This window comes from Cucumis sativus, chromosome 6, assembly GCF_000004075.3.
Source record: "Cucumis sativus cultivar 9930 chromosome 6, Cucumber_9930_V3, whole genome shotgun sequence".
Lineage (NCBI taxonomy): Eukaryota > Viridiplantae > Streptophyta > Magnoliopsida > Cucurbitales > Cucurbitaceae > Cucumis > Cucumis sativus.
This window is the reverse complement of record NC_026660.2, coordinates 27,493,167-27,620,017: the sequence shown is the minus strand read 5'-3', so window position 1 is coordinate 27,620,017 and position 126,851 is coordinate 27,493,167. Positions and strand designations below refer to the sequence as shown.

General features: G+C 33.8%; 22 protein-coding genes, 1 long non-coding RNA gene and 1 other non-coding gene across 35 annotated transcripts; 7 read left to right on the top strand and 17 right to left on the bottom strand.

Moving 5' to 3' along the window:
• Window positions 1–3,912: 3,912 nt before the first annotated feature.
• On the bottom strand, window positions 3,913–9,809 carry LOC101223217. Of its 2 annotated transcripts, none has more exons than XM_031887630.1 (13): window positions 9,518–9,809; window positions 9,138–9,296; window positions 8,657–8,908; window positions 8,444–8,563; window positions 8,133–8,213; window positions 7,729–7,827; window positions 7,460–7,555; window positions 7,181–7,234; window positions 6,896–7,099; window positions 6,324–6,449; window positions 5,986–6,051; window positions 5,162–5,458; window positions 3,913–4,601 (listed from the first exon to the last, which is right to left on the bottom strand). In XM_031887630.1, exons 1-13 carry the CDS (start codon window positions 9,578–9,580, stop codon window positions 4,128–4,130), a joined length of 2,091 nt encoding a protein of 696 aa, XP_031743490.1. In that variant the 5' UTR covers window positions 9,581–9,809; the 3' UTR covers window positions 3,913–4,127. The 2 variants fall into 2 exon arrangements, with proteins under 2 accessions (XP_031743490.1, XP_004149977.2); XM_004149929.3 differs by having other exon boundaries at window positions 7,732–7,827.
• Window positions 9,810–11,752: 1,943 nt separating this feature from the next.
• On the bottom strand, window positions 11,753–14,278 carry LOC101202948 (purple acid phosphatase 5). The gene is made up of 8 exons (XM_004149930.3): window positions 13,927–14,278; window positions 13,605–13,811; window positions 13,408–13,519; window positions 13,089–13,315; window positions 12,874–13,012; window positions 12,554–12,774; window positions 12,345–12,466; window positions 11,753–12,203 (listed from the first exon to the last, which is right to left on the bottom strand). Exons 1-8 carry the CDS (start codon window positions 14,086–14,088, stop codon window positions 12,014–12,016), a joined length of 1,380 nt encoding a protein of 459 aa, XP_004149978.1. The 5' UTR covers window positions 14,089–14,278; the 3' UTR covers window positions 11,753–12,013.
• Window positions 14,279–19,724: 5,446 nt separating this feature from the next.
• Window positions 19,725–21,356, top strand: LOC101203181 (thioredoxin H-type). Its single transcript, XM_004149931.3, has 3 exons — window positions 19,725–19,931; window positions 20,708–20,830; window positions 20,920–21,356. The coding sequence occupies exons 1-3, from the start codon at window positions 19,830–19,832 to the stop codon at window positions 21,061–21,063; spliced, it is 369 nt and encodes a 122-aa protein (XP_004149979.1). The 5' UTR covers window positions 19,725–19,829; the 3' UTR covers window positions 21,064–21,356.
• Window positions 21,357–21,549: 193 nt separating this feature from the next.
• LOC101203424 (beta-galactosidase 3) lies at window positions 21,550–27,507 on the bottom strand. 2 transcript variants are annotated; one of them, XM_004149932.3, is made up of 19 exons: window positions 27,110–27,505; window positions 26,927–27,022; window positions 26,687–26,799; window positions 26,456–26,522; window positions 26,217–26,309; window positions 25,948–26,091; window positions 25,757–25,845; window positions 25,556–25,661; window positions 25,392–25,479; window positions 25,017–25,135; window positions 24,766–24,930; window positions 24,483–24,661; window positions 23,836–23,945; window positions 23,642–23,751; window positions 23,185–23,295; window positions 22,987–23,100; window positions 22,698–22,900; window positions 22,280–22,616; window positions 21,550–22,178 (listed from the first exon to the last, which is right to left on the bottom strand). In XM_004149932.3, the coding sequence occupies exons 1-19, from the start codon at window positions 27,281–27,283 to the stop codon at window positions 22,032–22,034; spliced, it is 2,565 nt and encodes an 854-aa protein (XP_004149980.1). In that variant the 5' UTR covers window positions 27,284–27,505; the 3' UTR covers window positions 21,550–22,031. The 2 variants fall into 2 exon arrangements, with proteins under 2 accessions (XP_004149980.1, XP_031743617.1); XM_031887757.1 differs by having other exon boundaries at window positions 23,642–23,945; window positions 27,110–27,507.
• A 5,437-nt stretch (window positions 27,508–32,944) lies between these two features.
• Window positions 32,945–34,709, top strand: LOC101203673 (ribosomal RNA small subunit methyltransferase, mitochondrial). The gene is made up of 2 exons (XM_004149933.3): window positions 32,945–33,703; window positions 33,780–34,709. The coding sequence occupies exons 1-2, from the start codon at window positions 33,302–33,304 to the stop codon at window positions 34,434–34,436; spliced, it is 1,059 nt and encodes a 352-aa protein (XP_004149981.1). The 5' UTR covers window positions 32,945–33,301; the 3' UTR covers window positions 34,437–34,709.
• Window positions 34,710–35,679: 970 nt separating this feature from the next.
• Window positions 35,680–40,976, bottom strand: LOC101203911 (3-epi-6-deoxocathasterone 23-monooxygenase CYP90C1). 2 transcript variants are annotated; one of them, XR_004217605.1, is made up of 9 exons: window positions 40,403–40,976; window positions 39,142–39,463; window positions 38,874–39,023; window positions 38,526–38,780; window positions 36,755–36,844; window positions 36,578–36,656; window positions 36,355–36,483; window positions 36,130–36,257; window positions 35,680–35,991 (listed from the first exon to the last, which is right to left on the bottom strand). XR_004217605.1 is itself a non-coding variant. In XM_004149934.3 (9 exons), exons 1-9 carry the CDS (start codon window positions 40,591–40,593, stop codon window positions 35,901–35,903), a joined length of 1,413 nt encoding a protein of 470 aa, XP_004149982.1. In that variant the 5' UTR covers window positions 40,594–40,965; the 3' UTR covers window positions 35,680–35,900. The 2 variants fall into 2 exon arrangements, 1 of the variants encoding a protein (XP_004149982.1); XM_004149934.3 differs by having other exon boundaries at window positions 36,377–36,483; window positions 40,403–40,965.
• A 2,702-nt stretch (window positions 40,977–43,678) lies between these two features.
• LOC101204160 (folate transporter 1, chloroplastic) lies at window positions 43,679–48,703 on the bottom strand. Of its 4 annotated transcripts, none has more exons than XM_031886546.1 (12): window positions 48,441–48,703; window positions 48,250–48,326; window positions 47,597–47,697; window positions 47,089–47,182; window positions 46,771–46,864; window positions 45,909–45,982; window positions 45,345–45,458; window positions 45,181–45,252; window positions 45,071–45,091; window positions 44,918–44,985; window positions 44,538–44,715; window positions 43,679–44,415 (listed from the first exon to the last, which is right to left on the bottom strand). In XM_031886546.1, exons 1-11 carry the CDS (start codon window positions 48,535–48,537, stop codon window positions 44,583–44,585), a joined length of 945 nt encoding a protein of 314 aa, XP_031742406.1. In that variant the 5' UTR covers window positions 48,538–48,703; the 3' UTR covers window positions 43,679–44,415; window positions 44,538–44,582. The 4 variants fall into 4 exon arrangements, with proteins under 4 accessions (XP_031742406.1, XP_031742407.1, XP_011658032.1 ...); XM_031886547.1 differs by having other exon boundaries at window positions 45,345–45,455; XM_011659730.2 differs by having other exon boundaries at window positions 47,597–47,673; window positions 48,441–48,702.
• A 496-nt stretch (window positions 48,704–49,199) lies between these two features.
• Window positions 49,200–51,914, bottom strand: LOC101204400 (50S ribosomal protein L7/L12). The gene is made up of 2 exons (XM_004149936.3): window positions 51,168–51,914; window positions 49,200–49,643 (listed from the first exon to the last, which is right to left on the bottom strand). Exon 1 carries the CDS (start codon window positions 51,775–51,777, stop codon window positions 51,169–51,171), a length of 609 nt encoding a protein of 202 aa, XP_004149984.1. The 5' UTR covers window positions 51,778–51,914; the 3' UTR covers window positions 49,200–49,643; window position 51,168.
• An 805-nt stretch (window positions 51,915–52,719) lies between these two features.
• Window positions 52,720–54,293, bottom strand: LOC101204648 (peroxidase 49). Its single transcript, XM_004149937.3, has 4 exons — window positions 54,004–54,293; window positions 53,711–53,902; window positions 53,457–53,622; window positions 52,720–53,377 (listed from the first exon to the last, which is right to left on the bottom strand). The coding sequence occupies exons 1-4, from the start codon at window positions 54,232–54,234 to the stop codon at window positions 52,968–52,970; spliced, it is 999 nt and encodes a 332-aa protein (XP_004149985.1). The 5' UTR covers window positions 54,235–54,293; the 3' UTR covers window positions 52,720–52,967.
• Window positions 54,294–55,843: 1,550 nt separating this feature from the next.
• On the bottom strand, window positions 55,844–62,988 carry LOC101207936. Of its 6 annotated transcripts, none has more exons than XM_011659726.2 (18): window positions 62,837–62,988; window positions 62,353–62,457; window positions 62,173–62,264; window positions 61,678–61,716; window positions 61,507–61,560; window positions 60,781–60,855; window positions 59,868–59,933; window positions 59,734–59,776; window positions 59,170–59,215; window positions 58,075–58,168; window positions 57,941–57,993; window positions 57,753–57,837; window positions 57,566–57,668; window positions 57,401–57,493; window positions 57,182–57,248; window positions 56,794–56,860; window positions 56,642–56,695; window positions 55,844–56,239 (listed from the first exon to the last, which is right to left on the bottom strand). In XM_011659726.2, the coding sequence occupies exons 2-18, from the start codon at window positions 62,414–62,416 to the stop codon at window positions 56,096–56,098; spliced, it is 1,239 nt and encodes a 412-aa protein (XP_011658028.1). In that variant the 5' UTR covers window positions 62,417–62,457; window positions 62,837–62,988; the 3' UTR covers window positions 55,844–56,095. The 6 variants fall into 6 exon arrangements, with proteins under 6 accessions (XP_011658028.1, XP_011658029.1, XP_031742636.1 ...); XM_011659727.2 differs by having other exon boundaries at window positions 62,353–62,450; window positions 62,837–62,938; XM_031886776.1 differs by lacking the exon at window positions 62,837–62,988 and adding an exon at window positions 62,517–62,770.
• On the top strand, window positions 62,835–63,436 carry LOC116404404. Its single transcript, XR_004217246.1, has 2 exons — window positions 62,835–62,971; window positions 63,121–63,436. It is a non-coding gene; the product is annotated as an uncharacterized LOC116404404 (long non-coding RNA).
• A 382-nt stretch (window positions 63,437–63,818) lies between these two features.
• LOC101204887 lies at window positions 63,819–67,004 on the bottom strand. Its single transcript, XM_004149938.3, has 5 exons — window positions 66,497–67,004; window positions 66,072–66,153; window positions 65,188–65,949; window positions 64,835–65,095; window positions 63,819–64,576 (listed from the first exon to the last, which is right to left on the bottom strand). The coding sequence occupies exons 1-5, from the start codon at window positions 66,900–66,902 to the stop codon at window positions 64,417–64,419; spliced, it is 1,671 nt and encodes a 556-aa protein (XP_004149986.1). The 5' UTR covers window positions 66,903–67,004; the 3' UTR covers window positions 63,819–64,416.
• A 2,295-nt stretch (window positions 67,005–69,299) lies between these two features.
• LOC101205136 (bZIP transcription factor 44) lies at window positions 69,300–71,133 on the bottom strand. Its single transcript, XM_004149939.3, has 2 exons — window positions 70,534–71,133; window positions 69,300–69,793 (listed from the first exon to the last, which is right to left on the bottom strand). Exons 1-2 carry the CDS (start codon window positions 70,705–70,707, stop codon window positions 69,524–69,526), a joined length of 444 nt encoding a protein of 147 aa, XP_004149987.1. The 5' UTR covers window positions 70,708–71,133; the 3' UTR covers window positions 69,300–69,523.
• Window positions 71,134–74,218: 3,085 nt separating this feature from the next.
• On the bottom strand, window positions 74,219–74,290 carry TRNAH-GUG. The gene has a single exon. It is a non-coding gene; the product is annotated as a tRNA-His (tRNA).
• Window positions 74,291–78,112: 3,822 nt separating this feature from the next.
• Window positions 78,113–81,597, top strand: LOC101208178 (transcription factor bHLH110). The gene is made up of 7 exons (XM_004149952.3): window positions 78,113–78,538; window positions 78,849–79,374; window positions 79,527–79,652; window positions 79,781–79,846; window positions 80,032–80,097; window positions 80,616–80,675; window positions 81,186–81,597. The coding sequence occupies exons 1-7, from the start codon at window positions 78,417–78,419 to the stop codon at window positions 81,288–81,290; spliced, it is 1,071 nt and encodes a 356-aa protein (XP_004150000.1). The 5' UTR covers window positions 78,113–78,416; the 3' UTR covers window positions 81,291–81,597.
• On the bottom strand, window positions 81,558–87,123 carry LOC101208423 (phosphatidylinositol/phosphatidylcholine transfer protein SFH12). The gene is made up of 15 exons (XM_004149953.3): window positions 86,823–87,123; window positions 86,426–86,562; window positions 85,938–86,199; window positions 85,137–85,236; window positions 84,747–85,013; window positions 84,457–84,534; window positions 84,250–84,351; window positions 84,124–84,173; window positions 83,872–83,971; window positions 83,739–83,789; window positions 83,489–83,584; window positions 82,988–83,108; window positions 82,145–82,536; window positions 81,976–82,050; window positions 81,558–81,870 (listed from the first exon to the last, which is right to left on the bottom strand). The coding sequence occupies exons 2-15, from the start codon at window positions 86,451–86,453 to the stop codon at window positions 81,853–81,855; spliced, it is 1,740 nt and encodes a 579-aa protein (XP_004150001.1). The 5' UTR covers window positions 86,454–86,562; window positions 86,823–87,123; the 3' UTR covers window positions 81,558–81,852.
• Window positions 87,124–88,586: 1,463 nt separating this feature from the next.
• Window positions 88,587–90,391, top strand: LOC101208666 (AAA-ATPase At2g18193). Its single transcript, XM_011659724.2, has 2 exons — window positions 88,587–89,654; window positions 89,730–90,391. Exons 1-2 carry the CDS (start codon window positions 88,668–88,670, stop codon window positions 90,144–90,146), a joined length of 1,404 nt encoding a protein of 467 aa, XP_011658026.1. The 5' UTR covers window positions 88,587–88,667; the 3' UTR covers window positions 90,147–90,391.
• Window positions 90,392–91,717: 1,326 nt separating this feature from the next.
• On the bottom strand, window positions 91,718–93,542 carry LOC101208909 (AAA-ATPase At2g18193). Its single transcript, XM_004149955.3, has 2 exons — window positions 92,476–93,542; window positions 91,718–92,378 (listed from the first exon to the last, which is right to left on the bottom strand). Exons 1-2 carry the CDS (start codon window positions 93,448–93,450, stop codon window positions 91,938–91,940), a joined length of 1,416 nt encoding a protein of 471 aa, XP_004150003.3. The 5' UTR covers window positions 93,451–93,542; the 3' UTR covers window positions 91,718–91,937.
• Window positions 93,543–93,911: 369 nt separating this feature from the next.
• Window positions 93,912–95,748, top strand: LOC101209151 (AAA-ATPase At2g18193). The gene is made up of 2 exons (XM_004149956.3): window positions 93,912–94,933; window positions 95,041–95,748. The coding sequence occupies exons 1-2, from the start codon at window positions 93,962–93,964 to the stop codon at window positions 95,488–95,490; spliced, it is 1,422 nt and encodes a 473-aa protein (XP_004150004.3). The 5' UTR covers window positions 93,912–93,961; the 3' UTR covers window positions 95,491–95,748.
• A 2,143-nt stretch (window positions 95,749–97,891) lies between these two features.
• On the bottom strand, window positions 97,892–100,063 carry LOC101205377 (AAA-ATPase At2g18193). The gene is made up of 2 exons (XM_004149940.3): window positions 98,853–100,063; window positions 97,892–98,753 (listed from the first exon to the last, which is right to left on the bottom strand). The coding sequence occupies exons 1-2, from the start codon at window positions 99,819–99,821 to the stop codon at window positions 98,187–98,189; spliced, it is 1,536 nt and encodes a 511-aa protein (XP_004149988.3). The 5' UTR covers window positions 99,822–100,063; the 3' UTR covers window positions 97,892–98,186.
• Window positions 100,064–102,128: 2,065 nt separating this feature from the next.
• LOC101209401 (AAA-ATPase At3g50940) lies at window positions 102,129–103,910 on the bottom strand. Its single transcript, XM_004149957.3, has one exon. The coding sequence runs from the start codon at window positions 103,829–103,831 to the stop codon at window positions 102,362–102,364; it is 1,470 nt and encodes a 489-aa protein (XP_004150005.3). The 5' UTR covers window positions 103,832–103,910; the 3' UTR covers window positions 102,129–102,361.
• A 1,010-nt stretch (window positions 103,911–104,920) lies between these two features.
• On the bottom strand, window positions 104,921–106,858 carry LOC101205613 (AAA-ATPase At3g50940). The gene has a single exon (XM_004149941.3). It carries the CDS (start codon window positions 106,752–106,754, stop codon window positions 105,249–105,251), a length of 1,506 nt encoding a protein of 501 aa, XP_004149989.1. The 5' UTR covers window positions 106,755–106,858; the 3' UTR covers window positions 104,921–105,248.
• Window positions 106,859–109,790: 2,932 nt separating this feature from the next.
• Window positions 109,791–113,301, top strand: LOC101209645 (abscisic acid 8'-hydroxylase 3). Its single transcript, XM_004149958.3, has 9 exons — window positions 109,791–110,171; window positions 110,575–110,899; window positions 110,994–111,143; window positions 111,266–111,517; window positions 111,654–111,740; window positions 111,862–111,940; window positions 112,305–112,411; window positions 112,509–112,627; window positions 112,746–113,301. The coding sequence occupies exons 1-9, from the start codon at window positions 109,930–109,932 to the stop codon at window positions 112,837–112,839; spliced, it is 1,455 nt and encodes a 484-aa protein (XP_004150006.2). The 5' UTR covers window positions 109,791–109,929; the 3' UTR covers window positions 112,840–113,301.
• A 1,921-nt stretch (window positions 113,302–115,222) lies between these two features.
• LOC101205995 lies at window positions 115,223–125,993 on the bottom strand. Its single transcript, XM_004149943.3, has 11 exons — window positions 125,843–125,993; window positions 125,426–125,741; window positions 120,643–120,763; window positions 119,739–120,386; window positions 119,076–119,282; window positions 118,615–118,830; window positions 118,192–118,411; window positions 117,842–118,089; window positions 117,161–117,339; window positions 116,824–117,077; window positions 115,223–115,642 (listed from the first exon to the last, which is right to left on the bottom strand). The coding sequence occupies exons 1-11, from the start codon at window positions 125,928–125,930 to the stop codon at window positions 115,491–115,493; spliced, it is 2,649 nt and encodes an 882-aa protein (XP_004149991.2). The 5' UTR covers window positions 125,931–125,993; the 3' UTR covers window positions 115,223–115,490.
• Between the last annotated feature and the right edge of the window lie 858 nt (window positions 125,994–126,851).

The following is a 126,851-nucleotide window of genomic DNA, read 5'->3' as shown; positions in this document are numbered from 1 at the left end:
TAGATGATAAGAAAGTGAAAAAAGTATGGTATAAAAGTTTTAAAAGCAATCCATATATGGTATCATATGTATAGAAGAAATTGAAGAAGAAACAAAAAAGGGGGGAGGGTAAGGGAATGAGAAGAAATGATTAAGAAGTATAGGGTTATTTCAAGAGTTGACCAAGGGGAGACAAATTGGTACACTTTTGGTTTCTCGGATTCTGATGTTTTTCTTTCTTTCTTTCTTTCTCCTTGAGCAGTACAACAAGGAGATATTTTTGAGTTAAATTAACAAAGATTTTTTTTTTAAAAAAAAAATAATAAAGAGGAAGAAGAAATGAAGAATTAGGGTAATGGGAAGCTGTGAGAGAGAGAGAGAAAGAGAGAGAGAGAGAGAGAGTGGGTGGGGACTGGGGAATGGAGAATGGGGAGTGCGATAGAGAAAGAAAGAAAGAAAGAAAGAAAGAGGAAGGGGGCAGCCCGCAAATATAGAGGGGTACGTAGGTAAAGGGTCTTGTGGGTTAAAGACAAAAACAGAAACTACTGTCTACTGGGGGTGAGGGAGGGTGGAAGGGGGAAGGGAAGTATTATGAATTGATTTATGATATAAAAGAAATAGTGATGGGAAAAGGGAGGGGGGTGGGGGTGGGGGGGTGGTCCTTAAAATTAGGGGAGGGTGTGGCCTTATAGCTTAGGGCACACCCTAAAATCTGGTTGTTGTTCATCGGCGTGACATTTGACAAACGGCAGAACCCAAAATAAAGAAGCAGAAGGCAGAAGAGAAGAGAAGAGAAGGGAAGAGAAGGTTTATTTGATTTTATTGATTTGGGTGAGAAAGAGAAAGAGAAAGAAAAGGGTTATTTCAGTAAAAGAAGATAGTAATTAGGGTCAGGGAGTCAGGGGGTCAGGAGGAGGGAGGAGGGGTTGCTTCTTCTGATGATGAATTGTCTCTTCAATCTATTTATGCTTTCATTCCTATTCTCATTTTTCTTTTATATATATACATATATATATATTATCTACTACACAATAGAAACAAACACTGTTTCCATTTCAATCATATTTCATTTTCATCTCAAATCTCCCCTTCCCCTTTTTTCTTCTTCCCTATCCTTTTCCACTTTCCTTCTTTCTCTCTCTCTCTCTCTTTTTATTATAATCATATTTTTCAACTCTTTCATTTCTTCCAAATTTTGTATTATTCTTATTGACTTTTTTCTTCTTTTTTTTTTTTTTACATTTCAAAACTAACGTATCCAGTTGAGTTTCAAAAACATAAAACGTTTTGAAGATTTCTTACCATTTTCTCTAAACATATTCATATATCCATACATTTGAAAACCCAAATATTTATATATATTAAAGATTCTTTGGTAACTCTTTATAAAAACATATCAAACATACACAAAAAGTATTATCTATTATTAACCTTAATACTTGTAAAATACATATAACAATTGCTTTTCAAAATTTGTAATATTATCATTGATCTTCTATAAACATTTCAAGAGCATAATTTTTTTTAAGTTTAAAATAATGTGACGTTCTATTTTTTTTTTTTTTTTTTGCATAACCAATGATTGAAATATATATTGATACTTGATCCAAAGATTAATCCATATTATCTCTAATATATTTTGTAAGAACAAATAACACATAACAAATTTGTCAGTGATTTGAGTGTAAGTCAAATTATTAATTTAGATAACTTTACAAAATTATTTATTTATATTGACATTGTCGTGAAATTGCAATTTCAAATTCGTTCTTTACTTATTTGAACTTACATAATTTAGAAAGAAAAAAAAACAGATTAAGAAGATTTATTGTCAACAAGTTACAATATAATGTTGAAACAATTAAAAACATTATTAGAAAAGTAAAATAAGCAATGAGAGAGAGTTTGTAAAATTTATGGAAAAATAAACTGTATGAGCATATGATGTGAAAGACAGTAATAATAATGAAACCTAAAAGAAGGTTAAGTACAAAATGTAGTCAAATTAGATGTGAAGTTGATATATAAATTTAGGTGATCCTATTAGATGATATTAATAATATGCCTTCACAATTCAGATGATGGGGATCATGAAAATGAAATTTCTTATTTTGTTTAGTATATGATATTTGTGAATATATATTGAAGTGAAAATGAAAGTGTTAATTACTTATGGGGCCACTCTATAGTATGGAATATTGTGTAGGGCGGTGGAAGGATAAAATGCTAAAATTGTCAACCTTTGATCTTCATTTTAACATTTTCTTCTTTCTTAGGATTAACATTTTCCATTTATGTATCTACTCATTAACACATCACTATTCTTCCTCACCTCCAAAACTATTGCTTTCTTTTGGATTTTTTCTTCTTTCTTTCAACTTCAATTTTAATACGTCTGATCAACAATTAGGTCTTATGTGTGAGTTGGTTACATGGATTGGATTATGGATATCAACTTTGCATGAAACTCCATCTGTGGGGAGTTTTAATTTCAGTGTTTAAAGACCACATGTCTAACTAATTTTGGGATTCTGATATGAAACTATTTATTTTTTATTTTGCTGAGGGAGTTAAGTATGAAAATTTAGAGAATTTTGAATCTGAGTAAGTTTTATTTTTATCCTTTTTGTTCCCTTTGTATGTTAGGGCTCTAAAGTGAAGCCCTACTTACATTGCATCCTTTAATATAAAAAGTTGAAAGAGAAAGTTCAAAAAATCAAGGGTTTTCTTTTTTAAAAGAAATTTTATTTTCTTTCTCCTTTAGTATGGCCGTAACAACAAGAGAATGAATACCAATTATGAAAGATGGTTCATGAATACACACACACATGACACATCCATGCATGCATGCAACATATCCAAAATAACAAATGTGTATACGAACTATCTGAACACTTCAAAAGTACACACCACTAAAACTAATAACAAATCTTTATATACGGATTAAGATATCCTTCATTATGTTAAAAGAAGCCAAACAAACAAAAAAAAAAAAAAAAAAAAAAAAAAAAAAAGAAAAAGAACATTTACACTGAATTTTTGTCCAAGAAGCAGAAATTGTTCCGTAAACAGTTTAAATTTTCATTTCCGAGAAAAGAAGGGGAGAAAAAAAGAACTCAAGTTCTCTGATGACTCTGCTTAAGTCATCATACATTCTGTTTCCCTAACTTGAAAAAGAAAAAGTTTATGCATTTTTATTTGCTTTCGTTTATTGTTCTAATATATAAATAAAATTACTTGTTCCCTTGTCGTTTTACAATAGAGTGGGCATGGATGTAATTTTGTCAAACAAAGGGCTAAAAGCAGCAGCCCCATAGTTAAAGTAATTACAAAATTTGATCTGTTGAATAAATTTGTCTATTCTGTTTACTGTTACTTGTTGGGTAGGGAATGGTATACATCCACCTATCTATTACAATACAATATCTATAAAGAAACATAAAGAAAAGAAAAAGAAAAAAAAAAAAAGATATATTTCTGACTTTTTTGTAGATTCACTTTTTGAGATGAGATGGGAGTGGGGATTACACTTCCACTTCATCTTCCTTATTAGTTCCAAATACTTTTCTTGACTTTAAGGGGAAGACATAACGTACAAATAAGTTATAAAGAGTGTGAAATATTAAAATTTTAGAAGATTTGGGTGGGCAGCAACTGCCATCCGTCTCAATAAGAGAGCTCCACCTATAATTATGCATTCATTTGATGCACCATCTTTTATGTTAATGTTATATTATAATATAAGCATAAACGGCTTTAAAACATTGGAGGGAACTTTATTATATTCAAACATAGGCTGAGATTAGCTTACTGAATTTTAGACAGAGGGATGAAAGTTAATTTCCAGCTGTTTTCAACTATTTCTCAAACAATATTGGCATGTGATTCATGGCACTAATATGTAAGACTATTTTGATTGGACTGACAATCAAATTGCAATACTAAAATGTTTTGATTAATTTAATTGATGGAGTAGAAAGTGGGGAGAGAAGGAATCTACAATCAAACTAAGGTAGAAAAGCTTTTGATAGGTTTACAATCTACGACTATCCTGTTAAATTACATCTCAAAATATACGAAAAATGATTCATATTGATCCTCCCTTAGTGTCTTAAACCAAAACATATCATTTGATTGTTTCTTACTACTTACCGAGTGGCTGATGGCCTTGGCTTTCCCTTTATAGAATTCAAGTGTTGTGTAACAAATATGACTCCCATTACAAGTATGAGGCAACCAACAAGCGTGCTGAAAAAGAGAGCCCCTGGTTGCCTTGTCTGGACAAAGCCATACACACCGGTAGAGGTCACAAGGATAATGTCTGTAAGACCATCGTTTGAGAAATCCTCGGTGATGAGGGCATGTGTTGGTGAGGCAGGAAGTTCAATTGATGCTTGAACACTTCCTCCTGGAGATATTACTACAGCTTCTTGTTCTCCTGCAGCAAGGACCATTTCTTGGGTGGCACCCACTCGCAAGTCGATAGCCTTGAGTGTTGGAATCACGGTACCAGCATCCATCATTCCTGATGGTGATGGAAGATTTGACCAAGTAGCACCTGTTGTGATCTGCCACTGCCAATCGGCACCATGACCATGCAATCCGGGTGAATATGATGTTACCTGCAGAAAATAATATATCAAAAGTTATTAAAAAAAAAGTCAAAAAGAGAAATGAAGCCGCATGGTTGGGAGTAAAATGGGGACGATGAAAAACTCAAAGATTCATATAAACATGAAAAGGAATGATGTCTGTTCGATTTATTAATTGCAAAAAAGTTGAAGCTAAGAGGCTTCAAGCAAATTGTAAAATTTGTAGGACTTGAAAGTGAAAGTTTGATATCCGTGTTAAGAAAATAAGTTACTTAACACAGTATCATATGAAAGCAATGAATTCCAGGCAGTTTTTCGTTTTCATTTCTCTGGCATGTTGGAAACTTGTCATGACGGTTTAAATCTGTGCGCTCAATTCCCAATCAAACAAAATAGAAACCTCTTGATGAAGCATGGGATGAAGAGGTGATGAAGACGCATGGCACACAATTTAAGCGATAAGTCAAACAACATTTATAAAGGTAATGGAAAAAAATGAGAATGACAATCAGGAAGTACTGAAATAAAATTAAACATACAATGAAATAATCACAACAAATAGGTGCAAATAGATGCCAATTTGCCAATACCTCTCCCCGATTAGTCAAGAAAACAACATCCCCATGGCTTCCCTTGCGATGCCTGTGACCATCTTTTCTTGAGATAAGAATAGGAGTCGCAACCTCTAAAGATGCCATGTCTGGAGTACGGCCAAATCTTGAAAGTTCTCCATGTTGAAAGTAGTTGAAAGGGGAAAAATGGCATATGGAAGCATTAAAGAGTTGTTCTCGTACAGGTACCCCAGAGGTTGCAACAGCCCAACAAGGTTGAATAACTTCCATTGATCCACTAACCACAGTGCGCTCAGCACCATTTCCTCCAACAGCCTGAATATTCAATAAGTTGAAATTTTTTCCCCAATTGAAATAAATTTACAAAATGTAGAAAACATGAACTCCACAAAGTAGATGCCATACAACTTCATCATTAGTATCCAATGCTGTAAAAAATGTGGACCTAGTTTCTTTGTTGCACGTGCAAGATTTGAAAAATTAAATGTCCACTAAATGGCTATATTAACAGGATCTGAACCTTATGCAATTGGGAGAAGCAAAAATCAGAAAGCAGATTAGACTTGCACTCAACATCGGACTTGGAGTTTAGTTAACAAAGAATATGACTGAATCTGAAGCAGGCACACATATGTGTTTGTTCACTCATCCAGGAAAGCCATGTGAAATATATAAGAGTATCCATTTCCCACATGAAATCAGGAATTCTAGAAGCACCTTAACATGAATAACAAAAATCCAGGATAATCTGGAACTGAATAGTAAATATTGCAGTAATTGAGGAATCAAGAATGTCAACCCATAGCCATGTAAACATTAATAAGTAAATAAACCATGTGCACCTGAACATGATCAAGGACTCCATCTCCGTTAATATCAGCATGAAGACCACCTTCTTGAAGATGTAGCTGGAAAAATCAACAATAATTTTCAACAAGTCACAACAAAAAGTGGTTTCCATATAGTAACTAAAAGTAAAACTTTCAAATTTCATGTACACGTAAACAAACAAAAAGATGAAAAATTTGCTTAAGCCCAAAAAATTGTTTTTGAAAAAATCTTCAGAAAGCGAATAACATATAGAATTCCCTCGACGCAACCAATAAATATCCTTTTTGAGGAATTAAATACAAAAATCTATTACATATTAAAAAAAATCTAGCAATTATTGGATTCATACCTTGCAAATAGTACGGCCAGATGCTAAATGCAGAGCTTCTATCCCTTCTTTTTGATGAGCCACAACAACATTAGGAAGCCACCAAAGCTTGGTATAGTTTGTTATGGTTGGAACATATGGAAGAGGCTGCATCAAATAAATTAACAGGTTAAGGAGCAGTTCTATCTTGCCAATAAGAGTCTAAATTAGTGGTTTAAGGAATATAGGTTCAGGTTCAAATCTCCATTCCTCACATTTGTGGTACTAAGAAAAGGAACAGTTTTTGAAAGTGTCATTCAAAGGCTTAGCTTGTTGCCTAGAGAAAGTAGGATTTTGAGCTGCATTAGAAGTTAAAGCTGTTTAAAGGCAATTTCTGGCAAGTAGAGATTTCCAAATTTTAGAAATAAAGCAACTGGGTATAAAATGAGAAAATTGTAAATAAAGGCAACATGTCAGATTACAGAGAATTAAATGTCAGCAACTAAAGTTGAAATATTACTGGAAAAACATGATTTCCGGAACTCCCTCTTTGTTAGATATTCAAGAATTTGTGCATCATAATGCAATGAAGAGATAAATGGAGTTTTTGTTACCTTCTTAGTTTTTGCCGAACCGGCAATGTTTGCAGCAGTACCAATAATTTTGGGGATCCTTTTACTTGAGTCCTTCCCTGGAGGATGGTTTTCCTCAGGCTTATGAAAAGGATAATTAACTGATTTTCCAGATGTTTTCTTCAGTGCTTTCCTTTTATGGCGCCTGAAGTGCGCCAACTCTAGAACAGTGTCTTCTCTCCTATCCTGTTTGAATGATCAACACATTGTAAAATCAATAAAAAAAATTATCAAAAATGAGACTGGAAAAGTTCAAGTAAACCTTACCCAGTGATGTGGCATAACACCGAGGATTGACTCTCTAAATTCTCTGCACTCAAACTGCAATGTGCAAGGTTTCAGGATGAATCATACTATTATGTATTTTTTAATTGAAGGAGAAACACCTAAGAACTTGCATAACCAGAGAAAGTTCCAACTACAGCCGCTTGTGCTTCTTGGCAGGGTAAAAACTTGTGACTGGAGCTCAATAATTTTTAGCTTAGACGTCAAAATTTTAATGGAGTTAATCAAAGCCAGTACAAGAATTGTAAAAGGCTGTCATACCTCCCCAGGATGTCGGGCATTCAGAGAATGAACATCAAGCTTGTAATTATGTTGTGGAATTAACTGAGATGCATCTGAAGAATGTGCCTCAATGTTCTGAAACATGGAGATAAAATAATTAGTAAGAAGTGAATGGCATCTACAGAAAATAATCAATTGCAGTTCCTCAGCAAAAAGGAAAGATTATTTTTCTGACGAGGTAACTGTGTCCAGTGAAGAAGTTCAGAAAAAATAATATGAAAGAGCAGGAAACGGAGTATAAGTTGAACCACCTCATTCTTCCTGCTCCATCGCGGCAGACCAGATCGACCAGCAAATGCATAAAATGCAAAATGGCGTAAATCTATTGATCCCGAGTTTTCAGAAGCCTACATAAAATGCATTTACTCATCATTAACCATCTACTGCTACATTTATCATTTTATTCTAAAAGAAAATATACAATCTATCGGTTCCAGCAAAGGTTGTCACATTGAGAAGTCAGACCAGAAAGTTAAGTAACCAAGTTCCTGAAGTTCGAAAGATATGTCTAATCTCTAAAACAACATAAGAACACAAAACTGTTGATTCTTTGTTCAGGGTCCTGTTCGTGTGATCATTTGCTGTACAGAAGGCAGATGAAAGAGACACTCAAAAGTTCATGATAGTTTTTAACACACGCACACTGCCATACCTCCTTTTCAGTAGCACTTCTTCTATGCTGCTCAGCATTCTTTTCCGCAATTCCAATTTCTTCAAACGGATCCATAAAAATCTATATGGAAGTATTTAGTTAAATCATGTTGTGGCATAATGGTAAATAGTCAATAAAAAGGCATCATAATCATGAATGGTTTACTTTAGCTAATCATTAACTATATAATTGAATCAATGTCAAATTTCTGATATTGGCGATGGAGGGAACAATCTGGCAATCACTTCAACTATTATGAGAAGTAAATAAATATCATGCATCTCAAGTAACAAAAATGCAACAACACATACATGTGATTGCATTTCCATTCTCCCACCAACGATTATCAATCCTGAATCACCATGCTTTAGTGTATAATTGGTTATAGAGATAGCTATCTCTCTGTGGTGAGCATTATGTGGAAAATCCTCCTGTCAAATGGCACCAAGAGGTAGGCTATTAGTAAACGAGATGATCCAAGGGCACTGAAGATTGCAGACAGCAGACAGCAGACAAAAACAAACCTGCAGATTTGCTTCCCATAACTTATTGAGATTGTGATCAAAACACAGCACAGACCAACCGGATGTAACAACAACAAGAACTTGAGTCACTGGTTGCCCCTGTCTGGGATGGCGATCAATAACTCCAGTAGCCATGGCTACAGGACGTCTACCGGATGAAATGCGTACTTTAGCAGGCAACAAAGAAGCCTCTGTCAGCACTCGTGCATGACTAAATCCCTCATCCACTCGCCTACTGTGGGGTTCCAAAACCTGAGACGACCACTTAAAGTTCATCAAACCAATCTAAATAGCTGATTGACTAGCAAATCGCCATAGAAGCCAACAAAAATCATCTCGAATCCAACAATTATACGTTACAGAAAGAAAGGAACACATTTGACATTGCAGCAGGCCAAAATAATTGACCCAGTCATTCCATATGAAAAAAATTGCAGGATTGGATAAAACAAATCGAATGTGGCACGGGATTCCAGATTACCAAAATTTTAGCATCGTGGGTTGCAACAAGAACCTCCTTCTTTCCATCACCATTAAGATCAGCGACGACAGGTGGCGGGAGACGATCTCCCTCATACTTGATTGGGTACTCGTCAGTTAAATGCATCCACGCCTCCCTAAACGAGAAATCGCCCTCGTGCTGTAATTCAGGAGAAACTCAACAATCAGAAACTCTTGTACGAAATTCAGAAGGGAAATGCAAAGTTACAACAAAGTACTGTCCAAACGGCAATAGAATTCTAAAATCAAGGAACGCCAATAGATGAAAGTTAGAATAAGTCGTGAACAACAACTATGTTCATAGGGAAATAAGAGCACTGAGTATAAATTAGAAAACAAAGAAGACGAAAAATGGGAAACCTGAAGGGAGAAAAAAATAGCGAAGGCTGAGAGCATAAGAATCGCTAAATCTCGCTTCCTCATGTTGTTGGATTCTCCTTGACCTTCAGCTCCAGTAGGTTCAATCAGCAGATTCACAGTTGTGGACGGAAAATACAGCAAGGTTGTGAAGGCTAAGGATTTAGGTTCATTTCTTGAACTCAGACAATCAGAGCAATAATTGCCTTCGACGTATCACCAAATTGCAGTGGGGAGGACAACGCCCACGACGAAGAAGACGATGGCTTGCAGCAGTTTGATACCGCCGCTACGGACAGCGGTTTAATAGTCTATGGTTTGATACTTTCTCGATATTTAATGATTGGGCTCGTTTTAGGCCTGGCCCAATTGGTCCGATTGGACTTTATCAACAATCTAGCTGGCCCGATTCTTCACCTACATGAATCACTTTTATCATATCAACGAAACGAGCAACTGTTAGGAATCGCAAAAATTTCAACCATTTTACTTCATGTATCCGTAGATTTGAATGTTATAATTGAGTTTAGTGTTATAACTGAGTACCCTCCAAATTTCAATTTTATACCCTTAACTATGTTTTTTCAATTTAAAGAAAAATAATAATTTCAATGGATGGAAAATCAAACTTTTGACTTGAAAGTGAGAGAACACCGATCAATTATTATTATCATTTTCAAAAAATAAAAAGAAAACCTTAATCGAAATGGTGTGTTTAGGTTCAACTTAAGCTCATATTACATATAATAAGTTTTTTCTTCTTCTTTGGAAGTGTTAGATAGGAACTATCAAATTTTTTGTTTTAATTAATATATTTATATATAAGAGAGACAATAAAGTAGGTTTTAATTTTGAAAGTCTAATAATTCTTCAATTAAAGTATAAGGACAACTATAATTATGTTTACTATCCGATATCAAGTTAAGTTGTGATCGTTACACATGTTCAAACTAATTATACTGTTTTGTTCAAGGCGTTTATTCTAAACAGAAAAATACAACTTTTAAAAAGGTAATTGTTAATTTTATTTTTGTGTGTGAGGGCATCATAAAATTGATGAATTCCTTAGTCTATGTTTACGTGACTCTACCTCCTACTATGATTTCTTAACAATAGGGCTAAAGGAATTTATTTGGTGGTTTATAACGGTCAATATATCCAGTAGTCTTACAATTGAAATCAATTTTAATTAACTATTTACTATTTGAAAGTTTGGAAGAGTATTCATCAATTTGGCATTAGTTTCAATTTTTTTGAACAGGATTTAATCAATTGTTTAGTTGAGTTTGATTATTTTTCTTATATCTTTTAACAAATAACTTTTATTTCAATGTTTTTATGCACATTCTCACGAATAACTCAGATTTTATTTCAATCTGTTTTTATGCGAATATGTGCTGTGGCATGACTCATATTTTACTTTTGAAAATTGTTATTCTTTTATTGTGTAAAAAATTTAAAATTTAGGATTTAAAATGCACAATATTTTTAAATAGATATAAAAACGTTTAGAAATAGAATTTGTGGTTATAAACTAGATACATTTTTTTAAAATATAATATGTATTATAAAAGGTTTATAAATTTATATAATATATCACAAAATATTTATGGACATTTTCAAAAATGGCAAAACATAGTTCTATCTCCTACTTCGTGTAAATTAAATAACTAAATTTGCAATATAGCTAAAATTTTAAAAATAAATCATATTTATAAATATACTCGTGATAACTTATTGTTAGATGGATAAGACCTAGTTTTATGATTTATAAATACATTGTATTTAAACTTTTTTAAAATCATAATTCAATTTATGAATACACAATATTTTCTACCAATTAACTTAAAGGAAGGAATAAAGCCATGATTAGATATAAATTAATAATAAATAAATAATTGTATCTTAACTTAGTTGTAAACATCACACTTTTACAAAGACAAAAGAATAGTCATAAAGATCATTTGTTCATAGGGAGCTTAATTTCCTTAATAGCAACCAACGAACCAGCTAACAAAACAATGACTAATTACATTATGCATTGCTACACTACAACAGAAATAGTTAATAATAGAATTTTAGTCGGTTAAATTACGACTGAGAAATTTCCTGTTTATTCATTATAATACTGTATGGTTAAAGATTAGAGATTCTATATCAATATGCATAACAGAAACCCAACTTGCAGTTATATTCTGCTATTTTTCTCCCATTCATTTTGTTCCTTTGGCCAAAGAGTGGAATTTTGACTACACTAACCACCTTTAATGATTGGTTCCTTTCATGAAAAAGGAATATGAATATAAAATAAATACAAACCATTGTCAATCACGTTTGTGGGCAACAGGAACTAAGATATTATTAATTAGCAGACCATAAAGAAAACATTTTAATTCATAAAAAAAATTGAAATTGAAAGGCACTACCAACGGCCTACAGGACACGAAAAGGGAAATATTTTGTTTTGAATGGTTAGATTACCTAAAACTCAAAAGCAACCTATTGAGAACTCTCGTCTTCAGGGTACCAAAACCTGTTGTAAATCCAAAGCGAATCAGCAGCAACAGGCTCATTGTCATGGTTGCGGTGCCATGTATAATATGCATGAGTTCTATTCTTTATTTCAAGCAATGCATGTCCGAAGCTTGCTTCCCTAAATGCCGAGTAATTTGGTTGTGGTTCTGTGAACCTGCACAAACCGAACCCATTACATTACCACCCCTAGCCCCACAAAATCTCTGAAAAGCAGAGACTAAAAAAAATTGTTTTTTTATTTCAACCTTTTGTAAGGATTTCAAATTTAATATTACAAAATTCAAAGGATACTCACTGGTTAGCCAGGCCTTCAATATTGCCGCCATCGCCAATTGTTATGTACATTGGTGCATTAATGTCTCTAATTGGAGAGCTTAATCGATTAGTTATATTGTATCTCACATTCGATACTCGTTCCTATCACAAAGGAAACAAACAATTGATTTTATCAAATCTCCATCTCAAAAGGAGGGTAAAAAATAATGAAGGAAGAAGCTCATATACCGAACGCTCATAAGCATGGACATGGCCTGAAAGAACAAGATCGACTTTGTTTTCAACAAACCAGGATTCAAACATGACCCTCATGCTCTCCCCTTCCATATAATGATAGTTGTAACTATTATACCAAGGTGAATGAACCATAACAATCAACCATGGAGTCTCCTCTCTGTTCACCTTCGTAAACTCATTCTGTAGCCACTGATATTGTGGAGTATAGGTTCCTGAAAGATCAGAAAAGGCTCGATTCTGAGCTCTTTTTTTTTATTTAATTGTTTGACAGTAATTATATAAACAGATCACAATAATTAAACAACACATACCATAAGCAGAATAAGAAGAAAGAACTATGATATAGGCAGAAGCACGCTTGATGGAATACCAGAGCGGCGATGAGCTTTGAGCTGTTTTGTAAGGGACATGATACCGATGTGTAAAAGGCTTAAACGGGGTGTTTTCTCCCTGAAACAATGACTCAAATTAGCTTCAAATTTCAGAAATAGAAGATATAAAGTTCTCGTTCTTGTTCTGTTCTTACAATTTCTGGAGCAAAATCCATCTCGTGGTTACCGGCAGTCCAAATCCATGGCTGATACGCAGTGCTCTTCTCAACAAATCGACCCCATGTATCCCATTTCCTGTTATCGTGAAACGGATGATTATCCGCGTACGAAAGATCTCCGACGAACAGCACCGCTTGTCCCTTCGAATTTGAATAATAATGCTCAAACGTTTGATTCGAATCATAAGTCTGTCCAAGATCGCCTGCGGAGATAATGGAATTACTGAATGCTGATTTCTGAAAACAGAGAATGCGATCGAACCGTATGCGAGAAAGAAAGCGATGAAACAGTTACCAATGATGCCGAATATGTAAGGAACATCAGGGCCGACCATGGGAGGCGTTGTGAAGAAAAACCGACGCGTCGCATCGCCACTCCCAATCTCGTAGAAGTATTTTGTGTCGTACTGCAATACAAATTTTCAGAAACAAACTGGAAAAAGAGCGAAAAAAATAGGGCTTAATACAGAACAGAGACAGAAGAAAACGAACCTGGAGATCATTAATGGTAGCGTGGTGAATATATCCGGAAGTATAGTTATAATATTTGTAAGTGGTGATTCTAGAGCGTACTTTGTGGTCGTGCTCCTCATCACTATCCGCAGCCCAATATCTGACAACATTAGGTTTAGGCGACAATGGCGTAAGCCAAGAAATTATAACGCCTTTGCCATTACGATCTCCCTGTGTTATATGGACCTGCAAAATCACCGAAACAATAATAATAATAAAAAAAAAGAAAAAAAAAAAGAAGCCAAATCGAAAAATAATTGTAGCAGAAAATCTAGAAGCTCAGGATTTGAATGGGAGAGACCTGTTCGGGAGCGTTGTGACCGGAGGGTGGGGGGAAAGCTTCGGCGGGCATATCAAGGGAAGCTTCAAGTTTCCTCATGAACCTACTGGTAATACCTCCATGAGTGAGATTGGCGAGAGAGAGGAGTAGAAGCAGAGCTATGGACTGCCAAATCGCAGACATGGCAGGGGATTTGGAAGAGTGAAGAGTGAAGAGTGAAGAATGAAGGGGTTTGAATTTTGAGAGGCGGATTAAATAATTACTTGAAGATGGCTTGGTGGTTGTATAATAACATTAATGATGATGATAATAATATTAATAAATAAATAAGTAAGTAAGTAAGTAAGTAAATTGTTAACTTTGATTTTGGTTGCAATCCCTAATGGCGGTGGATGGGCGATCTTATATCCGTGTAATAAGGTATATTCGTGTTCTGTTTGGATATCAATCAATCCATGAATAATTTCTCTATTTCATTGAAATTCAAATAAAGAACCCAATCAGCCGTTTAAATTTTGCTCCCTAACCCTTATTTTCTGTCTTTTTTGGCGTTTTCACAGAAAACCATCTTCTACAGACTTGTGAACTTTAACGACAATAAACATTTGTATTTTACTGTAAACGCGTAGATATATATATTTTGAATGATCCTTCCATATCGTTCAGTAAATATTTATTGATTTTCTTGGATTTAAATGTATTACCTTTCTTTTACCTAATACCTGTTCTTTTTTATTATTTCCAATCATTTTGAATATCTATTCATTTTTTCCCCTTCCTTTCTTCAACTATTTTATGAAACATATTCAAAATATTGAACATTCAAAACTTAAATTAAATGCGTAGTAAACCTCTATTGGTTTAGAATAAATATATTTTCAACCTCTAAACAATATTTAAATTAGCAATTAACTTTTTATAAATTCTCTTTTTTCTTTTTAATTTAATATTAAAATATATGAGTTTAGAAAGGTGAAAAAGATATTATAAATATTAATAAATATGTGAGTATAACTTTGACTAATCAAATAAATTTAATACTCCAACTACCACTCTACATATGTATTTTTTAATTAACTATAGACAAGAATTTTGATAGACGAATTCAAGCATCAAATCGGTCACTTTTTCCATTTCAACAAACAAATTATTCTATATTCCAAGTATTGTTCATTGCTAATTACAATTCCTTTCAGTGTTGCTATTGTTCAATCTAATTGACTTACATTGAATGGTGGAAGTTAGATTGACCAGCATAATAATTAGATTTTTATAGAGAGAATAATTACATCGTGGTGAGAGTAATATTAATTTTGTTTTTTTTTGTACTAATTTTAATATTTCTTGAAAGCTTAAAGTTCATAAGTTGTATAAGCTATTTTGAACAAAAGTTCTATATCTACGGTCATTAGATCATAAATATTTTATGGTAAGACAATGTAGTCCAATAACTTCAACCAACCGGTTTGTTAAAACAAAAGAATAAAATAATCAACGTGATGCATCTTAAATAAGCACGTGAAAAAGCATAAGAGCATTTCAATTTGGATTACAATACCATTTCACATTTAAAGAATATATAGTTTGGATTACAATACCATTTGAAAAGTGTTCACTCCATTATTCCAATTCAATAATACAAATTATAATAACATTTGTTAATAAAAAAAACAATCCAATCGATATTATTATTGTTTTAAAAGTTGATTATCAAATGTAAACAACTTAATCAATCGATTTTTTACGAAATTAAAATATATATATATAAACCGAGCTTTGGTGATTTTTTTTAACTGAAATATTTTATTAAATTTTAAAATTTGTTTTGAATGAAGATTATATCTATGTATTTTAAAAATCACCTACATACTTAATAATTTTTTTGGTACATACTTAACAGTTGGGAAAAAAACTAAATCATTTGAAAAGTTAAACGTTAACTTCACTGCATAAAATAAATCAGTATATACGATAATAATAAATATTTAGAAAAAGTTAGGAATTTTTTGTATTAATATATATATTAGTCCACAAAGTCATTGGTTAAAATTGGAGACATGGGCGAAATAGAAACCAATCAAAGAACAGCATATTATTGCATATTCAATTAATTAATCGAAAACACACGTGAAAATAGAAAAGTAAAAATTGATTATAAGATGGCATTTAAAGAAAATCTAGCCGACAAGCTCAATTAATAAAAACCACATAATATAATATTAAGATATTTAAAACCATTAGCATTAGTTTTTTAATATATGAAAGAGAATGTCTCCTTTTGGTTGAAAGACTTTGGTTAAAAGGCATATGTGCCAATTAAGTATGTAGTGTGAATTAAAGTAGCTTTTTTGACAAAAATTGGTCAAATTGAAGAATGAAAAAGAGTGATCCCACAGTGGCATGGTCCATCAGAAGAAGTCCCATTTGTGAGGCTAATAATTGTCACTCTTGATAAGCCATCCAAAGTGGCCCACTATATCATTAAAGTATTTTGTTTATTTACTATATGGTTGAATAATATATATATATATATATATATATATATATATATATATATATTCAATTTTTTTGTTTTTAAGATGTTGGACTCGACGGCGAATATTAGATTCTTCTTTTATTTTTTAGTGTAATTATATTTAAGATGAAAGTATTGAGTTAACTTTTCTTATATTTGTCGTCTTCTTGTTTGATTAGAACATAAATGTTGTTACTTTTTATTTTAAAATACGATATTTTATACCAGATTCATATTATATAAAATAAAAGAGAAGATGTGTATTCATTAGTTGATAGAAAAATAATGAATTTTCAATAGAATATCAACAAAAAGTTAAAGAAAAATGACAATAAGATTCACTATTATGCAAATACCATAAGCCTTCCAAGAGTGAGTAGTCATAACCATCAAAAGAAAAGTTGAAAAAGATTGTCATTTTTTTGTAGTAGTTGTAAATGATAAAATTGTTGAAAATATTTATAAAATATAACAAAATTTCATATTGTATCAACGTCGTGTCTATCAACATTTAACATATAAAATTTTATTATATTTTGTATTATATATATATATATCAAATTTTGTAATGTTCAAAAATGTTTTTTTTTTTAAATATTTTATTTTGTTATCACATTTATGATTCCATTTTGAAATTAAAAATGAAAGTGTGGCACATGTTTTTAGTTTTCCTTTTTTAAAATAAGTTTGAGTGGTTTTTCTAGCTTTATAACTTTTATAAGAATGAAATCAAACTATTTTTAGTATAACTTTACAAGATAATTTTCTTACAAAAATCATATATATATATATTTTGTAGGTATGGTATTTGATCCTTGATCTCCTGATTCTTGATGTATTCTATAGGTATTGGTTTGAACTAAATTATTATTAAAAGTAAAAAAGTTCATATTAACAAAAAAGAAAAAAACTATAATATATTTTTTTATCCCGTATGAAAGTTTGAAAGTGGCTTAAAGTAAAGAAATAATATCATAAGACATATTCTACACTATGAACTATGATATACTTTTTATTCTATCTATGGAAGTCGTTTGGAACAAATTTTATCACAATCCTTACTATAAGATAGTGGCCAACGAATTTTCTTTTTCTTTGAACAACTAAAATTCAAATGACAAGTAGACTTCCTTTGATTCATCTTTTTTTTTTTGTTTTATGTGAACTCTAGGTTTTCTTAGTTCTTATCTACTTTTAAAAAAATATTTAGTTTCCTTCCAAACTTCTATAATTCAAAACTTAATGTATAGAAAAATAGGTTAACGATAAACCTAATTTTTTAAAACAACAAGACCAAACTTTATGGAATGGAGGTTTGATTTCAGAGCATATGTCAAATTGCATAAGCTAAGATGGTTTTACTTACTATTATTTATTTCTTTATTTAAATTATATATAGTTTGAGTAGACAAGAACTTTGAAAAGAAAAAAAAAAGTTAAATATATTAACTAACTTCAAAGACATATAATTAACTAGACTTCAAAATTTCAAACTTAAATCATCACCTCCTCAGGCAATATTTATGAGTAAGATTACTGTCTTTATTATATGGGTAAATGATCTTTCAATTGACTTTTCTTCACTTTACCCACTTAACCAAATTGTACTTTGATTGTAAATTTATGCATAGATTATAAAGCAACTCAACTAATAGTACATCTCAAAAACTAGTAAAATTTGACTTTCAACACATTCATATTATGTTTAACTATATAAAATATTAAATTTGAACTTTTGATTTGCCAATCCACGTATATTTTAATAGATTTAGAGCACATATGACCATCGAAAATACATTTTTTACCGCGTTGATTAAAAAAATTGCACATTTGTTTCTTTCATTAATATCCCACCTAATACAACAAAATTGAGATTTTAAAAATTGTCACCATTATAATTTGTGACATTTATTGTGCTATAGTCAATAGTTTTTTATTTAAAAATTTAAATGTCATGAACTTTTTCAATGACAATAAATATATTGTCGACAATGAACAGTGACAAATTTCACAATTCAACTTTTAATAGCAATAAATTGTCAACTAATAATTATTTGGTTTTGAAAAATATAATAATTGGAATTTTTATTAACAAGAAATAATTTTCAACTATGAACCATTAGTTACCACTGGAAAAGAATCACATAATTGAACTTTTAAAAAAGGTTTAATAACTATTTAGAATTGAAAAACATTTCGCTTTTAAGTTTTTATTTTTCTCATAATTGGACGCACTGTACGATATGGTTTGACTAAAATTCGAGTAATAAAATTTGTGTTTCAACATTAAAAGTACAACTTTTTAGATATATGTTAATTAAAGATTACAAATCTAAAGTTGGAATCTGCACTTCTTTACTTGTTTAATTTGTTCGGCTAAAAATCAGAAAGGAAATAGAGGTAGATACCACAAAATTATTTTGGAAGATATTGTTCAACCGACCACATCTTGAAGCTTTGGCTATACAAGAAAGGAATCGCAGCTTGAATCAAGTCCTCAGCTTATGGAACCAAACTTTATTAAAGTTTTCAATTTCATAAATACACATAAAAACCACTTTGAGTTATAATTTGGAGGTTTATTTTATGGTTTCTAGTCAGTAGGTCATAAGCTTACTATGTTATATCTAAAATGTGTGAAATGTTATAGCAAGCAAGGCTCAAAAGCTCAAGAAAACAAGGAGTTGGTAAAGGATCAAGCATCCCAAAAAGAGACGTTTGTTAGACTTTTGAGTTTTGAGTAAGTAAAGGAACTAAAGAAATTTTACCAAAAGGAAAACGCTCGAACTAACAGCAACCTCAAGGGCCACACTGATCATATAACTGCGTCCAAGAGGAAGAGCCATATATATAGCCTCAATTTGAGACACCAATTGGAGGGAAGTGAGTAACTCCAATTGAGAGACTCTATACCCATTTTATGCCTAGTTGAGCTTAAGAGACTCCCTTGTACTAATATGCATTAGTGGTAGTACTTTGACAGAGGTTAATGAAGAGCAACATGTTCGGGAGTAGAGGATTGGGTATAAACGTAGAAGGGTTAAATAAAAGCAAATGGTAGGGGTTTGTGAATTGTAATTGACAAACTGTGGAAGAACGGAAAATGAAAGATTCACGCGTACCGGGAACGAAAAGAAAAGTGAAAACACAAGTCTCGTCGGGAAGAGAAACCGTTGCATCGAAATTGATTTGGAGATGAGCGGTCCATTAATTGGGGTGGCAAATTCGTGATTAATGAAAAAACAAGATCCAAATGTGTAAATTACATACATACATATATATATATAGAAGCATTTGTCTCAGCTTATTTAAAGCAGAAAATAATCAGTTGTGGTTGTCGTTCTTTTCTTTTATTGTTTTTTTTTGGTCAAGAAATCGTAAAGAAGTTCGTGGAGACAGAAACGAGCAAATGGCAGCAGCTGCAGAAGCTACAGAGGGAGTAGTAATCCGTTGTATCACTATTGATTCATGGGAGCACCAAATTCAGCAGGGCAATGGCTCTAAAAAATTGGTATGTTATAACCTTTTCAATTTCCATTATCTTTCACAATTCTTTATCTTTCCCCCCTTCAATCGCTTTGTGTTTTCGCCTTTACTTGATTTCATCCTCTGTAATATGTTTGTTCATTTCAATGTAATCGCCATTACTTGATTTGATCAATGATCATCATCCTCACCACCCTTTTGTTGTTTTTCAAAATGATATTGATATGCTCAAGAAACTTTTCCTTTTTTTGTTTTTTTGTTTGTTTTTTTTTTTTTTTTTTTGCTTTTTTTGTGGTATGGTAGAAAAAGTAGTGATCAAAGTATGATATGTTTCGAATCTTTTGTGTTTCCCCTTTTTTTATTCAACAATCAATACCGTTTTTGTCTCCCACTTAATTGGCTTTCCAGTGAAAACAAATTGGATACCATATATGTATATATATTTATTATTGTATTAGTACATTGATATGATTATATGAAGCTTTATCCCGATCATGTCCTTGACTAAATGTCACCACCAATCATTTTCTCACTTAGAATACAACCGATTTTCTTCATGTACCAACGACTACCAATTATTGAGTTCTTGACATTTTAACATACAGTATATCTTGTTCATGAGTCCTACTACTGATGCAATAATCTTTATCCCGATCATGTCCTTGACTAAATGTCACCATCGATCATTTTCTCACTTAGAATACAACCGATTTTCTTCATGTAGCAAGGACTACCAATTATTGAGTTCTTGACATTTTAACATACAGTATACCTTGTTCATGAGTCCTAATACTGATGCAGATAGTTGTGGATTTTACTGCATCATGGTGTGGTCCATGTCGGTTCATTGCACCTTTCCTAGACGAGCTTGCTAGAAAACATCCCAATGTCACATTTTTGAAGGTTGATGTGGATGAACTGGAGGTACTGTAAATTATTATTTATAAACGTCTTGCTTTTGATAATCTAAATATAGCTCAACTAATTCGTATGTCATCTGGGAAATGATGCAGTCGGTGGCTAAAGATTGGGGGGTGGAGGCAATGCCTACTTTTATGTTTCTGAAAGAGGGAAGAATTCTGGACAAGGTAGTTGGAGCTAAGAAGGAAGAACTGCAACAGACCGTAGCGAAGCACTTGGCTACTGCTTCTGCCTGATTTTCCAACAACAAAAAATTGGGCTCTGAAGTAGAGATATATATATATATATATAAACTTTATTAGTCTGGAAAAGCTATAATTTTCTTCTATACTGGATTATCAACTTCTATCCGCTCGTTTTGTTGCTAGAACATGGTATATTCTCCCTTCTGAAGTGGTTTATATTGTGTCTTTTCTTCTTTCTTTTGAGTTTGAAAAACAATGTTATTGTCGCATTAGTATAATTGGGATTTGGGAATCTGATATTCAATTTGCTCCATAAGGAAAAGAAATTGATTCTTTAGGAGGAAGATTTGTTTAATGTATGTAATACATAATTCTGAACTTGCACCCTTAATTAGACTAGAGTCTGCATTTTGTAATGAAATTATACCCAATTCCATAACTGAAGGAATCTGAAGTATTGGATCTTATCATTTAAGTGAAATGGCAACTGCTTTACCACAAGAAAGGAATTTCATAAAAGTTCTGTTCAACACAATCAAAAAGGAAATAGAGATCTAGATAAAGGGGCATTTAGAAAGCAGAATGTCAACAATTTTTTTCCTTCAAACTGGCCTTTGTATTGCAGAAGGCACTTGTCACACCAGGTCTCACAACAACATCCTAAATGAGGTTTGACTTTTCCCCCAATGTAACAAACTGAAATAAATTACAAGATAAATTAACTATTTCTCCCAAAACCCATTTCCAGTTAAAATGCCAGGAATGGGAATTGAAATTCACCTCAGGGCCTAGATTGCAGAACCCCGGGATTTACAAACTCTACCATCTATACCTCTAGGAATCTATTGCCTTTGGCACCACACACACCCTTAACTTAAAAACTCACTCAATATGAAAATCAAATCATCAGATACAACTTGAAAAAGCACTTCTTATGTACCTATGATTGCTGATAGTAGTAGTTCAAGTCCTTGAGTCATGCAACTCTTCATAAAATCTTCTCTTTTCAACCAACACAATCAACCCCTCCAGTTGGGTTCTGCGGCTGTAGTTGCCGGAGCACATACAACTTCAACCGATAGTCGCTTCAACACATTTGGACATGGATCTTGCCCGAAGTTAGTATTAGATATGGTAACAGCACATCTTTGCTTCCCTATGCACCTCTGTAGAAAGAGATAACATGAGTGGGGAGTTATATACATATAGTGAAAGAAGAAAAACAAATATGTATCTTTTTTTCCTATTTTTTGTGTATTTTTTGCACCTTCTCTAGAATGTCGTATGACATCGGGGCATGGCAAGTTCCTTGTTGGTAGCTTCCGCAGGTTCCTAGTGGAGTTCCGAAGCTTGCAAATTTGATGGATGTTATGGAATAACCTGCAGAACACTTGAGATGAACTTTGGGTCTATGTAAATCTTCCGACTTTCCATAGCTTTCAATGTGCCAGTTCTTAAGGGTTGGATGGTATTCCGAGACATCAGCACAAACACCAGTTACTGATCTTTTCACCAAGCTGATGCTTGTGGGATTCCCTCCAAGTTCCTCAAAAACTACTAACAGATTGTCTTTTGGCTTCAACCAAGCACGAGGGACATGGTACCTGAAAATGAAATATAGTAAGGTTATGTAAAAGAAACTTATTCATTAATATTGATGAGCTTCCCTAGTGTGAAGAAGTTACCATCTTTGTGTTGGCTGGCCACAGCCTTGCTGACACTTGGGAGGTCTAAAGGTTCCAGCATAATTGCATTTATCACAATTACCAGTAGCATATGCAGTCCAGTATCTTCCAATACTCACTCCATTAATCCATATTTGGCCCTTCCCCATTCCTCGCATGTCTATAGCCAATGGCTCATCTCCTTCAGGTGCATCAAAGTTGCTCTGCGAGTAAAAGATACGGTTCATACTTTCAAGGGTCATCTCATTTTTCGTTGCAAAATCAAGTTTAATTTGGGGACAATAGGTACCTTGTGCCAAGTCAGTGGTTGTGGTGCTTGTGCAGCCAATGATCCTTCCATCCATTCAACTGAAGATATACCATTTGGAGATACGAGATTCATGGCTTCTCCTTTCAGCCCAACCTATTTTAAAGGAGTTACATGTGAGGAAAAGTTTGTCTGATATGAAATCATAACATTTGAGAAACTGGAGTCAAATGGTCAAACCTTGTAGGTCCATTTCGCCCAGGATAAATCCAATTTTCCTTGATCAAGTCCATGAAGAGCAACTGGACCCAATATTCCGGTGTTCCATGTCTCAAAGTGTCCCCCAACATTCTTCAATAACAACAATTCAAAGTGTGACATTAGCAAACAGTAAGGGGGAAAACCAAAAAAACATACTAGATGCTAATGGGCCATCTGGAAAATTTTCTTTGATGGCCGTTTTCAACTTCTGTTTTCAAAATCATGCAATTTGTGATGGTAAAAATTGCTCGAGTTCCACAAGTTTCCCAAGCTTGATTTAACCACCCCTTCATCTTGTAGGAGTGGATGAAGAGGAGTCATGCTTTTTACAAATTAGAAAAAAGATAAAAACACTACAGGTGAAACTCTGTTCAAGACTTGATTCAGGATCAATTGAAATGAAGAATTATATGTAAAAGGAGGGAACAAAACTCACTGGCAGTCCCACAGCAACACTCAAGAGTGCAATTGTGTTTCGTCCAGCACGAAAATTGACTTTACCGGTATAAGTGAATCTTCTATTTTCTCTTGACCCAAAGGCAGAACCTGATAACCAATCAAAATATATTAAACTTCTTGTTTTATGTTGATGAGAAGAGACATCAAAGAAGAATGAAGATAGTATTGCACCTGAAAGTCTCCCATTAATAAAGATATGCACAGCATGGCCAGTTGACTGAACAATCAGTGTGGGGAGTTCTCCACCATGCAGGAAGGATTCAGTTGAGCCAATATCTACACTGAAGGGATGAACAGACAATATATGGCCTGTTTAGTATGCAAAGCTGAATTCCATTTTACATTTTCAAAATTTGAGTCAAATGGATTTGGTAGATACCCATTTGAAAATTTTTGTTTTTTAAAATTCTTGTTTAGATTACGTGATTCAAATAATGGAATTTTTTTAAACAACAATTTTATGCTCAGTGTATATATTTTTAGTTAGGAATTTTAAGATGCATAATTTTACATTAAAAAGATGAAAAAAATATAGTATTTCATGTTATAAAAACATTTCATTTATTGTTAATGTATAATATAATCTAAACTATATGATAGTACATAATTTATAACATAGAACATGTTCATAGACTACTTACTAATAGTTGAGATTCAACTTAATATTTAGCTGTAATTACAACTATGTTCAACACATTTTGAACAATTGTGTAGGCGTCTAGGTTCAGTTTCTAAATCTATACTCAAGACACATCCAAAATCGTTGAAAACAAGCAAGAGCCAACCAGTACCGTTGGTCAAGGAAGAATTTGTCTCACCTAGTAATATACCACAGGTAGTCACTAGTGTCTTTGGTAACATTTATCTGCTCTAGTAAACCAGAAGCAGTCATTGTTGTGCTATCATCCTCCGCAGAAACGTCTTCATTGTAGCTTTCCCATAAGAGCATTGGAGAGTTTGTTGGTAGCATTTCCAATTGTGATGTTTGAACTCCAACCTGAAAAAGAAGTCGAAAACAAAATCAAGGTGAGCCGAAACCAGAATCTATTGAAGTCTTTAACACTTGTTAATAAAATACAATGCAAGGAAAAATTTTCAAACCTTGGCAGTATTGAAAACTACGTTTCTGCAATCAGGAAGGATACTGATGGACCATGGAGGCAAATTATAGTGCATGTTATTGAACATCACTCTTGCAGCTGAATCTGTGTCATAATTTGAAAGAAAGGCTGCACAATTTCCTGATTCTGATGTGTAAACGTAAGCCTGGCAACGTTGGAGGTCAAGCCTCAGTAACTCTGATTAAGTTCAAATAATGAGAGATGGAAATTATGGACTATGAATAGATGAACCTGTTGAGAGCTCCCTAACGAAGTCACAATTGGATCTGCTGAAACTAACGCCTTCTCGCACATCTTCACCGCCCTATGAAGCTCCTTCAGATGACCATACTTTGGTTGCCTGATCAATCCTATCATAATTTTTTTATGTCAATGTAAATGGATTCAATTATCAAAAACATGGGACCATAATTTGTCATTTTTGTACATTTTCTACTTCCTTTAAACAGCCACGTGCATCCACAAGGTCTAATGTGAGAAAAAAATAAGGTGGCTTTTTACAGCCATGAGTATGTTCCTTTTAGTCCTTGCATCTGTACAGACTCCGAATTTTTCATTGGAAATCGTTTGGAAAACTATTTAGAACAAGTGAGATTCAATTCTCACCATATTCATCTATTGGAGCATCATAGTCATAGCTGGTAGTAATGAAAGGTCCTCCTGCTGTGCGTCCAAAGTTCGTCCCTCCATGGTACTGTCACACAAAGAGATGAAAATCTTATAGGATAGTAGTTTACAACAAAGTAATACTTGCTTCACAGAAAACCAACCATGTAATAGTTAATAAACGATCCTCCTTTCTGAATGAACAGAGCAACTGCAAATGCCAAATCTTGAACGGGTCTTTGGTGAATTGGACCCCCAAACTCATTAAACCTTCAGGTTTGCCAAAGGAAAGTAAGAGAAATAAGAACATATCAGACAAGCAAAAAGTTGAATGACTATAATGAGACAATAAGGCTATTACAAACCAGCCACTCCAAGCCTCTGTCCACATTGTAGGTTTGTAGGGTCTATTGGGAGAAAATGCATCACAATAAAAGCCATTGCATGTATTAATCTGTGACAAACAAAATCAGAGTTTCTCAGGTAAGTTTTTGTGTTGTTTGAGACTTGAGTACCATTTCAAAATTAAAGTAACATGGAGAAGAGAAGTGCTGACCACTGGATCGGGGGCATCCTCTTCCTTGCACATCACCCATGGGACACCTGTTCCTAGTCCTACAGCCATCTTTGCCGCCCATGTCATATAATTTTGCCCAGCAGCCCCAAATAACTTGCTCTGTACTCCATATTCATTCTCAATCTACAATAACATATAACTTCAATTATTCGCTTGAATTAGAGCTATACTTCAGAAGAAGAAACTACAACTTTTTATGTCCATTAGATAAGATTACCAAGTAAGAAATGAAAACTAGATGTTAGTACCTGAGAGAGAATGATGGGGCCACCTTGGGACTCAAACAAGTTTTCACTTTTCATCAACCCCACAATTTTTTCTGTAAATCCCTGCATTGCTCTCTGAAACAGCAAGAATATGACTTAACGGGTTTTTACATAAAATTTGGGCAAACTAAACAAAACAGTCCCATGGCTATTAGAAATACTGCTTTTCCCTTCAATTTCTCTTTTGCATATAGATTAAAGAGGCATGCATATGAAAATACCTTGAAAGGTTCATTATCTGTTCTGAAGCTAATGCCTGGGACATACTTCAGCCAAACAGGAAACCCTCTGCAGGAAACGTTAGAATTTAGAACAAAGGAAAACGTTGCAGCAAAATTAAGCTTCTCGTTGTGAAAAAACAAAAAATGCAAGATGATAAGCTAAAGAAACCATTCATTTTTATTGTGGAAAGAGAGAGAGAGATATGGAGATCATAAGTAAGGAGGGGGTACCCAAAGTTCCACTCCGCACAAACATAAGGTCCAATGCGTAGATTTGCATATAGTCCAGCTTTCTGAATGGTCTTTATGAACCTCACCAGATCATATCTCCCTTCAAAATTGTACTGAAAGCATAGAATACGAGCAAAATGAGAATGAAAAACAAAGAAATCCTTAAGAGAAGTTTGTGCAAAAGCAGCATGAGAAGCAAAACAAACAAAGAAATGCAAAGAGATGGAGCAGTTACAGTACATTGCCAGGGGAAGGTTCATGAACATTCCAAAACACATAAGTTTCAACGACATCGAGACCACCTTCTTTTGCTTTCTGTATCAGACCTTCCCACATCTACACACATTTAATTTCTCCATAAATCAGCAACAAAACTTCAAACATTCCCACCGAAGAACCAAAAAATGAAGGAGAAATGTGTACCTCAGGAGTGCTTCTTGGATAATGTATGGAACCAGAGAAGAGAACTCTCCTCTGACCATTAATCAAAATAGCCTTTCTATCATATGTCACACTACATTGAACAAACTGAACACCCAAAAGCCAAAATAGCCCCAAAACCAACATCGAAAGCTTGGAAACCGAGTTGGTTGCCATTCTGAGTTAAAAAAGACCCAAAACTTTCTTGGGGTTGGAGGGAAAGTTAAAATGCAGAGACCTAAAACCCACCAAGAGGAAGGAATGCTTTTAGTTCTAGTTTATTCAGAGCATCTGCCACCACGAACAAAGCAACAGAGCTCAGCTCATTCCCAGTATGAACACGGCACTCTTAGATCCGAGCCTCCGATGACTGCAAATTAATGGAAGCCATAAACTTGTCTTTTATATACAGCCTCCACTCACCGACAGTCACAAGTGTCGAAATCCACCACAGTTCACTAAGGACCGTAAATGTGAACTACAATACACAAAAAGTGAAAGATGCGGGACCTGTAATGACCTACCAAAGCTGGAATTAAGTTAATAAACAGCAATAAATAAACGGCTTTCATTAAGTGCTTAAATTAATATGTCCTTAAAGCATGTTTTTTAACAGAATTTGGTAAACTGCAACTTTTTCTTTTTGATGGAGTGTCTAATTTGTACTCTCCTGATTAACAATACAAATGCCTCAATATTCTATTAAAGTTCTTACATTTAACTTCATTATAATTTAGAATTAGAAGAATAGAGCAGGAATTTTGACTGAATAATGGAATTGTAGCCAAAGCAAACCAACAAGGGCAAATTGTGGTCCGTTTTCGTAAGGAGACGGAAAGATAAACGACAGGTCGTTATGTCCCCATACGCCACTTTTGTCTGGGTCTTTGTGTAAGGTATGCCCCACTCTACCAAACACCATGTGAACCCCAAACTTTTCCTGGGTTTTAATGGTTCATGTGAAACCCTAAGGAAAACCAACATCCTCATTAAGTTCTCCCCAATTTTACTCATCAAATTCATCTTAGTTTCAAGTTTTAATCTTCCATGCATGGATTTTGTTACATTATTTAAATGAGTTTGGCACACTTGAACATAGTTGAAGCCAAGAACATGATTTAAGTATCACTCTGTAAATAAAATCCAAGACATGATTTTTCTGGTACATCTTCCATGGTACAAAATCATAGGAAAATACATTATTACATGATTTTCCTATATGCCCAAATCAATTGTTTCTGTTTTCTTGTTGACCCATTTCTTGTTCTCAAGTGACACAGTCTCCAAGCTTGTTTTGTCCCTCTTCATCTTCTTAGTTAGATCTGAAATTTGTGTCAGAAACCAGCTGGCTATTGAAACCTACAAACAGTATATTAAATATGCGATCTTGGTACTGTTTATTACATACTTGTCACTCCCACAGATATCTTCTAATTTTAATGTCTTTCCGATGGAATTTCTTTCAAATTTTAATTCCTATTATGCGATCTTGCTGTTTGTCCAGTCCCCAATGTCTTCCATTCTCGAATCTTTCTGTTTGTTACTCAACTCTTGATGACGGTTCCTTGGACCCATTAAGAAATAAAAAGAAAATGGGTCGAAGGGATTTTTTAATAGGAGATTAACTAAATAATGGGTGTGACGAATCTAAGTGACCCATGTGTCGTGTGTGGTGGAGTTGGCAAAAAGAACTAAAAAGCAGAGTTATTCAATTTCCATTATATTTGTTCCTTCGTCAATATTTTTTTTCTTCTTGAGATGGCCTTCAATGGTGGAAAAAGGCTGGAATAAGAAGATGGGGAACCCTAATACAGGGCCGCTTTATGGCCCCACGACGGCTGCCACTTTTCCCCGCAGATATAGGCCGTTTGTTATTTACGACTTGAATTTCTTTTTTAAAAAAGTCTTTCATATACTAATTCTAAATAACCAATATTAATCTGGGACTTTAAATTATTGCATTCCTTATTTTTAGTTCTGTTCTTCAATTTTGTTTTCAGTATAAGTTGGTGGAAAGAAAGCCCCCCGATGCATCACTCGATTGTTAAAATAGGAGAAAATGTCGAGTAAAATTACAAAAATAAAAAATCACATTCACTCTCACGTAAAATTTATTGACACTCTCGATCAATCTAGGTCCCTCGTTTGGTGTTGATGTTGCTAGAGTTGCTCAGTCGTTTGATAGTAGGAATGATGTCAAGAAAAAGTTGTGCTATAAGCTAGAGAAGACCATGGTCTAAAGAATAGTAATGTAGTTTCACACGCAATCATATGTAAGGACAAAGATATTGACATTTTTTAAAATTAAACTAGACCATTTCACATTACAGATCTTTTATACAATTGTTTCACTCGAAAGATTTGAATTTGAAAACTCTGGATCTAAAAGTCTATTACAAGGTTTTTTAGTTAGTTTGTTAGAAAGATGGTTATTTTATATATATCAGGCTGGAACATGTAAATAGATATTACAAAAAAATAAAAATAAAAACTCTGAGAGGTTTTCTCTCGATTTCTACTCTATCTATTACTATTTAAACTAGTTTTGTAAAATTTAACACAGTGTGTGAAAAATAAAAAGTAAAGAAGGACGTGGCGTAGACAAAATACACAAACGATTTTAGATTTGAAGGGAAAATTTGAAGTAGTGACATGGTTGTTTGGCATAACTAGTCATCGGATGCTAGCGTTAACGTTGGTGAAAGTTGAAACCCCACGCAAGGCCACGCCATCGGTAATAAATGTGCAAATCTCAAATTAATTGCACTTTATTAATTACCAACACGACTATATGGCAGAATTTAATAATTAACAACAGAATACCATATCTTTAATTAGTCACTCCAGAGATAGAATAGAGTGAAACAAAAATGATTAAGAAGCACATGATGACGAGGACATTTGAGGATAGGATAATATAAAATCACAACTTTTGGGCATACAACTTAATACCCTTTTCTATTGGATTCCCTTTCCTTTCCCTTTTCTCTTTCCTAAACAATATATTCACCCACCCCCTCCTCCTCCATTTCATCTTTTACCATTCTTCTTTTGCATTTATTACATCAATTCCTCTTACCAAATCCCAAACAATATGTGTTTATTGTTTTTATTTCTTTCAGCTGGAGAATGTATTTGGATGGGAATCCTATGAGTTTGAATATGTATGGCTGATGCCACTGAATCACTGATCCTATCAAAACTAACTTGTTTTCCTTTCTTTCCTTTGACGGTGGGAAATTTCCGTCCTCTGCCCAAACCCTTCATCGGTGGATCTCACCCTTTTCAATTATTGCTAATAATTCATATATATATATAAACAAATAAGGTCACAAAAAATAATCAAATTTGAGATCTTTTTTAATAATTGATTTTCAAAGGTATACAAAACTAAATAGTTTTTTTTTAATGATTAAGGTTTTATTTAATTTGAAAATTATTTTAACAAGTAAAAAGAGAAAAAAACTACTTACATTTTCGGAGCTTTAATTAATGTTAGCGTAGCTTAATTTCAAAATTTAGATTATAATACATAATGACCTATCGAGGAACTGCTTTTCAAAAGCTAAGAAAAAAAATTCAAAAAGATTATAGAATAAAGATAAAGCATACCATTATTAAAGACACAACTTTCTCAAGACTGTCTTTCTACAGAAGATGGGTTTCTTTATAGTTTATATATATTTAATGCACTTTCCAATAAATTGTTCCAAACAAATATTATTTTGATTCAATTTTAGTTTATAAATAGTTCAACTTTACATTATCACAGTGATATTTTAAGTCAGTTTTTTTTTTTTATTATTATTATTGTTTTTGTTGTATTTGTGCATTTTATTACAAATATGATGAACATGTTGTTTTAATTGTTGATTGAGGTGCCTCAAAACATTATTATTGGACCAATATTTAAAGGAATAGTTAAGCGCTCCAAAAGATTTGCGTAATTGGGTATCTAAGTTAACTTTTGAAAAAATGTAAAGGAACTAATTAAACTTAAAAGTGAATGAGATTGTGATTTAGAGACAAGATTGGATACTGATTTAATATTTTGTAGGTTAATTAAGGAGACAACATATATAAATTGATTAATGGTTTGGGAAAAGTGGCAGCACCATTATGAAGTGTGTGTAGGTCTCAAATGAATAGAACGCTTTTCAACATGATTCATTGTTATTACAACGGTCCTATAAAGAACCAATTAATGATTAAAGATAATTAGTAAGTTATTTTAAAACAATTTTTATTTAGAATAATTAAACAAAAATAAGTTTTTTTAGACTTAACTCTCCCCTAATCTCACATATTAAACTCAAACATTAAATATTTTTTTTTTTGTTTTTACATCTTAGTTTTCAAAATTATATTTGTTTCTCTTTAAAAAAATATTTAAATTATTTTTAAAATAATTAAAAAATAGTTTTCAAATCGAGTGAATATTTAGAATATTTGATTTGGTTGTTAAAATAGATAATGGAAAATTGGATATCTTTATGATTATAGATATTGAAATAAGTTGATATATAGTTCCATGTAACATAAATGCTGTCTTAATATAATCATAAAGTAATGAAATAAATAGTCATAAGCTGTGATTGTTAGGAACAAATGAGAAGTTTAAAATTATATATAAGATAAAAAGATAAACATTGATTCTCAAAATTTCTACATTTAACACTTAAAGTACACAAAAATGAAAATAAACCAAACATAAAAGTAAAAGTAAAAGTAGTTAGTACGTAATGTTAGAAAGAAGCAAAGATATAGTAAGAATGTAGTGTTTGAACCACAGACACCATAATGTTAGCATCTACATGTGAATGTGTACAACATTTGCTTACAAAAAAGACTATGCATACACTCAATCATTCGTACTTATGCCACTGCTTATCAATATTACTCCACACAAATTATCTTAATACTCAAGTTTACCAGATTGACCTCTTCAAAATAATTACTTCTTTCTTCATTTGAATTCACTATAAATATGTAAGCTGGAGTAAGAATCAAATTTGAAAGAGTGATAATGATAAATTGAAACAAGTAACGTAATTGAAGATCGTAATATATATGCACAAGAAAAAGTGGAACTATCAAACGAAGCTCATCAGCAGGAATTGGCATTGGCATCATCATAAGTGAATCAGAAGTAGGGGTTAGAAATGGGCCATGATTTGAGCCCAATTAATATGTGAAAACGGGGAACCCAGAAGCCACTTTTGGGATTGGGTGTGTTTAAGATTACACACAATCTCAGCCCACCCATTCTGAGAGCTTGCAAATGTTTCTCGGTACAAAAGGGAGAGAGCCGAATTATTTGAAGAACAAAAGTGGACACTTTGGAGAGTGTACTCTTTTACTCTCTCAACACACTCAACAGTTATTTTCTAACTCTCTTGCTTTTCTTATTCCTCTCTTTCATTACTTTGTTTGCTTAACTTACCACTTACCTGTTTAGTTTGATTCATGAATGAAGATACGTTATCTATTTATAGATAAAAGATCATCGGAGTCTAAGCAAAAAGATCTCTTTAAAATTACGAACCTAAATAAAATACAAGACATTTCTAGGTTCTTTCTTTTAGATATTTATTTATACACTTCGACACGATTAAGATATCATATTTTTGCTCTCTAATTTTAAAAGAAAGAATTATATTCATATCAATACTATTTTTTATTTTTTTTGATATTCAAGAATGTACACTTCCACTAATTTCACGAAACAGTCCACTTGATCATACAACGTTTGAGTGTTAAAATAACATGTAGAATATACATTAGGATATATTTATTTTTAAAAAATGGTCCTTGTAAGCATTTGTATGATTCTTCCACGATCTCTTGTTTACATCTGTAATTTTATCAAAACAATAAATTCAAAATCAAGTATAAAATTAAACATTCAAATATGGCCACAGCTATTTCAGAATCACTTCTATGTGTTGGGTTTAAGTGATTATAAATTAAAAAAATTAAAACATTCAAATATGACCGTAACTATTTCAAAATATTGTTTGAATTAAAACAGAAAAAAAGAAGAAGAAATCCAAAAAAGGAAAGGAAGGAAAAATCTGAAAACTAAAAAGGAAATAAGGAAAAAGATTATGGAGTAGATTTGTCAATTTGGGGCTACAATTACAAAGCGCCGACTGCATAGCCATCTGCCGATTCAATCGACGAGTGAAGATTCAAATGCTTCGTCCCCACAAGAATCTATGCAGCTTCATCTATGGCCTGAACCACCATCAATTCCTTCACCTTATGCGTTCAGCATCCACTTATCAACACAATCACATAAACCATGGCGCGAATGGAAATCTTCGGAAGAAAGATGAGAACGAAGAAGCCCACTTGTATTTCTACAAGAGTAGAGGCCAGCACATTCTTACAAACCAACGAATTCTGGACTCTATTGTTCGAAAATCTGCAATACTTCCGACCGATACGGTCTTGGAGATCGGACCCGGCACCGGAAATCTGACATTGAAGCTATTGGAAGCTTCTCAAAAGGTCATAGCCGTTGAAATCGATAAAAGAATGGTCGAGGTTCTTCACAAACGCGTGGTGGAGCACCAACTTGAAGACCGCATTTGTGTAAGTTAAAATTGCTATCAACTTGTTCGATGAAATGTCTGACAGAGGATAAACTGCTGGCGGTGGGGTTTTGTAGGTCATATGTCAAGATGCTTTGAAATGTGAATTCCCTCATTTCGACCTCGTTGTGGCCAACATCCCTTATGGTATATCTTCCCCGCTTGTGGCCAAGTTGGTATACGGGACAATTCCATTCCGGAGTGCCACGCTTCTACTTCAGAAAGAGTTTGCACGGCGGTTGTTGGCGGATCCTGGTGATTCTGAGTATAATCGTTTGGCTGTTAATGTGAAACTGGTGGCTGATGTGGAGCATGTCATGGATGTAAGCAAGAGGGACTTTGTTCCTTGTCCTAAAGTCGACTCATCTGTGGTGTTAATCCGGCCCAAGAAGGAAGTTCCAGAAGTGAACCTGGAAGAATGGCGAGCGTTCACTAGAACTTGCTTTGGCAAGAAGAATAAGACACTTGGGGCAACATTCAAGCAGAAGAGGAAGCTGATGGACCTTATGCACTCAAATTCAATGGAGGGCTTTAATTCCTTCAGGGAGACGGTCATACAGGTTCTAAAATCCGGGGACTTTGAAGATAAAAGACCGGTGAAGTTGTGTAACGAAGAATTGCTACATTTGCTAGCGTTGTTTAATCAGTCTGGAATTTATTTTCACAATAGATCAGACCTTCAAGATGCAGAAAGAAGTGTCTTGGCTGACGCCTATAGTTCAGAACAAGAGTAATTTTCCTGCTTCATTCTCAATGGTGAGGGAAGTAGCTTTTGAGAAGTAGAAACTAGTCTTCCTTTTGGCGTTTCACTGTACTTTCTTATTTATCACTTGAATTATAGTTCGTACTCTTCTCAGGAAAGAAATATCATTTTATTAAAGTTTAACTCGCGGCATTTGCCTCATGAATTGGTAGTTTGTAAAATAACTTAAAGTTAAAAGATGGAGCCTATTTTGATTTGATTGCAAAGTGTGTTAATCCCACGACTCAGATTGGCTATTTCTCAACTAGCTGTACTCACGAGTTTTATATAATTAGTTTCAACATAATCTATAGAATAAAATGTGAGGTAATGGCTTGTTTTTCCATGTATACTATGAATAGTCTTATTTTAAGAGTAGCTTCTTTCGCTAGTATAGACACAAATCAAGATTGCAGGAAAGAGTTGAGCCAATTTGCAAGTGTGATAGAAATGGGCTTCAGCATTTAAGGAAAGCCATATTTTCATCAAATGGCACAGAAACCGGATTCCTAATGTCATATCTGATGCGCCTTGTTCAGCAAACGGTACTTGAAGCTGAAGGATGATCAGATTAGGATGTATAAATTAATGGGCACCGACACAGGAACTGAATTTTTGGGTATTTACCAACACCCAGAAAAGGGGAGACAGTAATATGGTGGATGGTTTGAATCATGTGAACTGTGATTGTCATGGGAAGAGGACGGCCACTGGTGGGCTCTACCAAACTTCATATCATTGACCCACCTAGTCTTGTGATTGGCATGGCCTCTAATAAACGCATCATCCACAACTCTCTCTCTCTCTCTCAAATTTGTACTATTTGATTGACAGAATTGAAATTGAAATGATATAAGAATCTATATCCACATTATTATCTTCTTTTGATTACTTCTACAGCATGTGATGTTGAACGTTGGATGTGCTCTATCATAAGCTGATGTGACAGAAATTGAAGGCAAATTCAAACACGCATGCTTGGTTTTAGGAGGAAAATGGATGCCTAAAGATGAACTTCTTGTTCTCTCTGTTCAACCAAAAGACACAATCTCCAGCAAGCTCCTCACCATATAATGTCAAGAGGGTGGAAAGGAAAGGAAAGGAAAGGAAACAAATAAACTTTAAACATGGAGTTGGGTACAATGAATGCTATTCAATGGTGGGAATGGAGGAAATGGACAAAAGAAGGACCCCTTTGAACTGTCAAAAAGATGGCGACGCACGAACAAGAATCATAATTCAGAATGGTAAGAGTAGAGCTCCATGTAAAGTAAAACTGGAATTCCTGTATTAGTACAGTTATGGTTTAAAAGAGAGGACCCCTCGTGGGTCTGTCTAGCTGTATAATAAAAAAAACTTGGGTCATTTAATACATTTACATATGTGTGTGGCAAATTTTTTTCGCCTTATTTCCTCGACTGCTCGGTATCAAAGTTGTTGAGATGATTGAATCCAATCAAGAACTTAAGGTTGTGACTGTGATTGGCAGCTTCCTTCTCATCTTGACTGTCGGAAAATTGATGATATAATCCTTTTCAGCTTCCCATCTGTTTTCATTTGCAGTTATGTAATGTTACTATTATCTCATAATGACATTTTCCCCCACAACTTCTGATTAGTTTCAATTAAAACAAGTTTCTCTTGATAGATTTTCTTTTTTCTTAAATGCAAGACAGAGAGAGTACCTGTAGGTCGTGACAAGATGATGAAGGAAAATTGAGATTTCGAGCCTGGTTAGTTCGACGCCAGGACATAGCCTCTGTCCCCCTCCAAAAGGTGTAAAGTTATGGTTGTTTGTAGCAGACAAATTTTCCTGTTTATATTTTTTACAATTGCAGCCATATTTTAATAATTCATAAAGATTAAAATGAATCAAAATATGATTAATAAAGTCACAAACTTTCAAATACATTTTCCACTCTCTTATTGTACCTCCCATCTCCACGGATCAAACTCATGTGGGTTTGCATAGTTCTTTTCATCCATATGAACTGAAATAAAGGATGCCAGGACGCACCATCCTTGCGGTATTAAATATCCTGCAATCAAATATAGCGATGAAACCCAATAAAAAAAAAAAAAGAAGAGAAATTCACTTGTTAGAGCATAATTAAATAAATCTCCTTACCATACCTTTGATTTTCACGTCTTTTTGAGCTTTTCTCCAAACTCCATTGACGATATTAGCCATTCTTAATGTTTCACTAATTACCTAGATGTGAAAATGGACGAGTACTCAAAATGAATCGGCATAAGGAAGAGATTTTCAGTACTTCTTGGTGTGAGAATTGAAGTGTTAATTATGCTTACATTTTGAGTAAATTGCAAAGACATGTAATCTGTCCACGTATACTCCTCCCCAGATCCATCCTTCTCCTTCTTCAGTTTCATATTCTCTTCCTAATTTCATCAACCAAAAAAAAAAAAAAAAAAAGGAAGAATTTGAGAAACCCCACCAAATTCAAATAATTAGAATTTAGAAAGAAATATTGGTAGTTCATAATTTTACACCATTGCAGGTAGATTTAAAAGCTCCTTGCCTCAACAACAACTAGATTCAAAATGGAAATATTTTAGTTGTTTCTGTAACATACAATCCAATCCAAAGATGTGGGTCCTAATTAAAGGATTATTATGTTATTAAGTTGTGGATTAAAGAAAAGGGGGGAAATCAGAAGAGGAAGAGGAAGAAGAAGAAGAAGAAGAAGAAAGAAGTGAGAGTGAAAAAAAGAAGAGATAATTGAAGAATAGAAAAGGAAAGTGAAAAAAGAAAAAGGGGAAAAGGAGACAATGAGACAGGTAATGGTCTCTACACGCGCAGCCAAGGAGTTAATTGCTGGTCCTTTTATCTGACATACACGCCTCATTCTTAATATCGTACGGCCACGAAACCTCCACATCATCCCCTCATTTTCTCTGTCTCTCTCTCTCTCTCTCACTCACTCACACGTGCTCTCCCCCGCTCGTGCGTCTCCCTCCACTTATACTCTTTTCTTTCTTTCTTTCTCTCTTCCTTTCTTCTTTTCTTCATACGGATAATAATTATAATATCCTTCTCTATACTCTGATAACGACTTTTTACAAAAGTCAATACTGCTTCTAATTCTAACCCCACCCCTTCTCTTCAAATTAAATCAATCAACTTTTATGATTCTCTCTAATTAATCTTTACCTTATCAAAATAATATCTAAATACACCTTTTCACTTTTCATTTTGAGTCTAATTAACCAACCTATTATTCAACTTTAATAGTGGTATATCCTGCGTGATCTCACATATGCTTATTGGACAACTGTTAGATCCATTATACGCCAATTTCAAAAACTAGTAATAGACTGTTTCAGCTGTTTACTTTGTTATAGTTATTAAGTTATCTTAATCTATGACTCTATACCACATGCTGTAATACAATGCAAACTATTATTTTAGTCTAAATAAAAATGGTAACAAAATGGAGATTTAAAATAATGGATATAAATATCAAACATGTAAAGTACCACCTATTCTACTTGAAACCCCAAACATGGAGAAGAACTAGACACACCCCATTTGAAGTAACCTCTCTAAGGTAGGTAGGTAAACCTTAGATATATACGAGATTGCCTAATAATTCTACTGTTTAGCAAGAAAATGTCTAAGTCAGCTGGTAGTAATGTTAGTACATATGTTAGGCCAAAGAGTTCTTGGATCCCATCACTAATAAAAGATTAATAATTCCATCCCGAGCCATAATAATTTCCTAGGCTCACCAATTCACTAAACCAAACAACTCTACTCCTTCCCCCCCTCCCTAATTGACCTTAATATTTTAGACATTTTAACGAGACAACTTAGATATGCCTATTATTATTATCATTATTTAGGTTCGAGATGTGAGAGTGCCAATATTTAAATCTATAATCTTTCGAAGGAGAATATATAATTTAAGTGAGTAACATGATAATTATTTAATTGGAACGTGGTGGTTATCGGAAAGCAGACTCTTGAAACCGACGGTTTTTGCCCAGGGGCTCCACCCACCATCCCAACCTCATGATTCAGTCCTAACCATTGGATCAGGAAACGAACAAAAAAACGTACCTTTAATTGGGCAAGAGCGCGGGGACAATCACTGAGAAATTTAACGGCGAGAGTCATGGCCGTCGGTACCGTTTCCTCCCCGGGGATCATCAGCTCTATGATGTGACTGCTGATGAAATCCAGGGGTAGCCCTTGGTTCTCGTTGTGATCCTGTAAGAGCACGTCCACCGCATCTCTCGGTGCACCCTTCTCCCCCACCATCGATTTCCTTTCTTCCACAATCTTCCCCACAATTTTCAACAACTTCTCTCTGGCCTGTACACAACCCAACACATAAGATCAACTTAATTAATTAAATATAAACTATTGATTTATTGATTTAATAGTAATAACAATAATAAAGTAAACCTTCAAAGATTTATATAGCCTAGTTCCAGGTAATTTAATAGGTATACAAATCAAAGCTTTAATAAACTCCTCAAATTCCCTTTTTAAAGTCTCCAATTCTTTACCAGGTCCCACGCTCATCAACACCTTCACCAATACTTCAAATGTGATCTGAAAAAAAATATAAAATTAAATAATTTTTTATGCATGACCCATATTATTATTATATTAAAAGCAAAATACAATATTTTAAAGTAAGAAGAAAAAAAGAGGGGGAGATTATTGAGACCTGTTTGGCTTCAGTTTGAAGATGCAATTGAGAGTTATTCCAGTTAGCAAGTCTAAGTTGAACAGTATTTTGAATATCTTTAGTGATTTGGGCTTTGAGTTGAGGAGACCTAAGGAAGGCTCCAATGATTGTATGAAGTCTTCTTTGAACATTTCCTTTCATTCTTAGAATTGAATATGTACCAAGTAGTTCTGTTATTGATTTTGGGTAAGCTGGGGTAAATATATTCCCATGGTTTTGTAAGATAACCTTATTCACCTCTGAATCAGTTGATACTATTATGGGTGTCCCCAAAATGTTGGTTTTAAACACATTCCCATACCTGCAAAAAATAAATAATAAACAAAAATCAAATCTTTTAATTATATATTATTTTTGTTTCATCAATCTAAGTAAGTAGACTATGGTTACTGCAGCTAAAGTCAGAAGTCTGCACTTTTAGTACTTTTTTGGATCAAAATTGCAACCAAAGATTTTCACCCACATGGAAATTTCTTCAAAAGTACATGCTTGGTTCTTTTAGGCTTTCAATTCTGATCCTTTGTTGAGGATTGCCTCATTTCATTACAACAAACAGGAGAAGAAAAAACAAACAAAACAATAATATTTCCTATGGTTAAAAATTCAAACTTTTATTTTCCTTTTCTGATCTCTTGCATGTGTGACCTTAGTTCTTTCTTTTTCTTTTTTTGAAATTATTAAATAATTATCAATTATCAATCCTCCCCATCATCATTTCTTTATTCTCTTCTGGCCTTTCCAAAACAATTAAATAGAAAATCAATCCAACTAATTGCTAACTTGGATTAATCATAACAACGACCATAAATTTTTTTGAAAAAAAGCATAATTACCACCACAACTTTAATTATGGTGAAAATAGTTAGGTAACACGTCCAGCTAATGAATGATGGTGGCACTCATCATTTTTGTGCTGGGTTTTGTGTACTTTCTTGTAATGCAGTGATATAGAAAGAAAATAAATAAATATATGATCCTCTATTTGTGGTAACAAGAAAAGGGAGGGAAAAAAAGAAGAATATTTTCTTAGAGATTGAGTAAGAAAGAAAAAAGCTGGGTATGCTTTGTAATGTTATGAATATGTTTGATAGGCAACTGGGTGTTTCCTACCAAAGGAAAAATATTAGAAATAATTGAAAAATTAATTTTAAAAACTTTTTTTTAATATTATTTTTTATTTTTAAGAAGACAGAACAAAAAAAGAAAAAAAGAAAGAAAAGGAAAAGGGAGATTGACTTACAGAGATTTGCGTTTGTCCATGAAGGTGACAGGACGAGAAGAATAGCCAGAAGAAATGAATTGAAGAGTTTCACCAAAGAAAGGCCAACCCAAATTCCCTTTAGGAATTCCATCTTTGTTCTCAACAATCTTCTTCTTCTTCTTCAACAAAAACCAACCTAAAATAACACACACAAACACCCAAACTCCCATTTTTTTTCAATTCTCTCTAAACCCTACAAACGCCCTAGTAAACAAAAAAAGGTTGCAACCTTTTCTTTTTCTTGAGTCAACCAAGGCAAAAAAGAAAAAAGGAAGACTTTTACTTGGCTATCAAATCAATTCATGCAGCCAAAGACCCAGTTTTTATGTGTCTCTCAAAGAGAAAAAAAAGAGAGAGAAATGAGAAAGAGGAATATAAATAGGAGTATAGGAGAGTGTCTATTTAGGAAATTAGGTATATAGCTTTGTCCTTTGTGGGAATTAGAGAAGGGGATGGGATTTGGGAAGTGAAGGGAGAGAAGAGGAATGAAAATCTTTTTTGGGTGTTGAGATTTGGAAGATCTATACCATGCCCTTATAACAATCAAAATGAATGAAGTGTGTGACACCATGTTTGATGGCCTAATATTGACACCCTTTCTCTCCTTTCTCTCCTTTTCTTTTTTCTTTTTTGTCTTTATTTCATTAGGTATAGATGTTATTGTTACTTGGATTTCTCTATTCTAATTCATTTTACCCCACCAAAGTTGTTCCACCAAAAATGTTCTAAAATTGTACCTTACCCATTTCACCTCATCAATGCTCTCTCTCTCCCCCTCCCTCACCAACCCTTCAATAAAAAATTTGATATTTCTGTCACCAAATATCACTTCCCCAACTTCTTTTTTATAAATTCATTGTTGAAATTCCAATCTTCAATCTTTTTAAGTTATGTTGAAAGGTCAATCTACTCATACCTTATTCTTTATTGTTATTTTATTAAATAACATTTAGTTTGTGCTTAAATTAATGATTACTATAGTTCAAGTCATCCATCAAATAAAAAAAAAAGTCAACTTACACGATTATTGTATAAAAAGTTCTGAAATTTGACTTAAACAGTTATATTATATGACTAATAACGATAGCTTTCTCGTTTTGTCTACATTAATAATGTGGAGATTACGTAAAACTCAGACATATAAATGAAAAGAAAAGCAAATTGGTTCCGAGAGATCCGGGTTTTCCGAAAGAAAAATGTGATTGGTATGATGATAAGAATATAAAAATCCGAACTTTGGAAGAAAATGGAAATGGGGTTTCTTGGAAACACTTCCCCATAGCCGACTCCTAAAGTTTGATGGATTTCATGGCTAACTTTAGGGTTATGTGAGAAAAATGCAAGTGTTTGAGGGAGAAAAAGTTAAGGTGTTGAAGAAGAAGAAGAAGGAGGGGGGAATGAGATCACATGGGTCGGGCCAGAATGAGAGTGTTTAATTTGTAGAGTGAAAGAAGATGACCCACCTTGGAAATGGCATGTGCAGAAACTGAGCACGTGAACAAAGCCCACTGGGCCGATTGGGGGGCGCCGTAAGATATCTCATCCCTTTCCCCTCTCTCACCCTAATCTAAACCCCTATTCCTCTTTCTTTTCATTTTCTTTTTCACTACTTCCCATAATTCATTCGTCTTGTCTTCATCATGCTTCAGTACTTTAAACACTGTTTCACAGTCTTCAATATCTCTCTCTTTCTCTCTGCAACTACAAGTGAGTGATGGATCTACACTGTGAATGTGGACCCATTTCTCTTAACTTTGCTGTTTTCACTTTCTTCTCTCATCCTTCTTCATCTTTGTGTTTGCTGCTCTGATTCACAAAAACCATCAATCCCTTGAAAACGGATTTCTAAAACTACATACTTTTTAGAGCAGTGTATTCATGCTGTTCTTAAAATACTTGTGTTGTGATATACTATGAATGCATGCAGGTAATATGAAAACTTTTCTACACTAATCTACTACTAGTCATTTTCTCGCAACACTATCTTAATGCCTATGTTCACGAGGGATATATGAATGAATTGAAATTACCTTCAAAACTATATCAGCAATGATTTCTTGGTAGCTCGATGTCAAACTTTAAAACTAAACAGGTTTTGTTTGGTTCAACTTGTTAATGATTTATTGAAATTTTTTTAAGACCACTTATTGATGAGATAGTTTTCACGTTTAGGAAGCTATTTAACTTGCCCAATCAGTTTGTAACTTTGTATTAAGTGATATAGGTTCAATTGTAAAACTCATTCCCAATTTCACAATTTTCAGTTCAAGTTTTTGTTATTGTGTTCATGCTTCATAATATTATTTCGGCTTATTCACATTTTTCCATATTACTTTGATTCTCAATAATTTAAATTACCTTTCAACTTTCTAAGCACCCGTAAGAGATATGAACGATGTTGTCATCAATACCGAAGCTAGATTCTAAATCTTGGATTTGGAACATTGGATGCTTGGTAGGTTAAGCACTATCTTTGAAGGTCAGTGTATCATGTTCTCGTCACAAATTAATATGCTAATTAGTGGATGGGATTGATTGCAATATGATACTTAGAAAGGAATTTAAGCTATAAAAGCCATAATCATGAAACCTAACCGAAGCTTCTACAAGAATGCTCCCTTCCAAAACTTTTATTTTTATTTTTATTCTCTCTGTCACACGCAGAATCCAGAGGTCTGTCTACCTTTGAAGAGAGAAAGGTAAACGATTTGGAGTGGAACATTTTATATCATAAAGTCAACATAATTATAGTACTAACATGGACAACTGCAGCTGTAAGAAATTCTAAATGTCACTCAAAAAAAGATATTGGACCACCCACTCCCTTTCGATCCACTTTTTAATTACCAAAATCACATTATCATAAACATATCAAACGTAGAATCCAATGTTCACATGCATTTGAAACTCTAAAGGACCCATTATCTTTGTTGAATAGACATTTCATTGGATTCCTTTTTATGGAAAGAATTTCTCTATAATCTTTGGAACCCAAGTGATTGAAAGCAGGGACCAACATAAAGATAGAGGAGATGGGGAAAAGTTTAAGCTAATTTTAATAATGCTCTTTTTCTCTCAACTTGGATTTGGCAAAATGGAAAAGAAAAATGAACAGTTTGAAACTTCCTCCACTTGGTTAGACATTTGAACTTCCTCCACCTCTGAGTAGTTAATTATATTCAACAATTGTTTAAGTTTATCATCTTTGACATGTTTTCCCAACTAATATAGCTATTATATATATATGGACTAATGTAGCCAACAATTTAGTGAAGCTTTAGTAACTCCTAAAGACAAAGCTGTACACCAGAAAATCCAAAACAATAGGATGTAGTCAAGACAAAGAACCTCTATTCTGTTGATCCTTGGCTTCCCTGAGATTCGGTAGTGTGATGGCCCGAGATACCCTTTCCAATTAACCATTGGTATCGCATCATTACCCCGGAAAGAGGCTATGGTGATTCCCAATTAATCCACCAAGCCAAGCCACAATTCCAACACCATTGTTCATTTAACTACTGTACTATTGACGTGTAAACAATAACGAGCGAAGATTCCCATTTCCTTTTCTTCCTTTCTTTGGTCATTTTCTAACAGAGTACAAAAGGGATCACAACGTGGACCCATATTTGTTCAAAATTGCTTCGAAAATGAAGCTCTTTCATTTTATTATGGTGACAGGAACCGGGATCTGTTGGCACCAGGGCAGGTATAACAGAGTTAAGAGTTCCTAACAAAAATTTTAGTATGTTAAAGTACTGGATTCAAATCAGCGGGAACCAAAAAATATGTGCAAGGAGATGTATTCAAGAGCTTCGTGTCCGACTTTGAAGTTTTTATATTGGATGGCGACCATTTTGTCCAGCAGGAGAGAGCTCAGCATGTTTTCAAGAAAACTCTTTCATCCGTAAATTTTCTCCACAATAAATAACTTTTTTTTGGTCTAATCCGCAATAAGTGACTTGGTTAACAAATGCTCTGCGTTGTACCTCCTGTAATTTCAAAAGCAGATAGTTTTTCATTACCATGAACAAAGAGGGAAGTGATTGATTGAATAATAGACTGCAAGAATATAAAAATTCCAATAGAAAGGAGAAATTTTGGATACAAATACCAGCTTCCACAATGATGAAAAACAATGTAGATCAGTCCACGGGTTTTATTCCTTTTGTCTTGTTAGTTTGAGCAACTTTAAGACGTTTTCATACACAATAAACGTGATTGAGGCCGCTGGGACATTCTTTAGAAGGTTTGGTGTAATTCCCCTGTAAAACCCACGAATGCCCTCAAACCTGCAGGATATATAAACAAACGGCAAAGGAAATTTTATTGCTATGGTGTAGGTTATGGAGTGAGGGCTGACAAAAGCTCCAACTCCACTTTGCAGGGTCCCCCTGGTTAATTCTTAAGGCATCGAGCAATAGCAAAACTCAAAGAGTAGAAGCACATTTGTTCTCCTGGTAGTGTAACGTTATTGGACAGGTTAGTTCTTACCGTACAGTTTCCTTAAGGACGTGGAAGCTATCCATGTATCTTGGGATTCCATCATGGCCTGGTCTTTGCTGCAAGCAGGCAGAACGCTCATTTAATTCCAAGAATAAAAAAAAGAGGAAAAACGATCTGGAAAGATAGTATTTATTGGGATACCTGCAACCGAGCTCGAACAACCTGAAACCAAGTCACTCAAATATCAGCTAAGATAAATGACTATAAAAACCACACCACAGTTCACAGCATCAAAGCAATTTTCAATTTACTTGAAATGGGTATGTCAGAAGCATGGCAGCAATTTTAGAAGTTCCTCCAAGAACAGCATAATCACCCGAATTCTGTGTGAGAGATAATTCACAGTAAGGGACTAAGAGTTTCCATTTCACATTCCAAGGATCTAATGGAGTAAACTCAAGCCAAAGATTTGTACCAGTAATTCCCTGGAATTTTGAGCATCGACTCTGGTCCCTTTAGACCTTGAGTTGGCAATAACTTTACGGAGTTCTTCATAAACTGTAAATTGAATGGCACCATGAGAAACCTGCTGTAGCAACAAAACACATCTATGAATTGTTCCCATGAAATAGTGTAAACAGAATGTTTATTTATGACAAACGTACAAACTCTTTCCCACTCCATAATGAATTCTCAAAGAGAGAAAAGGACAAATGAACAGTGTAAATTTCTCCTTTAAACTTTAGAGTAATGCCCAAGTTTGATTAAACAAAATTGCAGTATAATGAATGGAAGACGTGAAATTTTAAAACTAACTAATATGTGTTTGTCACACTGACACACAAATACAGATAAATTTTTACAGGTAACAAAAGAGAATATTAACAGGGCCAATGTACAAAAAACGGGAGATGAGATGTCTAACAAGACCTATGGGTAACAAAAATCAAATACTAACTAATGCAATAAGATCTATACAGCGCAGAAGAAAAATAAGTAAACTGTTGAAAGAAAATTAAACTAAAATCTAACAGCTTACAAGCATAAGGCTAGGAACAATCCCTTTATAAAGAGCAGCAAAACCTTCCTCTCTCAAAATGGTTCTGAAGGCATCTGCAATTAAACATGATAGATGTGTATATAGTATCACATGAATAGGAAATAATAGAACAAGAGCTAGCATTAGGTTCCAAGTCTAGACTATACTAGATTAAAAATGAACCCACAGTGCACCCCCACAAAAGAGATACATTCACACTCTACAACCTTTCTCTTAGTCCATTACCCGAAATCATAGTGCTGAATATCAGATAATTTCAACGGTACTTTTTTCACAACAGTTGGAAAGTCTTATCTACATTACTTTTAACTTCCAATGCTATGGTTCTTCAAAATCAATGGACATTGCTCCAATTAGTCATAGAATAAAGCTTTGAGAGAAAAAACTAGAATTTTGAATCTTACTTGTCTGTTAACATCATCAAAAAATTTAGGCGTCGAAAAAATGATGGGACTTTCATTGATGTTTGAAAGACATAGGAAATAAACAAATCTATTCTTCAGGGTCGGTCTCTAGATGAAGTAAAATTCTTTCAATGAGAGGGTTTGGCCTTCTTATTGTTTCCCTATTTTTATTCTTTTCTCTTGTTGATGAATTGCTTTTTTCTTTTTCATGTTTACATAAAAGCTTTCATTCCTTGACAAGTTTAAACATCAAGGTAAGAAAGGCATCACAAAACAACTGTGTTTGTGTATGTGTGTGTGAGTGAGAGAGAGGGGATGGGGGGATAAAATATTGAAATTTAACTTTAGTACAAATCATAAAATTTTATAACTTAGTAGGATAAGGTATATCCCAAAGAACACATTATTATTAATTGAATGAAAGACAGAAGGCAGACCATATAACCCAGAATAAGGTTGAGCTTGATGAAGAGGACTCTGAAGCTGCATTCTTGTTTTCACAAGCCAAACTGGATTTGTGCAAAAACAAACCTGACAAAGTAGTAAAATCACAGTTGTGAATATAATAAAGATCAAAAGTTGAAAATAATTAGGGCATAGAAATAATCTTCTAGTTAGTGCAATAAGGAAATTGTTTGACGTTCACAAGCATAAAAAATCGAAGGACTTGCAGCATGACTTCTTAGAAATGAATCAATGATAAAGAAACAAAAAAGAGGCAGCAAAAAAAAGGGGGAAAAGGGTCTTAAACTTACCAAAGCTCCTGCTTCTGCTGCAGAAGCAAGATGAAGACCAGGACTCAAGTCCTTCTTTCCACTGTCAGAATATCTTTGTTTGGCTCTGCCATAGCTACAATACATTGAGGGAAAACATTTAATAGAGTTCCAAAGACTTGATGAAAAGTATAAAAAAACAAGATTTCAAGAACCACTTTCTTTTTGTTTTTAGTTTTCAAATTTTGGCATAGATCTTGTTTTCGGCAAGAGAATTCGACACAAATTTTTTTAAAAAAAATTAAAATGTTTGTATAGTAGGCACTATGACTCTCTTACAAATTTCAATAATGTTTCCTAACGTAGCAATGTTTTTGTGGCCCTTACATGATTAAGACACTTCACACTGCTGAAACATAAAAGAGAATAACAAAATAACTCATACCATAGAGGACTGAGTGAATATTCAAGTGATTAGATGCATTGTCTGATTGTATGACATGTCTTTATGCCATAGAGAAAGGGAAAAAGAATCAATACACATACTTACAAAAAGAAATATAAACCCCAGGAAACAGTTGACCCGAGAACTGCAGGATAGAAGCCTGCATATAGTCCTCTCAAGCCCTGGAATAAGGGAAGCATCAGAATCTATATGAGAACAAAAGTCAAATAACCAAACGTACAACGTGATAGAAATTTCAGGCAAAACAAGTCCATAACAAGGATTATAAGTAATAAGAAAGTTTGGAAGGTCGAATATAATAAGTGTTGAGAATCATACAGTCCGTGCAAGTACCGGACACGGATATATTAAGTATAAGCACTGCTTAATTTTCTAGTGGCAAGAAACACAACATAAGAATATTTCGTTAGGGGGCTAAAGAAATCAACTACGGCTAGTAAATTACCTCGTGGCTTTGTTTCAATTAATTAGCAAACTCATTGGGATAAGAGACAAGTGATCTCCGGCGCAGGGGAGACCAACTATGGTAATCATAAAAGCAACAATCTTTCCTTAGGATAACTAATTTTCGACTAAAAGGTAAAACAAACAAATTTCATGGTTCTTGAGACTAACCTGACCATTGATATAACTGAGAAACCAAAATGAATATGTCCCATACAGAAATTCGAGGGGGAAATGCATTAAAAGCCAGCAAATTGTCTCAATTAAGTGTTGCAAACATAGAATCTACAAACCTCCATCCGAGTAATAGTGTAGATTGCATTGACCGTATTCTTGTAAGTCGGGAGATTCGATCCTCTGCCATCATAAACTGCCATGTCGAAGACAAATGGAAAAAAAATGAATGCTAAAGAAATAAGCCTTGAAACGCTAGATCGTTAGTTGACACACACAGGCTAACTTTGAGAGGCCATAAGTAAGCAACCTTGAAACCGGGTGCGGACGACATCAAGAGGATGCATAGCGGCGACTGTGGCAAATCCGGCGAGGGCACCGGCAGTGGCATTCTCCCACTGCCACATATCCAGCTGCGACTTCGAATACTTACCCAACACTAACTTCGTTTCTTTTTAGTTCATCGGCATGAGTTGCTGAGGCATAAATTTTCGGCGGCGTCTCGGCGGGAATGCTAACTCGGCACTTGCCGATTCGTAATTTCCTTCAGATATCTTACCCAAAATATTAAAAATGAAAATTTGGAAATATAAAAGAAAAATGTGGATTAAAAAAACTTGTGTATATTAAAACTAAATTGATTCACAATTATCTTAATTCTTAAATCCTTAAATGAAATAGTAATTCTTACCATCTTTTTTAATCTCATGACATCGAAATTTCCACTGCTTTATCTTATTTAAACTGGTTTTCATTTCAAGTCTATCATTCAAGTAATTTAAGTTGCATTTCTAAATTATAATAATCGGCTAATACAATAATTCTTGTACTAAAGATTTTATCTTTTTGTAAAAAAAAAAAGAGACTTCCATGAGAAAATTTCAAGTGTCTGTATTACTAATCACATTCTATATTACTAATCTCACATTCCATTGCAACAATTTCAGTTACTATTTTATCGGGCAGTCTGTAGCTCAATAAACGAATAAGCTACAATCTAAAAAATAGCTACTATTTTGTCAAATGAAATCTCCAAATTTTAAAAACATATAAATGATTTCTCGTGAACTTCTTAAATGGTCGATGGAATTAGAAGTTTAGCCATGATGTTACATAGGCTTCAATCACCACTATTCGAGTTTACATAGTTTGCATTAAGAGGAGTGAATTGAAGCTGGTGATTTGTTCTTCCACTGTCTTTGAATACAAGAGAAAAAAAAAAAAAACTCATTGTCGTGAACTTTCTTCTTCAATGGGTGGTGTGTTTTAAGTTATTCGATACCTATGAATACAAATGGCAAGTACCAAGAAATATCTATCCACCAATACAATTCCATGTCGAGGCAAAAAATATGGAAAGTTTTGATAAAAGAATGCTCCATATATTTTGAAGGAAACCAAACAATCCCATGTCCTCAACCATCCCAAATGAATTTCAAGACACAACGATATATCTTCAACTGCTGCCATGACTTGAAAATTGCCATAAAAGATTGGTATTTTCTGCAGCATCCTGTTGGTAGATGAAACGAACGGAATTACTAAAAAGTAATGACAGGTACTGATAAATGATTTTGCCTAATGTAATTCAACAATTGTATTACACATATTTGCAGTTGGTATTAATAAGAATGGTCTCTAGCTAACGCTGTAGTAGAAATGATCATGAATAATTACAGATGTTGTAGACAAAACTCACCGAAGGAAGTAACCAATGCTATGATCATAAAAAACAGCGAGTGCAGAATAATAAATAAAATAGACCAGCTTAAAAGTGTGTTTATGCCACATGCTTCAGAGATAATGATATATATTTGGTGTTAACTGTTAAGTACTCTATGATGGTCTCAAATTTCTTTCTGTAAGTCAACTTTCAGCCAACACACTTTCCTGGTCTAAAACCTCTCGTGACATTTATGAAACTATGAAGGGGAAAAAATCTGATCATAACATTGCCTCGTGTTAAATAAGGTTTTAAATTTTTAACTTTATTCACCTTTGGGAAAATATGTTATGACCTCCCAGTCAATTATGAATTTTTTAGTAAAAGAAGTATTACGTTGCTGAGTGAAATAAGGGGAGGATCCCAAAAATCAGAGCAAGATTAAAGAGCGCCAATGACTTCTCAGTCAATTATGATAGTCCAGATATGAGGTAACTAGAGAAGATGAATACATGACAATCTGAATGACCTTATTTATCTCAACTAACATTTATTCTGTTCCAGAAAATTTAGAAAACCTATTGCACCATAATGAGTCATAAAGCTTCATAAGAAGATGGAATAAAGTGAACAACCAAACTAACAGCAAATTAAGATTTCAACGAAGAATAGCATTTTAAAGTTCGTCATCTTCTATTTATTACCAAAATCTAGGTTCATTGTTTTCGATTCCTAAAAGCGCACACACTCAAGTCGGGTCATGTTATACTAACATAACTGTAAAAATCTTGTCCCTTCCAGACTGCACACTTTCTTACCTCCAACTTCAATTATGTCAGAAAACCCAAAGGACCCATTTTCCAAATTATCTCAGGCTTGTCATTTCCCACCTAAAACATATGCGCATGTATGACTCCTTTCTTTTCCAGAAAGCGAAGAACAGAGCAGATACTCAGGCCACTTAGTTAGCTCCAAGCTAGTCAACCGGACAATCTCCTTTCCTAATGCCTCAACTACACACTTCTGCGTCTTAAAATCAGATTCATTTAAGGGCCCATCCTCGAGTTAGAAAAGCCGGCGGCAGTGGATAATACATTCCATATAACTCATTATCATATTTATAACACTGGAGACAAGTTTCGTTCCCAGAAGTAGGGACCAAACTCTTCTGCTAAGCGACACAGATGGGAACACACTTGGATTAAAGATAATCAAGATTTATATCTATGAGTTCTACCCTAACAATAGCCCAAAAACATAACCAATTGCTAGGAGAAATATGCAAGAACTAAGATAGTCTATACATATTAGATATTACATACAGAACATGTAACTCGTTCCAAAATACACTAAAAAAGAGTAGGATGACATTACCTCACTCCATTGAAACTTTGGCGCCAACCTCCTTCATCTTGGCAATAATGGTTTCAGCTTCCTCTTTAGTCACCCCCTTCTTCAAAAGGGTAGGCGCTTTCTCCACCAAATCCTTAGCCTCCTTCAAACCCAAATTCGTAAACGTCCGCACTTCCTTAATGATCTTGATCTTGGACGCAGCATCAAAAGCATCAAGCTTCACATCGAACGCCGTCTTCTCCTCCTTTTTCTCCTCAACGCCTTTCGCTCCAGGACCACCTTTACCGGCACCTCGAAAGCCACCGAACCCCATCCCAGGCATCATCATTGTCATTACCGGCATCTCCTTCACATCCAATTTTTCCCGAAGAACCTCCGTGAGGTCCGCAACCTCGAGTAGCGTGAGACCAGAGATCTCATCCACAATGGCCGAAACTCTCTCAGAAGGAGCTGGTCTTGATTCGGGTGAAGCAGTGGTGTAATTCCGATGGTTCACCGATGATGGCGATGCAAAAGTTTCCAACCCAGGAAAATTTATGTGACGAGTGGACGGAGAATCGGAGGAAGGGTTTTGAGCGAAGGTTTTACGAATCCTTGAGAAATGAGGAGACAGAATTCGCAGATTTCTCATCTTTGAGTTATATGGTAAATGGCGAATGTTCAGTGAGCAAGTAGAGAGAGAGAATGAGAGCTGTGTGCGTTCATGGTTAAAGAGTTTGGTCGTCGTTCAGATTCCGGGAAGAAGAGGAGGCATAAACCCTACCGTTCAGAGGGAAGCAGTAGTAAAGTGGCTGGTGGGCTTTTTAGTTGGCTTCGGAAATAAGGCCCATAAATAATTGGAAGGAACGGCCCATCTCATTTCGCAAAGTATACTAGAATTGTGGATATGGTTTTAGGTATATTTGGACATCTAATAAATTCCAAATAATCAACTAAATAAATAGTAACAATTTAACAAAATTGCAAATATAACCGAATCAAGTATTTGTTATAAATCACAAATTATATTATTAAAGATAGATGTCTATCGATGGTGGCTATATTTACAAATTTTTTATATAAATATTGTTATATATTGGGTCATTACTTTTAAAGTTGTTATCGATAATTAAAATATTTTATAAAATTTGCTAATTTTGAAAGTTACCCTTTTAGTTATCCTTAAATTTTAAAATATTTCAAAATGTTATCCATACGTTCAATGGTTAAGCTTTTAATCTTGATTTTTTACTACATATACGCTCTCCAATATTTGACGTTAATGTTGTGTTCATTAATTTCAAAGATTATTCAGAAAAATAGAAAAATGTAACTAATTATAATTCTATTAAATGAAGTAGTAGGCAAATGAGCAAAAGGTATGTGATGTATCCAAGAATATCAACATGAGCTAATAATATAAGTAATGTGAATCATTTGGAGGGGCACATTAAACTTACACGAAAATGGCATAATAGTTTTAAATTCATGTTCACATAGATGGGTTCGTGACTATAAATATAAATTAAAAAACTCAAGGTCATATAGTTAGGAATAAGAATTATCACTGCTTTGATGTTTTTGAAGACATGGATTAAATAGAATTCCTACATGCATTGAAGTTTTGAACATAAGCATTGTCAAATACATATTATAATCAATAACTACAGTCTATAAAAATAAGCAAATACATAGTGATAGTGATCGAGCAATGGACAGTGGACAACTAAACACACAAAGCTTCAAAATCAAAACATATATTAGGAATATAAAATCATACACGAATTTTCAATCACTTATTTAGTTGTGGAAAATTACGAAACCCAACAAAATTTATTTATACTAATTGTTGATCTTCCTGCAAGTCTTTCTGATCTCTCCACTTGAACCCGTCAATGGGGAAATATTACTCATTTTGATCATAGATTTGGCGAATTGCTGGAAGAACTCCTCGCTGTCGTCTGCATATTTCTTAACCAAAGCGGCCGACGCGTCGTTTCCGGTGAGGAGAACTTGGTCGGAGTTGAGAAGCCCTTTGAAAGCAACCAGGTTCTTAAAATAGCTGTTGTCGAATTTGGTCGGGCTGTAGTCCAGGGAAAAGAGGTTATTGTCGCCGCCGGATCTCGGGCAACGGCTACGGAGGTCCGTCGCGAACGACTGAGGAAGGGTTTTGTCGGGTTGTCCGTTGCCGTTTTGGTTGTATAACCTCTGCCTGAAGCTGGTGCACCTTGAATTTCCGATGGTGTGGCCTCCTGTATACAAAACAGGACGATCATGTGTGTGAATATTGACTTGTTCGTTAAAGGATGTGAAAGAAGCTAAAAATGTTACCTGATAAGGCAACAAGATCAACAATGTCAAGCCCTTGGTTTTGGAATCTATTGAGAATGGTTTGGAAAGTATTGTTTGGAGCGGGAATGTTATTGTTGGATCCACTCAAACTTGCTGTTCTTGAGTCCTTCCTTCCTAATGGAACCTCCCAATATGGTCCGCCCGTCTGTCATTATATAAATAAACTTCAAGCTCATAATGATTTAACCATTCAAAACACAATAAAAATATATATTACGATGACAAACACGTACAATGAACGTCGAATCTCTTGCAGCCAAAGACAAGATATCAGCACAAGAAACAGTTTGTGGGCACTCTTTCTCCAATGCAGATTTGATCTCATCAATCACCTCAAATCCTCTGGCCGAGTTCTTATTCGGGTTTGAATTCTTCTCGCTCCTAATGTTTCCACTACTATCCAAAAGTAGAGATGCATCACATCCCTAAATCACCAATTAACTCAAAACGTGTGAATAACTTGAACAATAAATTTATTTAAGAAACACAAAGTCAAAAAGGACAAAGGAAGACTAGTAAAGTTGACCTGAACAAAACAGTCATGGAAGTGAAGTCTAAGGATAGAAGCAGCAATACGAGCTTCTCTGGCAAAAGCCTTAGCCACAATGGATTTTACTATTTCTTTAGCTTTGGGGCAGGAACGGTCATAATATTGTGGGTATAGAGAGCCAAAGCCACCATTATTTCTGCTACACAAACAGAGTGGAGCAAAGGCAAGAAGGGAAAGAACAAGAACAAAGCTTAAAAGCTTGGCCATTTTGAATTTTTTTCAAGGCTAAAATTCTTAGTTGGAATGTTGCTGTGAAAGGAGTTGAAATGGGCAGTGACTATTTATAGAGGGGACTTTGTAGAATGGTCATTTCTGTTGAAAGGAGAGAACACTAAATAAATTATGGATTTGGTAGCTAACTTGAAGTGTAGGTAAGAGTTGGTGTAGCTTTTAATGTGCTTTGTATTAGTCTTATGCTTTATCACCATGCTTGAACCTTTCTTTGTTAAATTTTTTTAATAAAATATTAAATTTTACAGTAACATATCAACTTAGATTTTTAGGCTTAATAGTGATTTAACATGGTGTCATAGTAGGAATCTTTGTATTCAAACTTTGGTAATTCATTTTTCTTTCTAAGTAATATTTATTTGTATTTGTTAAGGTCTTGTCAACCTCAAGGTTTTGAAAGACAAATAAGGTTTTCAAAGAAAAATAGTGTTAGATGGTTAAGAAATAGTTAAATTTACTCTAACTTATCAACTAAAAATTTAAATTTAAAGAGGATTTAATCCATATAAATCATTGCAAACCTCATGGCAATGATTTTAATTGAATTTATTGTCAAACTTAGCTGCATGGTCCAATCAAAATGCTGGGAATCTTTGAGTTAAAAAATTAGTGAGTCATGGATGAGATTTTCAACAGAGCAGGTGAGGTTAAAGATAGTTCTTCTTTTGACCCTTTTGTTTTCCTTTTGCACTATTTTCTTTTTCTCACAATTAATATTTGGGAGACCTTTTTTGAGGGACTTTGAGTCATCTCTTTGTTTGCTTCTTAGTTTCTAGAAAATAAAAGTAGAGGTGGAAAGTTCAAAAAGGGAGAAACCAAAAAAGGGCATGGATTCCTTCAAAACCCCAACACTAAACGTTTCATTTTCTTAGTTTAGAAATTTAGTATTTGGTCAGTGTTGAGGTCATTGTTTTAAGGATTATACTTTTTTACAGTACATGGACTACGAAATATAAATCTTATGGTAACTATTATGCTTGTGTTGCCATTTAAACGATTAATTCTCTAATAAAGAAAAGGAAAGTCGTTATTTGTTCTCTTTAATCTTGTCCTCATGCTAGATAGGTCAACATAACCAATACAACACATTTTTTTAAAAAATTTAAGTAAAGAAAGAAAAAAAGAAAAAAAGAAAAAAGGAAGAAAAAAAAGAGACGTGGGTAGCGTTAGGACAACCACTTCTTTTGACCATAATTTTTGATTTAAAAGGGATCCTAAACTGAAGTGAAAAAACACGTCAATTGATTTTTTTTTTTTTATTGCTCTTCTTCCAATTTTTATCTAGACTTAAGAGCAGGAATCATATTTGTCAAATGGTACAATCTGATTAATCAGTTGTGTTCAGACACATTTGTTAGCAATTTCAAAGAAAGTGATAGACAACTTCACAAAAAATTGCAATTTATATCATAGTAGGTTGGGATATTGCTTCTCCTCTATAGAATATTTGACAATGAATGGTACAAAAAGTAGGAACTTATTTTATTTACTATATCAAATAAAAAAATTAAAACATTACTTTATCTTCTGAAAAATGCATTGAAGCTGGATGCTCTAAATCCTAAACTTTACAAACTCTCTAAGATAGATGGGTAAAAAGGTCAAATTTCATCTCATCATTAGTAGTGCTTTCAATGTTAATACTTATTAGACAATTTCAACATTTTGTTAACATGTCTATAACATTTCTATAAAAAAACAATGCTTCCTCTGAATAATTCAACCTGTTAGTTTACGAAAAATCAAATAGAAACATCCCTAAGCTGCTTTACCTAAAACCCTATTGCCTATGTTACTTTACTTGATCCAATGGCAAACAGCTGAAACAAGGAGGTATTCATATTGAACCATAATTTTTGTCAGTTGGTGTCCAAGTCCGTTGAGAATTGGAAGAGGATGGTGGGTGATCCCACGAGGCTTCGCTAACCAACCCGCTATTGATGCCTTCAGCTCTCGGGTAGCTCGGTCCTGCACCAGTCACCTAATTTCATGGATACAAATTCAAACATATCAAAATCAAGGTATTTCCAAATCTGACACGAAGATAAAGCTTTGAAAAACATACTGCAAGTATACGCCAGCATCACTTTGAAAATTATTGGAGATTACGTGAATTATGCTAAATCGAATATAGTCAAGAATGTGAAGAAAATAAACTTCAGCCATTTCATTTTTAACATTGGGGAAAAAACTCAAGAGATGAGATGAGATGACATGCATGCACGGCCTGGTACTGAATAAGGATTACAATGAACAGTAAAAGATGCTCCAAAGGAAATTTTTTAACTCCCACAAACTTTTTGGTTTCTTGAAAGAGTGGTTGCATTGAAAAGAAAGAAACTCGGTGACTTGACTTTACGTAAAAGGGGGGCTGAAAACTTACAGTTTCCAAGCAGGCGGATAATAGTGCCATGCCCGGCAATGCATCAATTCCACGCTACATCAGATGAAGTTGACTCAAATAAATATCGAAGAATAGCAGTACATTTCATAGGGGAAAAAATCTGACCACGACAGCACCAAAAAATAGCATACCTGGCCTTGCACTCGGGCCTTGTAAACAAATCCTCCACAGCAAAATAGTGATGCAACGACTATGAATCTGCTCATTCCAATTTTTCAGGCAACAAAAACATAAGGATTTTTTTAGTCGGCTATTAAAAAGTTAATGCATTGTTTTTTTCCCTAGTCGATCAAATAAAGCAAGACACTGCAGCTGAACGGGCCACTTCAAGGAAGCCACTAGACATCTAGGTGATAGTAATATTTTCTAAGCCAACCAAAACATGCAGAAGAAGACCCGGGGCCCAGACTATACAGCATCCAAATTGTTTTACCACCTGAAGATCCAGATACTTCACAGGCAATATTGAATAGTCGTGCTGTTCCTACCAAGAAGATTAAGAAAAAAAACTTGACATACATGCAAGAGAGTATTCCAAATGTGGCCCATCCTTTCGTAGAATCTCCTTGTACGTCCTGCCTTTTTTCTGCAAAATAAAGCGAGACTTAGAGATTCAGCCTTCAACCCTTTAAAAAAACAATGTTTTATTTCATGGATCACAATAAATGCAGTTTTTACTACAACTTCAATTGAAAGATTGGTTGGGTGATATGTTTCTTGAGAAAGATAGATTCTCACCACACATCTTGGTAAGAAAAAAACTAATTGGTTCATAATCAGCCACGGGGATTGTAACATTAACTTCATATGGAATGTCTCTAACAACATAACCTGTTTGCGACAATATGAGAGTTATAAATATTGATAAGTTATTGAGAAAACAAAAGTAAAAGAGCATCCTACATCTCCAGTCAATCATCAACATTGAGGGTGACAAAGTTGTAGGGTAGCTCCCAGTTGCCCCTGAGCCTGATACTTTCACCTCTAGTCCATTTTCTGGATAAACCTGCAAAAGTTATAATCAAACTGTATCAGCTACAAAGCATATCAATTTTTCAAATTTTTATTTGACTAACTGGAAAAATTATACCTGAATGATTGGTTTCTGTATCGAAGAGGAAAGTGATGCAATGGCAGTCATATAAAGAGCCACACTAGTCTGCTCTGTGCTGAAACTGAAGATGTAAACGTGAGATTTAATAACTGAGATGAATTGATCTTCAATCGTTATCAAAGTGACAGAATATAATGGAGGGGTATCAGGTGTTGGACTTTTACCTGAATGCACGATGTGGTTTCTCAAAGCCTAATTGAGTCAAACCATTGTAAACCTGAGTGTTAAAGAATTTCTTGGTGAACGAATTCAATATAATTTATTTTAATGTCAACTTGAAATGACATAAGTTTCTTACAATTTCCCAGGATCGGGGGTGAAAACCAACAGTAAATCCTTTAAAGACACGTGGGCCTTGGTTCGCACAAGGAATGGCAAGATCAACAATAACCCTGAGGCAGATGATAATTATAAGTTACTTTCTCTGCACCAGGAAAACTTCTCTTTCTTGAAATTATGACTCAGATCCAGAGCATTAAGAAGCGTCCATGACCCTAACCAGCATTCTAAACTTTGGATTATACTTGTCAATTTGGTTGTTTGCTTCTTTTTTTACTTCCATAAAAAATCTTCAATCATTCAATTTATTAAGAATATAAATGAAATAAGACTGGCTTCCATGCTTCACTCGGTGAAACCAGATGGATTATGCAGGATAGAGATGTTGTATGCCTGGTTTAGATATGATGGACACTACAACACTAGCACATAACGTATTATTATAGAGAAATTTCTCTATGAGGCTGATTAGCCCCCCAGTCCATGTTTCTCGAATGCAAAGAATGGGGTGCAGGGGAGGTGGTGCAACTGCAGAACAGTAAACAAAATGGACATTAAATGAACCGGTGCAGTTCTGTATTTTTATGTCTGGGGTGTAGTAAGAATCGCTGGATGAGAATGGGCCATTAAGTTGTTAGGAATACAGAGAATATTAGAAGAATGCAGGGTAAAACTGGCACAAACTTGAATAGCTCTTGGGAGAAACACACTCTCCAAATTCTTGCAACGGCAGGCTGAAATTTCAACCTCAATCCAATGCAATTGATTCGTTAGATTTCCACGTGATATAATAGTAACAATAAGGCTAAATGTTATCACAGGAAAATGAGGTACGAGTGAATGCTAATTGCTCCCATCAACTAGGCTCCAATTGATTAAGAACTTCAGATGACAGATGCTTTATTTTAATATTCTATACTATTCTCTTAGCTTTGGTAAAATTGGTTAACTCAGCCATAAAAAATATGCACTTGAAATAAACAACTATGCATGATTTCCATGCAGCTACTCATGAAAACATGCAAAATCAACATTCAAGGATTGCAAACATGCTAAGATTCAGTGAAGTGAAAATTTTAACTCTTTTAAAGAAATCTAGGTTTCTGCACAAGACCTGCAATTGGACTCATAAGTGATATTGCAGATGCATCCCAGACCACCTATAATCAGACGAATTGCATTAGTTGAAAGATTATCCAAGAGCATTAAGATCAAACATGTTTATAAAATACTCAGGAAAGGAAGATAGAGCAGTGCTCAAAGAACTAAGAATAAGGATAATGGATGAACAAAAAAATTTGCTACTAAAATAAGGTAAATACGAGAGACAGAGTTTTCATTGTAGGTGATGATTAAGTTCTTAGTCAAGGTTTTGGCCATAGTTAGACGGTCTTTCATTTTACTTTACCTTGCTTCTGAAAGAAATAGTAAATTTTCAAGGATTTCTAGAGCGAAAGATGGTAGATGGATCCTAATTTTATGATGAAATTTGAGGGTTGGTTGAAACAATGACCAACTCTCACGAATGAGAAGATGCAATATGTGTTCTTTGGAGGCATAAGTTTCTTTTATATATATATATATATAGAGAGAGAGAGAGAGTGTGTGTGTGTGTGTGTGTAGGGGGGGGGGGGGGGGGGGGGAGAGAGAGAGAGAGAGAGAGAGAGAGAAGCCATACCTTTACATTGTCCATTTAAACAACTTCCACATATAACATTTACCTGAAATGAGGATACGAAACTTCATGAGAATCCGTAAATTTAAATACAAAAGTTTGAAGGAATGAGAGAGAGTTCCGAGATAAAAACCCACCAGTGCAGTCCTCCCCAATTTGTCATGACTCTGCTCACAAGAAGTCAGGTCACCGTAGTAATAATCCTGAACAGATGGAAATTGGAATGATTATGATATCAAGGTCCATAATATCCAACAAGTAAAATTACTTAAAAAAAAGAAAGAAAGAAAAAGGACTATAAATAAGGGAAGATAAGGAGTCTCCCAGACAGAGGTGGTTAAGCAATAATTTAAAACTCTTTTAAGTCTTCTTTATTATCTCCGTCATTAAGAAGAAAATGGTTAATTGTAAGCTTGTACCATAACTTTTAAGTTGTCTAACAGATACTTAATATTAGCCCCACCAACTTAATAGTTATGTGGTACATGGATTACATTGCTTAAGGATTGCATGGTAAACTAGTTTTAAGCAATTTCAAGTGTTTGATGACATAAACATTATACTAATGGAGTTACTAATGCACACATATGCAAGATACAAAACTTTAAGGGCAGTTCAGAATCTTCTTGATGTAAAAGAACTAAATAAACAAAATTTTAAGAGTACAATTATAATTATACTTATACACGACCCTACAGTTCCAAGGCCAAACTTATTGTTTCAATATCATCCTGCTCCTTCCAAGAAAAGCATTTGGTCAAAAAGTATTCCAACCAACTTGGAAACTTAAGAGGAATTTGTACCCATCTTTCATTACACATCATGTCTCCAAGAAGCAGGTTTGGATTATCTGTCAACAATTTAATTAGGCAATCTGTCCCTTCTTTACCATTTCCCCCTGCAGGCCTTTCGTTAGAGAACATGGTTGTCTATTTTCACTAAACTCAGCTTGTGTTAAATAGATAGCATTTTCATAAGATAGATTACGCTCTTATCCATGGGAGGAAGAAAATAAAATGAACATCAATTTACATTAGAAACAAAGCTTACTTGAACAAAGTTGGCATGCCCTGAACCAGAGACAAAGGAATTGAATTTGTCAAATCGACCAAAATCTACATATCCCTGAATAATCAGGAACAAATGCACCAGATGTGAATGAGACTGCCCAATCTTTTGAAAACAATGAAGAGGGAAAGGAGGAAAATATGAACTTTCAACATGAAATAGCCTTCAGACCTTGATTTACCATAGTCATGGACTGATAACTACATATCAAGAATTAACTTCTTACAATCTAAAATTGTCCTTTAAAAATAATATTATGAAATGATATGAAGAAATGAAAGCCAACTCATATCCTTTTGTTACTTGTCATAATAAACCTATATTGGTCCTCTCAGAATGAGAATCCAAGCACGAAATGAAATGCACAAAGTATTGTACAACGTTTTTAACTACAGAAAGTATAATAGAATGCACAAAATCAATGCAATTCTTCTCGGCCAATTTTGATAGTTCCTTGAGAATAGTTAATCCAAAATGAAAAAGAAACCAAACTCCATTGTGCTTAAGAAAATGTATCCATTTTCAAAACTCCTACACTATAACCCTTAACCATTAATAGTGGCAGATCTAAAGTAAAGAATGATGTGAATATATAAACCTTTATTTATCAAATAAGGCACTAAGAGACCGCATGTAATATTAATTTGCTAACATGTATTTCAATGTAATTGAAGCTCGTGGTAAAGTAATCTAAAAGAGAAATATTACCATTTGTGATCTATTCTCCACGTCTTTGCAAAACCGAACCACCAAGTCAGAATCCTATATCAAGATATGCTTGACTCAATACTGCCTGAATTCATATATTTATAGATAGGATTTTAAAAACATAACAAAATGCCTCAAGTTTCATTGTTTAACTAAGAAAAAGAATATCACCTTCCCCTCATATTCAAATGGTTGTCCAACCCAGCTACTCTAGTTGTCGAGTTAAGTAAAGCTAAAAACATAATAAGACGAAAAGCATAATTGAGGACAATCAATGTAAAGGACAAGTTAATTTCAGTTTTGGTTTAGCAAACAGATATGGAAAGTTCAACGTGACAGACGAAGATGCTAAAATATTGACCGGTCCACAAAAATTAACAACTGTCTATTAAAAAAAATTCACTTAAAAGACAGAAGAAACTTTATGGAAAAGATTTTCTAAAATGAATCCATGGCTAATCACAATTCACAAGCCTCCAGAAGGATCCATTCGGGAAAAGTTAAATTCAAGAAAGATCAATCAAGAAAGCGCTCAACCTAGATTTGGTCGCTTTACAAATACAAATTCCTTCCCCATCTCCCAATTAACTGAGTATTTGATAATTCGTCTTAACAAACCTATGTCCTCATAAGCTGTAACATATACCATACTATGATGTAGGATACGAAGTCAATAATGTGACTAGAATTGTCAAAAACATAGCAGTTGGAACTTGGGACTGCAATAGCATTCATTTCAATAGCCTGTAAAAGGACATCTAAAACAAAGAAAAATCATATAAAGAGAAAAAGGTATAAATAACATTTTGCAAAAGGGACAAAATAGGCTGAATGAAGCAAGCTTACTAATGAGTGCAGTGAAGAGTGGTAAATGTAAGGAACAAACACCAATATAATATCTTGCACTCATATTTTTATCTTGCTTTCAACGCTTAGAACATGTCCTGCAGGCTAAAAATAAAATTTATAAGCTCGATTTAAAGACAAATAGCATGAAAATTGATTAATACCCAATACTAAAAGGCAGAAGCAAGTGAGAGTAGAATCAAACAACGGTAGCGTGTTCAAGATATCCAGGAGAAAAGCATAGGTGCAAGATTCGAAAAGGAAAGTAGAAGCGACTGAAATAGAAATTCAATTGGAGGAACGAAAGCTGAGGACATCAACAAAAACTTAAATCCAATAATTAGATTTGCGAATTCGGATGGGTTTCAGCTTGTAGGAGAGAAAGTGGAAAGTGGAAAGTGGAAAGTGGAAAGATGAATGAATGTTGAAGTGAGAGCTGAATTTGAAACAAAAGAAGATGGAGAAGAGAAGGAAGAGAAATAACCTGAAACGTTGAAGTGAATATATAGCTCCGTTTTGTGGATCTCCACTGAATCAGAGAAGTGGATTTAGATGAACGAGGGATGAATACGCGAAAACATGGATTCTGCCATTACACCACAAACGCCGGCATTTCCCGGTAATAATTTATGTTCATAATTTTGTCTTTTTTTTATATAATTTTTTTTTTAAATTGGTTTTAGCATTTATTTATGGGGGTTTAACAAATACTTCAACATATACATACACTAATTAAAGATGGGTTCTCTCGATTTCTCTGAACTGCAGTCGTATCATCCTGGGATCTGATTGCATCAAAGTGACCAATCTTCTTTTGGAAAAATCAATTGTTAATGATGAAATCTGCTGCTGGGTCTATAATTTTTCTTCGCTGCAAACTAGTTTTGATTCTTGTGTATTTACTTTTGTTCATCGTTCTTGTAATTTGCTTGTTGATGCCATCACTAAATATGCAAAGGTTGAGAGAGAAATTGTGTTTGGTTTTACTTCATACTGCTGTGAAGGAATTTATCCCTATTTTACTCGCTGAGGCTTTTGAATAATTTGAGGTAAAGGTTCCAAAATTTTCAATTTCATCTGCAAATAGATTATTGTTCTATAAAGTTTAATATATCAGCATTGAATTTTTTGTTTATGTGATTCTAAACTTGTAAAATTACAGATATAATTCATATCTCTCACTTAAGATTAGAATTCCGTTAGACAAACCATTTAAATTTATTGTTAATATCAATAGAGAAATTACTTTTTTTTAAACTTCGAATTTGTTATGAACATATTAAAACATAAGTTTTTGACACAAAGTTAAACATTTAAAGACCTATTCAACACTTAAAAAAGACTAGAGACCAAATATACATCTTTGGTTTGGTCCATTCTGTTGTGCACCCCCGATTCTACTGAGTGGTTTTTCATATAACAATTACAAAACTAACGAAAAGGGCATATTCTCATTCTTCAAGAGGTTGGTTGAAAAGGCTAAGAAATGTAATAATGAAACTGAATCTTGCGAAACTTGCTGGCAACTCATGATCAGCAAAGAGAAACAAAAGTAAGAACACTAGAATATCCTAAAAGCTCGAAGATTAGAAATGGGTGCCTAGTACAGAAGGGTTGAGCAGAGAGCATTGAAAAATTCTCTGTACAGGTTCCCTTAAGGCCTACATCAACTTATAAACAAAAGGGTTCAACGTTCATACATAATTAGTTGGCATCCCCTAATAGCTGTGGGGATGCTTCTGTAACAAGGTCACTTTAATCAGACTAAAATGCTAACATGAACTATCAAGTATTATCTTACAGTTGAGCACCTTGATGAAATGCTGTAACCAATCAGGTTCCAAGACGTGTGGTTAACTCCAAATGTAAAATAAAGTACTCCACTAAGCCAGTACGTTTAAGAAGTTTCTCGTGATAGAATATGGCTTGATGATAAACAGATCTACCGATCTCAGGCTTTACAAATTTAGTTGGTGGAGTTCTATGTGCTATAGTCTTTATCGAGTTGTATCTTAGAAAAACTTGACTTGTCCATGCAGGAATCCAGAGAAGATGGAATAAACCTTACCGCAGGATAGATGTCAAAGTTAAACCATCAAGGGAAGAACATGAAGATGGAAGTGTATCATTTCTTGAAACTAGAATTTCAACTAATTCCTCTATTTGATGGGCTAACATAAAAACTTCATCTGCTATATCTTTTGTCACCCACTCTTCAAGTTTCCTGCATTTCAATTCAATCATCAGTTGGATCAATTTATATCTAAAAACAGAGTACACAATGCAGTTATGAGAAATATCTAGAAATAAAAAAAACCATGTACTCGTAAGAAAGGAAAGGGAGTGGTGGAAACAGATTAATTACAGAATATGAGAACACCTGTGATCTATGGTAGCAAATAGGCAAATAGCTGTATATATAAGGATACTAAATCACGTCCTCACATAAGAAGGAAAAAGTAGAGACCGATTTTCATACAACCTCAAGTGAGATTCTGCACTTTTGTTGCAATCTGAAAATAGCACCTTGATGATTGGATTCAAGTCCACCTTTGGAACAAATTCGGCAGTATCCTCCATGCCCAAACAATAACCACTGCAAGACCAAGAATTTGAGTTGATGAGAACAATGTGCAGCATGGGAGACTTGGTTTTCAACTCCTTAACCAAAGTACGAAATGATGATTCTTCATGCGCACTTTCCAGTAACTGATTTGCAAACATTCTTTCCAACGTGTACTCCCTGTGTGAATAAGTCAGCTAATCTTGAGCACCCAGTGAAATAAAATATATATATATACATATCTCAAAGTGACATTACAACAATAGGCTAACCTCAATAGATTTCCAGATTCAGCTGCTAAACATGTTGAGACATAACACTTAAAAAACCGAACTCCGCCATCTGTAGGTCCACAGCCATTTCTCCAAGGGTAAGCTCCAATCAGAGTTGAGCACTGGGGGCAAAAGAACTCAGCCCACTCAAAATCTGCTGAAAGATTTGACAGTCTAGCCATAAAGATATTTCCAAGAAAACCATTAAGAAAGGATCTCTGATCGTCTGAAATATCTACAGCATTAACAGGCTTTGGGTCTGACTTAATTGTGCCACATGTATGATGCATGCAATCCTTATCAAGATGATGAAGTACGTTACTCTCTTCATGATGACAGCAGTCCGGAATTGGAGTCACTATAGGCGAATCAACTTCATCACTAGCCTTCTCGGCAACACTACCCTCCATGTTTGCATAAAGGCTTTTATTGTTGATCTGCTTAGATTTTACCTTTTCTGTAGACGTATGATTACATGGCGATTCCTCCTTAGCTTCAGTTAAACAATCACCATCAGCAAAATCTGATTCGTCCTTGAGTTGTTGGGTTCCTTCATTGTCCGGGAACACATGGCCAATAAGGTCATCCTTGGAAAGAGTAATAGTCGTTAAAGTGAGTAGGCAGACACCCTTTTCACATCTATAGGAATTTGTGTACCTATTAACCAGCTTCTCGCTTATCCCCCCGAAAGAGCAGCAGCAAGACCCAAACCAGTTATCAGCCACCTCTCGCCAGTTGACTGATGGCATTTCAACGAAATCTCTACACGCATAGATATTAAAAAATGTGAGACGAGATCCAAAATTTATGAACTAATGTCAAATGCAAATCAACCAGTCTAGTAAATTAAATCCTGTAAATAGGACTACCAAATAATGAGCTACCTGAGAGGGGATTTACTCAGCCTGAAAGAACAATTTCTGCAATAAAAGTGGACGCCACCACTGCGGGATAAACTGATTTGATCTAAGAAACACAAGCATTTCAGAAGGGCAAAATATATACAACTTAATGTACAAATAGTAGATGGTAAAGCTTTAAGATAAAGAACTCCAACGTTTCTGGCATTTTAGCACCGTAATTAATTCTCCTAAAAACTTGATAATGATCATATACTTGAGAAATAGACAGAAAACAGAAACCTATAACTTCGAAAATTTAGCACCTTTCGCAAATGCTAATGATAATGCATAACTGTTAAGAGTCTTCTATAACATCATACTTCACCAAAATTTATTAGAAAACATAAGAGAAAAACGCAGTGAATATTAAAAGAGATGGAGTAGATTTCTAAAAAAGTTGAGCGCACCAGAATCCATGGAAAGTGGCTTCGAAGCCTTGGAGTGACTAGTTCCTTGCTCTTGGGAGAAATCCAGCACATTGTCGAAGTTGAGAATAATTGGGTGATCAACTGGGAGAAGCAAGACGAGCTTGACCTCAATATGGTCTTCGAAAGCTCTAAAACTCAAAGGCGAGTCAGCATCAACCAAAACCGGAGGCATGGGAACTCGAATCGACATATCGAGGTCTTGTAACCAAGCCACACAAACGACGGACTGCTGGAGATTGAGCTGAACCTTGAGATTCCGACATTGAAGAGAAGGATTGGTAATTGAATCGAAGAGCAGTAAACGTAGAATTGGTATATGGGATTGGGCTTCCCATGTGAAGCGCCATTTTCTAGGGTTTTCGACTGTATAGAGTTCGGATGACATTCTTCATTCGTTATCGCATCACAGCGGAGGTTCCACCGTCTAGAACTGAATACCGAGAAATTGCGCGCTGATTAGAGCCCATGCGAACTGAAAACGTCTCCTTTTCTTTCCTTCTTTTATTCTCTCTTTTTTCACATCCCTAAACCCTATTTACAAATAATTAACAAATAATTATTTTACTAAATCATAACAAAATATACTAAATTAACAGACGGAACATTTTAAGAAATAAAAATATATAACAAAAGTCATTCCCCTAAGGTTTTTTCCAACGTAATTACTCATAGTTGGAAACCAAATAAATTATGTTGTTTCTTATAGCATGAAAGCCAATGGTTTTTAGATCCAAAATTATTTTAATCATGTTTTTGTTTTTTTAAAAAAATTATACTAAATTAATTAAACTTTTGTAAAATTTTATAAAATTTAAATTAATTTATATAATTGATCCGACCCTCCTCTAATCTTCAATTAACATATACATAGATAATTATTTTTTAATTGTGATAAGTAAAATTTTAAAATATTCATTTCAAATAAAACAATTAATTTAGGATTGTTTCTTATCCCCTCTTCTTGTCAAAATAATTTTGTAATAGACATGCAAGATGATAAAAATTAAGTTACCTTTCCTTGTTCTACATTCATGACATAATAGATTATAGTTTTGTTTATTTGTTTTTGTGATTCCTTCTATTTTTGTATTTCTTTTTTTTTTTTTTCCTTTTTGTACTTTTCAAATTTTGTCATTTAATTGAAGATATCATACCTCATTTTATATTTAAACTTTTATCAATAATCAACAAAAATATATATTATATATATATATATATATATATATATATATATATATATATATATATATATATATATTTAAAATATTTTAGGACCCAATTAAATATCCTTTAAAACATTTTTTAGTACAACTAATCCTTCAAAACTTTAAATGACCCATCACAAATTTTAATATGCATTATTGATGTAGTATGTAGCCCACTATTTTTCATAAAATAAAAAAATATTATTGTCCATTTGTGAACCAATATGTATAAAACAAAAATATTACGTTGTAAGATATGGATATATCCTCTTTTGTGATGGCCTCTCCATCCATACAAAAACATGTGCACTCATATTTTAGTAGTTAGAATTTTAAGTATTGAAACAAAAGATTCCATTATACTTTGGTTGATAATGTAATATCAATCTTATACATTTATTAAATATTTAGTTTGTTCGATTTTAATTTTTAGACTCAATTCATCGATTCTAACGTGTGTATTTTTAATCAACATCTTTATAGTTTGATTTTTATTTTGATTTTTTTGTTTTTGTTATTTACCGTATTTCTTCTATGAAATTTAGGGATACATTCACATATTTTATTTGTTTGCTTGAAAATTATTTTTATTATTATCTAATCTATTCAGGTAAAAATTAAAATCAAAAGATTAAATTTTGATTTTGTGAAAAGTATGTGAGTCTAAGTTTGAATCATTTAAAGTATATAGGGACTAAAATTCAAAGTATCAAGGATCAAAATAACGACACTCCAATGTCCTCAATAAATTATACATTAAAATTGATGATGATCGATATTATTTGAAGTTGTTACATACATATCAATATGTGCTTAAAAGTATATTTAATTCGAATCTTGGTTGAGAAGCAACCTCTACTAATTCAATAGAAACAATTTTCTAATTTTGCTCTAGCAGATTAGTGGTTAGCTTGTTTCTAAATTATTTTTATTTTGTATTAGTGATCCTTATAAACGAGAAAGAGCATTCTCTTTCTCAATTCTTATTACATTATCAACTTTAGAAATTTGATTCTTCATTCAACATATTTATTTTTAAAAAAACTTTTACTTTATATCAATAACATTTTAAACTTAGAAGCGTGACAGCTCACCATAGTATATATAATATTTTTTAGGAAAGCTAAGATTGTTCACATAACTCAATCATGAATATATGTTTGGGTCAAAGTGGCAAGTTCATTATCATTGGTTATCATTGGTTGTGTCTAATTTAATTTGTGGAAATAATAAATGTAGACCGTACGAATTGATTTTTTAAAGTATGCCTAATTAATTAGGAATGAGGGGAAATTAATTATATAACAGTTTCCTGAGAGGGGTATGAACGAGCACCAACGGGTTTCTTATAATTTTTGTGGAAAGGATGTAAAGCAATGTGTACATATGTAATTTACAAACTTTACTCCATCACAACTCCAAGATAACTGGCAACATAATCTGAATTTTACATTTAAGATTAATTTAGCTTCAAAATTATTGATAATATTATCCGACTTGAAAGTTTGATTCTCCATTTTTGAAATATACATAATTTATCTACGTATATATATATCTATATATTTTTCAACACTACAAAAATAACCCATAATGATATTTTGTAGATTGACATACATACAAATGATGGGATATTATGAACCAAAAAATGAAGAAAAAAATTACTTTGTTTTGTTGGTTCAATTTTTTGGAGGCATGTTACTAAGGCCACCAAACACACGTCATACACACACTCACATCAATCCTTATCAACAATATTTATTCATATATGTGTTTCCGCACGTCTTCCATGATTGGTATATTTCTAATTTGCAAATGGATATCTCCAAGGGTTGCAATAATCTTCCTCCTCAAAATCATTATTCAAGTCATCAATCTCACACGAAAATGTTTTTTCTAAAACTTCCATCGATTCTATCAACTTTATGATATTGTTTAAAGACTTTAATCTATTTGTCAGCTCCAGTATCTGAGCTTCAAGGATTGAGTTCTCACCCTCCAAGCTAATGCATAGGCTCATCGTTACGGTCATATTCGTTGTCATCTCGTTGTTGTGGTTTCTGAGTCGACTCACCTGCAAGAGTTCAATCAAATACTTTTACAACATTTATAAAACATCCAAACATACAGTTATGTTTATGCAACTCATTAAATTGTTATTATAGAATCTACTATTATTATTATTGTTATAATTTTTGTTTGAAAAAAACATCAAAACAAATACAAATTAGTATTCCTTTGAAGATCTCACGTATGGAATGACCTCATACGTGGCCAATTATTTATTTGTCAGGTACCGCTACCTTTTTACTCACTTCATATCTAACAATTATTTAATAATTGTATTCAAACATTATCTATTCATTTTCTCCTTAGTTTTTTACTCTATTTAAAAAATGATTTGTATAGTTGTAGACAATATCTTTTTTAACGATACATGTCTCGCATATCTATGGAATTAAGTGCAGTTAATTTTGTATTGGGAGTATATCTTATTGGGGTAATTTTCTTTTGGTGGATATAGTAAACCAAATCACCAAAAATACACAAAATGGAAAAGCTTCTACCTATGAATGCTCAGTAGCCATATAGTATGGCAATCCTGTTTATACCGTCTCTAAATTTTAAAATAAGAAAAAATATATTTCGATCTCCATTCATCTATCTTTTCTCTATACGTATTTTCTTACATAATTAAAAGAAAATCTAAGGAATCGAGCTACCACGGCACCTGTTTAATTTTTTTTTTCTTTTTAAAAAAGTAACTTCATCACATGACCATTTGTGTTCTAACGCTGCACAAGTTAAAATTACCTGATTAGTGAGATCATCTAAATGTTTTTGCTTGCGGAGTCGAGATCGCCGAGCCGATTCTCGATTAGATTGCATCCTCCGGCGTTTCCTCTCCTCCTCTAGGTCATCTTCCGACCTTGAGGGTCGGATGCCACCATTGGTCGACCCAGACGAAACTCCACTTGAGGATGCCATTTCGAAGACGTGGGGCGGGACAAATAATAATAGTGTAGAGATAGATAATTAGTAATGATAGAAAATAAACAATTAATAAGAAGAGGAAATTAATGAGGGAGATAAACTAAAGTATAATTATGTGTTCACGAGAAGACATAGAACCAGTAAAGGAAGACAACGGAGAACGATTGAACTAAATGAGTTCTACGGCGAAGAGTTGAGTTTACAATAAACCCAGAAAGGAGAACTTCGGTCACAACCGGAGACATGGGCAGTTAATTTAGAGCATCGAATAATAACAATAAATTAGCCAAGAAATGAAAGAGAAGAAAGAAACTTGGAGAATTGAGATCTTAAGCTCTCTAAGTTATAAGTTGTAAATGAGAGTGAGAGTAGGGGGAGGTGGAAACAGGCTGGTTAACGCCGGTTTTATAGATCATAGAGAGACCACAAGCAGTGCTTATTCGTTTCCATTGTTTTAATTTAATACTCAGATAAATATGCATGTAGGCTCACAATATGGTGTGCTGTGCTCATCAAATGTGAAAACACAAAACTTAAATAATAAGTATTCTTTTGTTTTAGTTATATTATTATTGTAGTCTTTAATTATGCTATCTTTTATATTAGCAATTGTATTTTAAATAAAATATTAAATTGAGTCTATTCTTTTTTTCTTTTATCTTATCTATAGGTCTTTGCATGCACTTATACATTCTATAAAATAATAATAACAATTTTTTGATTGGTTAGATTTATAAGGTTGGAAGGACTAAATTTGCCATTTATTAAATTTAAAACTTTAATTTCTAAACTTTGGAAATTTGATAGATTAAAAGGATCTATTTTAATAAATTAGAGACCCTAAACAATATAATCGTACTAAGCAAAGGGTGATCTCTTCTCTAGACTCTAGTGGAAGGTTTGTCCTCAAGTAGAAAAGGGTGGGTCATCCATTGAGTGAAATTGGCATCCGTGGTTATGACGGGCGGATTATGTGAACGTTCAATGTGATATATACTTTTTTTAGTGCAAGTTTATTTTCTTTTTTGTACTTGTAAATAATTTTGACTAATATATATTAGAATAACGACTTTTACAATGATATGATATTGTTTATTTTAAATATAAACTCATGTAATTTTTCTCAAAAACATCTAATATTCAACCAACAATAATGATCTTTGATTATATAAGCATCTTATATTCAGCCAACAATAATGATCTTTAATTATACAAGGACTCTAATCATATTCTTAATTGTTTGGTCAATTGAATCAAATATATTCACAATTTATATGACTAAATAATTGACATGTACATTTTTGTGTAATTGCCACTTTTCATATGTTTCTCACACATATATACATCAATAATAAAAGTATCTTTTTTTTTCAAACAAGAAAAAAAAGCTAATGCATTTGGTTTTGTGATGATTATTATATATTTTTAGTTGGTATCTTTAACTAGGATTCCAATACATGTTTCTCCCTTGTTAGCAATTCAAGTTGCATCCACCTAAGCAACTAAATTTACCAATCATGACTTCACACAATGGTACTTTTTTTACGTTTTATTTTTCCTTCCTCTTCTTCTTTGTTTTTAAGAACTAATTCTTTATATTATACTATACATTTTTATATGCATACTTTTTAGTAAATTATTTATTGCTTACTATTACACTTGATAGTTTTTGTTGATTTACATGTGAAATTATATCATATTTTGTCTCACCCACAATTACCTAGCCTATAGATTTGATTCTACAAGTCATCAATCACCATTGTGATTATTTAAATCATGATGTCATCATGGAAGTAAATGAATAATCTATTCATAAAGGAACTAACATTGTTGGTTGGTTTCAATTATAAAAGAAATAAGAGAACAAAAGAGAGGAAAAAAAGATGCATGTCTGCAGGTTTTGAGTTAAAACAATTAGAGAATTGATGAGCTAAGTGTAGTGTGAGAGAATATAATTAACTATGTATTTTAAGTCGTACTTATCTTGTTCATGTATTTTAAAAATAGTTCGTCGTTTTAAATAAACTATAATTGGACAATTGTGTAGAATTTAAATAAAAAAATCCTATAATCTAAATATATGTATAACTCATAGTACTAACAAATATGTATATTTACAGTTGGAAAGTTTGAATCACCTAAATCTTCTATTTTTGTACGTAATAAAAATATATATATAATATTTTTAAATAAATAGAAATTAAAATAACAGGTGGCGATATAAGGCATGATCACAATCGTGCATCAACATATGCATCACGTGTCCGATTGTTTTCTTTTTCTTTTAGTCCAAATGGAGTGAGAGATTTAAACTAATTAATGCCATCTCTTGTTCTCAGCGTATATTAATACTAGTTGAGTTGGACTCTTATTGGTATTATGGTTAGAATTGTTGTTTACACACCCACGTTTATTTTACTATCGAACTTTCTAAATTTCACACATTTTCAATTTCTAACGAACTTAAGTATGGAAATGTTGTAACGATCCATGGATGAGATGAGAAACAGTAAGGGAAAGTGTTTGTAACGTAATAAATATGAAAATTTTGAAATTGGTAATAATTTCCCCAGACAAGAAGGCATTGTTACGTTACGTACAGATTGGAAAACCACTTACTTTAATTTCTTCCCAAATTCAATATTATTTTGCTTTCCCAAAGTTCCCATTCATTTGATTCCCTCCCTCTTTCTTATCCACTAACTAACAACTCTTCTCTTTTCCCATTTTCATTTTCCCCTCCATTTCATTCTTTTGTTGTTATTATTACTATTATACAAAAATAAACAATGACGTCCCTTCTTTTCTATTTAATTCAACACTAATTGGCATTTACAACATAATCTTCATCTTGCCCAATCCCTTTCAATTTTGTTTCTAATTATATTAATCTTTAACTCCATGTTCAAATTGAAAGCAAATATCTTATTAAAAGTTTTTTTTATCACTAAAAGTTATATTTTGAATAATCCACCCGATTAAAGCAAAGCATTACTTAATAATTTATTGAACATTTATATATTCTATTTAACTTTATCTAGATAATGTACTTATTTTTTTCCCCCTTATCATTTATAATGCGGTTGATAGAAAGAAAAGGAAGCCTTGTAATTGTTTGTTTGCTGTTGGCTAAACCCAAAACTGTTCAATTTCTTGAAAAAGAAAACATAATCACAGTAGAAAGGTTAAACTATTAATTTTCATCCACGCATTTTATTTTAATCATATACATCTAAATGTGTAGTGAGTCTATTTTCAATAAATCTTAATTTTAGTTTCTCTTAAAAAATCCTTAAAGTTGATTTGTATGGAAAACATTTTTATTATAACCTTTGGGTATAGTTTTGAAAATATACGATGCAGTAAGGTTATTGTTTTTCTTTGAAACGTGAGATTCTAAAAAGTAATGGGCCAAGAAGTTAATGGACTCGTAATCAAGTTATGGGGCCATAAAAAACTCGGCCGGTTGGACTAAGAATGAAAAGAAAAGGAAAAAGAAAAAAAGTGTGGCTGCTGGGATTCGAGCCCAGGTCTCCACGGCCACAACGTGGAATTCTCACCACTAAACTACAGCCACATTATGGAGAAGAAGGGGCGGGGTAAAGGAATAGTATAAAAAAAAGAAGTAGGAATGAAGAAGAAGACAGAAAGACAAAAGGGCATGAAAATGCGGCTTCTTTCTGGAGTTATTGTTTTGTCCGACTTCAAAAAGGAAAGAAATTAGTATAAACTCAACCCCAAGGGTTCTTTTAAGAATTATGGGTCCTTCTTTTCAGGGCCTTGGGGTTTGCAGCAACAAAACACACAAAAATATTCACCACTTTTAGGTCTTATATATATATATATATATCAGAAGGAATAAAAATCATTCTCATCATTATCTCCTCTCTCTCTTAAATTCCTTCCTTTTCCTGGCTTTAACAACATCTCTTTAGCTACTTCACAGATTGTGATACACAAAAACCATGTTTTTAAGAACAAAAATAAAGAAACTCATAGAAACAGAAGTTTTCTCATATTCCAAAATAAAAAGAAAAGAAAAGAAAAGAAAGAGTGGGCAACGTGGACTCCAATTGGGATTTTTAAGTAAGGCGTAGAGTACTGGTTTTGTCTTTCTAATAAAAGAAGAGTGACACATAAATTTTACAAAAAGCATGTTGGAATCCCAATGATGTTGCGTTTGCAAAATAATTGTACACTTTTTTTGAAGGGCGCATTATATACCCACACACACATATATGAATTCAGCTCCTTTGTTGCGTTGTTGTTTTTTTTCAATAATAAAAATAGTTTTGGGGTTTAAAGTTATTAAAAAGTAAGGAATAGTGGGATGTGAGCCCATTTTTGGGTCTCTTTTTCCTTCCCTCGATTTAATGAATTAAATATTTGAGTTGACTTTCCAATAATTCGAAAGTGAAAGATAAATTTTTGATAAAAACCAAAAAGAAGAATGTGTGGAAATGTTAAATTAGGGGCGGGGTAAGGGTAATTTTAATTAAGGGGAGACAGAAGTAAGAGGTAGAGACAAAACTAAGCCATCATATATATTCTTCTAACTTGTATTTACACTTTTTAACCAGTGTTCTTGTTGGGGTCAGATCTTTTGATATCATTTCTATTCCACTCACACACCCTCCTGTTTTTCCTCTAACATCATACAATACACTACTTCAGCTAATATTCAGGTGAATTGTTTCTTTTATTCTTTTTTCTTTTTAAAGATAACTCCATTATAGAAAAAGAATCAATGAATCAAAATTTACAAGTCAACTACTTTCATATAACTTATGGTGGGAGAAAGAAAGAAGGTCATGGCATCATCTATCTATCCAATAAATTAATAAGTATATATTTCAAAGTGATTTTGATGTTGTAGAAAATTACTGTTGTCTCAATGGTTTAAATTATTGTGAAACAAACATAGATTAGTTACGTAAAATAAAAGCTAATGTTTAATTTTATACTTTTAATCTAAAATTTAAATTTATTAGTGATGAATAATATAGTAGAATTCGTATACATTGTGGTTACTTCTTTTCGTGGTGATTCAATCTTCTTGTCACTAATCTCAAACACAGTAACACAGTAACTCCAGGCAAGAAGATTTAATTCTGCTCTCTTCTATCAATGGGTGAATTCTCTTGTTGGCTTTTTGGTCTTGTTATTGACAAAGATCGTGTTCTTACTATCCTTCCTAATTAATGCTGTTTTCTTTTATTCTAAAACACAATCTTTTGACAAGAACGAAATTTTCTTGCCATGAATTATGTTTGAACTCATATTTTTACTTACTACTACATCATATATAAAAGAGAAACACTGTGTTTTCGATTAAACAAGGGCTAAATTTAAGGGATGTAAATGAATCTTTTAAAGAATGTGACACTTGGGGAAAAGAATGAAGAAATTAGGGATAATATATGAAATTTATGTTTTAAAAAAAAATTGAAATTTGCTAATGTTGAAATGTACAGAGCTGAGAGATTTTTTTTTTAAGAGATACCTTTTTAAGAGGTGTACGTTTGTGAACAACATATCTCCAATATAAAAGAGATAGAGCAGTGAGATATGTTTTCTGTGTGTTTTGTGAAAATAGAAAAATTATTTTTGAAAGAAGAGTTTAATTTCTTTTTAATTATGATGTCTCTTCTTATCTATTGCTTTAAACCGAAAGACTTTTCTGTAGTTTCCCTTGTTGTTTGATTTGTTCGAGCTCTTTTCCTGCTGATTATGTACATAACACTTCTTGATTTTTCTCATTTAAAAAATAAATCATAAGGACTTAAGCCTACAATAATCCTAATGAAAATTAAAGTACTTGTGTCACAATATTAGCTATGCCCATCTTAGGAAAACCTATTTGTCTAATTTTTATTGATCTGAGTATACAACAAACTATTATCACAACATGTTTTTCGTTCAACAAATGGGCGAAGGTGTGGGAATGAAGCCTCTTGTTGAGTTAATTTATATAGATGGTGAAAATTTAAGGTGCTTAATTATTGAATGAATACTAATTAATTAATCAAATCCCTCCTCTTGCTTTCCAAACTTAATCGGATGGAAATAAATATATATTAGGTAGTTAAAAGTATAATTAGTCACACTCATATATATTTTAAGTTGAACAGAAAGCACACACAAAAAGAGAAAAAGCAAAAGTTGCCTATTACGTGATTAAGGGAAGAGATCAAAATCATTGGTTAACCAGTCACTTCCTTTTTTTTCCTATACCATATATCAAAAGTCGAAAACTAAATGAAATCTTCGAAAAAAAGAAAAAAAACCTTAAAAATCATTTTATTTTATCTGATAACAGCAACATCTCATCCAGTGATTATGTTCATCAGAAAAAAAGATATCCATCTTTGCCTTTACTGTTATCCATTAACCGATCAGAGTTTTCATTGGAGAAAGAAAAAAGTTATCATTAAAAAATAAGAAAATAAATAAAGTTTGGTGATATTAAGTCTTTGTATTTCAAATCACCAAGTACGAGAGTCACGCCCGGTTAGCCAAGCTAGGTACAGGAGTGGTGTAGATGGTCCTTGCATGGTGGGGTTTGAGTACAACTTCTCCAAAATCTAAGTTATTTATGTATTTGTCATATTTACGTAATTCAAGTTTACAAGTATAGGGTTAAAGAAGTGTACTATATGACTTCTTTAAATCCTAGGGTGCCTTCATGATGTATTTTATAACATCTTCTCTAATAAAATTTGTTTTTTATCTACCTGCATGGACATAGCTAACGTGTCAATAGTTAATTACAATTTATATGTCATTTTCTATTATTTTAGTACATTTTGTATTTTTAATCATCTGTAGATTTCGAAACAATTTTTTTACTAAACTAAACATATGGTACTAATTAAATAGAGATGTTAGACCCATCCATTATATGTTAAGAAAAACAAAATCCCCTACTATCGTATGAATAAACATAAATTAAAACAAGTGAGAAAAAAAGATTGCAACAAAATAAGAAACTTAAAATCTTAAGTGGAAAACTCCAAACTTGGAGAAAAACACATTCCACAGAAAAGAAATCCACTTCGTAAAAAATTTGTTACAATCAATGTAGCCAAACCCTAACAATCTTTCTCTCTTTCCTAGCTAAGGTGAGGACCAAACAACAATGTTTTGATTAAGGGTTGAAGGACTATATTGCTTTCTGACATGATGATATTGAAATCAGCCAAAATAAAGGGTAGATAGGGTTTTGAAAAAAGCAACTGATGAAGCTGCATAAAGTTTTTTTCTTTTCTGCATAAACCAAAGTTTTTCTGATCTATTCTAATATATATTATAAATAAGGTTGAAGTTGGAAATGGGGGAAGAGAGAGTAAAGGCAACTTAATAATAAACAAACCCACCACCCCAAAGTCATCCCCATTAAAATCCCTTTTAGGTTTTTGTTCTTTCCCCCAAAGGTCTGCTAAATTATTCTCTCATCTTATATACTTTTTTTAGTTTTCTAATTTTAATTTGATAATCATATATATTTTCAACAGCTTTCATCTTTCCAAATGATACTATAAACTTTAGAATTTGAAAGGGCCAAGAAGGCAACACAACAAACAGTACTAAAGTTTGGAAAAAGGAAAAGGCAATTCTCTTCCCCCCCCACCATCATCTATCTCTTCCCCTTTAATCATTTCATTCTTTTCTTTTTTTCAAAATCTCTTTTTTAGACCATACCCATGGAGTCTGCTAATCTCCAACATCAACTTCAAGAATTATTTGTTGGATATTCTTCTTTGGTATCAGCTCCAAGAACACAGCCCATCGCTACTCATGAATGTAGCAGCCCCAACATCCTTTTGTAAGCCCAAACTCAATTAAATCTTCCCCTTAATTTATGTTTGTTTTTGCAATATACTCATCGTCTTTAATCATTATCATATGCATGCAAAATACATCAAGATTCAATCTTTACTATCCTTTTTTTAGCTTAAGAAAAAAAAGGTCATCTTTATATGTTTGAGACATGATGAATAAATGCATCTCTTCGTGGTTGATGAGGATATGTTGACCTAGTTGAGATATCTGGATGAACCTCCTTATTATTTTTTCTTGAGTAATATAATTTGTTCTCAATTTTTTTGGTACATATACATATGTGGTTCATGCAGGGAAGGAAATTCCTACAATAACCCTTATTTAGTGGAACAAAGCTTACAATGTTCATCAAGAGACAATGAGAATGATCAGAATGTATGGTTCAATTTCTCATCAACTTACCAACAACAACAACCCAATGAACAGCAGCAGCTTTCAGCTCTTTATTCTTCTATTCAATCTCCAGCAAGTTATGGAGTTTTACCAGGGATATCAGCTGGATCCAACACCAATTATTACAACAATAATCTTTTTTCGAGTAGTTTAAGGAACAACAACAACAATAATCATAATAGTAGTAGTACTTCAACGTTGGATTTGTTGTCTTCATCATCATTTTCAAGTACCATGGGCTACAATTTACATGCTGTTGATCGTCACCATCATCTGGATTTTCTCTCAACCCCAAATTATAATTCAAGTGCTTTTAACAAAAATAGAGCTCTATTTGGTTATGCTCATCAGCAACAGCAGCATCATCATCATCATGTTCAAGATTCAATTAATAATAACAACAGCCCATCAAACAGCTCCAATAAAGTTTGTATCTTTTCATCTTCTTATACACATTTTTTTGTTTTTAATCTCCTCTCATTTATTCAATCATTTTACCCTTTTGTTGATTTGGGATAAAAAGTATAGTATCTTTACATGCAAATTACTTCCTTTTTTAAAAAAATATTTATTTTCAGACTTCATCATCAAGTGTTGCTAGAGCAAAGAGGCCAATGAACAGCATGTCTGAGCCTAAAAAGTCCAATAATCCAGAATCAAAGAAATCTTGTTCCACCTCAAGAACTTCTTGCCCACCATTAAAGGTAAAGCTTTTGAATCCAATTTAAGAAGTGACTCAAGATTGGAACATGTTTAATTGTTTGGTTACGAAGATATATTATTTTTTGTGGGTTATATTGAATTAAAATTTGTATAATCTTAATTTGTGCAGGTGAGAAAAGAGAAATTGGGAGACAGGATTTCAGCACTTCAAAGGCTGGTAGCACCTTTTGGTAAGGTATATATTATATATAAATCAAAACTCTTTTTCTTTCTCTACATTATTTTGCTTTCCTTTTTATCAGATTCAGAACCCACTAACCTCTCTTTTTTTATGCTTAAAATAACCCCATTTGCCCATAACTTGTGGTTACAGTTTCTTACCATTTCATTTTATTTTGAAAAAAAAACTATCTTTTTCAGACTGATACTTCCTCAGTTCTAACTGAAGCAATTGGCTACATTCAGTTTCTTCATGATCAAGTTGAGGTGACTTACTTCTCTATTAACTTTAACTACAGTTTCCTTTGATAATTATTTAAGTTTTATTTTATTTTTTATTATTAGAACAAGACAGAGAAGATCGTGAAATTAGTGGGCATACCTGAATATCATAACTAGCTAGGTTAACACATATGCAGGACCTTCATGATATGTTTAAAATTAAGCTTCAAAATTAAATGTTTTGAAAATCTAAAGGGTCGTTTCTATTTTTTTTTTTTTTCAAAATTTGGGTATGCGTTCAAATCATATTTTTCCTTGGGGAAGAGTGTGACGAGGGTGTTATAGATATGTTAAGCTGATGGAGATGTTTGGGTGTTCGTATACTAACTAATCCCTCTCCTTATTTAGCTTCTTGTTAAAAAAAAAAGAAAGAAAGATCAAAGCATGGTAATGGAATTGCAGAAAAACAAGCACAAATTTAAAAGATAAAAAACAAAAATTCAAATGATTATTTTTAAAATTTTGTAGTGCGTCTAACAGAATTTATCATAAGCTGTGTGCAGACTTTAAGCATGCCATATTTGGGGTCTTCTCAGAGCAAACCCTACCAAAAACAGCAGCCTGTAAGTGATAAATATATTTTTTTTACTCATCAACTTGATTCTCCTTTCCTTAGCCTCTTAATAGTAACCCTTTCACTCTTCATGCACCCCTTGTTTATTACTTGGGAGTTTAATATTGTGAATTGGTTTGGATCTGTTTATTTTTTAACTGATACTTTGGTTCAGAATAACATCTTTTCATTTAATGGGGTTTTCCGAGTGAAACACACACTCTTGACATGATCCTATTGCTCTTATTAAGAAGAGTTATATTTATATATATAAAAAAACGATAGAAGAATGGTAAAGAGGAACTATTGTTTAATTTAATTAAGAATTAATGGATATATAAGACAAGATAAGGTTGTATGTATTATGTGTTTTGTTTTATAGAAACTGCCAATTTGTTATACCTAGACATTAAAAAAATAGTTTTTGTATTTCAAAGAGAAACCCTAAACCATATAAATTTATATGTAGTAGTAGTGTAAAATTAAACTGAAAGTATTAATTATATACTAAAATTTGCAGGGTTCAATCCAAGAGGAAGGAACAAAACCAAGGCAAGATCTTAGAAGCAGAGGGCTGTGTCTTATGCCACTTTCCTGCGCTTCATTCATTCATGGTTATGATTAAGAGAGAGAGAGACAAAACCAAAGATTTCAAAAGATTTTCATCAAAGAAAGGGGAAGAAAACTGCTCAGCCAAAAAAAAAAAAAAAAAAGGCAATTCTTGATGTTGTTTATTGGGGTTTTCTCGTTGGCTGTTTGCTGTTTGTTGTATAGCTGTTCTTTCCAGTTCAGTTTAAAGAGAAGAAAATTGTCAATAATGGTTATTTGGTAGAGTGAGATCTACAAAATAAGCATTTACTTGTTGTAATTTTCCCATTTTTCCAAAATCATATTTGCTTTGTAGTAAAACACACGTGTTTGATTTCGTTTCTTGCAGAAACTCTTATGAATTTACATCCCCCCCATCATATTTAAAGAGATGGGGGTTTTCTTCTTTTGGTTAATCTAATGACGACGAACTCAGGTTTACATCAGAAATAAATACTGTGTACAATAAAATTGAAACAACTTCACCAGAACTCCATTTACATTTTTTTTCTGGTTTTAAACAGAGAGCGGAGAGATTTGGTGTTTGGGGGCGATCGCTTAACCGGTCGTAGCTGTGATCGTTTGTGGGATATATCCCTTCACCAGCGGAATGGTATCTGTATACAGTAATATAATAATATTCTCAGCCAAAGTTATGCAAGTCAATTCAAATTCACTTATAAAAGAAAAAAAAGACAATGTGGTTAGTGAAAGTAGATTACCAGTCTCCTCTTTTTCTTCTTTTTCTCAATATAAGCAAAGATCTCAGCTTGTCTAGCCATTGTTTCCTCCAAAACCTATGGTAAGTTCAACATTATACTGATCGTGATCACTAAGGAAAAACACTACGCAGCATAGAAAAAGGAACAATGGCGTTTTAACTGATCATACCTTTTTGGATACGATAAGCTCCTGTTCAAGGGCTTCAACGCGGGTTATTGTAGCTTTCAGTAGCTCCTCTTTCTCGCGAGGCATGTCAGGAGGTTTAATGCACAACTTATTGACTCTCTCTTCCAATTCAGCCATGCGCTTAACGGTGGACATGTAATCAGGTAAGGGTTGTAATAAAGGTGGCTGACCCTGACACTGACCCTTGTACATCGGGTCGTCAGCACAGTAAACTGGGTTGGAGTAAATGGAGGCATTAGTGAGCTTCTTAGGCATGGTGCGAGCCAATCTCACCGTAGCAGAAATTCCCATTAGGAAGGCCACAATATTAGCGACAAACTTGAATTTAAGACCCCCAGGGGCCTCTACTGAACCGGCTAAACCACAATCTATTGCTGCAAGGAATTGTATTATAAAATAAAAAAAACTTTGATTATGCAACAGAAAATTATCTAAATACTTCTATATATGCAGCTGTACCCAAATGAAAATATATACACACACTTTATTTTCTAAAGAGCTCAATCATGCAAGATTTACATTTGTATTCTAACCAATTCAAATTTTTTTAAAAGATGTTTAAACATAGTTGCAAACACTGAATAAGAATAAAGGAAGAGTTAGATTTGAAAAATGTAGATTTAATCTTTTAAAAAACCGTTTCTGAGTTCAACGATAAACGAGTTAGGAGATTTAATCCTCTAACTTCTAGGTCAAGTAGATACGCCACAAGCAACATGTGCAGTAAGAATCAAGAAGCATAAATCATGAATAATAAAATTACCTTCTAAACTGAATAATTAAATTAAATAAAGTAAAAATGAGTAATTGAAAATGATAACATACCCTTGGAAGAGGCTAACATTTTCTTTTCTGGCACTGTTTTCCATGCAAAATCCACATTTTTATCGATCACCCGAACACAATCCTCATTGTAAGGCACTTGAATATTCTTGGTAATTGGAACCTATCATATTTATATTTTGATTAGGAACAGACAATGTGATCCAAGACTTTCCAAAGAAGAAGATGTAGAAAATAGTTTTGGATATATAAGATATGTATTCCTTATTCCTACCAAAACGAAGAAACTCACGAGTTAAACAAAATTCATATGAACTTGATTTTTCAAAAATCAAATGGTTATCAAAGCTTTACTTATTCAACTTTAAATTTTGGTTGTATGTAATGATCAATCTCAACACTAAAGAACATAAACTAAAAAGATTTGATATATAGTTTCTTGTAGTTATTATTGGGGACATTATTGAATTCTTACTAGTTGACTGAAAATCATTAATTTAAATTGAACATTACGGAGTGAAGCAAATTAAATTTCTCTCTTACCTCAGGGAGAGAAGAGAGTGATTGATGCTCAACGTGATTAAAAGAATGTTTGGGGGAGATGGTGCAGACATCCTTAACATCGGGTAAGTGATGTCCCTATATAGAGCACATACCAAAATAGTTCATCAACTAGAGAAGAAGTTAGAAGTACGTAGAGGTCATGATATTAAAGAGACCATATAAAAAAAACGTAAAATAGAAACTTCAAAATAAATCAAATAAAAAAAGGTCCAAAACCCAAGAAAATAACCTCGTTATCCCCGCATTCCATTAAACATTTATGGTTTCCATTGTTGACCATCTGCAAGTCCATCAATTATTTTTAAAAATCAACGATAAAAGTCAGATGAACTATAATCAAAGATGGAGATATCAATTGGGACCTTTAATATATTTAGGTCCTTCCATGGACCTTTATCAGAACGCATGCATCCTCCTTGATCGGCGCAGGTACATGTGCCTCCAAGAAATTCTGGCAATTCACTGTTGCAACATGAAATCGCAAAAGGAGACATTTACAAGCCGTTACTTGAAAAATTCCAAATCTACGAGGGGTACCTAGAAGATCTTAAGCTAATAGGATTAGTGAAGTTTAAACTATAACTTGACCATTTATTTTCTCTTAAGTGACCAACCTTGAATCAATAATTTCCAGCAACTTGCTTTGGTATTTATTTCCAAGAACCTGAGCAAGTTTCACTAGGTTAGTTACATTTGCAAAATTTGATATTAAGAAACTGAAATTAGGGAAGAACATTTACATGGATCTTTGCTGTGGTTTTAGGATCTAGAAAAGATTTTACAGTGTTCCACAACATTCTAAATCCGGAACCGGCATTAATGATGAACATACGATTCAAGGTCTGCATTCACGTTTACTCACATTTTAACTTTGGTTCAGTATAAGACGTAGTTAAAAGAAAAAATAACATTACATACGACTAAACATCAAACATTCTACAATATACCTCTGGATAGTTCTCGCCATCAACTTTTTGAAGGCGGGAAATGAGTTCCCGGGCAGTTTTATTGAAGTTTTTAAGTCCCTGTCAAATCAATTTTAGTTTAAAAATTGCACTAGGGAATTGGAAAAGGAATGAAAGAGATAAACACCCCAAATTTTTTAAGAACAACTTGTTCAAAGGGAATCACTATCACGACATATACCAAGATGATAGAGGTATATAAAAATTGCATAAAGTATTTGGCCGCAATTAATTACTCTAGAGAAGTAATAATAATATAGAGACATACATACCACTCCTTGGACATCCAATATTGTTGTACTTTGATCAATGTGCCTCTTGGAGGCTATTGAACAGGCAGGAAACTTTACCAAGAATGTCTTCTCAAACTCCCGTACATGGTATTTCAAATAGCGGTCAAGATCAGTGACTTGCATTAACTTTGTGGGATCGACCTTTCCCAACTTCTCAATATATACTGGCCGTCCTTCCTTATCTACACCATGATGTCCTTGAGGATAATAATCCAAGACTTGATCGAGCTCCTCAAATACAAAATCCTTAAGTAGAGAAGGAAAAAAAGGGGAAATTCAATTCAGGAGTTTATAAAATCCGGTATTTCTTATACAGGGAAAGGTGCACAAAAATTGTAAAGGCTATGCAAATATTTCTATATCAAATACCTCCAATATGGTGTCAGCGCCAAATTCTTTACGCCACTGGAGCATGTCAGACCACATTTGCTTGGTTTTCTCAATATCAAACTTCCTGGCCTTCAAGAATCTGTGTCCAAAGGAGATTTTTTAAGACTACAACATAAAAAACTGAAAAGAAGATGAACACATGCTTCTGTTTGACACGATGCTTGCCCTACACTATGTAACGATCAACTTTGATAAGATAGACCCCAATCACGAAATTACGTAGAGAGATGTAAGACAATGAAGAAAGGGGACTCTGGGTAATATGTAATATGATTTATATTCGTGTGGCGCCCCAAGCATATTAGTTAGTTAGGGCTGCAGCTGCCTTCCATTACGGGAAGTATGTAGAGATGATAACTTCTGGGAGAAGGTACGTATTGGTAATATCTTGCTTGAAATCTAAGGGAGACAGGGGAGAAGTAGGAAGATCTTGAATCTCCCCTCAGCCAATACTTTCTCAAAGCTGAAATAAATTGGTCGTCATCTAATCAAAAAATCATAATCTGTATCACCACCATGACTGCTAAAGCAAATTTCCATAGCATTATTTCAAGCGTTTTAGCTCAGTAAAGCTTCAAAGACATGAAGCAACCATTTTATGTTCACGTCAAAAATCTTTTAGTACATATCAACCTCCTAATACTTAGAAAAACTTGGGCTGATATAATGATGAGAATGTACAGAGCGATTAAATAAAGCCTGAAAACCAAGAGAATTGAACTTCAATGATTTGGATGCTGCTGGGCAGGTGATAAAACATAGGGGTATAAAACGATGAACCTGAGCATCATGTGATAGTCGTCGTGCTTGGCGGGTAGCAACTCCTCTAATATTAATGCTTGGCGAAAGGCATCAACAGCCTGCATCTCATCTGTGTTGCGCACGTCTTCAATTACCACAGATGAAACTTTACTACTTCTCCTGCCCCTTCTTGTCATAGAATGTCTGAACTTGGAGGAGGCATGCGCTGCCTTCTGCTTGAAGGACCCAATAGATGTATTCTTTTCATCCTCGGAATTCTCAAGATCAGACCCTTCAAGAGCTATAAAAAGTTTAAAACAATCAGTCAAATCTCAGCTAAACAAAAGAATGAGGATCATCCATTCAAGTTCTACGTTTTCAATTTGTTCAGCTCACAAATTTCATCCATTTTTTCATGAACATTCTTGCGGAATCCCAGTTGACAAAACGAAAGATCCATAAACAAAACTGGGAAGGATTCATAATAGAAGAACGAATGCAACCACAAATGGATTAGAAAAACACACCTGGTTTGGAAAACAATGGTCCGGACATGATGTCGTGTTTTTGGGTTTACTATTGAAATAGGCTATGCATTAAAGAGACGAATCAAGCACTCATATCACAAAAGATCAGATTTCAATTCCTCTCCTAAATGCCCGGCCTGCAAAAGAAAAGAAAAGAAAAGAAAAGAAAAGAAAGGAAAAGAAAAGAAAACCCAAGAAATTAAAATGTGAAGAAGATCTTCAAAAGTTACAAAAGAAAGCAAACCCCACAAAAACTTTCCCGATCTTCAACCTAAATTAAAACAAAAACTTGAAAAACCATCCACATTAAACCCAAACGACATTGAAGTAATAAAAAAGGAACATGGGGTAGATAGATTAAGAGAAAAAGAAAAGAGAGAGAGAGCGGAGAAATTACCAATGAGAAACGCAAAGAAGGTGAAATGTGAGGGGCAGGAAAGCGAAGTAGGCGGGGAGAGGGAGATTAAATTGAGGGAAGAAAAAGAAAAGAGAAGGCTGTAAGGAAAATGTGGAGAGATTAGGCGAATTACAACAGAACATAAGAGAAGGGGGAAAGATTAGAAGAGAGAGAGAGAGAAAAAAAGAGAGTTTGTTAATTTTGTTGATAAATAGAAAAAAGAAAAAGAAGATGAAAATCTGTTGTTTGAGAATAAGAAGATTGACGAAGTCAGCTAAGATTCACTGGACTTTGATGATACCGGCGAAACCCAACCCTCTTGCTTTCGTTCATTGCCGTTTATATCCCAATTCCCAACTAACTTAACGTCTCTTTGCACTTTCCCGGCAAATGGATCCTCTGTTTGCTTCTCCATTCTTCTTTCCCTACACCCGCTTTCTTATACCCCCACGCACCATCCTCTCCCTAATATCATCCTATTCTTTTTGGTTTTAATCTCATTAACTGTTTTAATTACATTTTAATATCCAAATAATATAATTATTACATGGCAATTAAAATATTTGATTTGAGATCAAATTCAAAATATATCATAGGTCTCTGATTATCAAATCTAATACATAGTGCACTAAGTTTATCAAATAATTTCTCATACTTCATGCCATATTACCACTATTCCATAATTACAAAAAAATGTTTTTATCCAAAGGGTTATTTATTTATTTATTTATTAATAATGACTGTTTAGTTTTAAAATTAAGTGCGTTGTTTTGGAATTAGTAAAGAATTCAAGTTTCTTAGGTACTTGAGAAATTTTAAGTATTAAAATTTTGCTTTGAAAACTGAAGTTATTTTTACTTTTTCTTTATTTTATCAAAAGAAAAAACAAAGTTCTAATTCAGTACTTCAACAGATCCAATAAAATGGCTATCGTGGAATGGTTTATGCATAATCTGAAAGGGAAATGGAAGATCAAATTTTAAATTTTGAATTACTAAAAGACACACACAAATAGAGTTTTTGCCCTTCCTAAAAGAAACTACAAATTTGAAGTTATTACAAATTTGATATTTAAGAGGCCGACAAAGATTTAAAAGTAAAAACTCAAAATATAATATTCCAACATTATGCATTCTTCTTAATATTAACAGCATCAACACTCTTTCATTAAATTAAACAACAAGCCATCATGACTCCGAGATCCTATCTTTAGGAAGTCTGTTTTTTAGTACCATACCATCACATAATATTAATAATTTATCTATCATTATCATCATTTGTTGCTATTTTTACAAATGTCTCTACTTAAAAGTGAGAAAAATAAGAACCGCTCTCATTTTCTAACTTTAATGCATTTATATTATATATATATTAAATTTAATCGAAAAGTTCAAGTGTTTTACATGATATTGTTAAAATTCAATATAAAGTAATTAAAGAGTAAATAGTTACAAAATGTTGTTTAAATTGATATAGTAGAAAGGATTTAAATTAATAAAAACAATAGTTATGTAATTAGGTTTTGTAACTTTCTTATTGTAGTTAGGTTTCTTGTTTTCAAAAAAAAAAAAAAAAAAAAAGTTTTGGTAAAAGGAATTAAAAGAGGTTAGATACGGACAAAGACTTGGTTCCTGGGTCGTCTTCACCTAATTCGTCAGTGATGATCATCCTCGACTGACGTAAGACTTTCAGTTTAGAGCAAGAGGGTAAAAGCATTTTGAAGTCTTATAATGATTTCTATTATTACGTCCATTGGTACGTCTATAAATTGTTGAGTCTGGTGTGTGTGTGTATGAGCATCCCATTGAAAAATTGTGAGTGGTTTATTCACCCCCAAAACACAAAATGTTTGGTTTCAAAGACATGCCTCAGTCTGCATCTTCCTTGTTCACGGCCTATGCTTCATTCGCCACCACTGCCATGATGATCCGTTCCATGACCACCAATCTTCTTCCTCCCCAACTCATATCCTTAATCACCTCCATTTTCTTCTACTTTTTTCCTCCCAAGTCCACTCTCATCACCACTCTCGTCATTGACCAGAAGTGCGACTTCTTAAACAATCAGCTATTTGAAGCCGCCGAACTTTACCTCCGTACCAAAATCAACCCCTCAATGGACCGTCTCAAGGCCTCCAAAACCCCCAGGCAAAACAAAGTTGCTCTCTCCATGGTAAAGGGTCAAACAATTGTGGATCACTTTGAAGATATTCGACTCCAATGGGGATTCGTCGCTGTAAAGAAGGAGAAGCGTAACGAAATCATCGAAGAGAAGTGTCATTATGAGCTTCTGTTCCCTAAGCAATCCTTGGATAGAGTCGTAAATTTCTATTTTCCTTACATCTTACAGAGAGCCAAGGAGATCAAAGCGCTGGATAGTGTTGCCAAGCTCTGCAGCTCTAGTTGTTCCTACGATGACGAATCCCTTGGCGGTAAACGTCAAGGAAAGTGGGGATCTGTCAGATTCGAACATCCCGCCACATTTGATACTCTGGCGTTGGATCCTGATTTGAAGAAGATGATAATCGACGATTTGGATAGATTTGTTAAGAGGAAGGAATTTTATCGAAAGGTTGGGAAGGCTTGGAAGAGGGGATATTTGTTGTATGGTCCTCCTGGTACAGGGAAATCAAGCTTAATCGCCGCCATGGCCAACTACCTCAAGTTTGATATCTACGATTTGGATCTCTCGGACGTCTACAGCAATCAAAGTCTAAGAAATTCATTACTTTCCACTACCAATCGCTCAATTCTGGTGATTGAAGATATAGACTGCAGCGTAAATTTGCAGAATCGAAAATTCGAAGAGAAATTCGAGCCTCCCAAAAGTCGCGTAGGGTTTCTTCCTTCATCTTTTCCCCTTTCGATTGTTGAATTGAAATTTAAAATTGATGTGATGATTTTGCAGCTGACGCTATCCGGAATGCTGAATTTCATAGATGGATTGTGGTCGAGTTGCGGAGACGAGAGAATCATCATTTTCACGACGAATCATAAGGAGCAATTGGACCCAGCGTTGTTGCGACCGGGTCGAATGGACGTCCACATACACTTGGGCTACTGCAGCTCAAAGATGTTTAAGGTCTTGGCCACCAACTACCTCGGCGCTGAGGTCACTGGTCACCGGCTTTACGAAGAAATCAAAGGGCTGATCGACTGCATAAACGTGACTCCAGCAGAGATTGCTGAAGAGCTAATGAAGAGCGATGAGGTTGACGTCGTGATTGAAGGTTTAGCCAATTGTTTGAAGCTTAAGAGAAAGGAACGGAAGGCAGGGGACGAAAAAAGGGACCGCATTTTGGAAGAAAATAAAGCAGAGCGGTAGTTGAAGAAATGATTCAATAATCGATGAATGATGACAAAAATGGTGAGTGCGGAAAAAAAGGTGATGGTGGGCGATGGGCAATCGATCATATCATGGAGCGTCTCCTTTTGTATACCTTCGTCCGTCCATATAACTCCATTTTAGTTAAAATGGCCATTGTTTTCGTACTTCATTAGTGCTTGTAAATGGAGTCCAAGACTCAAAAATTATTTAATATAAATGGCATTTTATAACATTTAAACTTAGATACTTATTTACCAAAACAGAATTGTATCAATAAATGTACGAGCAGACAAAAGTTGTAGAAAGAAAACTTCCACTTTTTTTTTCTTTTCACAAGTAAGCCTGGACAATAGGATTTTCTTTTTTTATTTGTAAAAGAAAAAATTGCTTTTTGCCGACGACCACTGTTTCTAATTCAAGTCTTCTTCTGTACTTTCCATTTCCGCCGCCGCTTTCTCTCCCCGTCGTTTTTTCATAATTATTGAGTGAGAGAACGTATGAGCATCATGGTGGTGGTGGCGAAGGAGGCGAATGTTGTGAAATTCATCCAAAATTTCTGGACACTTTTCCATGGAGGGGTTGATTTTAGTACGGAGATAAATCTGTGCAGCTGGTTTTTGGAGTAGTTTTGGATTTGATATTGATGATAAGGGTGGTATGAGGATTTGATATATATACTAAATTTAACATTTATTGAAATCTTAACAACTACATGATTGAAATTAAATAAACTCTTAAATATAGAGACCAAAATTAGGGGTGTAATCTCAACCCAACCCCTATTATTTTTTGGTTATGCTTGACTACCAAAATGATATTTAACCTAAGTTATTGTTATTATAACTTATTTGACTATATTATAGGTTTAAAAAATAACAATAATAATTAGAAAATAAAAAAGTGTTTAAAAATGAGGACAACTTAAATACGAAAATCGAAAATAAATAGTATTAAAATAAATAAACAATAAATTAAAAAATGTATTCAAATCTCAATTCCATTTACTCGAAAAGTACACCAATTTGTATTATTTTTCATATTTTGTAATGTTTTTTATATTTCTTAATTGAAAAATTTTCCATATTTTAAAATAAAATGTAACTTTTTGAAAACTATTTTTTTCTAAAAAAAATTGGTCTGATCTTTCTAAACCGATATAATGTATGTAACAAAGAAGAAAGTTGGATGTGAAACAATGTTTATACACATAATTCCATAAACAAAACAAAAAACAAAGTGATAGCTAAATATAAAAATTTGTAATTTGTCCTTTTTCAATATTATTCTTCAATATCAGCAAAATTTGTATGCATTTTCCATTTTTTCTTAATAACCCTATTTTTTCTTCAACTTTTATCAAATATTTTAGATATAGAAATTATATGTTTACTTGGATGATTAAAGCTAAATCTCAACAAATTAGTATTAACTTTATGAAATTAAACACCATAATATGCTTTTTATAGATTATATTTACTATTTATTTATATATATATAAAAAATAGTTATTTTAAAAGCTACCAGTTGAGATTAAATTTAGAAAGCGTAAATTAAATATAAAGGCAAAATTAATTTAAATGAAAATATTTTATATGATAGGAAACTATTGTTTGCATATTTGAACTCAGCAACTTTAATTTACGTTACGTTGGATCTCTACCCATTCCCTCTTCTTCTTCATTTCAATTTTCGCACTCAGCTCGGACCCACTCGACTCAACCTCCCACGCCACGCCACGCCCCGCGCCCCGCCCTCCTCTTTATCCATACCCTAATTTCTTTCCCCTTTCTATTTCTCAGTTACCATTTTCTCCACATTCTCTTCTTCTTCTTCTTCTTCTTCTTCTTCCTTCTCATCTTTTTCCTTCCTCTTTTCTTCCCTTTTATGTTTCAGGAAATTCAACAGACCTCCAAGAACCGCCTCCGTCTCCTCCCCTTTCATTAGTTCTTCCGCTATTTCTGCCGGTGATACTTCCATATCTCCTATCAACTCTTCTATTTCTCTGTACACATCATGCTCAGTTGCTTCCTCCCCAAGGTAATTCGACGCCAGCACTTTCAACCCTTTACGGCTACAGTACGACATGTGTATATGCACATCCATACGACCCGGCCGCAGCAATGCTGGATCCAATTTCTCCTTGTGGTTCGTTGTAAAGATTATGATTCTTTCGTCTCCAACACTTGACCATAATCCGTCAATGAAATTAAGCATCCCCGACAACGTAAACTGCAAACCATGAATGAAAAATAAATCTCGAACAACGACATAATTTACAAATTCCAATTAGAGCACCAAAAAAAAAAAAGAACCGACGAAAACTGACCTTGTTATTGTATCCACCATATTCTTCACCACTGTCTCGATTCTGTATTTCCACACTGCAATCTATATCCTCAATCACTAAGATTGATCGATTCCTGGTGGCTAACAGATTCCTCCTGAGATCGCTATTGCTATAGATGGTGGTGAGATCCAAATCGTAAATGTTAAACTTAAGGTAGTTAGCCATGGCGGCAATTAAGCTTGATTTTCCCGTACCAGGAGGACCATACAACAAATATCCCCTCTTCCAAGCCTTCCCCACCTTTCTATAGAAATCTCTCCTTCTAACGAACCTATCCAAATCGTCGATTATCCATTGCTTCAACTCAGGGTCCACGGCCAGCGTATCGAATGTTGACGGATGATCCAGATTCACAGATCCCCAAGTTGCCGCGCCCGCATAGTCATCATAATCATTACATTCTTGGCTAAAGATCTTCACAACTTTGTTCTTCTCTTCAACCTCCTTGGCTGTCTTCAACACATAAGGCAAATAGAAATCAACAACTCTCTCTCTGAATTTCTTGGGGAACGAAAGCTCAAAGTGGCGTTTCTCTGTCGTTGTATCGTGTGAATCATTGGAACAAACCAATTGCCACTGGAGGTGAATGTTTTGGAAGTAATCGGAGATTTCTTGGTCCTTATAGATGGAAAGCGTGATATTTTGCTGGCGGGCAGTTTTGTGGACCTTGAGAATGTCCGTAGAAGGGCTGATTATGGTACGGAGATAAATATCGGCGGCCTGAAAGACTTCATTCGGGGAGAGCCCAGAACTCTCGTCGATAACAAACTTAGTCTGAGAAGAAAGGGATCCGAAAAAGTAGACATAAATTGAAGAGAGAAGGGAAATGAATTTGGCAGGAAGGAGTTCGTTGGTGAGGGAACGGATGAGCATCATGGTGGTGGCGAAGGAGGCGTAGGCGGAGAAGACGGCGGATACGGATTGGGGAGCGGCCATTTCCTTGAAATTGATCATGTTGTGCCTTTTCAGGATTGGGGATGGAAGAACAAAAAGATGAATTGTGTTACTATCTATAGAGGAGGTCTGGCTGTGCCTTTGCCTTAGGCTTCAAGAAAGACGAACACAATTTTTACCCTTTTGCTTACTTTGTAAGCTAAATTCAATTTGTCTGATGGTGCTTTATGAATTACCAAGATTGCAAATATTTAATTTTACATTCAAATTTAGAAATAAAATTTGCGGCGATTAATTGACCCGATTCTTTTTAATTCAAAGTTCACCAACGCTTAGTTGTTTCTTTATTTCTTTTAATAAAAATAATTAGTTAAAAAAACAGTGAAAAAAACAACTAAATAGACGTGCAAAATCAATAACTTACCATTCTTGAAGTCATATAACAAAATGCAATTTGGCAAAATCTCCATTAATATGATTCTTGAAGCTCAAGGCAAAGGAACAACCCGACCTCCTTCAATAATACAATACAATTCCCCTTCTTCCTTACTCTCTTCCACCATTGCCCAAAATGATCAATTTCAAACAAATGGCCGTTCCCCAGTCTGTCTCCGCCGTCTTCTCCGCCTATGCCTCTTTCGCCACCACCATGATGCTCATCCGTTCCCTCACCAACGAACTCCTTCCTGCCAAATTCATTTCCCTTCTCTCTTCAATTTATGTCTACTTTTTCGGATCCCTTTCTTCTCAGACTAAGTTTGTTATCGACGAGAGTTCTGGGCTCTCCCCGAATGAAGTTTTTCAGGCCGCCGATATTTATCTCCGTACCATAATCAGCCCTTCTACGGACATTCTCAAGGTCCACAAAACTGCCCGCCAGCAAAATATCACGCTTTCCATCTATAAGGACCAAGAAATCACCGATTACTTCCAAAACATTCGCCTCCAGTGGAAATTGGTTTGTTCCGCAGATTCACATGATAAAAAAGAGAAACGCCACTTTGAGCTTTTGTTCCCCAAGAAATTCAAAGACAGAGTTGTTGATTTCTATTTGCCTTATGTGTTGAGGAAAGCCAAGGAGATTAAAGGGGAGAATAAAACTGTGAGGATATGTAGCCAAGATATTAGTGGTGGTGATGAGGAATCACCCTTTGCATGGTGGGGCTCGGTAAATCTAGACCATCCGTCTACGTTTGATACACTGGCCATGGACCCTGAGTTGAAGCAATGGATAATCGACGATTTGGATAGGTTCGTTAGAAGGAAAGATTTCTATAGAAAAGTGGGGAAGGTTTGGAAGAGGGGATATTTGTTGTATGGTCCTCCTGGTACGGGAAAATCAAGCTTAATTGCCGCCATGGCTAACTACCTTAAGTTTGACATTTACGATTTGGATCTCTCCAGCATCGATAGCAATAGAGATCTCATGAGGAATCTGTTACCCACCAAGAATCGATCGATCTTAGTGATTGAGGATATAGATTGCAGTGTGCAAATACAGAATCGAGAGATTGACAGAGGATATGGTAGACCCAATGGCAAGGTCAGTTTTCGTTGGTCTCTCTTTTTTCTGTGCCCTGATTGAAATTTGTAAATTATGTTGTTCGAAATGTGGCCTCTTTTTATTATTATTATTATTGTGGTTTGTAGTTTACGTTGTCGGGGATGCTTAATTTCATTGACGGATTATGGTCAAGTTGTGGAGACGAAAGAATCATAATCTTTACAACGAACCACAAGGAGAAATTGGATCCAGCATTGCTGAGGGCGGGTCGTATGGATGTGCATATACACATGTCGTATTGTAGCCCCAAAGGGTTGAAAGTGCTGGCGTCGAAGTACCTTGGGGAGGAAGCAACTGAGCATGGTGTGTACGGAGAAATAGAAGAGTTGATAGGAGCTGATATGGAAGTATCACCGTCAGAGATAGCGGAAGAACTAATGAAGGGGGAGCAGTTGGAGGCAGTTCTTGGAGGTCTGTTGAATTTCCTGAAACGTAAAAGGGAAGAAAAGATGAAAGAGAAAAAAAGAGAAGGGGATGGTAAAATTGAGGAAGTAGTAAAAGAAGAAGAATTAAAAGAAGGAGAAAGTGTGAATTGAGAAATAAATGGGAAAGAAATTGTAGATGGGATAGGATGCATGAAGAGGGGGTGTGTACTGTGTGGCGATGATGATTTATGTGAATTCCAGTTTTTGTGATTAGGGTTTTGTTTGGCTGAGGCCGAGTTGAGAGAATGTGATGAATAGAAAACACCATGCATGATGAACAGCTAATGTTGGTGTCATACAAAATTAATTAACATGAAACATAATGTGATCATACTCATATATTAAATAATAGAAACATAAGTTTAGCAACAATAATGTCATTTACTGGATTCTTTTTTTTATTTAAGTTTTTTAAACATCAATCACCCATTTTTATTCTCTTCTTCTCTCTTTCTTTTTTTACTTTTTTATTTTAATGATTTATTATTCATCGTATTCTTAATCATTTTAAAAAATATCATAAATTCATTTTTACTATTATTTACTTAATTATTTTTAATAACTTTTGTAATAATTTATTATTCCTATTTTTTTTATTATGCCGCTCCTATTTTTTTTAATATGTTTGATAATTTATTCTTTTAATTTTATTATTATATTTTTCTTCTCGATCTATTTAATAACAATGTTTATAATATTTTGATAATTTTATCAATAATAAATGATTTTTTTAAAAAATATGTAATTATTCTATATGTTTTCCTTTCTTTTGTTATTTTGTATGGATCAAGTTTATAATGCAAATCTTAAATCGACATCGTTTTGAAAAAGATCGATCCAAATATATAAAATTTAAATTTAATTAAAGCAATAAAAGAATTAATCAATCAAACTTATAAATAAAACATTAAAAGAATTAACAATATTCATAATACATATACTTTTATTTGAATGAACTCAATACATCTAAAATATAAGAAATGAAAGGAAAACATATAGATTAATTATATAAATCTTTTAAAAATTATTTGCTAAATCTTAAATTATTAACCAAATTATCCATTCCTTAGTAAGATTGTTATGAAATAGATTGAGGAGAAAAACATACTAATAAAATAAAGAAGAAATTATCAAACATATTAGGTAGACATGGAATTGTGTAATAAAAAATAGAAGATTATTACAAAAATCATTAAATAAAAAATAATTAAGTAAATATGAATTTGTGATTTTTTAAAAAAAATTATTACAAAATCATTAAGTTAAAAATAACTAAGTATATAATAGTAAATAAAAATTTGTGAAAAAAATTATTAAAAATCATTAAGTATATAATTGGTAAATAATTCATTAAAATTTAAAAATTATAATAATAAAGAAAGAAGGAGAGAGAATAAGAAGTGATGAATTGGTGTTTAAAAAAAGGAATTTATTAAATAACAAAAAAAAAAAAAAAACAAATCCATTTTACTTAAATTATTTTAAAACCACCCATTTTCCCAATTTAAATTCAAAAGCATCCTAAACCCTAAACCCGCGTTATTTTGAATCTTAATTCTAAGGTGGGAGCAATATAGGTAGATTGAAATAAAGTTGGTTATTTCAATTGTGATAGTGGTAACGTGGATACATATATAACAACACTATATATATAATTATAAAAGGTAGATACTTTATTTTTAAAAATATATAGCTTTTTTTTGTAAACTAAAAATTTGAAGATACTTTCATTCCAAAAAATCACAACCACTCAATGAGGATAAATATGATAATTAAAAAACATAAAGATAAAAAGAGTATGCAAAGAGATTTAATATAGTAGAGATATGAATGGTGATCCAATAGGGACTCATCTATTTGTAATATATTATTTCTCAAGGCCCTCAAAGCCTCTTTTGACCTTTATGACTCATTTGTAGGGTCTACTCAATTGTCACACCCCTTTCAATACCATCCTCTTTTAGCCTAAGAGACCCTACCTGCCATTATTTGAGCACCTCAAGTCTTTTCACGCAATTTAAACTAAGTATTTAGATATACTCTTATAGATTCTCAACACTTCTTAGTCACCCATCTCTCAAGTCCTCAACACTTCCTTCAATAACGCAACCTAAACAACAAAACAACAACTTAATACTAAGCTTTGACTTTCTTTTTTCTTAATTTACTAAGCTTTGACTTTCTTTTTTCTTAATTTATAAATTCTTGAAAAGAGTTGGATTGAAGACTTTATTCGTATTGACACCATCTTACTCCTACCACTGTGTTCATGGTGGAGCTGACCCATATGTAGCTTTTTCATTTGTAGAGTTAGTGTTTAAAGTTATTTTTTCTTTGGCCAAATTTAAGATTTTGTAATTTTGGAAGATTTTATTGTGAGATTTTTTAGTTTATATTAAAGTTTTGGTTTAGATGATATCCATAATTAACTTTAAAATGGGTTGTTTTGCGATTATAAAAGTTAAGAAAATTTTAAACAAAGCTTAAACAAATTACAATTGTATACCAATAGTTTATATTAAAGTTTGTCTTTCTTACGTTGAAGGTTCAAGAAATTGAATCTATAAGCTGAGATATACATAGTATTTTTATCATATACTTTAATATAATCACACAGTTTATAATTGAAAATTTTGTGTAATATATGATGGGCTCTTTTCACACTCACGCAATTTATTGCAATAACTAAACTCGAACCCAACAACTCTGAGTCCACTTGGCCTCTGACAAAGACGGACAAAACCCCAATCACAAAAACACAGGGTTTCCTTCTATTCCCTCGATGCTTAAGCACTCCACCCACCAATTCACATCGGTATTCGCCGAGTGAACCCACGCCCTCGCCCACGTCCTCTATATCCATATCCAGTTCTTCTCACTCTATTTCTCAATTCCCAGTTTGTCTTCTTCGTTGCCTCTTCTTCTTCTACTATTTTATCCCCTTCTTCTTCTTCTTCTTCTACTTTTTCTTCTTCTTCTCCTTTCTCTTCTTTCTTCTCCTCTTTCTCCTTCCTCTCTTCTTCTCTTTTACGTTTCAGAAAACCCACCAGTCCCCCAAGAACCGCCTCCGTCTCCTCCCCCTTCATTAGCTCTTCTGCTATCTCTGCCGGGGCCACTTCCATTTCTCCGATCAATTCTTCTATTTCTCCATACGTACTGTGCTTAGTCGCTTCCCCACCGAGGTAGTTCGACACCAACACCCTCAACCCTTCACGGCTACAATACGACATGTTTATATGCATATCCATCCGACCCGCCCGTAGCAGAGCAGGATCCAATCGGTGCTTGTTGTTCGTCGTGAAGATTATGATTCTTTCGTCTCCACAACTTGACCACAATCCGTCGATGAAATTAAGCATTCCCGACAAGGTAAACTGCAAATTATAATCAAAATCCTCAACTCAGTTTTTTATTCCGAGTAATGTAATTCAGATATTATAATTAGAGCACAACAAAGAAAAATGAAAACTAACCTTGCTGCTGGATTGATCAAAATGTTCTTCACTTTGGCGATTTTGTATTTGCACGCTGCAATCTATATCCTCGATCACCAAAATTGATCGATTTGTTGTGGCTAACAAAACCCTCCTGAGATCGCTATTGCTGTACATGTTTGTGAGATCCAAATCGTAAATGTCAAACTTAAGGTAGTTAGCCATGGCAGCAATTAAGCTTGATTTTCCCGTACCAGGAGGACCATACAACAAATATCCCCTCTTCCAAGCCTTCCCCACTTTTTTATAGAAATCCTTCCTTCTAACAAACCTATCCAAATCCTCGATTATCGATTGCTTCAACTCAGGGTCCATAGCCAGCGTATCAAACGTCGCCGGATGTTCTAGATTTACAGAGCCCCAATTCCCGCCACTGTCGTCATCATACTGACATTCCTGGCTAAAAATCTTGACAACTTTGTTCTCCTCTTTAATCTCCTTCGCCCTTCTCAACACATAAGGTAAATAGAAATCGACAATTCTGTCTCTGAATTTCTTGGGAAACGAAAGCTCAAATTGACGCTTCTCTCTGCTTCCACCCCCATTGCGTTCATCTACGGAACAGAGAAATCGCCACTGGAGGCGAATATTCTCGAAGTAATCAATGATTTCTTGGTCCTTATCGATGGAAAGCGTGACTTTCTTCTGACGAGGGGTTTTGGTGACCTTGAGAGTATCAATAGAAGGGCTGATTTTAGTACGGAGATAAAACTCGGCGGCCTGAAAAACCTCGTTCATGGCAAACCCAGAATTCTCCTCAATGACGAGCTTAGTCTGAGAAGAAATAGAACCGAAGAAGTAGACGAAAATTGAAGAGAAGGAGATAAGTTTGGCGGGGAGGAGTTCGTTGGTGAGGGAACGGATGAGCATCATGGTGGTGGCGAAGGAGGCGTAGGCGGAGAAGAGAGCAGAGACGGACTGGGGAACGGCCATGTCTTTGAAATTCATGATGTTGGGCGACCAAAATTGGGGGGGATAGAGAAATCAAAGAAAGGAAATAGTATTTATAGACACGAAGTTGAGCGGTGTCTTTGCCTTGGGCTCTAAGAATTATGATCGGAGATAGCGTCCTTAGAAAGCAAATTTCGTTTTGGTGATTTGGCTTTGAGTTTGTCAATCTGCGTCCCCATGGTAGTCGCCACGCTTTTGGCCTTTTTAAATTCAATATGCAACTATTTTCGTATATAAATAAGGTTTAAATGGTATTAATTTGAATGAAAAGAGTTTGTTGCCACTTTCTTCTACTTTTTTTTTTTTTTTCCAAGTCTTCTCTTACTACTCTCCTTTTCCAATAATGATATATCATAATCAAACTTTTGTCTTTTTTGAATCCATTCCCAAGATTCCCAACCTTTCTACACACTCTTCCATCTCTAAAAAAGGGTATATTATTATACTATTTTTAAATAAATAAAATAGAAGACGTTGTTCTTATTAAACACAAATTAATTACAATATTTTCTTCTGCGGTTCGGGAATGTCTAATCCACCCTCAACTATACCACAAATCAACAATACTAATTACTAAAATCATTAAAACTAGGTTGTCACTAAAATCATTACTAAAATCAACAATACTAATTAATAATGTGATTTTATGAATCAATATTATTATTAAATGAATACCACCATCTATAAGCAAAGAGGTAAAATCAAATTAAGACGCTTACATAAAATAAGAATGCAATACTTAAGACTTTTTAAAATCATCATTCAAGTTGGTGTCAATACAACAGAGAAATTAATAATCATGACAAAAATACTCAAACTGACATTAACGGTAGCGTTTATTAAAGGCCAAGAATATCATTGTAAAATTATTGTCAACAACAATGTTACTTAATATATAAGAAAACACAAATATATTTGTATAAAAAAAGTGTCAAGAATGTAGGTTTTGTTAGCATTGATAGAAAAAAAATGCAAGAAATGTTCTACTTAGATACATGAAAAATGTCAATATGTTGTATACTTTATAGTATTACTTAAGAAAATTTCAATTTATATACCTAAACCGTGGAGTTTTTATCAATTTGAACCCTAAACTCTAATAATTGTATTGATTCAAAACCTTAAATTTAAATGTTGTATCAATTTAAATCATAAAGTTTTATGAATGCAACCATTACACTAAATATAAAAATATTTTATTTTATTTTCTATACATATAATTAATTATAATTAGAGTGGACGAAAGAACCAATGAAAGAAAGGTATAAAATGAGGCAATACATATGTAATATGTGCATCAGCAAGTATTGTGACAATAATTATTAGTTAGAAAAGGTGAAGTCCAAGTTTAGTGGGTAGAGAAATAAAAACAAAAGAGGGGATACCCACATGCCCAAATTCAACAAGCATTTATTTTTGTCCTTCAAATTTGCCGTGAAGACCAATGAGCTTCTACAATTATTTTAAATCTTCATACAATTAATAAATTATTATCGAACATGTAAATTAATATAAATTGTTTTATATATTAATCTAAACTTAATATATTATCCATGAATTTATAAATTTTTTCGTAATATTGATATTTAACAATATTAAAAAGTAACCTAACGAGTTAATAAAATAAGTTGTTGTATTAAGTTAAGTATTTTTCCTAGCCAAAGAACGAAAGAAATGGGTGCAATTGTGTTTATTTGACCATTTGGAAAAAAATGGAACTTCTCATTTTTCTACATTTTATTAAATGACTTTGAATGCATTGGCTGACCAGATCAAAGTGATTTGCCCCATATAATTGGACACATAGTTTTTCTATTCTTTTCTTTTTTTATGGTCTCGAATTTATGGGATCTTTGATACATAATGTGAATTCTCTCTTTTTTTTTTATATGTATAATTCAAATCTTGAAAATAATATTTTTATGGTTTTCATTATATTTCAAATTTTAAAGTTTAGAATTATATTAAATGAAAATAAAAGCATATTACTGCCAATTAATTTTAAGCAGACAACTACAATTGGTTTTTTGATTAATGCATAAATATTTGGAATTGCTGCAATTGATTAACCCAAATCTCAACTTGAAAAAAAAAACATAAAAAATTGAATCCAATTCCAACCCAATTCAATCTTTACAATTTGGTTTTAGCAATAGATATTGTTGGGGCTATTTGAACACTATTACCAAATTATTATTAGCAAGTATGGTCATACCTAATAAAACAACTTTAAATAATTTATATATAAAAAAAAGGTAGGAAGAGTATATACTATATAACAAAATATATGATTAGAGAATTGAGTATAAACCCATAAAAATAAGATAGAATTGAGTTGAATATTAAACTTCAATCTTAGTATATAGTTTATAAGCGAGTGTGTGTATGTATGTATATATATATATATATATATATATATATATATATATTTAATTTGGTTAAATGCACACATATGTAGTAGCCGTTACACGATTTTAATTATTTGAATGGAAGCATGAACATAGCTATAATACCCGTCATTTAGTTCATCTTCAACTTCAGGCCGCTATACCTTCATTCTCTTCTTTCCTCTCCTCCTTTTCTCCAGCTTCCATTTCAGATTCATCATCAATTTTGCCCTTCCTTTCTTCTTCATTTCTCATTTTCTTATCTTCCAGAAACTCCATCAATTCCCTTAATGCTGTATCACCGTCTTCCCCTTTAAGCAGCTGCTCTGCCACCTCCGCCGGTGTCACTTTTGCTTTCAAAATCAACTCCTCGATCTCACCAAACAACTGATGGTTCTCAATCCCAAGGTAATTGGACGCCAAAAGCCGAAACCCACAAGGGCTGCAATACGACATGTGAACATGAACGTCCATTCTTCCCGGCCGGAGCAATGCCCCATCCAACTTCTCTTTCCTGTTCGTCGTGAATATAATAATCCTCTCGTCCCCGCAGCTCGACCACAACCCGTCAATGAAATTTAACAAACCCGATAACGTCACCTGTGTTGTTCTCCTCCTAAACGGTATGTTTTCTTCTTCAGCACTTTCCGACTCTCGATCTTGAAATTGAATCGAACAATCAATATCCTCCACCACCAAAATCGAACGATTTCCCATTCCAATCAGCAATTTCCTCAGATCGGAATTACACTGGATCTCTGTTAATTCCAAATCATACACAGCGAATCTCAAGTAATTTGCCATTGCTGCAATCAAACTCGATTTCCCAGTTCCTGGCGGACCGTACAACAAATACCCTCTCTTCCAAGCCTTACCCACCTTCCTGTAATACTCTTTCCTCTTCACAAACCGTTCGAGATCTCTCAAAATGAAATCCTTAATCTCAGAGTCCATGGCGAGCTTCTCGAATGTGGCGGGGTGATCGAGATTGGTCGGAATCCATAAATTCGAATTGTTGCCGTACATGTGACGGAAATCAAAGGTGTAGATCTTCAAGGTTTTAGTCTGCTGTTTCAGCTCTTTAGCTTGGTGAAGAATATGGGGCAAATACGATTTGAGTACCATGTCTCTGTGTTTCCTGTGAAAACAGAGTTTGAAAGATCGGACGGTAGAACGGAAAGGTAACCGAGGATTGTAGAGATTTTGTTCCTCGATTTGGCTACAAACGAGGACCCAGTGAAATTGGACGCCATCGAAGATGTCAGTAATTTGCTGGTTGCTTTCCATGGTGGTGGTGATGTTATCTTCCTTCTCGGGCTTGGTGACTTTGAGTCTGTGAGTGGAGGGGGAGACTTTGGTGGCCAAATAGGTGTCAGCGGCGTCGTAGATTTGGTTGGGGCCGAGGCCGTCCCTCTCGTCGATGATCATAGTGAGTTGGGAGGAGAACCGGTTGAAGATGTCTCGACAACCATGGTACAAATAGGATCGGAGATGAGGGGGCAATAAGTCGTTGGCGACGGAGCGAGCTAGGACGAGGGTGGCGGCAAAGGAGGCGGCGGCAGTAAGTAAAGGCTTGACATTGGCGAAATTAGGATGGGAGGAAGAGGGGTTGGAAGGCATGGTGGAAAATGAGGAGTAATGAATCAAAGAAGTGGTGAAGTAGTAGAAGGAAGAAGAATCATTGAAGTAAATGGCAATGAGAAGAGTGGATAAATAACGATCTGAGGTGGCCATTTTCAGGATCCATCGTCTTGACCAACGGAAAAGAGACTCAAAAGAAAAGTCTTTTGGGAGGTGGGGTCAATTCAAAATTCTATTATTTTAATTCAAAGTCTATGTACCACTATCAACCATATCAAAGGTATATATCAATACATGAATACATTGCTAAGAAAAGTAATTATAACTTAAGAGAGTCACGTAATAATTAATATGAGTGCGACCCACACGTGACTCCCAAGCGACGACTTCCATTCGCCCACTCCCCCCTTCAGTCTTCACACACTGCCTAAAACTCTCCTTTTCTTTCCTTCAAAATTTTTACATAAAATAAACATCCGACCCGTGGACGTGATGTTGGACTTACCCCGTTGTTGACGTTATTTTTACGTTCACATCAACGACGTTTGGGATAATACACGCTCGACGTCATTCCTTTAGCACGCGCGGTTAAAGTATTCTAAATGTTTTACTTTCGACATTTTGGTTGATGGTCTTATTTATGACATTAAGAGTATAACTTTTGTCAACGTTTTTTCCATTTTTCTGACGCACTACTGCGTTGGCAAATCCATTATCCTTGTAGTGATGTTATAATAAAGGGTCTATCATCTTTATTCATGGATGTCGGTCAACAAATAGGGTTTTATAAAATTACAAATAATTTTTTTTTTATAAAATTCATGACAAATGAATGAAAGATAAATTACAATTAAAATTTGAATAGGGTTTGATTTAAAAAGCAAAAAGTTATCCTTACGTAGTTATTTAAATATATATATAAAAAAGAAGGCAAGAATGTGTTGGATTGAAAATCCGATCTTGAAAAAAGAAAATAAGAAGAAGAAAAAAGTATTTAGGTGAAGAGAATTCATTCTCTCCTATGTCTTAGTTGGAACCCAAGCAATATTTCAATAAATTAGAGGTTGATTTTTCTCGGGAGACTTATTAAATTAGAGGTTGATTTTTCTTTTACAAAGGAAGCAAAAGTTTCTCCAATTAGTATTTATTTGACTATTGCAAAATGTGACATTTTCTTTTCACTTCAACTCAACTCCTAATTTGGATCCTTTCTTTCCTGGCTATTCAATATTTCTTTACTAATTTCCGTCCAACTTTCTAAATTAATCAACTTTAACACAGTACACACTGTCAATTTCAATATACCTTTTATTTTTAGTTTTATCTAACGTATTTTCTCATCCTTTACAAACAAAAAAAAGAAAAAATACAATTAATTGATTAATTTCAACATAGTGAGGGGTAAATTAGTAAATATGTTCTTCGTCATCATCGTCATCACGGCCACCGGAAAACATTATTTCTCTGTTGAAGCTACTCTACCATTTTCCTTCCCTTCCTTCTCCTCCTTTTCTCCACCTTCTTCATTTTCCCTTCCATTTTCTTTCCCTTCTTTCTTCCCTTCCTTCTCCTTCTCTCCACCTTCTTCATTTTCCCTTGTTTTCACCTTCAGAAATTCAATCAAATCCATCAATGAATTGTCACTCTCCTCGCCTTTCAGCAGCTGCTCCGCCACCTCTGCTGGAGTCACTTTCGCACCGGGAATCAATCCCTCAATTTCACCGAACAACCTATGGTTCTCAATCCCATGGTAGTTGGACGCAAGAACTCTAAATCCACATGGGGTACAGTACGACATGTGAATATGAACATCCATTCTTCCCGGCCGGAGTAAAGCCGGATCCAGCTTCTCTTTATGATTCGTCGTGAATATAATTATCCTCTCGTCGCCGCAGCTAGACCATAGTCCGTCAATAAAATTCAACAAACCCGATAACGTCACCAGTCTTCTCCTCCTCGAAGTCGATGGGTCTTCTTCTTCATCCTTTTCCGAATCTCTGTCTTGAAACTCAACCGAACAATCAATATCCTCCACCACTAGAATCGAACGGTTCGCAATTCCCATCAACAACTTCCGAAGATCCGAATTGCATTCTACCCCTGTTAATTCCAAATCATACACGTCGAATTTCAAGTAATTCGCCATTGCTGCAATCAAGCTCGATTTCCCAGTTCCTGGAGGACCGTACAACAAATACCCTCTCTTCCAAGCCTTACCCACCTTCTCGTAGTACTTCTTCCTCTTCACAAACCGTTCGAGATCATTCAAAATGAAATGCTTAATCTCAGAGTCCATGGCCAGCTTCTCGAACGTGGAAGGGTGATCGAGATTGGTCGGAATCCATAAATCGGAGATGCTACCATACATGTTCTGATAGTCAAAGGTGTAGATCTTCAAGGTTTTAGTCTGCTGCTTTAGTTCTTTAGCTTGGTGGAGAATGTGGGGTAAGTATGATTTGAGAACCATTTCTCTGTGTTTCTTGTGAAAACAGAGCTCGAAGGATCGAATGACGGATCTATAAGGAGACCGGGGATTGTGGAAATTTTCCCGCTGGACTTGTTCACAGACGAGGACCCAGTGGAATTTGACGCCATTGAAGGTGTCAACAACTTCCTCGTTTCTTTCAACGGCGGTGGTGATGTTATCTTCCTTCTCGGGTTTGCTGACTTTGAGTCTGGCAGTGGAAGGGGAGATTTTGGTGGCTAAATAAATCTCAGCAGCTTCGTAGATTTGGTTGGGGCCGAGACCATCCATCTCGTCGACGACCATGGTGAGTTGGGAGGAGAATCGGGAGAAGATGGTTCGAATGCCATCGTAGAAATATTCACGGAATTCGGAGGGGAGTAAGTCGTTGGCAATGGAGCGAAGGAGGAGGACGGTGGCGGCGAAGGAGGCGGCGGCGGTGAGAATGGCCTTGGCGTTGGGGAGGTTAGATTGGGCGATAGAGGGATCAAAAGCCATGGATGATGGTTGGGGCGGAATTTAGCGTGGAAGAGAGGGAGTGTTAAGTTAGTTTAAATAAGGAAGAAGAAGAAAGCATGGGAGTTTCCTTTTGCGTTGGTCTTCATCTTTGTGCTATGGGATTGACCAAAAGTGTTTAGGAGTCTTTGTTGTGGTTGTTGGGTAGTAAATTAGAAATAATAATGGTAAAATAAAATGTGTCGAAAATGATACGTAGAAAAGAGGTGTCCGCCTCCACCATCGTGTTTACTTTTCGGTATTGGGGTCTCAAACTCGAAAGAGTTGCTCTTTGCTTGCCCACCAAGAAATTTGAACCTATAAACTCAAATCTTCCTTTTTCTTAAATAATTTAATTCATTTAAATCCTAACTATTTTATCTAACCATTTAAAAGCACCAATTCTCTTTCATGTTTTTTATCCTATCACACTATTACTATATATCTGTTTTTTTTTTTTTCCTTTCTATTTCTTAATATATACTAATCCTAAGTTTTAGGTATAATTCTCAATAAATCAATCTCAGTATCTTATGTTTTTTTTTTTTTTTTTTTGCTGATTTTATAATGTGATTACTACTTCACCATTTTTCTTATTTTTTTTTTTAATTTAGTAAAAAATTTAAAATTAAGTTATAGATTTTTTTTGCTTGCTTGGTTGGTAAGTTTGCCTTTTTTATATATATATATATATATATATAGCTTTTTAAGTAATTTAAAATGTATGTATAAAAGTTAGGCACTACTAAAAAAAAGAGTCTAATTTGTCAGCTGGATTTCAAAATGGAGTGAAATACCCAAAGAAACATGTAAGCCCATTGCTTATAAATGGGCTAGAAGCCCAATTGGTGAACTTACTTTCAAATTTCTTTTTATTATAAGAATAAATTGGAAGGGCAAGAAGAAACATTCTAATTTATTATCATCATCACCCAATGCTTCCATATATTTTAAATTAGGAAGCTTAGCTTTCTAATTAATAACAAAATCCAAGAGTCAATTATGAAACTCCCATCACAGTCATATGGATTCTTTCTATTTTCTTCAATTATGGATTATGATCCATTCCTATTCTTCTTTTGTTTCTGTCGCCTTCTTAGCTTCTTCTTCTTCTCAAATCAAGAATGGAAGCAGGAGGATGAATAATAAGGAGAGAAAAAAGTGAGACCAATGAGTAAGAGAAAGAAGGAAGATTGAGAAGAGTTGGTCATATGTTCTTTTCTAAATATATAGATCAAATAAGATAATTGAATTTGAATTAAAAGTTAGAGTGAGAAAGGAAGTAGAAAAGAAAAAGATGATGATGTCAATAGTGAAAGAGAAGAAGAATAAATGAGAAATTCAATTAAGTGTGCAATGATATGATATGATATGATTCTCCATACAATTGATTAATGAATGAAAAAGATGAAGAAAGAAATAATAGTGAAGAAAAAGGAAAAATAAAGAAACAAAAGTTAAATAGAAAGCAATCCAAATATGTGATTGATACGATGAGGATCAAAAGGCATTTTATTTTGCACCACAAAAGGAAATACTGAATGATATCTAATATTTTATAAACTCAAACTCAAACTCATCATTCATAAAGGATGGATACAAAACCAAATTTTTAAAAATAAAAAAGGGTCATTGTCAATTGAAAATATTCTAATTATGTTCCTTCTAATTTCAATTATCAAGAGTCACACAGCACACAAAAATGAAAAGATAGAATCATTGGTTCAAAGAAATGAAAGAATCCAAAACGAAAAACATATGAAAAATAGATTTTAGAACAGTTTTGATGGAAAGTTTGATCCTTTGTAATGGAGGCGGAAGTTGATGAAGAGTGAGACAAAAAACAGTAACATAAGAGGGAGAGAATAGTTGGGAAGAACATGTGTAATAAGACAGAAAATCCAACAAGGTTAGAACCTCAAAAGAGAAAAAGAAATAAAAGTAATTGGGGTTGTTTTGTTGGGACCCTTGAAAGGAAACAAACAACAGCAATCCATCGAAGCAAGAAGTTGTTTTATTATGGGCATTGCCGGCCACAACACTATAAAAAACCTTTCCCTATCATTCATTCAACTAATTACTTTCAGAGTTGTTATCATCTTACGTTAGCATTACCCACTGCTTGGTAACAAAGTTACTGCTACACATCCATTTTAATGGCCTTTTGGTTCCTCTTATACCATCATTTTCATATATATAAAAGTGTTCACAGACCTGACCCTGACCCTGACCTTTACACTCCAAGAACCTACCCTCCTTCCCTCTCCTGGGTTTCCCCACAAAACATATCCTTCAAAATTTCAAAGTGGGTCCTTTCCATTTCCATTTTTCTATAGGAATCTCCAAAGCCATTCTCCATATGTAAACCCCCGACCAAATTTCAGTATCAGTTTTCCATATATATTCACCTTTTTCAAAATACTTTTCCTGCCAAATTTGAGGAAGTGAAAAGGTAAATTGATGCAAGGAAAGAGAATAAAGTGGGGTCCAAAAAGGGAAAAGTATAGGGGGAGAGGAAAGAAGAGGCAAAGATTAGTGGACTCCTTGTTATTACCAAATCATGCTAATAATAATCTCATAACTACAATATGTTACTATCAGTTCAGATCCACAAAAGTACCCTAGTTGAGAAATATAATGAAAGACAGCTATATAGAAGTATAAAAGATCAACCAATTAACGCCAAATACGAATGCTCAATCCACATGTATAGTCTGATTGATCTCCATCAAATAAAATATTGGTGGGCATCTAAGGAGTCCTTCAATTATATGTTACAAGCATTTAGTTTAGACCCCATATAAACATCAAATCCATATATCACAATCATAACTATAAAAGAAAGTGAGTGGTTATTTTCCACTATATGATAAATATATTCTATCAGTAAACAAACATAATAGACCCCAACTTGAAATAAAGATTAAACACGGGTGGATATCATATAATGTGTCGTTTTTATGGTATGAATCTTTCCATTCTCATGCTTAAGCATCCAAGGATATACATTGGCGACCATTTAAATATATACCACAATCTTATCTTGTGAACACTCTGACCCTCTCTAATATTTATATATTGCAGCATCTCGGAAGAGTAATCTCCTATCACATTGGAACCATTCATTGTTTTCATCAAATAGTCTCAATCAGAAGAGTTCGAGGGAGAAAAGTTGAGGATGTTGTGTAAGGAAGGGCTTGTGTTCATAGCTCAAATGTATTTTAACCCTACAGTGGCAGCACTTCTTTCCATAGCTGTTTTAGTGTTGGTTTCGAAAGTTTGGTGGAGAGTGAGGAGCAAGAATGATGGAGGAATTCCTGGTTACTTGGGGTTACCTTTTGTAGGGGAAACCTTCTCTTTTCTTTCTGCTAATAACAGTACCAGAGGGTGTTACCACTTTGTCAGACTCCGCAGGTTGTGGTAAGTGGTTCTCTCCCTCATGGTGATTATGGATATTCTTTACACAAGCACTTTCATCAAAATGACTTCTAATATTCCTTTAATATGATTCAAATTTTCCTCATTCAAGGCCATCAAGTTTGGACCGTCTTTCTAAATTTTGAAATTTATATATTTTAGATGATTTCTTCAGCTTCTCATTTGATAATCTTAGAGCATTTGGCTACAAAACTAGACTTTGTCTATCATCGGATAAGAGTTAACTCCAGTGAATTTGTACACTAAAACTACTGGTGAGAATGGCATGGCTATTTGAGAAGATAGATCTACACAAACATATACACATGCATGCATACATACATTAGCATATACATCCCAGGCAGTTTAGAACATGCAATTGATGACTGTGGTGGCACTAAACCAGGCATGGTAGGTGGTTCAAGACAAGGCTATTTGGAAAGATACATGTGTTTGTTCCAAGCGCAGAGGGGGCAAAAGCAATATTTTCCAATGATTTTGTCCAATTCAACAAGGGATACGTGAAATCCATGGGAGATGCTGTTGGAGAGAAGAGTTTACTATGCGTTTCCCATGAGAATCACAGAAGAATTAGACGTCTTCTATCTGATCCTTTCTCCATGACTTCTCTGTCTAAGTTTGTCAAAGAATTTGACGACATGCTCTCCAAAAGGCTAAAGAAACTAGAAAAAGATGGGAAAAGTTTTGTACTGCTTGATTTTAGCATGAAGGTTACAGAAAATAAAATTTTAGTAATCTTTCTCAAACTTGTCTGTTTGACTTGAGCAGACAACATATTTTATTTTTATGTTGTGTGATTTGCAGATAACATTTGATTCCATCTGCAATATGCTAATGAGTCTAAGGGATGAATCTACACTCAGACAGATTGAGAAAGACTGTACAGCCGTCTCTGAAGCCATGTTATCTTTCCCATTCATGATTCCAGGAACTAGGTACTACAAAGGCATAAAGGTACAGTCGGAAACTTTAAGATATAGACACCAAATTTACTTGTACAAAACAATTCAACGTGGTTTTTCTTTACTCCTTTCAACTTTAGAAACATATATATTAATTAACAACATGTTGAGCAGGCAAGAAAACGACTCATGGAAACATTTAGAGAGATAATTTCCCGACGGCGAAGGGGAGAGGAGTCACCAGAAGACTTCCTGGAGTCAATGTTGCAGAGAGATTCATATCCTTCAAATGAAAAGCTGGATGACTCAGAGATAATGGATAACCTATTGACACTGATAATTGCAGGTCAAACCACTACAGCTGCTGCTATGATGTGGTGTATCAAGTTCCTGGACGAGAACAAAGAGGCCCAAGAAAGGCTGCGGGTAAGATCCAAAACCTGTTAAGTTACTTTGAAAAAAACTAACAAACGTTAACATTAACCACACCTCTTCATTCTTTTCATTCCAAGCACTTCTGAGGAGTGAATACTAATAAGTAATACCCATTTCAAATTTCCAGGAAGAACAACTGTCAATTCTACAAAAGAAGGAAGATGGAGAATTGCTTACCCTTGAAGATCTTAAAAAAATGTCCTACGGTTCAAAGGTTATAAGTAGCCTAAGTTTGTCCTTATTTTGTAAGAGTATACAGACTGCTTCAGATTGTAAAGAACTTTATTCACAATGTACGAAGTGGCAATTGACAACTTAAATCATGTACATTGCAGGTTGTCAAGGAGACATTGAGAATGTCCAATGTTTTGCTGTGGTTTCCTCGTGTGGCACTAGGGGATTGCAGATTAGAAGGTAAGTTTCTCATGTCACTGTCATTTTCGTGTCTTTGTGTAGCTCACCAATTGCGTAATTAAAAACCACTATGTGGTCAAGAACTTTTGACTTTTCTAAAAAATCTTAAATTATTACTTTCTTGTCATATGATAAATGAATGGATTGTAGGAAGATAGGAGTAGCCAGAAGGCTAAATCCAATCATTGCCCATAGAACTATTTCTGCCGCTAGAATAGTAACACCATATAAAGAAAGGCATTCTATCTATAGGTAAATAAACAGAAAAGGATGCCATGTGGACTTGGTATGCAGTTTTTGAACAAATTGATTCAATAGAGGGTAATGGGAGCCCCATCCAACTCACTTTGCACGTGATATGCAGATTTTGAAATAAAGAAAGGGTGGCATGTGAACATCGATGCAACATGCATTCATTATGACCCAGATGTGTACAAGGACCCCATGAAATTCAACCCTTCCAGATTTGATGTATTTACCTACAATTGATCACTGTTTCTTCTTGTTCTTTTTTCCTTCTTTGGCTACTAAACATATATTATTGTTAACCTATGGGGCATACCTCCAGGAAATTCAAAAGCCATACAGTTTCATACCTTTTGGATCTGGACCCAGGACCTGTCTAGGAATTAACATGGCCAAATTAACAATGTTGGTCTTCTTGCACAGAATGACTGGAGGGTACAGGTGAGTTTGTACATTCCTAGCAGTAGCCATTTCATCATGTTCCAATATATAATTCAGAATTTTTCCCCCCTTCGTCTTCTTATCCTTATAACAGTTCCGCTACCTTTGTATTGTTTAGGTGGACGGTTGATGATCCAGATCCTAGCCTTGAAAAGAAGGCACACATCCCTAGGCTGAGAAGTGGCTGCCCCATTACTTTGAAAACCTTGTAAGATGGGACAAGCATAAATGGAGGAATTTTATATCAGGTATAGGTGTAGATACGAGCAGCAAGATTCTAATCCATGGCAATGAGATAAAATGTGAGGAAGCAGGTGGATAATATGCATTATCATGGCCTCTAATTATCCACTCTTTTCTAAGCTTCACAGAAAAGCAAATTAGAAGAAAAAAAGACAAAAAGGAACTTTGCAACGCTGCAGTGTGAACAAAAAAACTATTACTGGAGTCTATATGAATTCCACTATAATTAGAGAAAACTAAGTTAAGCAAGAGTTCCTACTTGTCATTTGTCATGCACTCCATAAGATCAAGTTACCTGTTAGGTTTGATTTTGCACAAAGGCTTTTCTCTCGATTCTCCATTGAAGTATGTATTTTTTTAAAATATTCTTATATTTATGGTGTGAATATGTATGTAGTGCTTGATAACGTTAACGTTTCAATGTTATATGATATACATGTCCACTACACAAGAACGAAAATATTCTATACGTTTCTATAGAAAACTTCTCATGTGAATAGCCACAAGACTACAAATATTCTGTACTTTGTAGTTTGTAATAGAAAATAGAAACATGACAATTACAATGTTCTAAGGAAAATTGACTAATTTCCAAAGAATTCACAAACGTTATTGATTATATTTACAAAAAAAAAAAAAAAAAAGAAGAAAAACTAAGCCTAGAATCTTCGTGTATCTTTGGATGGCTTGATATTTTTGAAGAGATAATGAGTTATAGGGGTAGCACTTTCATCTTCTCTCCACATCTAATAGTTTTATCGGCTTCACAAGTTACAAGCCTCGAACCAGCTATGTCATAGGAGAGAGCATAAATCCCAGCTTCACTATCCAACGAGCTAGGTTGAGCAATTGTTTGTGATTGCTGAAAGTTATAAGCAGTCTTCCAATCCCAGAACCATAAAATACCATTGTCACCTCCACTTGACTCGTTCTTCATCATTATTAGCTATTCAATACCTCGTATTTGATAAGTAGGGGCAGTCAGTGTGAGTTTTAACTTAGCAGTTACAACATCTCAAATCTCGATGGTACGATCTACTGAACCAGTACAAAATCACCATGTTACTTGGATCAAATGCAGTAGATGTTACACAACTTAGGTGGCCACTTATGACCGACGTGGTCACTTGATTCCGATTCTTTCCGTAATTACAGAATGTTTAACAATAAGATATTGTCAAGCACTCTAAGCCGTCGGAAACCGCTTAAGAAAGCCGTAGAAGCAGAGGAATTGCGGGAGATGAACGAAAGAAAAGAGAAAAAAGGGGTTGGAAAATGAGTAATTATAGAAAGCGTGTACGGAATAGGATTGATTACTTAAAGTAATATATATTAACCTCATTATCAGCGGCGCGGAGAATTAGAAGTTAATTATCTTCGAATTGTAGCCTCTAAGGATCGATGATTTTTTTCGAGAGATTAACAAAAAAGATATCAGTTATATAATTAATTATAATGTATAGCTTTTAGGTTCATGGCTTAAGCTATATGAATATAAATAGATGTATCAATTTTAAGCGTAATTTAAAAGATAAGATTCTTGAAAACTACACACCACATCTTTAACTCTTGTCTCATCTAACACAATAGCACCAAACCTAGTTATATATGTGTTATGTTAAATTTTTGGAATACACGAAGTAAGGGCAATGGTTGTGAGATGTTTGAAATAAAAACTAATATGTTTGATGGATATTTATTAACTATAAGTCCTATAATCAATGTTTATATGATATATTGATTATATCTAGACATATCAAGCAATAAAATATCTCCGGACAAAGTATGGTTTTTCTTAAATGATATTCAGTTACTAAACTAAAATGTAATAATTTTGTTTAATATGGAGTATAAGAGTGATATAGATACATCATTGATACCTTTTATATCACGCATATAATAGCAACCATTTATAATTGATATGATATATTTCATCCGAATATGATTTATTTTTGCCTATGTTATCCATAATATAGGTCTTATGTGTTATATGTATGTAAGGATTAAAAAATCAAGATATGTTCATAAAATTACAAATTTAATAGAGATGGAAAAAGGGAGGTGACATCTTTTTTTTCTTTCTTTTACTAACAAAGTTGCAACATATTGGCAATATATATGGAATTTTTTTTAGCAGATAAAGAAAAATCGTGGATATTTCTTCAAGCTTTTCCGAGGGGTATTTTCAATTTCTAAATTCTCAAATTTCAATCCAAAGCTTTTATTTGACATTGAGTTTGAAAACAATAATAATCAGATCTCAATAATTTGTTGAAACTGAAATATATCTAAAATTGTAATTAAGGGGGAAAAAGGAAAAGAAAGTATCTACATAACTTAAATTACATGAAATAGCTAGTATGATCTCAATGATTTTATTTGTACGTTTATAAAATCTAAGGATTGTATGTATATATCATTACATATCAAACAATTTTTTGAGAATGATCACACATATTAATTAATTGTGTATCAAATATCAAACAACTTTTACGTCTATCAATAATGTATTGATAATATAGGATATTGAACTTTTCAGGTTTAGTAATTTTGTTGGTCTGGTTATTAGTGAAATATACATACCAAGTATGAAGCTCATAAAGGGCTACACTTCAAAAATTTATGTCATTGAAATCGATTTGTACTGTTGGACAGTGCTAGTTATTGCTTGTTCTACCGGTAGCCTCTCTATGCTGGATGCACCATAGAATCCATGAACTCCCTTCGTTCTCTTCAGAATGAATGCTGCTTCAGCAGGCCCCGATATAGGACCTGAAAGTACCATTACATAATTTTAATATTCAAGTAATTCTTCATCTTTTCATTTTCGTGCATTTCACGAATGAGTAATTACATTCTTATGCACGCAGTTAGCATAAAAAGAAACCATTAAACATAGAGACTTTGTGTACACTTTTGTTGGCTTTTTAACCTAGGAAGGACACGACATGGTGGGCTATTTTTCTTTTATTAAAAATAATAAAATATATAAATATATATCGTGCATATTGTGAAATATTCTACGTAAAAACATCAACATATTAAGTTAAACACCATTAAATTCATTAATTAATTTATGCATGAAGGTTTGGGCGTGAGTGTTTTGAAAGTGGAGAAACGAGGGATATCGTGGCTGTGAGATGTCTGTTTTTGAGGAAAGAAAAGGACAGAGACAATCGTAATAACCCTAAAATGTGGAGTTGATCGTCAGTCTTTGGGCTGGGCTTTTAATGTTAGTTTTAATTAACTTTTTTTCCAGATCTCCAGGTTCAGTGTCTCAGACGTGTCAGGACGTGTCTGAAATTAGAAAAACGATGATAAAATAATTGACACCCCAGCTGATGTGTCAGACACATGTGTCGGACACTGACACTTAGCAGTGTTGGTGCAGCTTTTGAGAGAGAGGAGGGAGATAAAACTCAAATCTTGATAAATCTCAACATAATTTGTCCAATTTTGTTGGAACTGAATCATGAGTTTATTGGCAGTCTACTAAGTTCTTTCAACTCTATTGAATGATTGTACCCTCAGGCAATAGCTCTGAAGTCTAAACTCAACAAGGTTTTCTCCAACATGCACTAGCCTAGCTATGCTAAGACTTCTATCTAAGATTGATCTGCCCAATCATCACCAGTGTATCCTTCAATTATTAGACGAAGATGCTCACAATCTCTCATTTAAGCTATATATACATATACTTTTTGTATTTATCATTTTAGCACTGCAATCTTCCCAGAAGTGGTTCTGAAACTCCTATAGAGAGAGCTGATAGCATTTATTACCAACTGTGGCAATATTTGTATGTTTTACCACATAATCCCAGCTTATAATAGAGTCTCTGTGTTGAGTGTTGGACCAATGGACAGGATTATGAAAGATTCAAACACTTGAGTGCAGTAAAGTAGTTAAGTTGTGAAAGTTAATCAACCATTATTATAGTTCAGAGATGGTACCTCCATGGCAGAGCACTAAAACATTAGAATTGATCCTACGAGCAGCATCTGCTATTGCCTGTACACGGACTACACTTTCCTCCATTGAGAGTGCAGTTTTGGCTCCGATAGATCCAGAGGTAGTGAGTCCCATATGGGCAACTATAATGTCTGCACCGGCCTTTGCCATGTCTAAGGCTTCATCTTCGTTAAAGGCATATGGGGTTGTCAAGAGACCCATTTTGTGGGCCCTCTCAATCATCTTGACCTCCAATCTGATTAAAAAAGATCCATGTAAGATACAATATTGAAGAATGATTTGGGGGTATAATATTTGATTCCATAATATACAGCCTACCCATATCCCATTCCTGTTTCTTCAAGGTTTTGTCTGAAGTTACCATCAAACAATCCAACGGTAGGAAAATTCTGCACTCCAGAGAATCCAATTGACTCCACCTGCTTTAGAATGTAATCCATTCGACGAAATGGATCAGAAGCACATACTCCAGCAAGCACGGGAACTGTCTTCACCACCTACACATATTTATGACACAAGTTTTATATTCATCAGGATTAAGAATGCAAAACTAAAGAAAACTATAAAATATGATATGACATCTAATATAAAAAAATAAAGACAACATTCAAAATACCCAAATAATCTGAATGTACGTTCCAACATTATTGACAAATCAAAAAGGTTAACATCTCTCACTCAGGTTATCTGGAGACTTCCTAATCTACTGATATAAATAATGTTCCACATTCAAGATCTCCACTTCCACTGGGTATATCACAGTGCTTGACTAGAAAAATCCTTTCAAGTAATTTCAATGTCCAATAAATTCCTCCTTTATCGATAAACCGATTTCAGTTCTAGGCAACACAAAATTACTTCCAATGTTCATATATACAGAAATATATTTATACAATTTATTCTTCAAAATTGTATGCTTGCAAAGGGTCGATCAATTTGTAGATACAATTCCTAGAATTAACTTTGTGAATCAGCAGGTGCATAGAAGATAGAACTTACAGGCAATACTTCATTGGCCATTTCAAGCACTATGGCATTAGCATCGGCAAAAGGCAGCAAACCTGCTAAAGAACCCCTCCCAGCCATGCGAAACCGCCCTGAATTGTACACTACTATCAGATCAACACCACCAACTTCTTCAAACTTGGCAGATATCCCAGTGCCTGCACCAGCCCCTATTATGGGAACTCCTTTAAGTATTTGAGCTTTCAAGTTCCCCAATATCATTCGTGTTCTTCGCAAAGTTTCTGTTTATTGACATAATCAGATTAAGCAGCCCAGAAAAACTAATTACCGAAATTGTATGCTTTCTTACACTTAAAGGTCAAGCAAATGACATTGGTAATAACCTGGTCTTGCCTCTGGGAAGTCACTAAGACTGTATGTAATGTTTTCATTGGCAGACAAATTGGACTCAGAAATGAAGTCCTTTCGAAGGTCTCGACTAGTTTCAGCTAAAACAAGTTTTGGGCCACATGAGTCCGTATCTTTTGAAGTAATTTCCAAGAATGAGTTAACCAATACCTCAGCGAACTCAGGATCATTAATATGATAAGGATATACCTTCACCTGTATCATAAAGAGCTTTAAGCTTTACAACACACAGCTGAGGATCGGTCAACAAAGAGAAGAACTCGATAATAATAACTTTACTAGTGAAAGAATACAGAATGGAGAGAATTTCTCAAGAATGGGAGTGTTATTTTTTATATCTTTTCAGAGAGAGTTACAGGGTATTTATAATTAAAAGTAACTGTACATAACTTAACTACCTGCCTATCATTATTTAACTGAATAGCTCGCTGTAGTTCCTCTATAAGAGTAGCAGTAGCCTCAGGATCATAAAATGACTTCCCTTGTGCATCCAGAGCAGATACGCCATTCTGTGGCAGGCAAACACGAACCTTTGCCGATGAATTGTTGATCTTATCAGCTATAAAATGAGCAATTTTTCTGTTCTCTTCCACCGTAGTTCGCATGAGAGAAACCTGAAAAGTTATCAGTTTCCTTGTTCAGTATGAATGAAGAGAAACATAAACGAACTATTTCCAGCTAGCATGGAGACAGGTATGAAAAACTTCAACAAATCTGATCATAAAGAGTAGTGGATGCTAACTTACTGTCCTAAATTGAACAAGAGAGACAAATAGTTAATTTGAGATATTACAATGTCAAAAGTCAATGAAATAAATTGCCAAAAAACAAACAAAACAGAACCTCATAGAAAAATCACCTGTTTATTATGTTCATATATATTCCTTCCGTGAAAATTTGAGGGTATTGTATCTTTGGATCCAAAGTTCACCATATCCACTGCTCCCACACTTAGAACTAATGGGATCTTCTTCTCTATAATGGCATCAAAGCGGGTACTGTCACAAGCCATGACACCTCCTATTAAATAGTCAGCGACCTCTGTGGTTGTGATGTCCAAGACACCCTAGGCGACATATAGAAAGGGAATGTTCAGCCAGAAAAAAATAATATAAAAAAAAATAAAAAAAACCTGTTAATGATCAAGTTATCTCCAATTGGGGGGATGGGATGGGATTACTGACCCTCATGGTTTTCTTTCATCCACTAATAAGACAACATTTTTTGAGAGAGTACAGGTAAACATGTTCGAGTTCAAATGATTTAATAAACAATAAACTTATTTCTTTCACAAAAAAATATATTTATTTTTCAATAATACATAAAACCATTCCCTGCTTACTATTTTATTGTGCATGTAAGTTTTGAGGCAACTTAACCAGCAGCCGACATTGTCAGAGGCAAGGCTCTGGTTTGCAATAATCAACAAGTCAACATGCATTATGTTTTCCTATTTGGCAGTTAACTCACAGATCTTAACATGTAGCCACTTGAAATAAAATAATTCTCTTGATAAAAGCACCTGTATAAATCCCTCTCTGACCAGCGATTCCATTGCTTTCCCTCCAACCCCAGTAGCATGAAAAACAAGGGTTTCGTATCCCTCTTTAAGCAATCGTTCTTTAACAGCATTGACACAGGGAGTCGTAACCCCAAACATCGTTAAACCCACTGTTGGTTTTTCATTGGAATCACAAGAATCTTTCAGCGTCCCAAGTCGTCCAACCACCATTCCAGCAAATGCAGCACCAGCATTGGATAAAATAACCCTACTGACACAATTAATCCCACACACATCCACTATGGACGGGAAAAGTATCACATCAGATGTCCCGATATAAGATTCTGTCTGACCACTCGCAACCGTCGAGACGATAAGCTTAGGTATGCCAATTTGAAGAGATTGTAACGCAGAGGATATGAGAGACGTCCCTCCACTGCCTCCAAGTCCTATAACTCCAGCAATAATCCCATCCTCCTTGGCTTTACTAAGATAAGATTCAAGTGCTTTACTCATTATCGAAATTGCTTTTCCTCGATCATCGGGAAGATGATTTCCAGTGAGATTAGAGCAAGAGAGGACTTCCTCCCTCGACACGAAGAAAAAATCATCCAAACTCTCGATCCCTTTCTGATTACTGGTAGAAACATCAACAATCGTCACTTCAACCTGACATTTCCGTAACCACACGCAGTCAATACAAACAAAACGGAGGGAATCCTTAATCAACAACGAAGATTCTGTTTACAGCCAGATAAAGTGAGAATTATACAAATTTGGAGATCGAAGTAACGTCGTTTAGCTCCAATAGTTTAAACAATCAAAGTTGAAAGCACAACTTGAACCAAATCCACAGAAAACAAGACAATGCATATGAAAAGTTTTTACATAAAGTTGTAGAGGAAAGAGGTTGAAGAAGTGAAACCTTGAAAGAAGAAGAAGCAGTAGAGAAGGAATTGAGGTTGCATCGAACGGAATGGGAAATGAATCGGAGCTCGTCAAGCTTAGTATCGGCCGTCGCGATACAGAAAACTCGGGGAGTTTTGGTTTGAAATGGTGTCGCCATTTTTACGGCTTTTTCGTTCTTGGAGCTTCCAACTACCGACTCAGGTAGGTATACACACTTCAGTATGTGTTGTAAAAGAGAGAAGGGGAAAAGGTTTTAGTTTCTTCCAGAAAAGCAATCGAAAGGGTTTGTTTCCTTTTGTATTCTTCTTTCAAGGATACGCTAAAATATGATTTTCGGCTTTGGGTTGGGTGTCACATAACGTTGTTAACACTGGGAGCCCAAATAGTGGAAGTTGCCAATGATGGCAACGCATGCGCATGTGAGGAAAGTTTCAACTTCTACCATAATCACATTGAGAGTTCTCAACTTCTCATGCAAATTACTTTTGTATGTAAACAACCCCTTTAACCAATGAAATCTTTCCATCCATGTAAGACAACTGCTTTTCCTTCAAAATGTTTTCCTTGCCTTTTGTTTTGGGCCAAAGGCCCAATTCAATCCCAACAGTTTGGACAGTAGCATTGTGTTCAAGATCTTACAAGTTGTGTCAAAATCTTGAATGTTGTATTGTTATTATACTTTTTAATACAAGCTCTATTTGGACAATTCATTTTCATATATGGACCTGATTAAAGAAAAATCACAGTTGGATTACTTCAATTTGGCACAATGAGTTACAAGTTGATAATTGAAAATAACAATAATAAAGGTAATAATTGGTATATGCAATTTTGTGGCTTGATGAGATAGGCAAAAGGTCAAAGTAACTTAAAGGAAAAAGTATTTTTCAAAAAACTATTTTACACAAAGTCTCCTGTTCTTTATTTTTCTAAAAAGTAATTTATTTTTAAATTAAACATTTGAAAATACAATCCACCTCTTTTATGTTTTATGATCGATAAGAAGACTGTTTATTTTTATATCAAATTATTGAGCAGAGAAAGGAAAGAAAAAACAAAGATTAATCTATATTTTCTTTAGACAGAAAAGAATATAGGTTGATTAATATAGAATTAATTTCAACAATAATGTGGATTTGTCCATTATTGGTTTCTTCAAATTTGGAGGCCATTGTTTAATAGAATTACATGTTGTCATTGTATTATATGTAAATTGAAGTGTAGTACTTCCCTATTGACTTTAATTTTTTTTTTCTTTTGTGAAGTCAATTTATTTTATTAACAAGAAGCCACTTAATTAATTTCGTTTTAATCTAATTTATATATTCATATACATAAATTAATATATATTTATTGAGAACCCAAGTGACAATTTTTGTGGTGACATGTGCTTTTGAACCACTCAAATTAATTGACATTGCATTATATTTATCACTTATTACTTGTATTTAATATTTGTCATCATTTTTCAATAATAATTGGATTTATCGTCCTACCCAACTTATACATTTTCTTTTATACTTAATGAAATATATTTGTGTTCTAGTATAAAAAAAGATTCATTTTGTTACTGTAGTTGTTATTGTACTGCATTCATTGCATATATTTATAATGGTAATATTTTTAGGATTAATAATTGGGTGGATACTTTTGAAAGACTAGTAAATGTAGCAAAATTTATAAGTGATCAACTCTATTGCTTAGTGTTATGTTCTACTACCAATGAACTTTAAGAATTGGATATAAAGTTTGTTATATTTATAATTTTTTTTCATTTGGTGGGTAGATGAAGAAAAAATACTTGACAATAATTAATAATTTCACGTGGAAATAAAATTTAGAGTTTAGTATTTATTAATCCATACTTTACCGTTGGAAGAAAAGTTGCATTTTGTCTTAAGATTGTGATATATATGGTTGAAAAAATAATTTAGTGTCTTCCATAAATAATCTCACAAAACAAAAATGGTTTCTTCTTGTATAATAAAACCGTAAGTTTAGTGGGACAAAGTTGTGTTTTCCTCTCAAAATTATAATCTTGCAATTTTAAAAGTTATAATTTGATCGTTAGGACTCCACATCTCAAAATTATAATCCTTCAATAATGAGAAGGCAAATGAAACAAAGAAAATGAAGAAAAATTATTTCTATGATATTTTTCTCAAACTTGAAGGTTAAAAATGTATGTGGAAATGTAATCAATACACTGTTGAATATTAAAGAGAGCCATAGAGATAATTTGAAGTCTTGTCATTCATGTTCAAGAAATAGATATAAGACAGGAATTGCACGACTTTATGTTGTATGTCATCATTAGATCAAAGAAATGCAGTTGGTGAGTTTTTTAGAAAATTAAAAGTTTCAGATGAGTTCTTCTCTTCTACTATTAGAAGATGTGTCAATCTAAAAGGGAGAAAATTACTCTGCCTTAAAAGTCATTACTATCATATTATTATGGAATATTTGTGAACATTTGTTCCCATATGCACTTTACTGATTAAAGAGAGAGGAAATTGGAGACATATTGATTAAATTGAGCAATTTTCTAACATCTTATGATCAAAATCCTATCCTACCTACACGTCTCACATCTCATTCTAAATATATAAAACATCAGTACACTTCCCAATTTACAATATAATGAATTTATGATTGCACCAATATTAATTGATTGTATAAATTAGTTTTAGCCAAAAACAACATAATTAGACATACAAATCGTAATTAAGTTGAAATAAACAATATAGAATAAATCTATTTTAGTAAAACCAAAATCAGAAAAATAAAAGAAAAAATTTGGTCCTTGAAATGACCCAACGTAAAAAGAGAATAATAATAAATATTAAAAAGCAATGCAACTATGGGTCATGAATTAAAAAAAGATGACCACGACGACTCTTAATTTAATTTTAAACAAACTTTTTAAAACTGTCAAATTAAATTGCACAGAAATTTCTACGTGAAAACAACTCGTTTTGCAATGTTTCTCCCAAAGTCATCAATGGTGTCAACCTTGGAAATATAGATGAAAGAAAATTGCTTCTTTTTTTTTTTTTTTTCACATTATTCTACTTTCCTTCCAAAACAGTTTTCCAATTTTACTCATTCTCATATCATTCATATACAAAGATTATTGTTGCAACTATATAAAGATTTAAATATCTCCAAATTCTTTTTTATCAAACAAACTATCTGATGTTTTATTGAATCTCATGAATTATAAACATTCTTAAGCACTTTTATGCCTAAACTACTTGACCTATTTAACATAATTTATTAAAATCCACAAATTTCTTTGATTTGGTATCCAATCCATTCTTATCCAACTTTTTTTTTTATTATTATTATATAAAAAGCCAATTTTGAAAAGATATCGCTCTTTTAGAAAAGAAAAAGAAATAGTTCTTTTGTAAAGAAAAAAGAAAGGAAAAAGAATAAAAATTTGAGTGCTTTTATCAATAAAGGTATAAAATAATAACAATATGAATTTTAGGAATAAACAAACGTAGATTTAGAAAATATAAAACCCTAAACAAAGTCATCTAAACGGGGCAAATATACTATGGTGTATTATATATAATTTTTTTTTAAAAAAAGAATTGACACAAACTTAAAATTTTCATACACTTATTAGATATTTTTATAGAAATTGTCAAAAAGAAAATAGTAAATTTAACAAAATATTTACGGCATATAACAAAAGTTTTAGATTATATCAATAATAGATAGTAATAAAAGTGTATGAGTGGTTATAATTTATAGAATCCAAAATTTTATTATAGTTTATAAATATTTTAATTTATTTTGTTATTTTAAAAAAATTGAGTAATACGTGAACGTGTGAATGTATAAGTATAGTTGAGATTTTTATAGATAGAGAGAGAGGAGTGTATCGTAATGTAGTGAAACTTATTTGAGAAGCAAATTAAGAGTGAGGATGGGGATGGAAACATTGTCTGTTCCACGCTTTGGCACATGTTGTACAAAAATGTAAAACTCTTACTTCTTTTACCGTTTTCAACAAATTATATCTTAAAAAATTACAAAAAAGAAAAAAAATACGATAGAAGGAAAAGAAAAATTGTAGAATAAAGAATACGAAAAGAAGGTCAAACGAAAATATTTTTTAAAAAATTGAAGAAGAAGAAAAAAAGACGATAAATAGTATCGAAATGAAGAAAAAACGGTAGAAAAAAGAGAAGAAAGATAATGAAAGAATAAACGTGAATTTTTTTTTAAATAGTTAGTTTCATCCCTTTCATTGGGTTATATTTATGAAAAATAAAATAAATAAATAAATAAATATAATTTTGTAAGACTAAAAAGAATTAATAGAGAGCACTTAATTAATGTAATCATAATTATGAAGAGCTCACGTAATGGTATAGTTAATATTCATAATTTCCCAAGTGGTGACCGGCCGGATGGAGCACTACAAAACGAGAATCTATTGCTAATGCTAACTACTACAAACATATCTTCCAAATTTTATTCATAAATTATATCTAATTTCTTAATAAATTGGGTCAATATGATCCCCACTATGTTACATTATTACATTAACAAAAATATCATTGCCATACAACTTCTAATCTTGACCTTCAATTTCAAATTCATTGTTTATGATCGATTGCAAAATTATGAATTGGTCTTCCTACAACCATTAATCAAGAAAAATTTAAAATTACACTTGCAAACATATCTAAACATATCTAATAATCATGTGTCAACACACATAACATAACTACATTAATTATATTTAAGCAACCTCAAATAATAATTTATACTTCTAATTTGATTAAAGAATAGAGCAAGAAGGATAAGTTTCATGGGGTACGATCACATAGGACGATCCATAATAAGGTGGGCAGGGGTAGGGTGGACATGGGCAAGGAGGCGGGTCGGGTTTCTTGTCTACTGGTTTCTTCTCCTCCTGTTTTTTCTCCTCCGGTTTTTTCTCGTCTGGTTTGGGTGGCGGTCCAATGCTCACTACATCGGCGACCTTGCCAGCACAAGCAATCGCCTTTCTTGTACGTTTAACTATCTCAAATGGATCTGCCGTGCCGATCACAGCCAAAGTTCCCTTAGCTTCATCTGTCTCGACCTTGTCGACACCTATAGTTAGTTTACAAAATTCATAAAGAAAATAAAAGATTTATATGGAAGTTAAGGAGTTTAATAATGATATATCCAAAGAAGAAGATGAAGAAAGGTACCTTCAATGGCGGTAACGGCTTTAAGAACTTTGGTTTTGCATTTTTGGCATGCAATATCAAGTTTCATAACGGTTTTAGTTACGGCCATGGGAAATTGGAAAAAGAGTATAATGGAGGATTTCTCTCTGAAATTCTTGTGGAATTGTGTAATGAAATGAAAGCTATTTACATGCTATGACATAACGTGTTTATAAAGCTTCTTCCATGTCCTTTGCTTTGTTGGCATGTGAAAGTTACACCTCCTAATCAATTCATTATGCTGGTAAATGACTCTAATATCATATTAATAATATAATTATTTAACTATTGCAAGATTTTCTTAAAATATATATATACTTTTTATCTTGAGCCGTTGAATTTTACCTTTGAATATAATTTTGTCATTTGTTTTAAAAGTAATCAGGATGTATCCTTGCAAAATAACAATTGAAGTAAAAATTTTATGGAATGGATGGAAATTTAAAATATGGAATGATTACATGCATGTTGATTTTTGTTTGAAATGTTAAAGAATTAGAAAAGTTGAAAGGGTATTATTATTGTGTAAGAGTATATAATTTAGAGTAATTTTAATTGAATAGCGCATATGATGGAGATGGGAGGGAAGTGGGAAGTGGGAAGGGAAGTTGAAGAAGATTATTCAACGGTCAGATAGGTTAGTTGAACCTCTTCCATCAACAAGGATTTTTTATTTGTAGGAATCCAACGGTAGTGGAGAGTCTGACTTTTTTCTATTGATGACTTGAAAGTCAGCGGATGTTGCACCAATCGTTAATTGAAAGAAACTTCTCCCTCAATCTGAAAAACAAACAAATAAATCAATTCATCTTATTTCTTTGCTAAGTAATTGCTCCAAATCACACCTTGCCTTTTTTCTTTCTTTCTTTACTTTTGTTTCTCTCAACATCCTCCCTTCATCCCAACAAAGCTCGTTTATTTTAACAATACACACACAACCTCATGTGATATGTCACCCTAACTTGATTTACAAGAAGAAATTTTTACGGTT

Excerpts from the sequence above, each read along its gene's own strand:
- LOC101202948 (XM_004149930.3), bottom strand. The coding sequence starts at position 14,088 with ATGTCTGCGATTTGGCAGTCCATAGCTCTGCTTCTACTCCTCTCTCTC. Across the intron at positions 13,316-13,407 it reads TTACATATTCGGCATCATTG|GCGATCTTGGACAGACTTAT; the intron begins GTAACTGTTTCA and ends TTATCTCCGCAG. Across the intron at positions 12,204-12,344 it reads ATTGAAGGCCTGGCTAACCA|GTTCACAGAACCACAACCAA; the intron begins GTGAGTATCCTT and ends CGGTTTGTGCAG.
- LOC101203181 (XM_004149931.3), top strand. The coding sequence starts at position 19,830 with ATGGCAGCAGCTGCAGAAGCTACAGAGGGAGTAGTAATCCGTTGTATC. Across the intron at positions 19,932-20,707 it reads GCAATGGCTCTAAAAAATTG|ATAGTTGTGGATTTTACTGC; the intron begins GTATGTTATAAC and ends ATACTGATGCAG. Across the intron at positions 20,831-20,919 it reads TTGATGTGGATGAACTGGAG|TCGGTGGCTAAAGATTGGGG; the intron begins GTACTGTAAATT and ends GAAATGATGCAG.
- LOC101205136 (XM_004149939.3), bottom strand. The coding sequence starts at position 70,707 with ATGGCATCCTCAAGTGGAGTTTCGTCTGGGTCGACCAATGGTGGCATC. Across the intron at positions 69,794-70,533 it reads TAGATGATCTCACTAATCAG|GTGAGTCGACTCAGAAACCA; the intron begins GTAATTTTAACT and ends GAACTCTTGCAG.
- LOC101204648 (XM_004149937.3), bottom strand. The coding sequence starts at position 54,234 with ATGGCCAAGCTTTTAAGCTTTGTTCTTGTTCTTTCCCTTCTTGCCTTT. Across the intron at positions 53,623-53,710 it reads CAAGAGATTCGACGTTCATT|ACGGGCGGACCATATTGGGA; the intron begins GTACGTGTTTGT and ends ATATAATGACAG. Across the intron at positions 53,378-53,456 it reads TGATCTTGTTGCCTTATCAG|GAGGCCACACCATCGGAAAT; the intron begins GTAACATTTTTA and ends TTTTGTATACAG.
- LOC101204887 (XM_004149938.3), bottom strand. The coding sequence starts at position 66,902 with ATGTCATCCGAACTCTATACAGTCGAAAACCCTAGAAAATGGCGCTTC. Across the intron at positions 65,950-66,071 it reads CTGAGTAAATCCCCTCTCAG|AGATTTCGTTGAAATGCCAT; the intron begins GTAGCTCATTAT and ends CTATGCGTGTAG. Across the intron at positions 65,096-65,187 it reads GAATCTGGAAATCTATTGAG|GGAGTACACGTTGGAAAGAA; the intron begins GTTAGCCTATTG and ends TTATTCACACAG.
- LOC101208178 (XM_004149952.3), top strand. The coding sequence starts at position 78,417 with ATGGAGTCTGCTAATCTCCAACATCAACTTCAAGAATTATTTGTTGGA. Across the intron at positions 78,539-78,848 it reads AGCAGCCCCAACATCCTTTT|GGAAGGAAATTCCTACAATA; the intron begins GTAAGCCCAAAC and ends TGGTTCATGCAG. Across the intron at positions 80,676-81,185 it reads CCTACCAAAAACAGCAGCCT|GGTTCAATCCAAGAGGAAGG; the intron begins GTAAGTGATAAA and ends TAAAATTTGCAG.
- LOC101205613 (XM_004149941.3), bottom strand. The coding sequence starts at position 106,754 with ATGGCTTTTGATCCCTCTATCGCCCAATCTAACCTCCCCAACGCCAAG.
- LOC101204400 (XM_004149936.3), bottom strand. The coding sequence starts at position 51,777 with ATGAGAAATCTGCGAATTCTGTCTCCTCATTTCTCAAGGATTCGTAAA.
- LOC101208909 (XM_004149955.3), bottom strand. The coding sequence starts at position 93,450 with ATGATCAATTTCAAGGAAATGGCCGCTCCCCAATCCGTATCCGCCGTC. Across the intron at positions 92,379-92,475 it reads ATGGTGGATACAATAACAAG|TTTACGTTGTCGGGGATGCT; the intron begins GTCAGTTTTCGT and ends CATGGTTTGCAG.
- LOC101207936 (XM_011659726.2), bottom strand. The coding sequence starts at position 62,416 with ATGAGTGCAAGATATTATATTGGTGTTTGTTCCTTACATTTACCACTC. Across the intron at positions 60,856-61,506 it reads TGGAGAATAGATCACAAATG|GGATATGTAGATTTTGGTCG; the intron begins GTAATATTTCTC and ends CTGATTATTCAG. Across the intron at positions 58,169-59,169 it reads ACTTATGAGTCCAATTGCAG|GGTTATTGTTGATCTTGCCA; the intron begins GTCTTGTGCAGA and ends CATCTGCCTCAG.
- LOC101208423 (XM_004149953.3), bottom strand. The coding sequence starts at position 86,453 with ATGTCCGGACCATTGTTTTCCAAACCAG. Across the intron at positions 83,585-83,738 it reads TGGAATGCGGGGATAACGAG|GGACATCACTTACCCGATGT; the intron begins GTTATTTTCTTG and ends TGCTCTATATAG. Across the intron at positions 83,109-83,488 it reads CACTCTCTTCTCTCCCTGAG|GTTCCAATTACCAAGAATAT; the intron begins GTAAGAGAGAAA and ends TAAATATGATAG.
- LOC101203424 (XM_031887757.1), bottom strand. The coding sequence starts at position 27,283 with ATGGCAACCAACTCGGTTTCCAAGCTTTCGATGTTGGTTTTGGGGCTA. Across the intron at positions 26,800-26,926 it reads ATGAACCTTCCCCTGGCAAT|TACAATTTTGAAGGGAGATA; the intron begins GTACTGTAACTG and ends CTATGCTTTCAG. Across the intron at positions 25,662-25,756 it reads ACAGAGGCTTGGAGTGGCTG|GTTTAATGAGTTTGGGGGTC; the intron begins GTTTGTAATAGC and ends GCAAACCTGAAG.
- LOC101209401 (XM_004149957.3), bottom strand. The coding sequence starts at position 103,831 with ATGCCTTCCAACCCCTCTTCCTCCCATCCTAATTTCGCCAATGTCAAG.
- LOC101204160 (XM_031886546.1), bottom strand. The coding sequence starts at position 48,537 with ATGTGGCAGTGGGAGAATGCCACTGCCGGTGCCCTCGCCGGATTTGCC. Across the intron at positions 45,459-45,908 it reads TTGTTCCTAGCCTTATGCTT|CAGGTTTCTCATGGTGCCAT; the intron begins GTAAGCTGTTAG and ends TTGTTGCTACAG. Across the intron at positions 44,716-44,917 it reads GTCCTTAAGGAAACTGTACG|GTTTGAGGGCATTCGTGGGT; the intron begins GTAAGAACTAAC and ends TATATCCTGCAG.
- LOC101209151 (XM_004149956.3), top strand. The coding sequence starts at position 93,962 with ATGATCAATTTCAAACAAATGGCCGTTCCCCAGTCTGTCTCCGCCGTC. Across the intron at positions 94,934-95,040 it reads ATGGTAGACCCAATGGCAAG|TTTACGTTGTCGGGGATGCT; the intron begins GTCAGTTTTCGT and ends TGTGGTTTGTAG.
- LOC101205377 (XM_004149940.3), bottom strand. The coding sequence starts at position 99,821 with ATGAATTTCAAAGACATGGCCGTTCCCCAGTCCGTCTCTGCTCTCTTC. Across the intron at positions 98,754-98,852 it reads TTGATCAATCCAGCAGCAAG|TTTACCTTGTCGGGAATGCT; the intron begins GTTAGTTTTCAT and ends TATAATTTGCAG.
- LOC101205995 (XM_004149943.3), bottom strand. The coding sequence starts at position 125,930 with ATGGCCGTAACTAAAACCGTTATGAAACTTGATATTGCATGCCAAAAA. Across the intron at positions 118,831-119,075 it reads TATATGAACATAATAAACAG|GTTTCTCTCATGCGAACTAC; the intron begins GTGATTTTTCTA and ends ATAACTTTTCAG. Across the intron at positions 118,412-118,614 it reads AGTTAAATAATGATAGGCAG|GTGAAGGTATATCCTTATCA; the intron begins GTAGTTAAGTTA and ends TTTATGATACAG.
- LOC101208666 (XM_011659724.2), top strand. The coding sequence starts at position 88,668 with ATGTTTGGTTTCAAAGACATGCCTCAGTCTGCATCTTCCTTGTTCACG. Across the intron at positions 89,655-89,729 it reads TCGAGCCTCCCAAAAGTCGC|CTGACGCTATCCGGAATGCT; the intron begins GTAGGGTTTCTT and ends ATGATTTTGCAG.
- LOC101203673 (XM_004149933.3), top strand. The coding sequence starts at position 33,302 with ATGCTTCGTCCCCACAAGAATCTATGCAGCTTCATCTATGGCCTGAAC. Across the intron at positions 33,704-33,779 it reads AACTTGAAGACCGCATTTGT|GTCATATGTCAAGATGCTTT; the intron begins GTAAGTTAAAAT and ends GGGGTTTTGTAG.
- LOC101209645 (XM_004149958.3), top strand. The coding sequence starts at position 109,930 with ATGTTGTGTAAGGAAGGGCTTGTGTTCATAGCTCAAATGTATTTTAAC. Across the intron at positions 111,518-111,653 it reads AGGCCCAAGAAAGGCTGCGG|GAAGAACAACTGTCAATTCT; the intron begins GTAAGATCCAAA and ends TCAAATTTCCAG. Across the intron at positions 112,412-112,508 it reads TCAACCCTTCCAGATTTGAT|GAAATTCAAAAGCCATACAG; the intron begins GTATTTACCTAC and ends GCATACCTCCAG.
- LOC101223217 (XM_031887630.1), bottom strand. The coding sequence starts at position 9,580 with ATGAGGAAGCGAGATTTAGCGATTCTTATGCTCTCAGCCTTCGCTATT. Across the intron at positions 8,214-8,443 it reads GAATGGAAATGCAATCACAT|ATTTTTATGGATCCGTTTGA; the intron begins GTATGTGTTGTT and ends ACTTCCATATAG. Across the intron at positions 4,602-5,161 it reads TCTTGACTAATCGGGGAGAG|GTAACATCATATTCACCCGG; the intron begins GTATTGGCAAAT and ends TATTTTCTGCAG.
- LOC101203911 (XM_004149934.3), bottom strand. The coding sequence starts at position 40,593 with ATGGGAGTTTGGGTGTTTGTGTGTGTTATTTTAGGTTGGTTTTTGTTG. Across the intron at positions 39,464-40,402 it reads ATGGACAAACGCAAATCTCT|GTATGGGAATGTGTTTAAAA; the intron begins GTAAGTCAATCT and ends TATTTTTTGCAG. Across the intron at positions 39,024-39,141 it reads TTCAAACTGAAGCCAAACAG|ATCACATTTGAAGTATTGGT; the intron begins GTCTCAATAATC and ends ATTTTTTTTCAG.